This window comes from Phodopus roborovskii, unplaced genomic scaffold (assembly GCF_943737965.1).
Source record: "Phodopus roborovskii unplaced genomic scaffold, PHOROB, whole genome shotgun sequence".
NCBI lineage: Eukaryota > Metazoa > Chordata > Mammalia > Rodentia > Cricetidae > Phodopus > Phodopus roborovskii.
Genome location: NW_026125546.1, coordinates 2687784 through 2831962, shown reverse-complemented (window position 1 = coordinate 2831962; position 144179 = coordinate 2687784).

The window sequence follows — 144179 nt, the reverse complement described above, 5'->3', positions numbered from 1 at the left end:
ATGACAGAGATGGCTTAACAAGGAACCTTTTCATGTATTCTATTAGTGAGTTTGTAAATGGTATATCTGCCACAAAGGGTGATAACATTAAATAAATAAATAAATTTTCCAGAGGGAAAGTGCTTGAAAGTAAATCAGGGTACTAATAACTGAACAGAAAACTCAAATGCTAAATGATTCAAATTCTAATAGGTGTTTCTAACTCTTTCCCTGCCAACCAGAATGCCAAGTGGACCACGTACCACATTTCAACAGAGAAACTATCTCACAATGATAACAGAAATATGAGTCTCAAAGAAACAAAGTTCTTCAGTGATATTTATTTTTCAGGTTTTATGTTTTTCCATCAATTTATAATCAAAAGTTTGTAAATATTTAGTGGTTTCACCCAGTGGGTTAACTTTGTATATAGCAAAATCTCCCTAATTCAAATTAAGGAAAGGTTATTTAACTGGTAACTAGAGAAGAAACATAGACTTGCATAACAAATGCATTTCAAAGAATTTCTCATTCTAAATGTAAAGATTCCTCAACAAACTAGATTCTATACATTCAGAGACAACAAATTCATAATAAATGGCATGGTGCTTACACTAATAAAAGTCTCTTGTGCATACTTTTGTCTTTTGAGTCTTTGCTTTTCTTTAACTTTAATGAAATGCCTACAATACACAATATAACTGTCAACACTGAGCAGACTACTGCTAAAAATAGATTCTGAAGGTCATATACTACACAGTTGATGAAAGGTGCTGTAATAGTACTTCAAGTAGATAGTTACCTCTAAATCCTTTTGTCATGTCCCAGTTCTCTAGTTATTTTAAAGACATGCATGCACTAAATGTAAGGGGTAAAATCTGGGTGGGAATATTGGTCAGAAAGACCTTGAAGATCCTGAGTTGGCCACTTAATGACTAGGGTTTTTGGGGTTGTCTCTTAACATGTGAACTTCTACTGCTTCAGGATGGGATATTAGACTGTAATGTAAATAAAGTGTCTAACAATGTAGCTTGTATATAATAGGGAATAAATGACACCTGAAATAAGTAGTTGGAATAAGAATTGGATCCTGCCCTAACTTATCCACCTCTACCACAAAGTTGTTAGAGGATTATTAATAAATCTGAAAACAAAACAAAACACAAGATTGAATAGATAAATTCATTACTAAAACAAAAGGTAAACTATCCCTGTTAATTGTAGACTCCTAACTGGAAGGAAATGTGCTCTCAATTGGTTTAAGGAGCTGTGTAATGTGCACACTAATGTTCTCTTTCACAAAAACCAAAACACTGCACTATAAGTAAACAGACTAAATGTTCCAGTGATGTGGTTTTATGCACAATGGGATCATGATGGGGCATCTTAGTATACAATTTTTGTCAAGTGATAATTGCTTGATGCCACATATGTGCACACCACTAACCACAATTTTCTTCTTAGCATCTTCAGAAAGGCAATGGTAACTCGCTTTTAAAAAAATACGGTAAATATTTAGGAATCCTACTCAAAACAATAAGCCAATAAAGCAGCCAATTCTGAAAAACCTAAGGGGGGTGGTGGGCAAAGATATCTAGCAAACAGGATAACAGCTAAAGTCAAGGGCTTTGGTGTGAATCAGGGTGTTTACATTTCATCATTTCCATAGTGCTGATACTGGGGCCGTTTCTAGATTGTTCCAATCTTCAGTTTCCTTGTGCAAATGATGGTAGATACAGCAATATCTACTCTTATATTTGTGGAAATGGCAATGTGCTATAAGCGTACACTTACGTTCCCAAGATCATAGCAACCTGCTCCAACATTAGCTGTACTATTGCCTTCAATGAGAAAAGTAAAGCATCTCCAGTTTTGAAGTGAATTTAGAATGCAGACGTTTGAGGAGTTTTAGAAAGCCTGGGTCATGTTAATTCAAGTGGCCGCAAATGGAGAGGAACAGGAGTTAAAAGTCTGTAATGAGGACACCCCACATGACTCTGCCACCCTATTTGGCAGGGCTCGATCATTCACGCCTTCCCAAGAGTAGGCAGCCCTGGCTACCTGGGGGCAACAGTGGAATTCTGGAGAAGTTTAAGCCCAAAGGGAAGTCTGTGAAACCGAAGCAAAACAAGAGACTGTGCAGACGCGAAGAGTCCCGGCCTGAACATAAAAGGCCACGACCAGCACGCTACAGCGCGGGCCCGGCTACACCCGGCCCCTCTACGCCCGTGCTGAGACACAGAACACCGGGCCGAGCCATGAGGCGACGGCTCCGGGGACTCCAAGGCCCAGGCCCGGGCACCCGGAGGCCGCGCCGGGACCGCGACGCTGGGCGCAGCTCATCCCCGCACACGCAGCGAGCAGGCCCGGCGCCGCTCCACCTGAGGCCCGCGGCCCAGCGCGCGGCCTGGCAGTTACCTTCCGCGGGAAACTCCTCGAACTCGTCGTCCTCTTCCAGGAGCCCCAGGTCGACAGGCTGCTTCTTCTCGGACATGGCGCTGCGCCAAGCCCCGCGACACTCAGAGCCGCCGCAAAGTTGGAAGCCTCAGTACTGGTCCGGCGCCGCTACCGCCACCACTGGCGCAACCATAGAGACTATCCAGGAAGAGCCGCGAGGCAGCGCGAGGAATGCTGGGATGCCGAAGGTCCGCCCAGCGCTTCCTGCGGGTGCAGCAGGTCCCCTGACCTTGAATGGTGGGCCGGTTTGTTTTTTTTTATAGGTTTTGTTTTTATAGTTCGTTGGTTTTACTGTTCTTGTGGGTTACCTGACTGTGAAAGATTAACAGTGTATAAAATTACTAGAGACCATTACTTAGCTACAACCACGAAAGAAATCTAGAAAAATGAAGTAACTTAGCATTTTAGGACCAGGCCCTTAGTATACATTATGCCACTACTCAAGCCAATTCTTGGGCGTGCTGTTAAATATCTCCACATCACAGGACATTCAGGACCTGAGCAGCCAAAATCACTTGGATGTGCTAGACAGTCCTGACTCCTCCATCTCTTGTATTACGCAGAGCTTTTTGATCTTAGAACTTTGTGTCATAACTAGTTGACAGGTTGTTGTAAAAATAAACACGTTAAAAAATATACATACATACATACATATATATATATATAAAACATTTTATTGTTCAAATGATATAATTTTGTTTTTTTTTTTTCTTCCTTTTAATTGTGGCACACAGAAAAAACAGACAATGACAGATGTGAGAAGGGTTAGTACCTAAATTAAGTGTAAAATAATATGTATTTGCAGAGCTTTATAAGGGGTCTTATAAGAGTTATTTAATTTCTCTGTTGTGTAATATGTTTATTTGCAGCACCACAAGTTATATGTGCAGCACACATGCATAGTTATAAATGCAAGTGTAACTCTGTTGGATAATACAGAAATTGAACCAGTATGTAATCCCTACTACTCAGAAGGCTGAGGCAGAAGGGATCCTTGGCTACAATATGAGTTCAAAATCAGCTTGGGCAACTCAGTGAAACCCTGTCCCCAAATCAAAAGTAAACAGAGGGCTAGAGACACATTTCAGTGCCTCACTCCCCAATGCCAGGAAAGTTTCAAAGGGGGATTTGGAAAAAATGTTTTAACAAATCTTATGTGATTTATAGCTAAATTTGAATATGGTGGTATGTTTTTTGAGACAGGGTTCTTTGTGTAACAGTCCTTGGCTCTCCTGGAACTTGCCTTGTAGACCAGGCTGGCCTCAAACTCATAGAGATCAGCCTGACTCTGCCTCCCGTGCTGGTATTAAAGGTGTGAGCCACAACTGCCCAGACTCTTCTTCCTCTTAATAATGCTTCAATTCTAGTTTGCACTGTCCATTTTCTTCCGGATATAGGGCCATCCACTAGAGCATTGTCAATTATGAGGAAGCCAGTTCTTCAAAGAAGACTGACTTTTTCTTTTTGCCCCAAGAGCCATCAACTGCCCATCATTCCTCAGTTTGAACTACTTCCCTTCCAGCTAGGACGTCTGTCAACTAACTTGTTCTTGTGAGGGTTGTGTGCGGGCAACCACAGCTATTGTGGGTTCAATGAGTGAAGCAGAAGCAGTCCTGTCACATCCAGAAGACACAGTTTGGCTCCAGAGCTCTCTGACCTTTGGCCCTTACAATCTTTCCGTCTATTCTGTGATAGTGTCTGAACCTTGGGTATGACATGGATGACTCATTTGTGAATGGACATTCCATGGACACTTATTTTATGCACTTTGACCAGTGATTTTCTGCATTAACTACTCTCTACTGCACAAAGAAACTTCTCTGGTCATATTTGAGGCCTGCATTAACCTATGAGTACAGGCATACAAGTTTAAAGGGGGGTTTAATACCATGTCAATTTAGCATAATAATAATAACAATGAATTTGCATTAATTCTAATTAGTTTAATAATAAAATCCCAAAGTTAGATATAGTAGTTAATGCTGAAAGATCATAGAAACAGAACAGCCAGCCACTAGTTCTTACCTCTACTGACTCCACAGACCAAAGGGGGCAATTCTGCCCTACAAATCCTCAGACTGAATGCACTGTCTCATCGTGCCTTATGTCCCTCTCTCTACCCAGCCATATCACTCTTGTTTCTACCTCACTAGTGCTGGGATTAAAGATGTTTCATCCCAAATGCTGGGATTAAAGATGTTTCATCCCAAATGCTGGGATTAAAGTTGTAAGCCACCACTGCCTGACTCTGTTTCTCTTTTAGACTGGATCAATCTTGTGTAGCCTAAAGTGGCCTTGAACTCACAGAGGCCTGCCTGCTTCTGCCTTCAGAATGCTGGAATTAAAGGTGTGTGCCACCACTGCCTGGCATCTCTGGCTAACTAGTGTGGCTAGCTCTGCACTCTGATCTTCAGGCAAGCTTTATTTGTTAAAGCACACACACACACACACACACACACACACACACACACACACACACCACATTAACAGTAATAGTAGCAGTACTAAGTTTACTCCTGGAACCTATGAGCTCCCAGTTTGGGGTTCCTGACTTGACTGACAATGTTGGATTGTGTTTTCTCCTGTTGAGCAAATCTTAAGTCCAATCAGAAATAAGTTGGCTACTTCCATAATGTTTGTGCCACTTTTGTGCCATGGGCATATCTTACCAAATTATAGAAGTGCTGGGAACGATTGGTGATGACTCTCCACCTAGCAACTTGCACAGCACCTTAAAGTACTATGAAGGCCAGCTAGCAGGGAGCAGGCGTCACGGGCAGTATTGACTTGATGTCTCCACATCGTGTGACCAATGGAATCATAATTGTATAGCTGAACTTTTTTTCTTAATTGAGGAACCACTAATAGGATTTGAAAACACAGGCACCTCTCTTAAGAGGGGAAGGTGCTTGTTTGTTTTCAGTTCGGGTCCTACTATGTAACCATAGCTGACCTAGACCTCACCATGTAGACCAGACTGTACTGCTGGGATTAAAGGTATGTGCCACCATGTCTAGCACTCTTAAGACTTGGAGTATACAGTAGTGTGTTGTCAAATGTAGATGCTGTTATACAGCAACCTTCTAGAAATTACTCCATATATAAAATTTTCAAAGAATTAATACTTTTTAAAAATTAAGGTGAAAAACCTCTGTAAAGCACAAATAATTTTTGTTTGTTTGATTAATTTTTTATTTTCAAGACAGGGTTTCTGTGTAGCCCTGATTGTCCTGGAACTCATGCTGTAGACTAGGCTGGCCTTCAACTCAGATAGCTGCCTGCCTTCCAAGTGCTGGGATTGAAGACGTACACCACCCAATGCAAATAATTGAAAAGGTTAGATCTTATACTGTTTTCTTACAACAGCAATAGCAATAATAAATACCCAGTAGGGGTTAGAGTCAGCTTCAACTTGCCAAAGTCTACTTGCAATGCCCCATTTATCTTTCCTCTGGTAGCCACCATGTTTCTATGACCACCTGTTTTAGATACCTCGTCATACAGTTTAGGTCTTAAAGGTTTCTAGCACCCTATACAATGAAGGCTTGCTCAGCAGCCTGTGGCACTGTGAGGTAATGGAGACTTGGAGTCCACTGCAGGAAACAGGTCTTGGAAGTATATCCTAGAAGTGGAGGTAGGTAAGCAGCTTTGTTCGATGTATTCCCCACCACACTGTTCCACATCATCACAAGCCTCCAAATTGCAGAAGCCAGGCAGCCATGGACTGAAATCTTTAGAATCTTGAGCCCAAATAAAATTTTCTCCTCTGAAGTTAATTTTCTCCTTTTAAGTAAATTTTTCAGTTAAACAAAAATATGAGTAACACATTCATCTAAATTGGATCTGGTAGTATTTATACTTCCACAGCAGGCTTATTTCACTTAGAATAATATCCTTCCCACAGCTCTTTTGAGAAGCATGCATTACACATGGTTTTTTCTTGAGATGAGATCCGGCTATATGCCTACTTTCTTAATTTATCAGTTGATGACTATTGCTTGTTTCTATGTCTTGACTATTGTGAACTATGCTGCAGTAAGAACATGAGCATGGGACTACATTTAGCTCATCAAGATCCTCATTTCAATTCTTTTGGATATATATACTCAGAAGTAGGACAATAGGATCATGTGTAGTTCTATCTTTAATTTTCCTGAAGAATATCTGCTATATTTTCCACAGAAGGTGTTTCATTTCTCTCTCATACCAGTAGTGTACAAAAGTCTCCAACTTCTTCATATCTTCATCAACATTTACTATCTATGCTTTTAGATAATAGCCATTCTTATAAGGTGTGAGGTATCAGTTCAGTGTGGCTTTGATTTGCATTTTCCGGATGACTAATTAGTGGTGTTGAAGAACTTCTCATGATGTCTATTGTTAAGCTTTCATTGGCGAAGTCATTTGCTGTGGTGGCTATTCTTAATTGTTAACTTAACTATGACTGGAATGAACAATAAGCCAGAAATGAGATAGAAAGACACATGCTATATGAGGACATAGAAGAAGGATGCATTTATCCTGCTATCCCTCACCATGCTAGCACATCTGTTCCTTCACTAGCATTACAGCCTACTTCTTTGGGATTCTAGCATATACTGAAGACTAGTTGAGACAGCCAGACTTGTGGGACTGTGGGACTGTGTGGGGTTTTCTTGGACTGCCAGCCCCCAAATCATGACACGAGACTTATCATTAACTGTGAATGCTCAGTCTTTAGCTTATGCTTGCCCCACTAGCTCTTCTAACTTAATTTAACCAGTTTCTATTAATCTACGTTTTGCCTCGGTGCTTTTTACCTTTCTTTCATTTTGTATGTCCTGCTTTCCTGCTTCCTCCAAGTCTGTCTGGCTAGCACCTGCTTTACTGCCTGTCGCCGGGCATCTCCCTCTGTTCCTTCCTAGTTTTTTTCTTTCTCCTCTCTCAACCCTAGATTTCTCCTCCTATTTATTCTCTCTGCCTATCAGCCCTATGTATTCTTCTAGTGACTAACTATTGGTTGTTTATTAGAATAATCAGGTGCTTTCCGCAGGCAAGGTGAAACAAATGTAACACATCTTTACATAGTTAAAAAAAATGCAGCATAAACAAACGTGACACACCTTTGCATAGCTAAAATAATATTCCACAACAAGACTGAGCAACTACTAGATTCCTATACTCTGTTCACAACTAGCCATTTTTGGATTAGCTGAACTGCAGCCTGTAAGTCATTCCAATACATTCTATATATCTATATATAGACTATATATATATATATACATATATATATATATATATAGAGAGAGAGAGAGAGAGAGAGAGATTCATTCCATAAGTTTTCTGACTCTAGAAACCCTAATACATTTGTCTATATTTTAATTGGGCTATTCTGGGTTTAACTATTTCAGATGTTTCTTTCTTTTGAATATTGACCTCTTATCAGGTATTTGGTGAGCAATATATTCTCCAGTTTCCTAGGCTGTCTTTTCATTGTGTTGGTTAGTTTCTTCACTTTGTATAAATTTAGGAACTTTTGAGTTTTAAGTCCCGATTGTCTGTGTTTGCTTTTGTTGTTTATACTTATAACCCAGAGTCATAACCCTGAAACAGTCAAGTAGACAATGGCATGTAGCTTTTCCGTGTTTCTTTCTAGGAGGTTCATGTGGTAGCTCTTACATTTATGTTAAGCTCATTTGGATTTGTGTGTGTGTAAGTATATGTGTTTCATGTGTGTGTGTGTGTGTGTGTGTGTGTGTGTGTTATTTAATTAGTTTTGTGGGGACAGTGAAAAATAAAATTTAAGAATAATTTCTTCTAAAAAAGAAAACTTGCATGTACATCAGTTTTGAGAATTGTTTAATATTGTTTATAGGTTCTGCTCTGAACTGTACACTGCAAATGTCACATGAAGAAATGGTCCCTTCACTTGTAGAGTTCATATCCTAGTGGGTTCTGTTTATTTTCATCTGTTCCTCTAGAGCAGTGGTTCTCAACCTCCCTAATACTGTCACCCTTTAATTCAGTTCTTCATGCTGTGCTGACCCCCGGACCATGAAATTATTTTCATTGCTATTTCATGTAATTTTGCTACTTTTATGAATCATAATCCAAATGTCTACCTTTTCTGATGGTCTTAGGTGATCCCCGTGAAAGGGTTGTTTGACCTGTAAGTGGGTCCTGACCCACAGTTGAGAACCACTGCTCTAGAATAACATTTCTAACTTTTTCTGGAGGAGAAATTTTGGGCTGACTATGCTTTTCAACTTCATTGTACATTTAAATCTCTAGTGCTCTTTTTAAAATTCAAATTCCAATTCAATCTCTATATAGGGCCTGAGAGTCGACATTTTTAACAAGCTCTGAAGTAATGAGGCTACTCATCTAAACACACATATTATAAAATAAAAATGTGGAATCAACCACAGGAAAGAAAATATCTAAGTCTTAAATTGATCCAGCTAACAATACCATGTGACTGTACTATACTCTATAATTCTTTTAGTACCTGGACTACAGATGGTTGCATCTCACTCTTGGAATTCCTCCTCTGTGTTACTGCTTAGACAGTAGAAGGCCTAGCTCGCTCTCTCTCTCTCTCTCTCTCTCTCTCTCTCTCTCTCTCTCTCTGTGTGTGTGTGTGTGTGTGTGTGTGTGTGTGTGTGTGTGTGTAATTCAATTTATAGATTCAATAATGTTATGAGTATTTTATATCTAAATCATTAATTCTGGGCCTTGAAAACCATTTCATTTCCAATGTAAAAAAAACCTTTCTTTGGGGGGGGGGTAGTATTTTTGTCATAGCAAAATTAAATGTCAGGGTAAATAAAATAGAAAAACTTATAGTTTAAAAATATATGGTCCTATTATAATTTGTAATGAACAAAGAAAATGTCATATAAATCCAAAAGTTAATAATAAGAAATACTCAATCTACCACGAAGTAAAAGTACTTCCCCAAAGACCCATCTTGCACCAGAATACATGTTCAAAGATCAATATCTGCATGCCCAAGACTTGTTTGAAAAGGCGATTATGGTCTCACAAGCAAATCATAAGAATTTAAAAAATTTTGTAAATGCTGTATTTATATGACAGACAAGAACCACTCTGAAGGAATCATTATGGTTTGGGAAATGATATGCAATTTCAAAATCATCTAAATCATTTCAATTGCCTGTATTTACATTTATATAATGGGTATTTATAATGGTGATTATTTTAGAACTTACCTTGTTTTCCAGGATCGTTCAGTGGTTACTATGGGAACCAGATTGGCTCTAAAGAGAAACGTTTTAAGAACTCTTTTCACATTCAGTGACTGTTAACTGAACTGTAAATTCTGTTTGTTAACGGTTTTTAACACTCAAATTTTAACATCTCGAGAAAAAAAAGTTGAGCATTCAGCTTTATAAATCATTTTAAATAATAAAGAAATTTAATGAAACATCTGGCATATTGAAACGTTTTTACAAAAAACAAATAATTAGCTTTAGGAGCTAATGATCTGTCCCCTTTATTGCATCCATCAGTGGCTAAGCCACACTAGCCATGTGTTACTTCCTCTTGGGGAAAAAAAAAATCATACAACAAAACAAAACAAAATGGGTGATGCATTGTTTCTGTATACTTTGTCTGCTAGTGATACATGGATATCTACTTTCTTACTTTTGTAGAGGTAAGCAACATAAAATGTTTTGCATTTAAAGTTTCCCTCTGCTTATAACCTCATCCATCCTGTAATTATTTACTTGGTTCCCCATTGTACCTTGACTATGAATTGGAACTCTATTCCTGTTCCCACACCACCTGGAACTTATTTTTACTGTTTTTAAAAACAAGTTCCTAAGTCTTCGAATTTCAAATTTTCTTTTTCTTGGACTAGATTTGTAGATCATAAAAATCCAATGTGTGACTTATGTATTACATTCTTTCAGTTTACTATATTTAATTTCCCCCCACATTTCATGTTTTCCCATAAACTTTATTTGATTGCCTGGAAAAATGATATTTCACTATATGTTTATCCAATTCATTCTCCAAATAATTAAAGCTCACTAAAAAGAAGGAAAACCTATTTCAAACGAGTGCTAACACTTGAAGTTTTACTCAAACTGTAAGAAGATACTGACTGTTAGCTCATGGCAGTCACAGCCAGTTTCTAGAATAACTCTCACAATGATTGCTGACATAATCTAGATCTCAAATCCAGAAAGCACAGGTTGGTGGCTTGCTGCCAGGTGGGGTTCAGGAAGAGCTGGGCTGGCTGTTTCTGCTTCTTTGGGATTGGTGGGTTTCTTACTGCCATTACCTGGTCCTGGTGTTGGATTATTGTACTTCAGACAGTTGGAAAAGGTGAAGTTGCTAGGATGTCTACATTGAGGAGATTATTCTGTAATGAGGCTAGGTGGGAATTCCATGAAATTGTGGTGATTATTTTAGCCCCCATAAAAGTATTTTGATATTAAATTATTACATGATGTCTCATGAATATATACAGTTACAATTAATAATTTTTAAAGCACTTATATCCTGATTTTGTCCTGTGATCTAAATTATGAATTGCCTCATTAATAAATGAGAAACAGGTAACCAAAGGTTTGGGGAGACATTTCCAATTGTTCAGTTTTTCGTTTTCGTAAGCCACAGGATCAATATATACATCCTTTGGAGTGTTCTGTTTTTTAAGTTGACCTTGAAGTAGAACATGGTGGAAATACAAGACTAATGACACTGTTTAGAAGCAAAAGATTTTTCCTCAAAGGCATTTCAGTCTAAAGGTGAAGAATGGCATTATCTCTCATAAGGCTTTTCAAAATGTACTTGTCCGAGACTGCTACAGGAAGTTGCCATGAACATTTAGAAACCCTTAAAGCAATTTGACAATACATTCATCTGATGCTGAGATTCAGTATTTTCTAAAGATAGGTCCATGGCATTTGAAAAGTTTTAAATTTTACCCTTGACTACAAATAGAGATGCTCCGATTTAACACAAATCATCACTATTAGCCAGGAAACAAGGAGTGTCATTTGAACTTTACAGTACTGAGAATACTTCAGCATGTGTAACTCTGGAAGCTGGGGAGTGAGGTGCTTTTACCTCGGAAAGATCTCTTTTTAGCCCTAGAATTGTGTATTTATTTCCACAAGACTGCACTGAAGGAGGCTGAAGTGGATGCCATTCTCTCTTTTTGCATGACTGAGGAGTCTGCACAATGACCAGCAAAATATTAAAGTTAAGCGAACAGCATTGCACAAAACTCACTTCATATTCTGGTGAATAAAATAAAAGCACACCAGGTTTATTCTGCAGTCAATTGGATGTGGCGCCATTTCATATGGAAGATGGCAGTGCTTTGTCTTAAGGCTTCAGATGGAGCAGTGGTGTGTTACATTTGTTCAATGGGTGACTAGAGGAATTACACAAACAGCAAATCAAGGTGAAGACACAGGAGGAATTCAGTAAGCAAAAGCAAAATCAAACAAAGAGAAGGATGGAAGATTAAGCCAAGAATGCATATATGGTTTGGTTAAAAAGCCAAAAGCACAGAAATATAAGTCTATACCCCTTTGAAAGATATAAAATGCCAAAGGAGAAATGAAAATAGGAGAAATAAAGTGAAAATAAGAAAGGGAAAGTTTAGACAACACATTGAGCATTCTTGTTAATTGTCAGAAGTATTAGATTTGTTGAATGGGTACTCAGAGTAATCTCTGGAGATATTTGAAACCTCATTGAACAAAGCCATGGACATTGTATTGTAAAGCACAAAACTTAAGGGGAGAGGGTGCAGGGAAGCCTGGGGCAAGCAAGAGGACTTTTCCAGCTCTAATTTCGACCATCCCATGGCTCTGTGAAGAATAGTTGCTAAATAGCTTGACCAACCCAGACAAATAGAATTCAACACAAGAACAAAACCTCAGACAAAACAATGAAGTCAGCCAAAACTGAAACCCACCCCTAAAAATAAATAAAATAAAATAAAACCTCTAAACCTTGCATCATACACTAAAAATGACAAATTTAAGCCCTGGCAGTCTGCCCGGAAGAATAAATTCCAAAAGACAGAATCCTTAACTAAGCAAGCCCAGTGAACAGGTTGGGGGAGCTCGACATACTTACAAAACCTACCTGATTAAAATGCTGTAGCAGAGTAAATAGTGACAGAGAAAAGAAACATAGACTCAGAGCTTGCTTTAATCATGAACTAATTTGTTCATTCATTGTGCAAGGATTTATGGAGTGCCCATTGTCAGTCACTATTCCAGGACAGGGCACGTGAGTAAACAAAACAGACAAGAGACCTGCCCTTTGAAATTTGCTTTTGGTCTTGAGGAACAGTGAAGTGTCAACACCATCTGCTGTATCTTCAGTTAGGAGGCAGCCATGCTAACATAAGACAGGAAAAGCAAGAGACACAAACTGGGGTTGGAGCATTGAACAATGGAGAACAGAACTCATGGATAAGGAGAGGGCTTCAGTAGACTAGAAGGAAACACAGAGACAGCCAAGGACATTTTAAAGGAAGAACATTCCAGGGGGAGTGGTGGTGGTGGTGGTGGTGCGGGGGGGGGGGGGGGACCTGCAAGAAGGAGGCCTGGGGGAGAGAATGTGAAGACATGAGGTCAGAGATGCTGTCTGGGCTGTGACAAAGACCTCATCTTTTCCTCTCAGTCAATTGCCCACAAGTTTTTACTTTGATAATATGAAAAGCTTAGTACTAAGTAACTATATTCATTCATAATTCCTGAATTGTGAGTGTGTGAGTGTGAGACCCCCTGGAAGCTGCTCACCCACTACTCACCTGCTGCTCCTATGTGGCTGCCAGAATGTTCCAGGGTGATGTCAGCATGACCTAGCTTTGTGGGTTGCTAGCATATCAACACATCCTATGGTCACTGCTTTCACAATGTCCACAGAACCGTAAGCATTACAACTCTGAATATTTGCTTCCTTTCCTTTTTCAGAGTAGCAATAAGAAATATATACATGTACATGCAATATTTAATGCTTGTGCATATATAGAATGTATATTTATTGTAATAAAACTCCAAAATATTAGCAATCCTATTATAGGTACATGACCTTCCTAAACTTGTCTTTACTAAGGGTTGGCAAACATTTAAAGATAGTTGGGGGTTTAAAAATCAATTTAGAAAGTTAAGTCAATTTGATTGTGAGAAGGAATAGTAAAAGAGCTGTTAGCTTTTTCAGATTATAAAAGATAACTATTAAGTAAGTTAGAGGAATCACTGTTGGTATTCATTAATTAATTGGAAAAAAAAGTTTGAGTGCCTGTTGTATTCCAGATAGGACTCTGCAGATACAACAGTGAGCAACACGTGACTGCCTGGATTGTAACATGTGGCTTCATTAACATTCTTTTCGGAGAGCTTACTAGCTGTTCTTGTAAAACAATACATAACTAAAGAGATGGATCGATTCTGGGTTATAGGCAACCAATATCATCTATTAAGATGATCAGAAAGCAACACCCATGGCAGGCCACCATCTGACCAATTTCTCAGGCATAGCCTACAGCTTTGAATATTGAAGAACTTCAGGAGACACCAACACAGGTTTGAATTGAGCTTATTCTGTTCCATTGAATAGCCACAGTCACAGCTACATGAGGAAGGATACTGAGTAACTGACATTTGATGATTCCAAATAGAGACACACCCTAAAATATACTGGCTTTCAACTGATTAAAGACTCAATATGAAAAGGTAGAATATAAAATAGCTCAAAACTTTGTATTGAATATGTGTGGAAATGCTATTTTTGAATAAAATAGTTGAATAAAATGTATTAAAATTCGTTCTGGCTTTAACTTTGTAAAAAGAAAATGTGACTACAGGAAAATACAAGTGTGTGTATGTGACTCATTTTCTGCTGTTGCAGAGGCCTCACAGAATTGGTGCCTCATATTAGCCTGGTGCCAATGTGTAACTACTGACTTTATCAGCTACTCAGTAAATAAATGTCTGGTCCTTTTTGAGCACGTGTCATGTGTTAAAACATCTGATCCTCACCTTTTTTTTTCCCAGATGAATAACTTAAGACATGAAAAGGTCAAGAAATTTGCCAAAGGCTGCACATCTAGTGAGTGGAGGAACAATTATGTTTTAGAAACTGCAACGAACCCACTGGCTCTCAAACCCGAGTGAGACTCAGAGTCACCTGAAGTGCTTGCTAAAACAGATCCCTGAGCCTAGCCCTGGGGGCTCTGACTCAGGAGCTAGCTGTGACCTGAAATGCACATCTCTAAACTTGCTGCTGGGTAAGACTGAACTGTAGACCATGGTTAGAGAGCCACCAAGCTGATCAACACCCCACACCACCTCCTTCTTAATAAAGTCTGCAGTCCTTCCTAACCACTGTGGTTTTTTTCCTTGAAGTACAAATATTTTGAATACCTACCTTACGTGGCATCAAATTCTTCATTTCATAAGTGTACAACTCATGATTTTACTGCATTTCTAAAACATTTCTGTTACTTCAGAAAGAACTCCAATACATATTATATGACACCAACCTTTTGTGTTTAACGTCTTTCCCCAACATGTTTTCAGAGCTCATATATATAGTCAAATATGGCCAAATATTGAATTATATATGTATACTACATTTTGCTAATTTGTCAGTTTATATACATTTTGAGTAGTATCTATATTTTGACGGTTTTGCTTTTGGGATATAGCTATGAGAAGGCCCAGTGTATTGGTTACTTTTCTGTTGCTGTGATAAAATATCATAACCAAAGGCAACTTGAAACCTAAGGAAAAGAGAGTATATTTTACCTTATGGTTCCAGAGGGACAAGAGTCAGTCGTGTTGGGGAGGCGTGGCAGAAAGTGGCAGGAGCAGGAAACTGAGTGTGCATGTCCTTTTATTGGGAACACTAAGCAGAGAGAGCAGACTGCAAATAAGGCTAACCAGTCACAACTCCTGTGGCCAATGACAGACTTCATCCAGTAAGGACACACCTACAAACCTTCCCAAACAGCACAACCGATACTGGCCCAAATGTTCCAATACTGTAACTTATGGGAGACAGTTCTCGATTTTCCACCCCATGCAGCAAGAATAGAGACATTACTTGAATTGTCAAATCGCTTTTAAAAGGCTGTTCCATTTTGTATTACCAACAGCGGTATATGAGGATGCCATTATCTCCATATCTTTGCTGTGACTTGGCATTTTCCTTTTTTGTTTTTTTTTTTTAAATGACCACCCTAATGATTGAAGAGTTGCTTCACTTTGGCTGTAGTTTGCATTTTCCCTAGTGACTAATGGCATTGTATATCTTCTTTATGAGCTCACTAGCTCATTAGATATTTGTATATCTTTTTAGCAGAAATTTGTTGTCAAACCCTATGCTTATTTTTAAAAAATCAGGCTTTTTATTGCTGTGTTGTATAAGTACTTTTGTTTTGAAGACAGGATCTCACTAGGTTGCTCTGGCTGTCCTGAAACTCACTATGTAGACCAGACTGGCCACAAACTCATAGAGATTGACCTACCTCTGCCTCTTAAGTGCTGGGGCCAAAGTTATGACCCACCATGCCCAGCCCCATGAGTTCTTTATATATTCTGAATACAAGTTCCTTATCAGACACGCAGTTTACAATAATTTCATTCTAAGAGTTGTCCTTCACTTGTATGACAGTGTTCATTGAAGCAAAAAAAAAAAAAAAAAAAAAAAAAAAAAAAGTTGAAATGTAAGTGTATAATTTTTTTTCTTTTACTATTTATACTTATGGATCCCATCTGAAAACCATTGTGTAACTCAAGGTCATGGAGACTTATACTGATAATTTCTAGTAAGAAAATGTTACTCACACATCAAGGTCTACAATCCATTTTTACTTAAGCATTGTACGTGGTGTGAAATAGGAGTCCTGTCCAGTTCATTTTCATATGGATATCAAGTTGTCCTAGCATTATTTGTTGATTATAAGATGCATTTAAACTTTAGGTAAAAATGTTTTAAAGGCTTTCTCAATTAATACTTCATTAATACAAATTATACTATTTTTCCTCTCCACATGGTTGCATACTCTTAGAAAATCTTTTTAATCACTGTAATTAGAACAGAATAAATGTCTTCTGAATTAAAACTCCAACTTAGTAATGAATGACCATAAGTAGGCTTGTTCAATTCTACCCTGTCATTTACTGTTATATAATACAAAGTACTAAGATCTTAACAATTTGTTATTCAGTATTAATTCTTCATTGACATTTATAGAAGGCTAGACAAAGGGATGTTCATCATAAATGATGCTCCTCTGTGATTTAATAACACTTTATTTTTGCCTGTGCTGTTGCTAGAAATACAAACTTGAAATATGAAGAATTATTCCCATATATTATTGTGATCATTTTATAGACAGGCTAGCATAAGAAAAAGTTGTAGAAAATAAGTTTTTAAAAGGAAGAAGGAGGAGGAGAAAGAGAAGAAGAAAAGCCCCACCTAATTGCAACTCACAGCAATTAGTATATTATCTATATGAATACTTCCTTTTCCTAGGAATTCTGGTAAACAGAATGTAAAATAATGGAGACATTATCAAAATGTTATAGATTTTGTAATGAAGATTATAGCATCCAGACTTGTGCCAGGAAAATTTGAGCTCCTCGGGGTACATAACCCTGAGTTACCACAATTATAAGAAAAGTTGTAAGCAAGCCATCTCAATTTTAAGAATAAATTCTTTTCCTTATTTCCATGTATGCTTATTGCTGTCCTGAGAGTATGTTTAAAGCTGGTAGCTTGAGAAAAGAGAAAACAGACCTTCTTAGAATAGACTTGGAATTAAAGCTAGTAGAATATTCTACTGAGTTTGCAGAATATATATAGTGTCAGTGCAACTCTATTGGACAAGTTTTTGGTCTGAGGAATGGGTGAGGAAGGCCATTTAGGTGAATGTTAAGGGTCAGCAACATTGCTGATTAAGACAATAAAAATGAAATTGCAAACCAAACCACAGGGCCTTATGGATGAGCTTCAGAGATGTGTTTATACTCAATGAATTCTGGTAATTCTAATCAGTAGGATGGTAGAAGCAAGAGTTGGAGAGATGAAATGTGGCATATTTAATTTATCAGTATATTGAATCACCATTCTATAGCAAAGCTAGGGAGGGACATTATTGTCCCAGAGATAGAATCCATGGGGGGATTGGTTCCTGTGTTGAGAAAATGCCCACCAAATTTCGTAGCATATACCTGATACTTCCCCAAACTGAAATGTTGCCCATAAATAGCAAACTAATAAGTTTTTTCTTTATTCTAAGAAAGAAGAAAGACATTTAGATACTGCCTGTGTCAGAGAGTGGACCTAGTGGGCTCTTTTGCTTCCTGTGGCTTCCACAGCTTGTTTTCTTGAAACAGGAACTAATAACAAAAATCGCAGATGACTGAACACAAGTGATGACCATACATCACTCAGGCTGCCTACTTTCTGGCATAGACACAATCACATCTCCTTTGAGAACCTGTAGTCATGCATGCTATCTTGTGAGTCCTTTGCTTACACATGCAATGGTTTTACACATAAGCTTATTCCTAAATTGAATAACCCATTTTATCTCACATTACCTTAGGAGATCAAGCAAATGTGTGTTAATATGGAGGGCTCCAGATTGGTGCATATGGGCCGAGCTTGTATGAACAGAAAACCTAGCACCTAGAATCTTTTGGGAAAAAAAAATGCACTCTTAAGATATAAGAGACGTTGGCTTATTTTAAATTCTGGTCCTAATCCCAAGCAAAGGAAAAAACCCCACATCCTGGGCAGAGCCAGTCTGTACACGAGTAGCCAGGATGTCTTCTCCCTAGGCAATCACTTCTCCCACCTCGGAACATCATAGCCAGCTTGCCAAGGATGTGTTTCGTGCATGGAGGGGCTGAATCATCAAACTCAGACTTGCATATCTGGGTCACACTGTGTCCTGGATTTTAAGAACACTGCCGGAGCCTGGGTGTGGACTGTCTGTGCCGTTCTGCCTCCAGCTTGAGTCAGCATGTTCTGGTATTTGAGCAAGGCTGATGCTTGTGCTCATGCGCAGGAGGAAAAATTTAAAAGGGGGCAGCGGGGCCTCTTTACTCAAAGGCTAATGAAATCTGGTCGGCATTTGAAACAGATTCTTTTAAAAAGCTCTGATGTTAGAAAGCCAGCCCCACCCTACTTCTTTTCATGTACTGTTTATCTGTATCTGTTCATTAAACTTTAGAAGCCCGCTTCAAGGTAGGAGTTCACCTATTTTATAATTAACAAATTACTTTTTTGGCAATTTTAGGGATACTCCTACTAAAAAGTTAATTTTTCTATACGATTACATTTACCTGTCCAGTCTTCACTGACCACATTTTCTTCTGAATCTACATATTATAGTTCAATTAATTTTGTTTTTTAGATGACCTTTAAATATCTCTGATCCATAACAAAGCTAAAGAAAATGGGTGTGTCCCAACCTCTATTTATAAAGTCAAGGCGGGAAAAGGCTAACTTACATACTAATACATTTTTCTGTAAGAAAACATATTTCCTGGGAATTAGAAAACAGTGACTTTGTGACTCTGTTCTTCAGTTTTTTCAAGAAATGTCAGAAGAGGAGCAGAAGCATACTAACTTTATGGAATTTATACAAGCAAATTCTGTCTTATGTACCTTTATGTTTACTACCTTAATTAGCAGTCCTTGTAAAGAACGTAGATTTTTTTTTTTTTGGTGGTGGTGGTGGTGGGGATGAGGCAGGGTTTCTCTGTGGCTTTGGAGGCTGTCCTGGAACTAGCTCTTGTAGACCAGGCTGGCCTCAAACTCAAAGAGATCCTCCTGCCTCTGCCTCCCGAGTGCTGGGAGGAAAGGTGTGCCCCACCACTGAACATAGACTTTTTTTTTTTAAGAGTACAGAGATTCACATCTGCCTTTCACATAATTTTCTGTGACCAATGAGCCAGTATCACTACACCATTCTTAGACTTCATGCTTTTTTTCAGATTTCCTTAGCTTTTACCTAGTGTCTTCTTTTATTCCCAGATCCCAGCCAGGAGAACACATTACATTCACTCACCCTGATCACATGTCTTTAGAGTCCTCATAAATATGACAATGCCTTAGACTGTCTAGATTTGCTATGGCATCAAGTAATCAAGAGTACTTGTAGTTCATAGGTACATATACACATAGTCTTCTGTAGGATGTCCCAGTTGAGATTTTTATAATGTTTTCTCATGTATTTGGGGAGAAAGACTATGAGGTTAAATTAATAACTTTATCCCATTATATCAAGGATACGATCAACATGTCTCATCTCTGTCAGTGTTAATCTTGATCACTTGTCTTGGAGTGTATAAAGCTAAATGCTCTTTGGAATTTGTAATTAATTATAAAGCATGATATTTTGCCCAAATGAATATTAAATTTAATTGTAAGCATCATTTATCCAAGCAGTAGTACCATTAGAACCAGCTATGAACGATTCAGGTTATCATACATTAAAGATGACATTGCATATTTAGGAGCACTAGGAAGAGGAATTGCATAATAGGAAAACAGGTTTAGTGAGTTTTAAAGTTCATTTTGGGTACAATCCATGTTCAAGAAATTGATATGATCAGATCATGGTTACTGTATCTGATTTTGCAAAGCATGTTGTAATCACTCTGAGTTTTTTTTTTTTTTTCTCCCCAGCATCTCTGTGAGGATAGCCTTTGGAGTCAGAGACTAACATTTGGCCCTGAGTTTAGCCACCTGACCTTTAGAACAATCTTAGGGTCATCACATCAATAGAATAGGTGTAAGTGTCACAGGCCTTATGTGTAAATAATGTAGGTAAGCTTCCTAAATACATATGAGGCATTCTCTTTATCGTTTCTCCTTCCACACCATCTGAACTTATAAATAAGCAGTTCAAGGTTTGGGGATTACAAGGATACATGGTATTTTTTAAAGTGATGATTAATATTTTAGGAAATTCTTTGTGTCTGTGTTTACATGTGTGTAGATGCACACATGCATGGCATGGGCATTCCATCATACATGGGTATGGAGGAATGAGAACAAAAACAAGAGTCAGTTTTCTCTTTCTAGTATGCCTTGGGGATCAAACTTATATGGTTAGGGCTGGTAGCAAGCACCATACCTGCTGAGCCATCTTCCTGGCTATGAAAACTAATCTTATTTGGAAATTTTATGAGGAAAAATTGACTTCAAACCAATGCCAGTCTTATGGTGGTAAACAAACAGTTCTTGTGTCCAGACATTAGTAGAATGGTCATGAGATAATCCTATAATTCTTGGTCATAATCCTAGGTCTCCCAGATCCCATTTACAGTTTTTCCTAATTTAAGAATAGCGGCGGGGGGTGGCGGGGAGCTGTTAAAACTATAATCACCACAATGGGTTTGAAATATTGATTGATAAAGCAATTGTATTGCTGAGATCACCTTAACATTATACCTTGATGATCTATAATAATGTGAGCCTAACCATATATAGGGAAGTTGCAACGTTTATGATTCAATTAAGATAAGGTAAGTATGTATACTCAAACCAAAAATACACAGAGCTATCTTTTGTTATCTGTGTGGGAATAGTTCCAGAACTTTCAGGCATACCAAAACCTGAAAAGGCCCTAAATTCTATATATAAGCTACCATAATGTTTGGTTATTAACTGTGCATATCTTTCCATATACTTTATCAGAACTAGATCTACAGCTTGAGTTCTTTATAGATAGTGATTACTCTGTATAGTTCAGGGAGTAATGTTAAGAGGTCTGTATTTGCTCACTGCCCGTGCATTTTAAAATTATCTTTGATCCATGGTTGACTGGCTCCATAGATGCAGAACCCACAGATACAGAGGGCTGATTATATACTGCAAAGAATGGAGAGGAAGATCACTTCTACATGTCACTTTCCTCCCTGGGTGTAGCTGTTAGAGTAAGTTTGAACTTTGATCGTGTTTTCCCCTCAGGTTGGGTCTCTCAGAATTTCAGAAATTTTTTTACACCATATGCGGCGATGGTATTCGAAGGACTTTATTTTTCATAAAGCAAGATTCCTACATGTAAGCTCACTATTTCATCTGAATATTATATTAAAAATTGAAATATCACCACAAGTCTATACTAATACCCAAAGGTATTTCAGTGGCCATCTTTGACACTATGCCCTTTTTGCCTTATAAATTAACCCCAACATAGGATATAGTTTCACTGTTTACCATTATTAGTTTATACTTAATATGAAATTAACCATACCATACATTTTCCCCAAAATTACTTTTGGCAATGGTTTGTTAGAAAAATGGCTTCATTAGTACAGATCCTAGAAACATCTGGCTCCTGGTATCAAGGCTAGTGCTGGGTTTTCCTAGTCTGGTCTGCTTGATACCTTGCTATGGGAGACACAGACATAGTGCTTCACAATATGTGTTCCAAAATCTGGTTCCAAAAGTTCTAACAAAGAAATATCTTGCTGCCTCTCAGCTTCCACCACAACCTAGTAAATGTTCCAGGAAAAGAACTCCAGGAACATTCTCCTCTTCTTTCTTCTACCTTAATGTATGCAAGGTGGACAAATTTCCACACTGCTGGGTCAACAGCAAGAGGGGAAGTTCCCTGGAAGGTTTGGTTTGCTGGTGAGATAGACAGTAGGAAATGTGCTCTTCTGTCTTGTCTGAAGATGTGTGCGGATTCTGCTTCCTCAGCACCAGCAATGAACCATGGATGGAAGCGAAGACAAGTCAGAGGAGTCAGTTAATTCCCACCTCATATTCATTATCTTATCTTCTCATGGCTGGTACATTACTGGGGTTCCCAGTAAAGTGGTTATAACAGAGCCTACAAGGCTCTGTTAGTGTGTTAGCTACTTTTTTTTTTCATGACTACACACTTAGCAGAAACATCTTAAGTTGAGAGAGGGCTAGTTTGGTGTGAGGATTCTGAGAATATAGTTTGTTATGGAAGGGAGTCATGGCTGCTGCTGCTGAGGAGGCTCCATCTGAAGCAGTAGGAGCATGAGAAACTGTTCCTCACATCCTAGTAGACCTGAAGCAAAGAACCCAGAACCACAGCCAAATCTTAACTTCAAGGCCTGCCCCCAACAACCCACTTATAGCTAACCCACAATGTTCATCGTTCCACAGCCTCTTAAAACAATGCTACCAGCTGGGGACAAATTATTCAAACATAAGAGCCTGTGGGATAGTTTACATTCAATCCATAATATCACATGCACGGGGGGGGGGTAATGAGTGAAGTAGATAGTAAACTTGAATTTTGTGTCTATTTTACATATATATTCTTAAACATGTTTTTTATTATGCTCATGTGCTGCATGGTATGAAACAAGGGAAGTAGATTTTCTTGTGTGCTAGAGAGATCAAGTACTCCATAATCATCCTACCTCATGTGAGGTGAGTGACATTTTAAAAGGTCGGGGTTTAGGGTCAGCAAATTTATGCTATTTTCAAAACCCACAATGTGGTACCAGGCACGGTACTCAACGTCTCTCAGTTTTGACAGAACATCTATGAAACGTATATTATTTGGAAGATTAAAGGACTGTATTCAGAATATTAGTAATATTAATGCAATCTGAATTTTAGCCAGCTTTGGAGAAGTAGAGTCTCTTAGCCTCGGGAATTACTGGCAGGAAATTATAGCACATTCTTAGCTCCTTGCTTTTGGTGAAAGGACAGGCTCATCATGTCCTAGAAGGCCATTATTTTGACATTTTGTTTAAGGCTACTTGCTAATTTGGCTTGGTTATTTTGGGCAAGAATGTTTAAAAAGACCTAAGTGATATTATTAACAAATAGGTTTTATCTTCTCACAGAGTTAAGCCTCTAATTATATGTTGAGCTGATTTATTAGTACCACAGGCCTAAACATTTCCTAAGATTAAGATTGACTAGAGATACAGGGTAACTGTCCACATGCAAGGGATCTGACGGCAAAAGTGCCAGAAAGGAATATGTGATACTTGAATGATGAGTCACAAGGAATGGCTCAGAGAAAGGTATTAATTAGAACTAATAGGAAATTATAACAAGTAAAATATGGGTTAAGTATCAGCAAATTCCCCTTAAGGACATGCTTCCTATGATGGTAGGGAGGTGATTAGAGATGTGAAGCCTGAGTCTTTCAAAACTAGACTGAACAGAGTCCCTGTGAGCACCGCCTACTGAAGGTGCAGGGCTGTGTTAGGTAAGCTAACAGCCCTGACGCTGTTAAGGCCTGGGATGGCTGTCCTCACCACTAATTAAATACATTGCAAACTGTTCAGTAAGATTCTCTCCCTGAAAATTTCATCATTCGAATCCACCTGCATTTTTTTCTTTTAGGACAGACCTCCCAATATCACTCACTGATTTTAATGTAAGCACACAGAAGTCAGCTTTTGATTTTTAAGAGCCATTGTATAATTTGATTATTGCTTTACCAGAGGGAATCTTATTCCTTAGGATATATCTATAAATATTAACTTCAATTTTTTTCAAAGAACATAGGTTTATTAAATCCAAGACTGACACTCTTCTTTGGATTAGTTCTTTAAAGTCTTGCTTAGGGAAGCACTATTCGTTTGGCATTATCATATAAGCAGGGCTGTGCCATGTCTTCCAGAAACTGTACCAATAGACAGAGTGGGGTGCTGTAACTGTCAGTGTCCTAGGTTCACTGTGACAAGAGCTCACAGGTGCCTATGCTATTATTTTTGTGTTCTACCTATGATAAGTATAACCAAGCTGATCTGGAGCTGGATAGTGTGGCCCACACACTCCTCCCAGGAATACCCAGTTCAAACCCACCCCTGCTCAGCAAGACTAATGACCTGCATAAGGTGACTTTAGGAATTCTAGAAGATCCTCCTTACTTATCTGTTTGGGGAACTCTGAACCAAGTATTATTCTTAAATTATCAATCCATGCCTCCCTCCCTTCCTTTCACCATCCTCCCTCCCTTGTCTTCACCTTCTTCTGGTCCCCACCATGCTCCCCAAATTGGTACCACAGCTTTTTCTTCACACTGGAAATGCTCCTATTTAAACATGCTAAACTAGCTCCCCATTTCATTTGGTATGAATTTTTCACCAGCCTTTACTCCCTCCTCTGTCTTCTATGGACTTTTCTGACCATTTAAATCTTGGGCAGCTCTCCAAAGATGGTGGCTCTTTCTTTCCAGTCTTAGTGTTTTCTATTTTAAATGCATTTCAATCATCCATTTTTATATGACTAACGTGCCACACAGATTTCACCATAGACAACTATGTCTGAATATAACTTACGTTTTTCTAAGACAGTGTTTAAGTCCCCTCCACACACACACCCCCACACACAATGTGGCTTCTGTTCGTGCCTTTGTCGCACTCTGATGCCGTAATCTTCATCAAGAAATTAAAATGTGGTCCTGTACTGAATTTGTTTTGTTCTGCTATCTCTAACATTTAGCACAATGTTGGCTCCTAGTAAATAATTAGCAAATGTTTCTTGGATGAACTAATCATCAACGCATCTCACTAGGAGAAGTAACAAATTGGTTGATATCCTAAAAGATATGTAAATTGGAAAAAAAATTTGTTCAGGGCATTGGGAAAAGAAGACAGCATCTCAGGGAAGAAAAGCTGTATCAACAAAGGCACTAAGATGATAATAACTAAAAGATGCTCACGAAATACTACAGAGTATCATAATAGAGTGGAAGCTATCTGTAAAGAAAATGAATGGTCAAATTATGAGGGTCAATGAAAGAAAAAAAACCAAGACATTAAATACAATTGCAATTGGAGATATTAACCGACCCATTACTTTAGAACAGATGAATATTATGACAACAGTGGTCATTGATGGAAGGGCACCATGTATACTAGAAGCAGTAGGTCATGATTATGCTATAGTCACCAAAAGCCACAAAGAGCTGTGTGCTATGAATGAGAAGATGTGGTGGGTTGCATTGCTTTTCCAATATATACTCCTCTCACTTTTAGAACCTGTCTGCTAACCCTTGGCTAGAGACATGGCTGTGTAGTTTGCTTTGGTTGCTGGAGTATGAGTAGGGGTGATATGAACAAGAATTTGAGATGCATTTATATTGTAGTGTGACTAGGCAGGATGCCATTCTCATTAAGAGAAGAAAACTTAGCTGATCCATGTTTAGCAAGCCCAGGAGCAGCTGAGCCTTTGCTGAATACAGCCTTAATCAGTTAACCCCATAGCCAGCCCACAAACACATGGCAAATGCTGCATAATTGTTTTAAGATTGAGTTTTGGGGTGTTTTGCTGTACAGTAATAGAAATTGTTACTGGAGATTAGGATGTGGTGGTATAATAGAAAGGATGGGAGGATTAGGAGACTTACTTTGAAGGCCAACATTCTTTGTTGGTAACCAAGACTAGGGTTGAATAAAATTTAAAAGCTAGTCTAAGTTCGTAAGTTCTTGTCGGAAATAAAACAGGAATGATTACATTGATGTGATAGAGAAATGAGTCCAAAGTTTTTAATTTGTTGAATCTGGAGTGATTGTGAGAAGAGGTGGGGAAATGGATGTGATGAGAACTTAGAGATAAGGAGAAGAGCTGAACTAGAGGACACAGGTGGTGTTCTCAATTCTGATACTCCAATTCTCATTTGAAGCTTTGACTTATAGTGTGATTGTGTTTGGAAAAGGGCCTGGAGGAGATCACTGGTGTTAAATTATACCATCAAGGTGATAATCTCTTCTAGACAACCTGGTGGTCTTACAAGAAGAGAACACACCAGAGACCTGCATTTACACAGAGATAAAGGCCGCATGAGGACAGGGTGAGAAATCGTCTCTCTAAAAGCCACAAAGCCCTCAGCTTGGACCACGCTGGATGCTGACTTTCTCACTTCCAATCTCCTGAATTGAACAAATAAATTTCTGAGTGTAAACCACTAAGTCTGAGGGATTTTGCTAGGGCATTCTGAGACAAATGATGGAACTCTAGAAACAGCCTGGAGAAGGCATCTAGGCTACACCTAAAAACTCCACTTTTGAAATGTGTATGGGGATGAAGGGTGGAGAGAGAGAGAGAGAGAGAGAGAGAGAGAGAGAGAGAGAGAGAGAGAGAGAGAGAGAGAGATCTGGAAGTATATGTGCCATAACTATGGAGGATAATGGAGTCAGGATGAAATTAAACTCTTCCTCTGTACTGGAAAAATGAGAAATTACTTAACCCCCTCACATGCCACTATTTTGTATTTTTCAAATGGTATAATAGTCCCATCTTCAGTTGTCATTGTGGAAATATGCAGATTCATCTGTACATACAAAATGCTTGATAGCCTGTGCAGTATATAATTGTATCTAATTAAATGGAAGGTATTTCAGAGTGTATTATCACTATCAAACATCAAGATGACTACAGTGTACTAGATGGTCAAGTAATTCACTAGATACTATCATAGGGATCTTTAGTGGCCTTTGAAGGAGCTAGTACAGTGGCCACAAGTCTACATATGTGTGTGGAGGTGTGGAGAGGGAGAAAGGGTACTGGTTTGGCCAAACAGAAACAACAGTCAAACAAGCAGACAACTTGAGTCTAGAAGTAAGAGGGCGTTCAGATAGACTACAGTGGGATGAAGCAGGAAGTTCAGCTGAGGCGACTCAACCTAAGACCTGGTTGTCACATCCAGAAAGAGGAGATATAGGTACATGTGATGATAAACAAAAAAGATAAATCCATGGATCATTTCTGCCAAGTGCTCACAGAGTTTTGGAGTCTGGTTTTGTGTGAATCTAGGAAAAATTGCTCCCATTAGCATAAGCAATTGCCAGTGTTTCTTCTGTCTTGACAGACAATTCCTTCATCTGCTGTTTGCTTCCTGGTCTGTACCTGTAGTCTGGTGCATCTTGAAGCCCAGGAGATTCACATCTTCAGTTAAAGCTGGATGATTTCATTGTCTTGCCTGGTCAGGGAAGAGTCTAGGTGGAGGGTGAGGGGTGATAGCAGGCGGGGCTCTGAGCAGAAGCCAAGACTAAGGGCATCTCTCGTTCTCATTTCAAATTCATCCATTGAACCAGAGGTTGAAACCAGTATTTCTTTGGACTCTCCTGGCAAGAGCTGAAAAAGAAAATACAAAATAACTAGTAACTACTATTTATAAGGCACAGTTACTTAGGTATATCCCTTCTTTGGGGTGGTGGGGAAAGCTAAATTTATTTCTCTGTTCATAGTGTGCTTCTTGCTTTGTGATTTGCATTCGCAAAGCCCCTTATTTGGTGAAATCCTTTTGGAAAGTGTACTAGGCAGTTAATTATCGACTTACAAAGAAAGGAGGATGATGTCATTGAAAACCACTTAGTCTTGTGGATTTACATAAATGCAGAATGCAAATAAAATAACACTTCCTGAATAGTTCCCTGCACATTTCTGCTTAGGAGGAGATAAAAATGGACCGTATATTCTTGATGATCTTTTTTATCGGTAGACTATAGGTAATTTGGAGGGACTAATCTGGCTGTCTTTATTCAATTATCTGGCTTACTCTGGCAAGAAGCACATTAAGTGAAACCAGAGAGGGCATTATAATTAGAAGAACAAAGAAAACCATAGTGTTTTGCTTATAAGTCTACCTTTTGTTGTTGGAAAATTGCATGGCAACATTTTTGTTACAGAGTCAAATCAGTCTTTCTTGTCTAAACATAATCCTCAGGCTATGGTGGAAAGAGTTTCTCCCTTCTACCAAACTTCTTTTTGAAAATACTCTTTTATTCTAGACCTGCTGGGTGGATTCATACTGCTGTGGGCAAATAGGTCCTTACTATTTCACATGCACTAAGGGAGGGAGATTTAAAAAAGAGAGAGGACACTCACTTGCACGTGCATATGCACGAGTGCACACAGACACACACGAAATGGACATAGACAGACAGAGGAAAATGAAGAGTAGAAAGAGAATGAAATGAAAAGTCTACATTCTGAATGGCAACAAAATTTGTTAAAACTCATCTTGTCATACTAGTCCTAGCTATGCTCTTTCTCAAATTGTGCATAAAGTTGCTGCCTCAAGTCATCTGCACACCCCCTTCTGCTATTGTGCAGCCAGAACTTTCTGGAAGGAAGCCTCAGTCTTACTTAGCAATGCTTTCTTAAGCAAATTTTATCAGCAAACCTGGCTGCGCATCTGGGAGCTTCCAGAAAAGTACCTGGCTGGTCCTTGCTAAAGAGTGAACTAGTTGTTGATTTTCCTTTAAGTGAGATGCCAAACAGAATTAAGGGTCTGAACACCTGACACAGAATTTTGTAGACTCTTTAGGGCCAACAGAAAACATCGTCCCAGAGTGAAGGTCATGACAGTCCACAGTGGATGCTGTCCTGTGCTCTGGATCAAACAGTGGAGAAGTCCCTGGAGTAAATCACTAGAGCAGTTGTGAGAGACCAGGCCTTAAGCTTGCTCTCTCTTTCCTCTCTCTCTCCCCTCATCTACACCCATGTAAGTCATGACTGGGGCTCAGAGCACTCTTGATAAACAGTGCTTCCATTAGCTGAACTATAGGGAGGGTTCAATGTGGGCGCCTAGTAGGTGGCAGAGAGAACATGAAATGAGTAATAGGGGTGACTTACAAAACCCAAGTCATTCTTCCTTGAGGAACATTCCCTCTCCACTGCCAAGTATACTCTAATGAGTAGAAACAGAGCCCCGCTTTCTCCTACTGTACTGGGAAACGTTGTTAGTCAAGAAAGTAGTTCCTTAAGGTACAAGTTCCAAAAAACAAGATAAACTGAACAATCTGTACTAGATGAAACACAAATGATGTGCAAGAAAGAATGAGAATGTTTAAAGCATAATGAAAATTCTCAAGAAAAGAAAATTTTCTAAGAACACAAAAGAGATATTTAAGAATGAATCAGTGGTAAAGCATTGAAGGATGGAAGTTGAGCCAGAGAATGCAGCATCTGTACACTGTAAGATACAGATGTAAGCAAACAGGAATATATTAGTGACAGAAGGTAAGAGATGCAGAATATAAATTTTTTGCAGTCTTTTAAAAGAGCTAACATCTATACTAATATCTATAGAATAGGGAGTCTTGAGAAGGGTATATACAGAGAGGAAAGTAAATATTTGAGGACAGAGTAAGCAAAAATTTTCAAAATTAGAGAGACATATAAGACTTTAAATTAGACACACAGATGGGCAAGAGGCTAGTAAGATGGCTCAGCAGGTAAAGGTGCTTGTGGCCACACTGGAAAAACACAGGTAAAGGTGCTTGTGGCCACACTGGAAAAACACAGCATCGCCAATAAATGGTCCTGCTCAAACTGTATGGCTGCATGTAGAAGAATGTAAATAGATCCATATTTGGTACCCTGCACAAAATCCAACACCAAATGGATCAAGGACCTCAACATAAGCCAGATACACTGTACATGATAGGAGATAAAGTGGGGAATAGCTTTGAAGTTATTAACACAGGAAAAACTTTCTAAACAGAATACCAATAGCATAGACACTGAGATCAGCAATTAATAAATGGGACCTCATGAAATTGAAAAGCTTCTGTATGGCAAAGGACACAACCTACAGGCCATCATTCAGGCAAAGCAACAATCTACAGAATGGAAAAAGATCATTACAAATTACATATCAAATAGAGGGTCAATATCTGAAATACGTAAGGAGCTCTAAAAACTAGACATCAAGAAAACAAATAACCCAATTTAAAAATGGGGTACAAATCTAAACAGACAAATTCTCAATAGAGGGAGTGCAAATGGTCAAGAAGCACTTAAATAAATTTTCAACATCCTTAGTCATCAGGGAAATGCAAATCAAAACTACTTTAAGATCTTATCCTGTCAGAATGACTAAGATCAGTGATACAAATGACAGCTCAGGTTGGAGAGGATGTGGAGTAAGAGGAACACTCATCCATTGTTTGTGAGAATGCAAACTTGTACAGTCAGTATGGGGATCAGTGTGGTGGTTCCTTGAGAAGCTGGAGATGAACCTATCTCAAGATCCAGCTGTTCTACTCTTGAGCATCTACACAAAGGACTCTGTATCCTACCACAGAGGCACTTGCTCATCCATGTTTATTGTTGCTCTACACATAATCGCCAGAAATTGGAAACAGTCTAGCTGTCCATCAACAAATGAATGGATAATGAAAAAATGTGGTACTTTTACATAGTGAAATATTACTCTGCTGTTAAAACAAACAAAATCCTGAAATGTGCAGATAAATGGATAGAGCTAGAAAAAAATCATCCTGAGTAAAATAACCCAGACCCTAAATGACCAATATGGTAAGTATTCCCTTATATGTGGATGTTGGCTTTTAAGCTTCTACCTACATAATCACAGACATTAGGTATAGAATAATAAACTGGGCAGGAACGGAAAGAACTCCTAAGGTAGGGTAAATAGAATATATAGAGAATGAGTACTAGGAGGGGCAGCTAACACTAAGGGCCACCTAGGCATTATATGGAAACCTACTAGAGTAGAAGCTTCTTAAAATATATACAGATAAGAAAGAAATTTAAATTGAATCCCCAAATAACAGGGGAGACAAAGCACCAACTAGATTTCTCTCAATACCAATCGAAACCTCCAGTGCTAGGAATATGCTATATCAAACTGAGCTATTGATCAATGGGGTCCTGTAGAAGCCATAAACAATGCAGGTTATTGCCAAGGCTGTTGGTTGCTCTCCACAAAGTGATGGTAAGGCCCTATTATTAAAGACAGCACATACATATCTCACTGAACACAGAGAAGTCACCTGAGAATCGAGAGGCCATGGTCCTGAGGAAAAATCAAATGTTATTGTTTTGCTAAAGGAACATAGCAATAGAATGACTACTAATGACATTCCGGTATAACTATAGCTCAGTGTGTCGCTAAGATACATGAGAGAAGCTTCCTTCTGCAGGAGATGGGAGCTAATAAAGACCTACAACTGGACAGTGCAGAGACTGAGAGATCTTGAAACACTCAGTCCTACATGCGATTTCTTTCATCAAGCCACTTCCCTCACGGCTCAGGGAACTATGTGGAAGAGGAAGAAGAAACATTATTTGCTACACCGTTTTCAAAATTAGAGAAAAATATGACACCTGTCTATATATATGCCAGAAGGGATGGAAGAAACAGTGAAGCAGTGCCTTCTAGACACAACATGACTGACACACATAGGAACTCACAGAGATTGTGCCAACATACACAGGGTCTGCACAGGTTCAAGCCAAATGAGGTCCCAGCCACGGGAGGGGAGGTAGACACATGCCTTCATCACTAACCCAGAAGCTATCTATAGTTGACAGCTACTCATAAAGGAAAAGTGAGTTTTCTCCAATGGAGTCCCACTGGGTATACAAATGGTACTAACAGAAAGCCAGGCCCCATCTCTAGCAGTAGATGGCCAACACAAAATGAACTCAATAGTATTTTTTGGAGGTTTTTTTTTTTTTTTTTTTTTTTTTTGTTACATAATGCTTTGACTGAACATTTTTTTTTTTTTTACCTTACTTGCGTTTTGCTTATCTATTAAGGTTTCCAATTTTGTGTTTTTATGGGTTACGTATGTGTGTTTGTGTGTCTCTGCATGTGTATGTGTTTCTTATGCTTTTTCTTTCTTTGGTTTTTCCTCTTTCTTTTATAAGTTTGACTTTTTTATTTTTTTATTTTTTAATTGCCTGTATCCTAGTTAGGATTACTATTACTGTGATGATATGCCATGACCAAAGCTAGTTGTGGAAGAAAAGGTTTATTTGACTTACACTTCCTTATCACTGTTCATCACTGAAGGAAGTGAAGAAGGAACTCAGACAGGTCAAGAACCTGGAAGCAGGAGATGATACAGTGGCTGTGGAGGGGAGCTGCTCACTGGCTTGCTCATCATGGCTAGCTCAGACTGCTTTCTTATAGACACCAGGACAACCACCCTAGGGTTGATAGCATCAACAATGGACTGGGTCCTTCCATATCAGTCACTAACTAAAAAAAGGTCTTACAGCATAATCTTATGAGGAATTTTCTCCATTGGGGTTCTCTCCTTTTGGATACCCTGGGTTGTGTCAAGTTGATTAAGAAAAAAAAAATGTAGCCAGGACAGCTTGTTTATTTTCTAAAGAGAGAGGAGGGGGGACATGGAATTGGGTGTCTGGGGAAGAGGGGAGGATCTGAGAGAGAAGTGAGAAGGGAAACCATGATCAAAATATACTGCCTGAAAAAAAATACTATTTTCAATTTTTTTTTTTTAAAAAAAAAAGGCCAAGCCTGATGACTGGACTTTAATCCCTGGGACTCACATGTCAGAAAAAGAGAACCAACTCCTACCAATTGTTCTCTGCCTTCTGTGGTATGCACAAGCCCCCCCCCCCCAGTTAATAAATGTAATAATTAAAACATAGATGGACGCAAATAAATGAAAAAACAAAATCACACATGTGTATAATATTACTAAAAGTTAAGACAATCAACAACAAAATTTCTAAAAGCTTTCAAATATTAAATACAGAGAGTTGAGTAGGAGATGACAGGAAGTTCAACAGAACAGGTGAGATCACCATTAATGAATTAAATAGCATATATCTAAATACATTAATGCAATCCCTTTTTATGGCAATCAAAATACTTTTAGCTTTAGAGTTACTGTAACAACCACTAAATGATGTCTGAGTTATTTCAGAAGGCAGAAAAAGGGGAAACTGTGTTAGCAATGTTTGCAAAGCTAGCAAGACCCTGACTTCATACCAACAATAAAACAGTGCAGACATCCAGTGTTTTGTACAGTTAATATATTAATAAAAAGAAAACAGTAGAAGAATTATATAGGCGTGTCTCACTTATGGCTGCAAATGAGTAAGGTCTAAAATGGCTAGGTCGTCGTCATGGATGCAGCTCAGCTCACCCTTGATGTCTTGTAAACAGACTGCCAACTTCAAATATCTCAAGTTGAAGAATTGATTAATTCTTTTCACCAAAGCATTCTGGTCTTACGAGGTAAGCTGTAGCATGTCTGAAGTTTACTGTGGTTGACTTGGGGCTGCTGTTCATTGCTGCTGCCCACAGCCATGAGGGGATACTGCACTGTACATCACCAGTTTAAGTTCACACTTTACTTTCCGTGAGCCACATATCCATTTTGCCTCTTAAGAAGTTGTAAAACTGTCGATGGTACTGTATTATCATTAATTTGGAGACTATTAATAAAGAACAATTAATAGAGAGGTTATTTTAGCTCAACACTGTGCATTTTTCTGTACATTAGGATATCATAATGAGAAGGTGTGGTGGAGCAAAATCTCCATCACATGCCTGGGGCCTGAAAGAGAAGAGACCAGGCAGCATCTATTCTCACCTTTATGAACATGGCCCCAACTACTCAAAGACTTCCCAGTAGGCCCCACCTCTAAAGACTATGACTCAATATTGCCAAGCTGGGAGACAAGCCTTCATTGTATAGATTAGGGAGACACCGAAGATTCTAACTATGACATCTGTATATTAAGAAATTTGGTGAGCAAGTCAATTTTAGCCTGGGAATACAATGGTGACAGTTTAAGAGAATCTATACATTAAGAAATTAATATAAAAAAGAACACTGTGGAATTTAAGCTATAGAAAAAAAAACATTTTAAAAAGAGCTAGGAGGATGATGCTTTCCCTAGATAAAAATTATCAACTAAAAATTTACAACTAGCATTATGTTCATAAAGACACTTGGAAGGCAGACCACTATAATTATGATTGTTGTTTTTATATGGTTCTTTGAATACTGACTAAATAATAATATAAAAGTACAAAATAAAATTCAGATATGGTGACACAAATACCCCCAGCTACTTGAGATGATTGCTTGCGACCAGGAGTTCAAAACTATTCTGTGATATAGCAAGACAATATCTTTAAAAGAGAAGGCATGGAGATAATAAAGGGGATAGAAGGAAAGGAGAAAATTAGAAACAAACCACTTAATTTTCATGGCTACAATTTTTTTTTAAATGTCAAGGGTGTCACAGACAAAATATTAGAAGTACTACTTATCCATTCAAAATTTGCTTAAAATTTTGACCAATGATATTTAGCAATGAAGGCACCATTTCTAGTAGCAATCAAAACTATCATACCTAGGAACAAACAGTATTTTTTTTATTTTATTATTTTATTTTATATAACCAAGTCCAATTAAATGAAAACAAACATTTATACACAATATTTGGGAATTTGGGCGTTGTTCTTTCCAAACTACTTCCTGCTGGTAAGGGGCGCTGTCTTGGGGGATTCGAAGAAGATTCAGAAATCCTGGCTGTAGTCTGTAAGGCTGCTTTGTCCAGGTGTTTTGAATGTAGGATCACCTTGAACTCTGTTTCAGGTGGTCTGGCATGATCAAACCACATTAGTCTGGAAGGAATCCACATCTTTTCATTTTCTGTGGAAACAAAAATAGAAAACCTTTTCCCCAGTAACTTGTCCTTCAACTTAAATTTTGGAGTCAAAGCATTTTTTTAAAATTTAATTTATTATTTTACATGTCGATCCCAGTTCCCTCTCCCTCTCTCCCTCCCTCCTCCCCTCCCTCCTTCCCTCCCTTTTACCCTCTCTGCCCTCTCACATGCACTCTAAACACCCTCCCCTCCCATCCCCCCACCACAATTCCTTATGTAGGGGAATGCCATCCAGTTGGGGTCATGTAGATCTGACAGGTCCTGTGAAGTAGGGACTAGGGCTTCTCTCCTGTCTCTAAATTAAGGCAGTTATCCCTCCATGGGGGATATGTTCACAAAGTCCTTTTGTGCACCAGGGATACATCCTGGCTCCACTGTCTGAGATCTCTTAGACTGCTCAGTCCTTCTGGCTGAGACCCATATTCAGGGGGGCCTGGGTCAGTCCCATGCTGGCTTCCCAGCTATCAGTCTAGTGGCCATTAGCTCCTCCTTGTTCAGGTAAGCTGTCTCTATGTGCTTCTGCCGCATGGTCTTGTCCTCTCCACCTGCATCTGGGTTCTAGTTCGACTCAATGTTTATGTATGGGTGTTTGATCCTGTTTTCAACAGGCATTAGTTGAGAGCTCCATGGAGAAGTTAGTTGTTGATCTCACTCTCCGGGAAGTGCATTTGTGATAGCCTTTCCACAGAAGCTCAAATTGTTAGTTGGGAGCAGTCTTGTAGTTCTCTAGACCTTTCTTTGTGTTCAATTTTATCTTCAAACCAATATTGTCTCTCTCTTTTATGTTCTCTCTCTCTGTCTCTGTCTCTCTCTCTTTCCTATCTTCTATTCCTAACTAGGCTCAATCTTCCTGGTCGCACATGTTTTCCTTTCCTCCCCCTTATTTTCTCCTACTTCTCTCTCCATTCGCTGTCCACCCCCCCACACTTCACCTGAGTTCTGGGGGGACATGTCCCTTCCCAGTTCTGTGAGGGACTTTATATGAATCTCTTAGAATACACCTTGTATCCTAATTCCTCTGGTGGTGTGAATTATAGGCTGGTGATCCTTTGCTCTAGGTCTAAAATGCATATATGAGTGAGTACATACTGTGTTCCTCTTTTTGTGACTGGGTTACCTCATTCAGGATAGTTTCTTCAAGTGCCATCCACTTGCCTGCAAATTTCAAGATACCATTATTTTTTTTCTGCAGAGTAGTATTCCATTGTGTAGATGTGCCACATCTTTATTAACCATTCTTCAATTGAGGGGCATCTAGGTTGCTTCCAGGTTCTTGCTATTACAAATAGTGCTGCTATGAACATAGTTGAACAGATGTCTTTGTTGCATGGATGTGAATCCTTTGGGTATATGCCTAAGAGGGGGATTGCCGGGTCCTGTGGTAAACTAATTCCCATTTTCCTGAGGAACCGCCATACTGATCTCCAAAATGGCTGTATGAGTTTGCACTCCCACCAGCAGTGGAGGAGTGTTCCACTTTCTCCAACATAAGTCATCACTGGTGTTTCTAATTTTAGCCAATCTGGCAGGGGTAAGATGGTATCTCAAAGTTGTTTAGATTTGCATTTCCCTGATAGCTAAGGATCAGGAACATTTTCTTAACTGTCTTTCAGCCTTTTTGATTTCCTCTATTGAGAATTATTTCTTCAGTTCTATACCCCATTTTTTAATAGGGTTATTTGGTGTTTTGTTGACTATTTTCTTGAGTTCTTTGTATATTTTGGAGATCAGCCCTTTGTCGGATATAGGATTGGTGAAAATCTTTTCCCAGTCTGTGGGCTGCCGTTTGGTCTTGTCCACTGTGTCCTTTGCCTTACAGAAGCTTCTAAGTTTGAAGAGGTCCCATTTATTAATTGTTTCTTTCAGTGTCTGTGCCCCTGGAGTTATGTTCAAAAAGCGGTCTCCTATACCAATTTGTTCAAGGGTACCTCCTACTTTCTCTTCTAAGAGGTTCAATGTGGCTGGATTGATGTTGAGGTCTTTGATCCATTTGGACTTGAGTTTTGTGCATGGTGACAGACATGGGTCTATCTGCAGTCTTCTACACACCCTCATCCAATTGTGCCAGCACCATTTGTTGAAGATGCTGTCCTTGCCCCATTGTATAATTTTAGCTGTTTTGTCGAAAATCAGGTGTTCATAGGTGCGTGGATTAATATCAGGATTTTCAATTCGATTTCATTGGTCTACCTGTCTATTTTTATGCCAATACCAGGCTGTTTTCAGAACTATAGCTCTGTAGTAGAGCTTAAAGTCAGGAATGGTGATGACTCCTGAAGTTCTTTTATTGTATAGGGTTGTTTTGGCTATCCTGGATCTTTTGTTTTTCCATATAAAGTTGATTATTATCCTTTCAAGGTCGGTGAAGAATTGTGGTGGGATTTTAATGGGGATTGCATTGAATCTGTAGATTGCTTTTGGTAAGATTGCCATTTTTTACTATGTTTATCCTACCTATCCAAGAGCATGGGAGATCTTTCCATTTTCTGGTGTCTTCTTTAATTTCTTTCTTTAGAGTCACAAAGTTCTTATTATATAGGTCTTTTACTTGTTTGGTAAGCGTTACACCAAGATACTTTATGTTGCTTGTGGCTATTGTAAAGAGTGATGTTTTTCTGATTTCTTTCTCTGTCTCTTTGTCGTCTGAAAAAAGGAACAAACAGTATTTAAGAAACAAAGCTGCATGGAAAGTATTCAAACTAAAAGCCTAACTGAAAATCTGAGTAAATAGGTAAATGTCTACTTATTCCATAGCAACTTTTCTCTCCTAATATTAATTTCAGAACATCCACTACTAGGAATCTAACCATCTCAGTATAAGATTTATGTCCTTAAACAGCTAGCAGGCCATTTGAGAATGGAAGAGCAATGTGTATTGATATACATAATTAAGACATGTTGCTGACTCAACAGAAATCAAAACCAAGACTTAATAGAGAACTTATAAACAGAACCCTGAGAATATGAAACTGCAGAAGTTCATAAGTCAGTGAAGAGAAGTAGATTATTGAAAACAACACCAGCTGAGCTGGGTTGCCACACAGGAAAAAGTCAACTCTTCACTTTACAGCATAAGCCTCCTCCAAAATAACTCCAAGATCAAGGCAAATAGGAAAATCAAAGAAAGCAAAAGGTAAAGCAGCATTTCCTGATTTCATCACAAGAGTAGCACTTTCCCGAAACAAATGCTATGACAATATAAAATGAAAGAATCTCTGTTGAGTGCATGGCACCAAGATAGGGTCAGTGAAGAAGTCATTGGAAGAAAATGTGGACTATCTCTGTCACTAGAATCAACAGACATTCAAGGACTTTTTAAATGAAAGTATAGAACCACCATATTAGCAGCAGCAAACACACATGTCTATAGAAGTGACAGAGAAAATTGGAGCAAAATTCAAATAAGTGCTAGTTATATGAGGAAATGCTCAACCTCCCTGACGCATGGTGAGGATAGGCGAGGCCAATCAGAAGTGAGGTCTCATCCTTTATTGACCAGAGATGTGAGATTAGAAATAGAATAATATCCTGTTTTGATGAGATCCAGATAGATTATGAATCCCAAAATTCTGCTGATACAGATATAAGCAAGCATGGCCATTCAAATTACAGTAGAAATTAGTATAAAATACACATAAAGAGATGTTTTTGTTACATTTTCCCCTACGGTGACCTAGTCCTACTTTTGAATTACAGCCTGGAAACATGTTTTTACAGGTCTGTAAATTATCATAGGAGGATATTCACATGAGGTGGTGTGTAAGAGGAGTGACTTAGGGCCAACTAGGCCTAGTAACTCAGAAAATGTATAATAAATTTTGCTGACATATATTAGTTAGAATTCCATGCAGTAATTAGAGCATTGCACTAGATGTATACATAATTGTGTCTGGATTGATAATAAAAAGGGTTGTGTCAAGTGATCAAAGCAGTGTATTCATTAATATGTTTTTTTAAAAGAGATGTGCTTATTCAAGGACACAGACAATTAGCTGACTATTAAAGCAGCAGTCAATAAATGGTGTGAACAATGGGGTTGAAATGAAAATATAAAATGAGGCAGAAGGCCTACTGACAGAATCCAAGTAAAAGTACAACCATGCCTGTAAAGTTCAAAACACATAGCAAAACCAGGTGGCTTGTCTAATTATTATTATAAATTTATTTTGGGTTCTCAAATGGTTGGATACATACAAATTCACTCATACTCCCGAACAGTCAAGTCAGACAAAGTGATTTCTAAAAGCTTTACCGAGAAAGTTCTTTTTTGTATGTTTATTGAGACAAACTCTCACAACAGAGCCGTGGCTGGCCTGAAATTTTCTATATACACCCAGCTGGCCTTGAACTCAGAGAGACCCACCTACTTCTGCCTTCTGAGATGTGGGCTTAAAGGCATGTGCCACCATGCTGGGCAGAGAGAGTTTATTTTTATGACTAACCACTAGTCACACCAATGAAAGCAGTTCAGCTAATTTAATGCTTTTTATTTCTCCCTTACAAAGGTTTCTCAGCAGTCAGCACCCCACCCATTGCTTTATTCCTCTACAGCTTTAAAAGATCAATAACATTAAGTGCTGAAAAGCAACTTGCAGAACTAAGATATCATTCAAATTAATTTAGCAGAAAATGTATCCACTCCATGTACTGAGACTACTTTGCACACATTAATTGGAGAATGGGGTGATTAAGCAGCAATTTTGATTAGTAGTTTGCCAACATGAAATTAAACTCCAAGCTCCTCCCTTGCTCAGTGGTAAGATTCTCAAGAAAGAAATGTCAAGAAGATGTTTCATCTAAATTATTGAAAGAGAAAGCTCAGATTGTTATTAATTTCCCAAGAAGTAAAAAAAAAAAAAAAAAAATCAGTTCACTGGAGTCTTGTAAACCTCTATAATAACCCTTTAAACTATCGTAATGTTAATGCTAAACAGACTTACTTGGTTTCATGTAATGCTTAAGCATGCTACATGTACCCTCTGAGGTAAATTCCCAGTTTTGGTACCTTTTTTTTTTTTTTTTTTTTTTTTTTTCAGATGAAGAAGCTTAGTCTTAAAAATAAAAAGTATTTAACAGAGAATTGCATAGTTACTAAATGACCAACTGACAGTTTAGCAAATGTTCTTTTTTTTCTCTCTCTCACAGAAAATCCTTTCCATGCATCAGTAATGGGACAGAGAAGCAGATGCCCAATTGCAGGTGTTAATGGCAGATAGAAATATGGAGTGAAGGCACATGCCTGTCCTTGGTACACCAGGCAGATCTAATACATTCTCAATGAAATGCATAATTATAGTCAGGATGGAATAAAACCAAGACGATGCTCAGGACACGATAGTTGAAGGTCATTCATTTTTCAGCATGGCAAGGATCATGAAGACTAACAACAGACAGAAAGTCAAAGACAGGAGCCTCAGCCCTTTCGATTCTTGTGTGTGTCAGAGTCACAAGGTAATTCTTTCATGACAGCTATGGCCAAACATCTCCTAGAAAAGGAATGGATGCTTAAAGGTTGTGGATATTTGTTTTAATCATCACTGGAGTAGTAGACTTCTTTCTAAACAGGCTAAAATATAGGCATGTTACTTTTAAAAATGCAAATATGAACACATAATTTTTTGTGAAATTGTATCAGTTCATTGAGTCCACGAATTTAAGCTCTAAAGTAGAAACCTTGATTATAAGTGATTGTTTCAGTCACAGTTCTGTTGCTATGAAGAAACACCATGACCATGACAACTCTTAGAGAAAGCATTTGGTTGGGGACTTGCTTACAGTTTCAGAGGCTCAGTTCATTGTCATCATGGTGGGAAGTGTGGTGGCAGGCATGGCAGGCATGATCCTGGGAATGTAGTTGAGAGCTACATACTGATCTACAGGAAGAGAGAACGAGATTGGGTCTCGAATGGACTTTTGAAACCTCAAAGTCCACCCCCAGTAACACTTCCTCCAACAAAGAATCCCCTCCCTAGTGACTAAACATTCAAATATGTGAGACTATGGGGACAATTCCTATTCAAACCATCATTTCCACTCCCTGACTCCCATATGCTTATAGCCATATCATAATGCAAAACACATTTTAGTCTGACTTCAAAAGTCTTCATAGTTTTATCACAATCTCAACATTGTTTAAAAGTCCAAAGTCTCTTCTAGGGCTCATGGCAATCTTTTAACTGTAACCTCACACACCCCATTATAATAAAAATAAAAAAGCTTACCACATAACATTCAGTGCAGGATGCATATTACCATTTCCAAAAGGGAAGAAAGGGAGTATAGTAAGGAAATGCCAGACAAAAATAAGGTCTAAACCCAGCAGTGCAAACTCCAAATTCTACATCTTGGTGTCTTTAGAACTCTAACTCCTTTCAGCATGCTTCCCTCTCTCTCTTGGGCAGGTTCCACACCTCGTCTGCAGTTCTTCTTAGCAGATACTGCACAACTCTGCAATCTCTAAAATGTTGGGGGTCTCCAAAACAATCCAGGTTTCACCTTCACAGCTTCATGCAATACCGTCTGTGAACCTCCGTGCAGGGATACCCCTGGTCTCAGCAGCTTTCCTTAGCCATGAAGTGAGATTCTGCCACCCCTTCCTTGTATCCTTGACTCTAAAGCCAGAAACGTGTGACTGATGCTGTCAAGTTCTGCTGCTTGATTGGGACTAGAAGTTGGCCCCTTCCTTCAATTACATTCACATCATCTTTTTTGTTGTTGAATTCCTACACTTCTTAAAAGCTTCCATTTAATTCCTTTCCCAAATTGGAAGCTTGGCTGGCTGTATTCTTGCCCTGATGTCACCACTCCCTTTATTACATTTAGTATCAGTCTTTTCTTTAATTTTTGTATTTTCTGGAACACTGGATTTAGCTTTATTATATATACTTCCTGGGGTTCCTTTCCTTCTCAAACTGTACATTTTGTGTTTCTCTTTGTTCAGCTTCCTCCTTTTCATTATAGGTCTGTGTAAGAGTGATCACAAACAACTATGCAACATAGTCAATATTAGGCTTTCTTGAAATCTCCTCTGGCAAACTCATGAATCTAAATCTATTCAATTTAGCTTTACAAATATTTTTAGGAAAAGTATAAGAATCAGCCACATTTAGAGGAATGGTCTCTAGACCACTTACTAACATTCTTCCCCTCTGTAGTTACTTAAGCAGAGCCTTTACAGTTCAAATCCCCCTAAGCATTGTCTTGCATGCTCTTTCTAGGATGGCCCATTAAGTGTCACACAAAGTATCCAATGACTTTTTTTTAGTTCAAAGTCCCGAAGCCTTACATTTTCCTCCAACAAATAGTGTAGGGAGCCGTCCCTACATTCTCCATTACAAGATGGCGCCTGCATCCGGCTGGCGTTGAAAGTAAACAAGTCAGTACGCAGGTGCAGGGTGATTTTCCCTCCCTTGGCCTCTGCCTCTCCTGTGGCATCATATGGGCCAATGGGCTGCAGCCAATCAGGAGGTGACACGTCCGAGGCAAAGGTTGTAAACCTATATAAGGGTTGGGTTTTGGATGTTTGGGGTCTCCGCTCTGTAAGCTTATGCTCTCCCTCTCAAGATGCATTAAAGCTTTACTGCAGAAGGATCCTGAGTGTGCCGCGTCGTTCTTGCTGGTGAGATGGTAGCGCGGGACAAAATAGCATGGCCAGACCGGTCACAATCCTTCTGGTACCAACTTCTGTCTTAATCACTGTTCTTTTCCTGTGAAGAGACACCATGACCATGACAACTCTTAGTAAGCATTTAATCGGGGGTTCTCTACAGTTTCAGTGGGTTTGTCAATTATCATTGTGGGGAGCAAACCAGCAGACATGACAGGCATGGTGCTGGAGCAGTATCAGGGAGCTACATCCTGATCCGCGGGCAGAATGAGAAAGTCAGAGTCTGTCATGGGCTTTTGAAACCTCAAAGTGACAAACTTCCTTCAACAAGACATACCCCCTAGTCCTTCTAATCCTACCAAACAGTTACACCTTCTGGTGATTAAGTATTCAAATATATGAGCTTTTTGGGATCATTGTTATTCAAACTACCATAGTTGTCTTTATGCTATCCAAAGAGTTAGGTGACTATTATACTTGGTGTTTTACTATTCATGATATTATTCTTTTTCCATTCATTCATTCACTAAATGGTTTAAGAAATGTGTGCTGATCAACAACTAGATACTGAGTATGCAAAATTCAAACAAACATACTTGCCTTTTGGGGTTTGGGAGACGTAAGAATGGCAGAATATAAACCTGAGGAAGTGTGTGCTTAGCACAAAGTTTGTCAGCCTTTGTACTATGATATCCTAAGCCAGATGGTTGTTTTCAGATAATATCTAAAAAGGTGGTTCCATTGGCCTTGAATTTGTAATCCTTTGGCCTTAGCCTCCTGTGCTCTATGATTATAGGCATGCCCAGGCAGATAAGTATGTATGATTGGTTCCATCATGCTCACTGTAAGACAATTAAAAGCACCAGACCATATCAGTGGAACCCTCTCCCCACTGAGATTTCTCAAAATGTTTCCAGACTTTGCCAAATGTCACCAAAAGGAAAATACACTCTTAAATATGAAGAACCAGTGACAAGGGGAGAGTATCTGTAAAACTCTTAGATAATGTTAAGGGAAGACATAGAACCAACAAAGGAATGAGTTATTGCCTTCCCCTCACTCTAGAGTCCATATGGAGGCTATTTTACAAGGACATGGCTGATGTTTCTCTGTCCCACCCTCATTCTGGCTAGTGAAAATACAATGACTTGCTGAATAAAAATAACAAGAATCCAGGTTTTCCAATTTCTTTTTTCCTCCTCTTGGTTGTTGTTGTCTGTAGTGTACACAGTTCTTCTTGAGGGTCCCATCAACCACCAGGAATGATGTGTTCCCACCCTGTATTGTTGCAGTGGGCTAGTGAGTTACTTACCTTTGGGACTGTTTATTAGCAACCCTCTTGAGTTCTAAGCCCTAAAATCATGACTTCCTGTGTTGACTCCAACCCTCACTCAAATTCTGTTTTGAGTTTCCAATGTCCTTATCATTCATTTTACTTTTCAATATATTCAATAACTGAGATGAGACAGAGGGGTATTCTAAAGAACCTCCCCCCCCCCCAGAATTTGTACAAGACTGTTAGACAAATAATCACTTGGATAGTCTAAGCAAAGAGAACACCATAAAGAAACATGGAATGTTGAAATGGTGGGTACTCAAGAAACTCCAAGTAGTTCATGGAGCAGAATGTACAATACAAGAGGAGTAGTTGTAGGTGATGACTTAGACTGGATAGGGAGGTAGAACTAGGTCACAGTATATTCCTATGCCTCATCTAGGAATCTAATTTATCTGAGATAATTGTGGGTCAATAATAAGAACTTGAAGAGGTTGTAGATGATAGGGAATTATTAGAGTAGCTTCTATAGGAAGCAGATAGAGGAGTACAGGTATGGTGATGTAGATATTACTGGTTATGTGTTGTGATCACTTTCAGCATGATTTTTACATGGGGTCTAAATCGAGGCAAAGGAAACTTCATGTGCTACACTAATTATATGGAAAATCCATTATTATAAATATAAATGAATGGTGAACTTGTCTGGCAACATATGCCCACTGGGACAATAGTGACATGAATGTTATAGTGGTCACTAAACACTTTTGATTGGATTTAAGGCCTACTCCACAAAACAGAGGCAATATCTGGCACTGATAATGAGGTCAAGAACTTGTAGTTAGAAGGTCATAGGCCCGTGGGGGAAACCTACTGCTATTTTTCTGCCAAATTGACAGAGCAATAAAAGAACTCCTAAGACTTACTGCTATCCTTGACCATCAACCATGATCAGAGACACTTTTATTGCAGTAGATTGTAATTAACACAGAGACCCATAACTATGTGTCAATGGGCAAAGACTAAGAGACATCAGAGTGTGTAGCCATATATGGGGTATATAGATCATACCCATATCCTTAAGGTTCAAGAGTCTAGGTGGAAGTGGGGGGATAAAAAGGTTGTAAGAGACATTCATGACTAAGGACTTCATTGAAGTAAGTCATCCATGAAAGATTGTAAGAGTCAGAGGTCATGGATAACTTTCAGATGCAACTGGGTAGATGCACTTCATGCTTACCATCTTCCATGGTAGGATTTTGTTTGGCTTGATCTTACACTGGTCTTGTACATGTTGATGTAATAGCTGTGAGTTCCTATGTGCATGCCCACCTCTTCCTAATTCCCTGTCTCCTCCCCTTATGCTCCCAATTTGCTCAGGATATCTTGTCCTTTTCCCCTTCTTCGGGGGACCATGTATGACTCTCTTAGGTTCCTCCTTGTTTCCTAGCTTTTCTGGTGGTATGGATTATAGCTGGTATTCCTTTGTTCAATGTCTAAAAACCATATATGAGTGAATATATGCCATGTTTGTCTTTTTTGTGATTGGGTTACCTCACTCAGGATGGTTTATTCTAGTTCCATACATTTGCCTGCGAATTTCAAGATTCTATTGTTTGTTTTTCTGCTGAGTAGTACTCCATCGTGTAAATGTACCACATTTTCTCTATCCATTCTTCAGTTGAGGGGCATTTAGGTTGCTTCCAGGTTCTGGATATTACAAATAATGCCGCTATGAACTTAGTTGAACAGATGTCCTTGTATGAATGGGCATCTTTTGGGTATATGCCTAAGAGTGGAATTACTGGATCTTGAGATAGACTGATTCACATTTTACTGAGGAACCACCACACTGATTTCCAAAGTGGCTTAATTTTCTTTAATAGAATGATAACTAGTATATTTGTCAAACTTCAAGGCAGGTACATACCCAGAAGTAATTGACTAACACAACCTGGACTCAATGTGGGGGAGAGGAAAGGGAGGAACATGAAGCTGCATGGGCAGGAAGTTGAGAAGGGTATAGAATAAGTGGGGAAGAAGGGATAAATATGATAAAACACATTATATGAAATTCTCAGAGGATTAAAAGAAACATATTTAAAGAAAGAATGGGTGGGGAAAGAATATCCTTCCAAGTTTCGGTGTATTTGCCTCATTGGAGTGGTCTTTGAGTGGCCAAAACTTGCACCCAAGGAAGAATTCCTACCCAGAAAGAGTTTTTCAAGATAGTGTTTCTCTGTGGAGCTTTGGAGTCTGTCCTTAAACTCTCTCTGTAGACCAGGCTGGTCTCAAACTCATGGAGATCTCTCTCTGCCTCCTGAGTGTAGGGATTAAAGGTGTGCCCAACTTTGATTTTTTTTAATTCTTTTTTTTTATTAATTTATTTTGTTACATTCCAATCCCAGTTTCCCCTCCCTCCCCTCCTCCTGCTCCCCCCTCCCCATCTCCTATCTTCTCCTCGGAGAGGGTAAGGCTTCCCCTAGGAACTCTACTAAATCTGTCCCATCATCTCGTTGAAGGAGAATGAAGGCACCTCTCTACCATCCCACATGCTTGTGTCTAGGCTGAGCAAAGTGTCTCTCCATATAGAATGGGCTCCACTAAGTCAGTTTGTGCATTAGAGTTAGATCATGGACCCACTGCCATTGACCTCATATATTGTTCCAGTCACACCATTGTCACCTATATTAAGGGAACCTAGTTTGGTCTTATGCAGGTTCCCCATTTGTCAGGCCATAGTCAGTGATATCTCATTAGCTAGGGGCAGCTGATTCTGTGGGCCTCTTGACTCCTTTATTCATTTTGTTGCTCCTCCCTCCACTTCAATTGGCCCAATGGTTACCAACTTTGATTTTTTTTTTAGATAAAAAGACAACATAATTTTTAGTGTAGCAACAACAACAGCAACAACAACAAATCCCAAAATATATTCCACCAAAAACCAAAAATATATCCTACCATGATATTTTACTATTGTCTTGCAGACGTTCCTTCACAAACGCTTTTGCACAGCCACACACAAAATGTTCTAAATGTTAAGAATAGAGAACAAGAAAAAAAAATAGATAAAAATTTCATATCTACATTGAGATTACAATCTTATTAATCAAAAACTGAGACAAATTAGTAAAGGAGTTAGTATATATACAGATAAATGTTAAAAAAAAAACTTTGGGAAAAATGCACGATGAATGTGTGCAAGTTTGGACAATGAAGTTACTAAAGGCATCATTCCCAAATTGAAATTGGAGGAGCAGAGGTGATATAAATACAATCAGGACTCATGTGTGCAATTCTCAAAAAAATATTTAAAAATTTAAAAACATCATTTGAAAAGATTCCAAAAGTGAATCAAGGAAGCTGTGCAATCTGTCAGGGAAGAGTACCCAGCAGAAGTAAAAACCCTGGGACAGGAAGAATCTGGGAAATTAGTGTAGAAGAGAGACAAGAATGAGTGGAAGAAAGGTATTATATTATATATCATATCATAGTATATATTGGAAAGGCAAGGGGGTGTGGTTGGCAGTGGCATAGCCCTGGAGCCCTGGAGCACTGTATCTCTGAGAGTAGGAAGATGTTAGCACCGAAATCAGGAAGGTTACTTGAGTAGCCCAGGGTAAGCATGGTGGAGGTTTGGACTACACTGTGATGGGAAATAGCGCAATCCTTGGTTGGAGTCTGGGTATTTTTGAAGCCTGTATCAATAGGATTTCAGAACAGAGTGGGTGTGGGTATAAAAAGGAAGCTGAGGCTATCTCTAAGAAGTTGAACCTGAGAAAGTGAAAGAGTGAGGTGAGATTTACTGAAATGTGGGTTGTGTGTGAGGTAGGAGGTGTAGGGTAGCGCCTAGAAGTTCAGTTCCAGGGAAAGTGTGAGTCGCAACTCACTGTAGCCACTTCTCCTGTGTCATAAACTTAAAGAACTAAGAGGACAGTAGGTTACCTAACTGTCCCTTTCCATGCCACCCACTTGACACGACTTTCCATGGACCTGGCGATAGAAAACAAAACAGCCTCCTTGATTCAAAGTTTTAAAATTCCCATGATGATTCTACTTTGTTTCAATTTTGCTTTTTAGTTTTATTTTGTCTAATAAAATGAAATATACATTAAAAAGCCTGGCATACGGTATACATTAAGTAAATATTTGTTGAATGAATGAATGAATGAATGAATGAATGAATGAATAGTAGTAGGAAAGCCACAGGGCAATTACCCTTTCCTTACAAGACCACACAGAAATGGAAGGGGAGAGGCCGTGCTGCTGCAGTCAAAGAGCGAGCCTCTATGTGTCTCAACATTTTCTGAAAACCAAGAGATGAGAAATCCAGAAATGCTTCAGTGCTTATAGACTCCAGAGACTTGGACAAAAGCCTTCGAACAGATTATTCCATTAGAGGAAGAACTTATGAAAAGAAAAATACTTTTTTTTCCCTTTCCTAATATCAGCCTTGCAACTCAAACCAAGCAGCATATAGAATTGGCAGAGTTCTCTCTCTCTCTCTCTCTCTCTCTCTCTCTCTCTCTCTCTCTCTCTCTCTCTCTCTCTCTCTCTCTCTCTCTCTTTAAGTCTTCTTGGAATGAAAAATTGAAAAGTCAACAGTGTTCCCAGCCAGCAGAGTGGTTTGCAGCGTGACGGGCAGATACATTAATCTGGGGACTGTATAGCTGTGAGTGACTTGTGGGTAAAACACAGTGTACTCTGGAAAAAGCTACTCTGTGCAAAAGGACAGAATGGTAGAAGGACTTTATACATCTTTTAAGGATTCTCTTCTGGAAGGAGAGGAGAAACTCCGCGCATCGGAGAGCTCCAGACCAAAGGGTGCTAAGACTGCACTCAACGGCTTGGGAGTGTACACAAATGCAAGGCTCACAGGGAAAGAAATCCAGTTTCTGCAAACCTCCCATAGGGTTGTCTATTGTACCCTTCAAGGAGATATTAGCCAGACTGACTAGTAGCTGGGTCTGGGGAGAACAACAGTGTCCTGAGAATGATAAAGGAAGAAAGAAGCAGACATCTGAGCAGGGAAATCCTGCAAGCTGCCATCTAGACGTGAGGGTGGTGAAGCTTGGAGAAGCAGAACTTAGCAGGAGATCAGGACAGAAAGTCCAAAACACCAAAACAAAACAACAACATCAACAAAAAGTCAGCCTAACAGCAGGAAGCTCCAGAGCAGCAATAATTGGGTAGGGCATGATCTACAGTGCAAAAAAAAAAAAAGTGTTGATAGGACCCTGCTGGTCTCACTGCATGACTGCATGGGTGAGAGCTTGATTCAAAGGTACTACAGAGCCTATGTTAGAATGGGATTCCCTAAATACAGTGTGAACTTGGTCTTCAAAGAAAGAGAGAAAGAAAGGAAGGGAGGGAGAGAGGGAAGGAGGAAGGAAGGAAGGAAGGAGGAAGGAAGGAAGGAAGGAGGAAGGAAGGAAGGAAGGAGGAAGGAAGGAAGAAGACAGAGCAGACAGCCACCAGCCAAAATGTAATTCTCTTAAAGGGAAAGGGTATTTCACTCGGTTGGGGTGGGGTTCTAAAATAATTGTCACTTCTGTTGTGCAGATTCAACATTCATGGGTCTTACCAGTCACAGATTGAAAATATTTTTTAAAATTTACATCTGTAATGAACATACACAGACATTTTTCCTTGTTCTTCCCCCCGCAACAATACAACAGAATAATTTTCCACTGCAAAATAAAAAGCTGCATTGTATTAGGTATTATAAGTAAACTAGAGATGCTTTAAGGTGTTTAGGAAGATGGACTTAGGTTATATGAGAATATGTTGCATCACATATGAGACAAAGTTTGCATTCTGTGGTATCCTTGAGGGAGTCAAAACCAGCTCCTCCTAGACAGCACAGCTACTTATACAGCTGAGACAACTTAAACAAACTGAAAATCTCTTAATCCGTGTTTTGAAAATTGTACTTGTGTACCCAATTTTTAAAAGCATTTCCCTGGTATCAGTAGTTTTTCATATATTTGTGTGTTAAAGTCAAATAGGTATATTGGCAATATAGATTTGGAAAATTAACATCTACAATTACTATTACAATAACATCCTAAAGTATTGGGTAGCTAGAAAAATCTAACCCAGATATGAAAAATTTATATTTTTAAAAATGATGAAGCTTGCGGCAATAAATTAGTAACTCAATGGAGAGATAAACCGTTTCTGTAGGTTAACAACCTCCAGAATTTTAAGCAATACAGTTTTTCTGGAAAAGATACAACTCTAGAAAACTTTAAAAAATAGTTTTATTGAAGAAAAAATAAATGTTGCAGACATTTTGAAAGGCTGTTTCCGCAAATTTTGACAAAATTATACTTCAGTATATCTATTACGAAAATCAAAATGTAGAATATTAGTGCCATCCAAAGAGAACACTCATATCCCTTCACTCAGGCACCACCCTGAGGCACTACCCTCAGCCCTCAGCTTCAAGGAACCTCTGACATGTTCTATTTTGTATTTCCTGGATTTTAACTTGAATGGAATCAGACTCATGTATTCTTTCATGTCTTGTTTCTTAACTGAAAAATACTTTAAAATTTATATGTACTTTAGCATTCTTTTACTTGCTAGTTTCTTTTCCATTGTATGAACATACTATTGTTTCTTTACTCAGTTACCTATTCCTGGACATTTGAGATTTTTCTAGTTGAAGGCTACTCTGAGTAAGGGCCATTGAGAGCATTAAGTTACACATTTCTGAGTAGGCTATGGTTTCTCAATCTAATTGCTGTTAATTCTCAAGGTGGAGAATGCCTTGCTGTAGAGGATTATCATGAGTGTTCTAAGGTGCTAGGCTTCTGACTCCCATATGCCAGGAGCACCCATCTTTGACCCCAAGTTATAAGTTAGATCAATGAAAACACCTGCAGACATTGACAAATAGCCCTTGCAAGGGGAACATGTGTAACCACTGCTCTTGGGTAATACCCATTAATGGAATTCCTTGGGCACCGTGTAAAATATAAGTAACTTTTTAAGGAACAGACAAACAGTCTATCCAAGAGGGTGTTTCATTTCATGTTTCTACCAGCAATGCATGATGGCCCTAGTAACTCAGCACACTTGTCTATGTTTGGTATTGTTAATCATTTCCATTTTAACAATTCAACTTACAACAGTTCATTTTATTTTTTAAATTAATTTTTATTTAAATTAAGAACAATCTTATTTTACATACCAACCCCAGTTCCCTCTCCCTTCCCTGCTTCCATTTCTCCACCAAACCCCTATCCCATCCCCTACCCACTCTCCAGGGAAGGTGAGGTCTTTCATGGGGGATCATCAAAATCTGTCAGATCATTTGGGGCTACCTAGACTGAGAGAGTATCCCGTCACAAAGGATAAATACTGGTTCCACTGCCAGAGGTCCCATAGATTGCCCAGCCCTCCCCCCTAAATGACACCCACATTCAGCGGGCCTGGTTCAGTCTTATGGTTGTTCCCTAGATGTCAGATTGGAGTCTATGAGCTCTCACTTGCTCAGATCAGCTGTTTCTGTGGGTTTCTCCAGTCTGATCTTGACCCCTTTGTTCATCACTTCTCCCTTTCTACAGCTGGATTCCAGGAGTTTGGCTCAGTGCTTAGCTGTGGGTGTCTGCTTCTGCTTCTATCAGCTACTGGTCAAAGGCTCTATGATGGCATTTAAGGTAGTCACTAATCTCATTATAGAGGAAGGGCATGTAAGGTGCCTCTCCACTCTGGCTCAGATTCTTAGTTGGGGTCATCCTTGTGAATCCCTGGAGATTTCTCCTTAAGCCCATAATGGCTCCCTCTATTAAGGTATCTCTTTTCTTGCTCTACTTCTCTGTTCTTCCCCCAACTGGACAGTTCATTTTGATTTAATAGTCAATGAATGATCATACTTTTGTGCTCATTAACAAGATACAATCCTCTTTATGAAGTGACTTCAAATCCTTTGTTTGTCTTTAACATGTTCCTTTTGTTACTATTCCATGGAAATTCTTTGTAAACTGTATAGTTTCCCAAGACATATGTCTTCCAAACACTTTTTCTCAGCTGGTAGCTTACTTATTAACTTCTTTAATGGTATTTCCGGAGAGACAAAATAACTACTTCATTTTGAACTGTAAAAATAAAAAATACTTTGTTTTTTTTCTCTTTCACACCATGTGGATGTTATCAACAGTGTTTTCTTACAGAAGTTTTGAATGGCTTCTTACTTGAACCATTGTCCACTGTGATGACTTGTTTGTGGATGGGATAAGATAGAAGTTGAGATTCATTTTCTTCCTTTTGAATATCCAGTTGTTGCATGACTGTTTCTGAAGAATAGAAGAGTCTACTTCTAGGCTGTCTATTCTACTCTATTCTATTTGTCTAATTGTCTATTCTAGCATCATATTCTTTTATCATTACTCCTCTAAGTACCTTTCTATATAAACATTCCCCCATTGACTTTGCTTTTCTAGTTTTATTCTATGATGTCTAAAATCCATATATAACTACATACCATATATTTGTTTGTTTGTTTGTGACTGGGCTACTGCACTCAGTCACAATGGTTTCTTCTAGTTCCATCCATTTGCCTATGAATTTCAGGAATCCAGAATCTTCAAGTCAAACTTTGAAAATCTGTACTCCACAAAACTAAAAAAATTAAAGGAAATGGACAATTTTCTGGATAGATATCACTTACCAAAATTAAATCAAGACCAAATAAGCAATTTAAATAGACCTATGACCCCTAGTGAAATAGAGGCAGTCATCAAAAGTCTCCCAACCAAAAAAAAAAAAAGCCCAGGGCCAGATGGTTTCAGTGCAGAATTCTACCAGAAATTCAAAGAACAGCTAATACCAATACTCCCCAAAGTGTCCACACAATAGAAGTAGAAGGGTCATTGTCAAACTCTTTTTATGAGGCTACAATTACCTTGGTACCAAATGCACATGAAGACACAACAAAGACAAAAAACTACAGACCAATATCTCTCATAAACATTGATGCAAAAATACTCAATAAAATACTGGCAAATCAAATCCAAGAATGCATCAGAGAAATCATCCACCATGACCAAATAGTTTCATCTTGGGGATGCAGGGATAGTTCAACATAAGAAAATCCATCAGTGTAATCCACCATATAAACAAACTGAAAATGAAAAACCATCTGATCATCTCACTAGATGCTGAAAAAGCCTTTGACAAACTTCAACACCCCTTCATGACAAAGTTCTTTGAGAATTCAGGAATAACAGGAACATACCTAAATATAGTAAAATTAATATACAGTAAACCAACAGCCAACATCAAAATAAATGGAGAAAAACTTAAATCGATTTCTCTAAAATCAGGAACAAGACAAGGCTGTCCATTCTCTCCATATCTCTTCAATATTGTACTTGAAGTTCTAGCTAGAACAATAAGACAACAAAAGGAGAACAAGCAGATACAAATTGGAAAAGAAGTCAAACTCTTACTATGTGCAGACAATATGAAGGTTTACATAAGTGACACAAAAATCTCTACCAGGGAACTCCTAGAGCTGATAAACATCTTCAGGAAAGTGGCAGGAAACAAGATTAACTAAAAAAAAAAAAAAAAAAAAAAAAATCAGTAGCCCTACTATACACAGAAGATAAAGGGCTGATAAATAAATCAGAGAAACATCACCCTTTACAATAGCCACAAACAACATAAAATATCTAGGGTAACGCTAACCAAACAAGTGAAAGACTTTGAGTCTTTAAAGAAAAAAATTAAAGATGATACCATAACATGGAAAGATCTCCCATGCTCTTGGATAGGTAGGATTAACATAGTAAAAATGGCAATCTTGCCAAAAGTAATCTACAGATTCAGTGCAATCCCCATCAAAATTCCAGCACAATTTTTCACAGACCTTGAAAGAATAATACTCAGTTTTATATATAAAAACAAAAGACTCAGGATAGCCAAAACAACCCTGTAAAATAAAGGAACTTCTGGAGACATCAACCTTCCTGACTTCAAGCTCTAGTATAGAGCTATAGTCCTGAAAACAGTTTGGTATTGGCTCAAAAATACACAGGTAGACCAATGGAATTGAATTGAAAACTCTGATATTAACCCACTCACCTATGAACACCTGATTTTGACAAAGAAGCTAAAATTATACAATGGAAAAAATAAAGTATCTTCAACAAATGGTGCTGGCATAACAGGATGCTGGTGTGTAGAAGACTGCAGATAGATTCATATCTATCATTATGCACAAAACTTAAGGATGAATTCTGTTAGCCTGTATCTTTTTATAGGCAAGTTAAGTCCATCAATATTGAGGGATATTAATGACCATTGATTGTTAATTCTTGTTTGTTTTGGATTTGTTGTTGGTGGTGTTATTGTGAGTAGATTCACCCTTTTTCTTTTGGTTTTCAGTAAAATGTGATCATCTATTGTGTATGTTTTTGTGAGTGTAGTTAATTTCCTTGGGTTGGAGTTTTCCTTCCATAACTTTCTGTAAGACTGGATTAGTTGATATGTATTGTTTAAATCTGGTTTTGTCACGCAATGTCTTGGTTTCTCTATTTATAGTGAGTGAAAGCTTTACTGGGTATAGAAGTCTGGGCTGGCATCCATGGTCTTTTATTGAATATCTATCCAGGACCTTCTTGCCTTCAGAGTTTCCATGGAGAAGTCAGGTGTAATTCTGATAGGTTTGCCCTTATATGTTACTTGGCCTTTTTCCTTTGTTGTTCTTAATATTCTTTCTTTATTCTGTATGTTTGTTGTTTTGATTATTATGTAGTGAGGTAACGTTTTTTGTGATCCACTCTATTTGGTGTTCTGTAAGCTTCTTGTACTTTCATTGACATGTCATTTTAGGTTGGGAAAGTTTTCTTCTATGTTTTTGTTGAATATATTTTCTGCACCTTTGAATTGGGTTTATTCACCTTCTTCTATACCTATTATTCTTAGGTGTGGCCTTTTTACCATGCCGCATATTTCGTGGATATTTTGTGTTAGGAATTTGTTGGACTTAAGATTTTCTTTGGTTGATGAATCTGTTTCTCCTAGTATATCTTCAACACCTGAGATTCTCTCTTCTCTTTGTATTCTGTTGGTTATGCTTACATCTGCAGTTCCAGATCATTGACCCAGATTTTCTATTTCCAGCATTCCCTCAGTTTGTGCTTTTTTTTAAATTGTCTCTAGTTCAGCTTTCAAACCTTGCACTATTTGAATTGTTTCTCGCAATTTTTGGTTTGTCTTTTCTTCCAGTTCTTTAAAGGATTTTCTTGTTTCCTCTTTGAGGGTCTCTCATCTTCATGAAGTTGTTTTTAGGGTCATTCTTCTTCTGTGTTGGGAAATTCAGATCTTGTTGGTGTGGAGTCCCTAGACTCTGGTGACATCATATTGATCTTTCTGTTGTTGATTGTTTTTATACTGTTGTCTACCCATCTCTTCTTCCAGTGTGTACTGGTGGGGTCTCTCCCTTTCCTGGTGGGTACAGGGCCAAGGTTCTCTTCCAGTGGGTGCAAGCAGGCCCAATACTCCAATGGATCTCCTCTTCCAGTGGGTTGTGGTGGAACTAGGGTACTGGCAGACTCTGGATGGGCTGGTCCACTGTGATAGTTTACCCTGTGCACAGTCCCCAATCCTATAATTTTTATTTATGGTGTTTTTGGATACATACATTTAAAAAATTCAGGGTTAGGGTGTTACCTCAGAGAAGGACAATTGAGAACTGGCCCAGTTTGCTGCTTTGAGGCGGGTACATCTAAAATTCTAGAACATTAAATTCTAGACAAAGGATGGCAAAGAGAGAGCAGCCATCTTGCTTAAGGCAGGTGAGATTTCAAGGCATGTAGGGTATGGGAAATATAGGGAAGAAATCAAGTAGTTAGGCAGCTAAACAAAAAGAGAGCTTTGTGTACTTAGCATTGTACTGAAGTGTAAGGGAAATCAGGTGCTGGTATATTGCTGACTGTGTTATTTCTCTTTAGAATTGCTTTGGCTAGACCGAGTCTTTCTTAGTTCTATATGAACTCTTGGATTTCCCCCTACTTCTGTGAATGACATCACGAACTTGGTGGGGATTTTATTGAATCTGTAGATTACTTTTGGCAGTATGGCCATTATCACTGTGAATTTGGCCAATACAGAAGCATGAAAGGCTTCTCAACCACCTAGTATCTTTACTGGGTTCCTTTTCCAATGTCTTGAAGTTTTCATTGTAGAAGTCTTTCAGTTTGTTGGTTAAATTTATTACTATGTACCTTTTGGGGGGATATTAACTTAATGAGGTGTTTTTCTAATATCTTCACTGTAAACTCTTTGGTGTATGTATACAAAGGCTATTGATTTATTTTACATTAATTGCATCCTGAGACTTTACTAAAAGTGTTCATTAGAGCTAAGAATTTTCCAGTAAAGTATGCATATTCTTTTAAGTACAGAACTATGTCATCTGCAGATAGGGGTGTTTAAGTCCTTTTCTTGTTTTTATATCTTTTCTGCCTTCCTCTTGTTTTAGTTCCCTTGCTAAGACCCTGAGCACTATATTGAAAAAGAGAACTGGGATTAGGCACCCTTGTCTTGTTGCTGATTTTAGAGGAAATGGGACAGAGTTATAATATGACAAGCACAACCTAGTACTGGCATAAAAGCTGGCAGATCGACCTATGGAACAGAATAGATTACCCAGAAGCAAGCTGACAAAGCTATGGACACATATTCGTTTTCAAAAAAAGGTATCAAATCATGCAGTGAAAAGAGCTTATTTAACACATGGTGCTGCAAAAGTTGGATAGCCACCTGCAGAAAAATGAAGTTAAATCTGTGTCATTCCTACTGTACAAAAAAAAAAAAAAAATCAATTCAAAGTGGATCAGAGTCCTTAATTTAAAACCCGAAACACTGCCACTGCTAGAGGAAAAGAGAGTGCATGTCTAGACTTTGGTGCAGGAATTAGCTTTCTGAGAACAGAAAGCCATCCTAAGAATCAACAGATGTGACTACATGAACTTAAAAGGAGAAACCCACAGAATCAGTTGACCTGAACAAAGGGGAGCCCATGGACTCCAGTCTGATAGCTGGGAAACCAGCATAGGACTGACCCAGACCCCCAAATGTGGTGTTAGTTGGGAGGACTGGGCAGTCTATGGGGCCTCTGGTAGTGAATCAGTATTTATCTCTAGTATATGAATGGACTTTGGGAGCCCATTCTACATAGAGGGTTACTCCCTTAGCTTAGACACACGGGGCGGGGGGGGGGGGGGAGGGCCTAGGCCCTGCTCCAAATGATATGACAGACTTTCAAGATCCCCCATGAGAGTCTGCTCCCTGGGGAGCAGAAAGGGGATGGGCATTGAGGGGGCAGTTGAGGAGGGGAGGTTGAGGGAACTGTGATTGACATATAAAACAAAACAAAACAAAAAAAAAACTAGTGTCAGAGAAATTAGCCTATGAATGGGACAAAAATCCTTGTTACTATAATTAGGTCTAAGAGTCAGAATTTACAAAGAACTATTAAAATTAAATGCCTTCTAGCCAAACTTATGATCAACATATGATCAACAACTACCCCCAATGAAATGAACTCTGATAATTCTGAAAAAAAAAAAAAAAAAAAAAAAAAACCAAAGCAAACAAACCCACAAATGACCAGTAAATGTATTTTTAAATGTTAACATCTCTAGCAACCGAGGAAGTACAAATTAAAACTACTTTGAGACACCACTCCACAGCAGTTAGAATGGCAGTCATTAAGGCTTCTGACAATAAATGCTGGTGAGGGTATAGGGAAAGAATTCATTGCTGATGGGAATGCAAACAACTAAAGCTATTGTGGAATCAGTTCTCAATCAATTACAATAGGACTACTGTATGACCCAGCTATATCACTCCAGTATCTATACTGCTCCACATCCTACCACAGACGCATCTGCATGTCCATGTTTACAGCCATTATTTCCCAACAGCAAGGACATGGACACATCCTCAATGGCCATCAGCAGGTGATGAGATGTGAAGCATAGGTCAGTGGAGTCTTATTCATCTATCAAGAAAAAATGAATCAGGAAAATGGGTGCATCTGGAAAGTATAGTATTTAGTGAGGTCACGCAAATTCAGAGGAACAAAAATTCCATGTTCTGTCTCATATGTGGACCCATGAATATACATATGTCTTAAGAAACAAAGAAAGAAAAAGGAAAGAAAGAAAGGAAGAAAGAAAGGAAGAAAGAAAGGAAGGAAGGAAGGAAGGAAGGAAGAAAGAAAGAAAGAAAGAAAGAAAGAAAGAAAGAAAGGAAGGAAGAAAGAAAGGAGACCAAGAAATGGCAAAAAGAGGTGTGGAGAAACATGGGGTGTCAAATGGCAGAAGTATTTTTATGACTTAAAAGGAGGTGGGGAGTTCACAAGGGGAAGACAAAAAAAAAAAAAAAAAAAAAAAAAGACTGGTGGCAAGCAAAACACCTTGTTCAAAACTGCCCCAACGATATCTTATACCTGTACTCTAACTTTAAAAATGTTATAGAATTCCCTCTCCATTTGCAGAATGCTAAGACCTGTGCCTCTAGAATAAATGTCTCTTATCCCAGGAAGAGAGCACCATATGGAGGAGCTAAGCTGCCCAAAACCCACACACAGATTGTTTCCATCCAAGCTTCTAGCAGCAGAATTGCACGCCGTGATTGGTTAACCAGGTCATTTAGCTGAGATTGCAAAAGTATCATGTCTATTTCAGCAAAGCTAAACTGGTCCTAAGGTATTGGCTATGCCACAGGCACTCTACAAATTCCTCAAAGCAAGTCTCACTCTATAAATTCCTCAAAACAAGTCTCATGAAGATTTGAAGTGATATGCTAGTTCATCAGAGTCAAGCCAGTACTTTTCAAGGGAGACAACAAAATTCAGCAATAAGCAACATTACTTCCCCAACACGAGGCAAGCAAACAAAAGTTCCTAGGCAGTTCCAAATCAGGAGATAGAAAGCTTTCTACTCATATATGCTATACCCAGTAAAAAGAAAGGCAAAACATTTTGTAAAATAATAATAATAATAGGAGCAAGCATGACGCTCATTAAATTCCCAGAATTATCTAGAAGGCTTGCACTGTTAAAATATACATCCATAGGCCCTAGAGTTCCTTAATCTCTCAGAACCCATTGAAGAAGGAAAGTAAAAAAAATGAAAAAATAAGCTCCTTGGTGATGTTGAAGTTCTAAATATTACAGTCAGGAACCACCAGAATTATGTTTACTTTTAGACTATAATGTTAGATCTATCCAGCTACTTACCAGCTGTGCAGTTTTGGTTGTCTTTCTTACCTTGTGAAGCTTCCATTTCTATTCTGTATGTGAAATGCAATGTTACAACGTTATTGTCCATATTGTCCTCGTCTAGTTGATGTGCGGATTAATGGTGTGGTATACCCAGAACCGATGTACAGTAAACATAAATGTATTGAAAGGGACTACTACTGTTGTTGTTATTAAGCATAAGCTAATAGTCTCTGTACATTTCCTTTGACCTTAAATTAGTTGGAATTGCTTTAGTTAAATGTGAGAAAACCTTTCTAATCCAAGTCCTTTCTTTTGTTTATGGAACTGTCTTCAAAATAGTATTTTGGAACTAAAATTTTCCATGCTTGATTTAAGCCAAAGATGATTTTTTTTTGTCCCCAGGGCAAATGAACAAAATTAGGTCAGCCTTTCTAAGTTTTGAGGAAAGAAGGGTGTGTGTGTGTGTGTGTGTGTGTGTGTGTGTGTGTGTGTGTGTAAGAGAAAGAGAGAGAGAGAGAGAGAGAGAGAGAGAGAGAGAGAGAGAGAGAGAGAGAGAGAGAGAGATATGGCATTTGGGAGGAAAGTGTTCATAGAGGCCCGAAGAGAATGCTGGAATGCTACAGGCAGTTGTGAGCAGCCAGACATAGATGATGGGAATAGAATTTGTGTCTTGCAAAAGCATTACTTATTTGAAGCGCTGAGTGATTGCTCTAGACCCCACATTTAGTATCTTTACCTGGGGTTGGGGGTGCTAAGATGAACTACTGCAGACAACCAGCAGGAAGTCTCATGCAGCAATCTGAATTGCCCATGGGAAAACAGCCATCTTTCCTGTCACTGCAGTGTCCATTCAGGAACTAGGTCATGATATTTCGACCACATAGCCCAGAAAAAAGAGAATTTCATGCAGTTTTAGAATATAGACTAGCCACGTTTTAATGACTTCAGCTAAAATATACCACTGGTCAAATATTTGTTGTGATAAAAACAAGTGGGTCCTCCTAATGGAAATTGATTGTGGTTGTTGATAATAAAGCTTGGCCAAGTGGCTTACTTTGGTCAATGAAACATAAAGGAAAACAATATGGACCATTTGTGAGCAAGAGCATTTAAGTCTTTAAAGCTCTAACCGATGTTTTTTTCTTATTTAAATGTAAACACCAGTTTGACCATATGGCTGTGTACAATCACAAGTGGAGGCACATTTCTTTCACTTGCATCTTGAGAACCAGGGCCACAGGGTGGGAAGTGAGCAAGAGAAGCAAGTAAGAAAGGTCGGTTGTTTCTTTGTTTTAGATGTTTCTGTTTTTATCGCCATTGAAATTTTAAGGCTGCTTTTTATTGGACCATATCTCAAGCTAACCACACACACACACACACACACACACACACACACACACACACACCATATGTGGAAAGATATTCTCTTTTGATTGAAGCCCATGTTGGTATGCATAAAGGTTAAAAAAAAAGAAAAACAACCTTTCATTTTCCTTCATAGTTAGCTCAACTAAGACAAAGACAGGCAGAGAAGAATTAGGGACAGCTTGGTGGTGCTAAGTGGAAGAAAAAACAGCTAAGTTTACTTGTGTTAAATTTGTTGACACTTGGAAACCTGTGGTCCATTTGAATTTTGTTAATTGGGCCCTGTAAAGAATAGGGTAACTGTTCCTTTTGTTTGTTTATTTTTGTTTTTTTTTTGTTAACAACAAATAGCTTTTGGTCTGATGCTTAAACAGAGAATAATTAGTTATGCTTGAGCAAAGATAGGGCTGATAATGGTCCTGCTCATAGAGGAGAGTGCATCTTCCTCCCTCTGAGGTAATGATCTATGGAACTGACACCACAAACATACTCCTAGAGTAATACTCAGACACTCTTTTGTTAGAGGACATTAAGAAGACAGTTGGGTAGAAGAGCCTAAAGAGAAACTTAAGGATGATTCTAACCAAGTGATTTTGAGTAACTCAGTGATTTTTTTTTTTGAAAAAGCAAATAACAAGAGAGGGGAGAGGAAATTAAGAGAAAGAGAAGGGGAGAAGGGGAAGAGAGAGAGAGGGAGATATGAGGGAGCAGGAAGATTGAGTCAGGGGGAAAATACAGAGGAGCAAGAAAAAAGATACCATAATAGAGTGAGCCATTATATGTCTAAAAGAGAAACCTTGCACTGGGGAGATGTCCAGAGATCTAGAAGAATGACCCCAACTAAGAATTTATGCAATAGTGGAGAGGCTCCTTAAATGCCCTTCCCCTATAATGAGATTGATGAGTAGTACCTTATATGCCATCCTAGAGCCTTCATCCAGTAGCGGATGGAAGCAGTAGACATCCACAACTAAACACTGATCTGAACTTCTAGAATCCAGTTGCAGAGAGGGAGGAGTGATGACCAAAGGGGTCAAGAAAAGGCAGGAGAAACCCATAAAAACTGCTGACCTGAACAAGGTGGGAGCTCACAGACCCTAGTCTGATAGCTGGGAAACCAACATAGGACTGACCCAGACCCCCTGAATGTGGGTGTTACTTAGGAGGACTGGGCAGTCTATGCGGCTTCTGGTAGTGGATCCGTATTTATCCCTAGTATATGAACAGACTTTGGGAGCCCATTCCATATAGAGGGATACTCCCTTAGCCTAGATACATGGGGGAGAGCCTAGGCCCTGCTCCAAATGATGTGACAGACTTTGAAGATCCCCCAGGGAAGGTGAAGCCTTCCCTGGGGAGGAAAAGGGGATGGGATATGAGTTGGGGGGGGGAAGGTGAGAAGGGGAGGGTGATGGAACTGGGATTGATATGTAAAACAAGATTGTAATATAAATTATATATATATATACATATATATACATGCATATATATACATATACACACATGAAATATATATATATATATATATGATATATATATATATATATATGAAAAAGCAAATAACAGGCTGGTAAAAGAAAAAAAATATAACAGCTAATTGCTTGCAGCAGTCTCAGAGATATATGCAACAATAATGTGCGTCACTATTCTATACAAGGCAAAACTCAAGGACAAAGGTACAGAATGATTGATTGTAAGAGCCAGAGATTGGGAGGAATGGGAGAGAAGCAGTGTCCCGTGGATATGGCAGGACTATTGCTCTCATGAACTCGTAGCTGAGGGTGCCTGCATAAGATCAAATCAATCAGCATTCGTGTGTGTGTGTGTGTGTGTGTGTGTGTGAGACTATGTGTGAGTGTGTGTGTGTGAGTATGCATGAGTGTGTGTGAGAGTCTGTGTATGAGTGTGTGAGAAAAAGAGACTGTGTGTGTATGAGTGTGTGAGTGTGTGTGTATATGAGAGAGACTGTGTGTGTGTGTGCAAGAGAGACTGTGTGTGTGTGTATGAGTGTGTGAGAGAGTGAGTGAGTGTGTGAGTGTGTGTGTGTGTGTATGTGTGTGTTCATGAGCCCCTCCCCACCAACTAAGGAGCTAGGACAATTGATGGCTTCCGTGAAAGTCAGATATTCATAAGGATGTGGCCCCTGTCTGGTCAGTGGATGCCCCCACACAGAGAAGTATATGGACTGCACAAATTGGATTCTATAGATTATTAAAGAAAAAAAGGAAAGGAGGGTGGGGGAGGGGGAGGGGGGAAAGAAGAGAGAGGATGGAGGTGAGGTGCATCTGGAAGGAGTTAGAGTCAAAGTGGGAGGTGAATGTGATCAAAAATCTGAAAGAATTAATAAGATATTTTAAAAGATATAAACAATGGTTTATACAGTTGTCTGTATAGATGTGCACTAATAGCATGCTTCATCATGCCTGAGAGGCTCTGTGTCCCATAAAGTAGCACTGAGGTAGTCAGTCTTTTTGAACTGCATTTTTCAGTTCTATGGGGCTGTGGAATCCATCAAGTGAATTATACAAAGTCTATTTTCAAAGTTAAGCTGTTTATTAATAATATTTTATAGAAGGCATTTTAGTGTTTTTATGAAATATCTTTTTAACCTTCCTTTTTAAAAAAAGAAATGTATTTTTAAATAACCATGGTTTGGGCTCATCAGACAACTTAAACTGTATTTGAAAAGTTTTGGGTTCCATAAAACCCAAGCTGCTTTTTGCCAGGCACCTTTCCCTCTCATTTTAAAAACCATATGTATTTTAAAGGAAATTTAACCCATGTGGTTTTGATTTATATAAATTTAAATAATCAAAATGGTATTTTTTTACAAGCCTGTTGATGTCAAATAAGCTTTTTGAGCCCTTTAAAGAGACTTTTCTTCTAAAAACAAGAAGCAATGCTTTGCCAAGGGTAAATACATTTCAACACCAAGAGGCCCATGTTAGCATGTAACTACAAACTTTTGATTCTCAGTCCCTTCTATGTCTGGCAGCATAAAACCGCTCCTGCTCGCCACAGTACTGGGGCCTGGACTCTCTTTATAATGAAATAAATATATTAAGGCTGTAAAAATAAGAAAAACAAGGATGATCGTTTAAACATTTCAAGGAATTATTGGCAGTATGAGAGTCTGTGCAAGTAAATGGAAAGCATGTTCACACAGCTGTCAGTAATTTATTGAGATTCTGTCATGGGTATGGCCTTGGGAAGCTGGGAAGATGGTAGAGAGAATAAGTTACCTTACCTCATAATTAAGAACTGTAGTCTTTCAAGCATGCCCTTTTTAAAAATTTACTAAAATAAGGAGAATCTTAGAAGGTCCAGTTGAGTGATGTTTTAGTGGAATGAAATTTTAGTTGGGTTTTAGAATTTTCAGAAGCTATAGACTAGGTACCCATATAGCAGTTGGTAAGACATTATTTCTGAGTATCTGAGTATGGATACGTGTCTGGGGATGTGTTTCCAGAAGAGATGGACATTTAATTCAATGGACCGAGTAAGGAAGCGCCACCTTCACCCTGCATGGAAGGCGCCCATCTGAGGGTCTGGGTAAAACAAAGAGGGAAGAGGAAAAGGAAAGTGTCCCATTCCCCGATGGCCCCAGGAACTGGGACTCTAATCTCTCGTCCTTCAGCACCAGAACTCAGATTTTTCTGGCCTGCGAACTTTGGGTTTTATGCTGAAAGTAACAGCAGTAGCTTCTCCAGGACTCAGGTTGAGTAATGCCATCAGCTCTCTCTCTCTCTCTCTCCCTCTCTCTCATAAACTGCACTTAGGCTGGAGTTGAGAAAATCATGGAGCCTTATCATTTAGCGTAAGTTCTCATTGAGTAGCTACCAAATCATGCATTGTTCTGGGTGCTTGATGAGGAAAGAGAGACACACCCTAGGCCACTCTGTCCTCATGTACCTCTCATTTGTGAAAAGTTTCACTTTCAGTATGACTGAAAGCATCTGATTCTCCCCTCCCACGGTAATGAACTCAGCAGGTTGGGGCTGTTGTACACGAACAATATGATGGGATGATGGGAGAGTGAGCAAATAGAAGGGAGACAGCAAAGGAGAAAAAGGCAACTGATTACATTAACAAAGTTGAAAAACATTTTGGAAAAAGCAGGAAGCATTAAAGTAGGCAAGTGTGATAAAGCAAAGGGATTTTCACCCTCTTCCAAACCAGCCTGGCCTCGCCGTGTGTTTGACTGTAATCCATCTCGCTGAGGTCAGTCAGCATGTCCTGTTCCTAGTTTAACAATGTGCACTTCACAGATAAGATCCCATTCTTTCCTTTCTTATTACATGCTGCCTGGTCGCCAGGTTGCTGAATTGAACTCAAGGATGCTTTTAGATCGGTGCCATGAAATACTCAATTCACCGTATCTCCATAAAGCATATTACTGTCCCTCAGAGAATGATACCCGACAGAAACAGTAAAGAGCAACTTATCTAGCATCTAACAAGCATTTCTTTTCCCAGAATGGGAGGCATTGCCTGTAAGTCTTAGCATTACACAGTGACCACAATGAGTACATTGTAAGGCAGCCCATGCCGATCATTGTGGCTGGAAACCTACACTACAGTGCTTGTCCTTGAAGACCTCAGACAGGTGAAGTTCTATTTCAAATGAAATGGAATGAACAGTCCCATTTTCTGGAAATGCCAAAGAGAGATGTTTCTGTAGGTTTATTCCGTGGGAAGGAGGAGCATTTGGCACTACATGAGAGACGAGAATATATTTCTGTTGAGAGACTTTGCAGCAGACTCAAGCTTGCTAGCAGGCATTTATTTCGGCTTCAAGCATCCCGAGGTCTTCGCTGGGTTATGCTATAGTGCCTCAGAAGTATCAGTAAAAGTGCTATCGCAGGTAGAACTTACACACATGGTTATTCAGTCAACAATATTTTTGTTTGCTATTTTCTGCTGGAAACAGACTAAAACATTATGGAAACAGCTCATCCTGAACATGGAAGACATCATTATCCCTTAAACATGTCCTTGGGAACATGCTTTAGTTTTTCTTATGAAGTCGTAGCTTCCACTGGGAATCTGTTCCAGGTTTCTACAGGACTCTATAGGATGACTCATCGACAGACAATCAGTATACAACACGGTGGCAATACGTAAGTAGAAAATGTCATCAGAATGCTTGTTTCTGATTTTGCCAGTCAGTAGAACTTTCTTGTTTTTATTGGAAAATTAAGCACATCTGTGGTCATGACTTTTCTGATATTTCACCTTTCACACAGTATTCTGTGAACCATTGTCTCTGAAGAATGGAATCTGGAATAGCTACCATCATTTACTCACATATGCACAAACGTGCGTGAGTAAACGTGCGCGTGCACACACACACACACACACACACACTTCATTGAGAATTTTGTGTAACATGTTTTGGTTTTATGCACAATCCTTCCCCCAACTCTTCAGAGATGTACTGTCTTTTATTTACTTCCCCAACTATATTCCCCACCCCAATCAAGGTCAATTAATGCTGCCCAAATATTTTTGGATGTGTGGCCTTTGACAGGAGCATGGTTGACTTACTAGGGGTACACTTTTAGAGGAAACCAACCTTTCCTGTCTCAGCAGATGGCAACTGCCAATAACTCTGTAGCTAGGGGTGGGACTTCCTGCCCAATTCCTTTCTCCATGCTGGGATTTGGTCAGGTTTGGGCTTACACAGGTCTTGTTTATGCTGAGGTACTTCTGTATCCCTTCAAGGTCTGATCATTTACTTACTATTCTTAGAGAGTTACTTTTGACTGGACTTAGAAGTAAATGTAAAATTCCCATCCTGGACAGCCTATGTCCCTTAGCAACCTGTTCCTAGGGTTTTTGTGTGGCTTCCTACATTCTCTTTCTTAAAAATTCAGCATATACTTAGTGCATCATTTCTGCGGATCAGTACATCAGTGTTTTGTGGTACAGGGAATATGAAGGGACAAAATGCTGAATCTTGGGTACCTAGGTCCTGGGCTTCTCATTTTTGTTTAAGGACTTTCTGACAACATATTGGCAGACATCATCTTCAGAGATTGAAATGCTTTCAGATTCTACTAGCTCTTTTGGGCCCTAACTACCAAGGCATGGTAGTATCTGTCATTTCAAGAATATCCTTCTCTTCTGTTTGTTTGTTTAGGTTTTTTTTTTTTTTTTTTTGTCACAGAATAATCAAGTTGAGAACATTCAGCTTAACATACACAAAGCATCTGTGAACATACTTGTGCCTTCATCCTGGTCCTCTGTGGCCTGAAACAAGAATGCCCCTTACTCAACAGCAACAAACTCAGCCATGGATCATGACCTCACATTTTGTGAGAAAATGCTGTTTTGCATTCCCACCTCTGGTTTGGACCACATAACCCTTGTACTCTTCATCTGAGCAGCAGCTGCTTCTGTGATCATGTGCTTCTGATAGAAAACATTAAGCTTATGTCCATCATCATTTCAACGAGTTTCTGACAGCCTGTGGCTGGGAAGGAGATATTTTTCTTCATCTTTACATAGCCAACTGCTTAAGAGTTGCCACAAATAAGTGTGACTTTTTTTTAAAAACAAATACTAAAAGCCCTTATTGAATGAGAGTTCAAACGAAAATCCATTCACTGAAGTGGTAGGCTCAACCTAATATTAAACACATAACTATTTCACCGTAGCCAGAGGTTGTAATAAAAGATTAAGTGGATTTATTTCAGTGGGGGACCCCAGCTACCACCAGAGCACCTCGGATCTCTGGCCTGAGGTTCTTTCCTGTAATGTAACTCATTTGATTCCTTTTGCACTTGGCACCTTCAAGGGTAACAGAATCCTGTGGCTTCTGAATTATCATTTCATGGTTCTGATTGGATAATTATTCCCATCTCCTCTGTCTCGGGCTTCTTCTGCACCATTTCCTTTGTTGCACATTTGAACTTGCATACCCACTCTCTCATCTGCTCCCTCCCTTTCAACTGGTGAGCGGCCATGGATGTGCACACATTGAGGGTTCACCATGCTTTTTTGTGTGCCATGAGCTGCTTTCCTACTGCTTCTCCCCAGATCCTTTCCACGGAGAAACAGACATGTGCATTTAAACGGCTAGGCTCCTGTCATGTCAGAAAGGAAAGGGCTCCTGGAATGGAATGGAATGGAATGGATGCTTTGAGTAGTGCTGAAGGCCGTGCCTAACTTGTGTCGGCAATAATGTGGCAAGGGAGCTCTCACCCGAGAGGAAAGTAAAAGGCCTCCAAGGAGATTGACCATTTTCTCAGAAATATCAGGCTCTTCCCACTCACAATGCTGATAAATGAACTTGAAATCTAAGATTCTGTCAGAGATCCAAGCTATATTCTCAGTCAGAATCCAAGCAGAAACCCAGCTCACCCATGAGGCCATTTCAGGCTCCCATTCTCTGCTACATGTCCATCATTATTCTATCTTTGTGGGTCTATGCTCAGGGCTGGATTCTAGAAAAATCCCTGAGCTAGTCATTAAAGGAATAGCACGTAACACTGTGGCAATGGAGGAGACTTCTGTTATCTTGTTATTTGAAAATACAGTATGTAAAATATAGCCCTGTTTTATTGCACCCGAATCAGAGACACACATCAACTCCTAGTGCAGAGTGAAATTAGACACACCAAAATAATAGTTTGGAATATCTCCAAGTGCTTGCATTACAAAACCATCTTATTTTCTTTACAGTCATCTTTATTTTCATAGCGACCTAAGACACCAAATGTTACATGTTGTAACTTACACCACAAGCAACTTGGCCTCTTGTGTAAAGGGCTCTCGCTGGGATTTACATATAAAGCCAGCAAACAAAGAAAAAGACCATGTTGGGCTTGTTTAATTCATGAAGCAGTAACTTGGTGTTTTCCATAATGATTTACTGCCTCCAAATATGCAAACAGGTGCCAACAGATTTTTAAATGAGCTTAGTTTTAATGTCACCATTCAATATTTCATTGGGTGCTTCTCTTGTGTCTAACATGACACATTTCCAGGAGGTTCAAGAGGAACTTGTGTAGAATTAAAAACAGCAAGGAGACTGTTTAGGAAGTGGTGTTATCACATTATTTTCAGAAATTCAGATACCTTTGTATTGTTCCTTTCTTTTATACATAGGAAAATGTCCTTCATTTGGTGTATTTAAAGATTTTTTTTTTTTCCTGCTTCCCTTAATGCCTCCCCAAGTTGGGTCTTTCTTTTCCTTCTTTTCTAATTTGTGTTTTTTGATCTCCTTCCAAAAGTTTTATGACAGCTGCATTTAAATGGCTGCTTCAGGCAACAGAAGTCAAAGATGAAATTGAATTATGCTTCCAGACTTGGCACACAAAATCAAGAAAAATTTCATTAATCACGATTAATTAATACAGAAACACAGTGGTAGCATTATGATTATACTGTATCTGGAACTTAACATATTTTCAGCTGACATTTACATGGTAAAGGAGAAAAGGGAAGTAAATCTTTACTAGCATATCATTTCATAATAGACAAGCTGGGTAGAAAGAAATAAAAGGGTAAACCGGACTCTAGAAGAGATGCTTTATATTTGTAGAGGTGCAGAGTGAAGGGCGTTAAGGGTCCTTTAACTCTTGATTTCCTGAAGAATAGTTTGTGTGTCACAGGTATCCTCCACACCAGTTTTTATACTATACCTCACTTTGTAATGCCTGGTGTTACTGTGGAAATGTTTTGAAACGGTAGGAACATATTCCAGTGACTAATAAACACATTTTGGAAATGCCTCTTCTCTATAAGTTACTGCCTATCCATGATCTATTGTATGGACTCTTTTCCTTTGTTGCAATAAATTTATAAGTAGATTATTTGGAATGGATGCTATAATTGAACAGTATTTAAACAGCTGATAAACCTAAGGGACCAACTGCAACAGAAGAGGGCCATTTCTTAAGGGAAAATATATGAAGCAAGAGAGATGGATGAGGGAAGGAGAGAAGAAAATAAATTAATAGTGAACCTGGGACTTTGTTGTTCCACAGAAGGCATCCTTGTAGTTGGGTGGCAGAAGTAAGAGAATCACAAGTTGAAGCCTGGCCAGAGCTATGTAATAAGACCTATTCTCAGTATTAAACAACAAAACAAAACAAAAAAGACTAAATCCACCAGTCAGTTTTGTAATCACATCAAGTAACAGACAAGCACAGTTTCTGTGAGTGGTACACAACCATGAGCAGGTGCTATGCTGCCCATACATGCATGCTGATTTCTTCTGTATTTGTTCATGTATAGGCAGAAAGATTTGAGTCCATTTTCCTGGGCTGCCTGGGACCTGCTGGACTCTGTTCTCTACATTTTTTTTTTTTTGATTAGGTGGCTAACTGGTTCAAGATCTCCCTATGGCAAGGCAAGGATGCAGGAGTAAAAATCTCCATTGTCTGAATATTCCGTAAGAAGCACAAACCTGCCATCTGTAATATCCCATTGGTCAAAGGAAGTCAAATGACTTCGCATTAGTGAGTCAGTGCTATATGTAAGACTGGTGAATGAGTCCACGAATCCAAGAAAGAACAATGGGAAGGAAGTTTATCATCCTAGGAGAAAATGGGGGAAGCAGATGTGCGAATAAGGCAGATATGACAAACAATAGAATAGACAGTAACAGTGCCTTTACGCTCTTCCTTGGCTCATGGCTAAGCACATTTTGGAAATTGGTTTAGCCCTTCAAGGAGAGCTATTTCAGCTGTGGAGCTTCATCTTGAACATTGCTAATAATGCGCTGACTTCAGAAAATACACTCTCCAAACGTTTGTGGGTCAGATTTCATGGTAGAAACAACTTTTCCTCCCATCTATTTCAACATGGAATCTTTTTCATTTGAACAACACAAGATAATGTTTCTTGTCTGGAGGCCTGTGAATTTCCACTTGTCATTAATTTGGAATCATGCTGTCACTGTTACAGCTCAGTGGCCTTTCAGAGAAGGCATCAGATAAGGGAGGTAGTCGTAAGACAGGCTGCAGTTTGAAATGTTCTGTGTGTTTAAGTGCTTTATATGGCTGAGGGTTCAAGATAGCCTCTTATATGACAGATCTGGTGAATGACAAAACATGCTCTAATCAGTGAGGATTTAGAGCATCAGCCCTCTACCCACTTCTTTATCTATTTGTCTGACTTTGCGTTCCGTGAAGTACCTTATCTTCTATACCTGAAAAATAAGGTATTTAGTCATATAGCAACACTTACTTGTGTAACTTAAAGAGCTATACTGAGATAAGAAGTTTAGAATTCTGATGAAACTAATATATTCTATTTTCAGGCATTTATAAAAGCTTGGTGGCACAACAATCTATTACAATAGGTCCATGACATCTAGATCATACTGGGATCAGAACAGTGTTGCACATCAGACATCAGGCATCTTTTGTGTGCCTTGGACTCTTTCAGCGTCTACTGCTTTTCGACTGTAAGAAGAAGGCAGGAACTGAAAACCAGGGAACCCTGTCATCCAGTCACTTGTGATAATTTGGCCCTAATTAGGAAATGAGACTTTCATTCCTGATTATTTACATCTTGAGCAGTGACACCCTGGAATGAAATCCTGTGAACAGACAGAGGAAAATGGCAGGGCAATAAATAAATAGAGTTCTTCATTCTCTCACCTCAATCCTCAGCACTGGTTTGAAAATGGTAGGACCATTTCTAAGAGTTGAATGTTTCTTCTTTGGTCAGAAGTATTCTTTCTTTCAAATAAATAATTTTATTTAAAACAAAATTTATGTTATTGTAGAGTAAAACACATAAAATATGTTGGCATTTTAATTCACTGGTTGACAATTTAATTCATTCTACACAACTGCCACAGGGCATTATACTTGTATGCACAGCTGTCTGAGGAGAAACACAGCATACTGAAGACACTATCACCTCCCACAGAGAATATTCTCCTAAAGAAGTTGTGTAACATCAGCCCAAAACTGTATAAAGCACACCTCTCTCAAGGTTAGTAGACATAAAGCTGAATAATTAGAATTGAAATCCCCAGATTTCTTGTACTTGATTATTCTTGTTTATAACATGAGGGCATTGTCTAAAATAATGTGTAAAGTCAGCTGAAAATTTGGACTGCAAGAAGAGGAGACATGGAGCATCAAGAAAATTCTAGACCCTGGGTTAATGGGAAACCATAAATGACAAAGGGGCAAGAGTATGGGGGGAGGGGCTCAATGTTTAAGAGAGGCTGTATATCTGATGCCTAACATGCTAAAGAGCTAAGAGGCATCTGAGGAAGAAATATGTTCACTAAAGTTAGAATTATGGATGGTGACCTTCCCAACAACGATGAAATCCATCCTATAGAATGAGGGCCTAAAATAAGACTGCGTTCTCTGAAGGGCTCTGCAGCAACATTCACTTTCCTCAAGTGTTTGTTTATTCTGAAGTTTTACTTACCTACCATCAACTGTACTGAGAAAATATGAAGTGAAGCATAATAATTTTAATATGGCACATTATTGTAATTTTCCATTTTATCATTGGTTATTGTTGTTTATCTTCTACCATTCCTAATTTACTAATTAAGATTTATCATAAGTCTGTTTAGGAGGAAACATCATATCTAGTGATTGGGTCTATCTACAGTTTCAGACATTTTCTGGGTCAGTCAGAGAACACATTGTCCATGACAGGGACTAGTGTATATCCTGAGTATGGAATAGATCTTCCTTCAAACATGGGACACATTACAACAAACCCTACTGTCTCAAATCCTCTGCTGACTGATGCTCCCAATCAGATAAGCATGGTCCAAGAGATGGGGCAGGAATCTGTAGGAACCCTTGAGCGGAGTCCAAGAATCTAGCCATCTAAATCATGCCAGGGCTTTTAAGAGATTATGACTCCTGGGCTGTGGCTGTAGCTTATTGGTAGAATGTTTGCCTCCTAGCCAGGTAGCCCTGGGTTAGAGCCCATGTACTACATGATACTGGACATAGCAGCTCATGCTTGAACCCCAGCACTTGGGTACTAGAGGGAGGAAGATCAGAAGTTCATAGGCAGCTATGGGTTTAAGAAGCCCATCTTAGAAAAGATAGAGCAAGAGCACGATGGGAGGGAGGAGAGGGAGGGAGAGAGGGAGGGAAGGAAGGAGGGAAGGAGGGAGAGAGAGAGACTCTCAGTGGAAGTAACCCACACAAGGGTGTATATTTCATTAGCACATCTATAGAAGCAGAAAACATTGTCCTGGATGGGATTTATGGCTGTCAGCCCAGAAACCTCACTGCAAATCATTTGGAAAACCATGTTTGTCAACAGAAAATTAAAATGTCTTTAATGGTAGTCGCTTAAATGCCGTCTCTTGTGTTCACCACAGCTTCTTTTCCCGGGGAGAAAATTTTCAAATTTGTCATTATTATCCTCTCTTGGAAGTGGCTCAAGGCAGTTGTTACATGAGCATAAACCCAAACACAACAATCAGCTTCCAAATCGGATGCCAATGTCATGTAAGGAAACAGCGCGACAACCACAGCAGAGAGGAGAGCAGCAGGCTTGTCAGGGTGCCAGCGGAAGACATTGTCTGCCTTTCCCTCACTGTATCCGCCTTTAGCAAGTTCTGGTTTCCAAATCTGACCCAGGGCTTCTGGAATGATGAGGACTACCGTCTTAGGCTGCAAAGTCCTATTCTGCACTACCTTGAAATAAATGCGTAAATGAGAATTACCCAGGTGTCCCTGTTCAGGCTAAGAACTCGATGATGTGATAGTGTGGCTCGTTTTACACACGGAAAAACCTCAGAGCAGACAGGGGCTCTATTAAGCCTCTTGCATTTTCGCATTGTTGATGTAGACTTCACTTCTTCTCAACTTGGCTTATACACTGGTATTTTCGAGATGAGTTAATCTCTATGCTCGCAGTAGGTTTTCAGTACAACACCATGTTGTGAAAAGAATGTTGGGTTATGCGTCATCTTTACCACACACTTTCAGAAAGTCATGTAGCCACAGAAGCTTTCGGAGGCTCTCTCCAACCTGTAAATAAGGGTAATGAGACTTCACCTTTGTGTCGTGCGGGATAAAGGAAAGGAACTCTCCTGAGTGCAAGGCGTGGGTGGCACTTAGCAAGTTCATTTCCGGATAGGTCTGCAACTCAGCCTCACTGTGTCCGCTGAACCAAATTTGCTACTTCCTTTTAGCTCTCAAGCCTTCAGTCCAGAAAGACAAGTCTCCTTTCATGCTAATCCTCTGCCTTGGGTTAAGTTACTGGAGCCCCAAGCTTTAAAAATATAACCTGTACTCATCGTTCAGACCCATACACAGTCATGGCCCACATATTATGAAAATGGCAACGAACCTTGGTATTTCACTTCATTCTCTAATATTTTTTCTCTACAACCACAGAGGATCATTCCTTCTCTTATGGTTAGCACGAGGAAGGGATAAACAAGTTTACTGAAGTCCGTGTATACAATATTTATTTTCATTTTCTACAAACATTTATCGCTTGTCTACTGGTAGAAGATAGAAAGTTGAACAGGAATTTCTCTTCATAAGCCTGTTAACCCCTTGGGGAGAAATTTGAGCCATGTCATCCTGTCTCTTGTATTCCACACTCAGCTAAGGTAGGTGTTGTGTCTTGATATTTGCTGAGAATCATGCCTTTTACTTAGTGATTTAAAAAAAAAAAAAAAGAAATATAATTTTTTTATCTAGGTTGCTTACAATTCATATTAAAGGATTAAATTTGTAATGAAGTATAGAAAGTGTACGTAGCCCTGTTTTTAATCTCTGGTACCACAGACAGTAATAATAATGTAAGCAAGTAACAAGTAAAACTCATATAGAGAAAAGTAAATGAGATTTTTTTTTTCCCATTTACCAAAGATTGTGGCTTGATAATTGATGTGCTAGAAGTAAACAAGGGCTTAGTGGTAAGGCTGTGTAAATAGAGAATTCTTGAGGTGATTCACATTTGTCGATCACATGAAAAGCATGAATATATGTCAATCGGTGTGTGTGTTGTGAGTGAGTGTATGTGTTTCCCTCAGAAACAGAGAGATAAGCATGGTTTACGTTTGTATATAGTTTTCAGCTTCATTGCCCTCAAAGCTGTTGTGCTGAGTCATCAGTTCTGAGCAGAAGGCTATCTGGTGTTTTTCCTAGACTAGGATCCTTGAATTGTTTGCCTCATAGACTGAACAACATTGTTCCTGCAGTATTTATTTCTTAGAACTTGAAGAGGCATAAAAGATTCTAACAATATCTACCATGAACTGACATGGTAGGTACTAGGTACTAGGTACTAGTTTCTTCAGGATAAAGGGAAGTGATATTCTCTTCATAGAAGATACCATCCCTTGGGGTTAATGTCTCCATCCTCAAGTTGTCCATCAAGTGCAGTACCTGATGAGCATGATTGCAAGTCACAAGCTGAGCTTCAGTGTTCTCAAGCTGGCTACAGAGACAACTTGTCTAGGCTCCCCACGAACAGCCACAGCCCATGGAATGTGTGTTTACCCAGACCTTTTCCATGGTTTACTTCTGAAAATTGGTTAAACCACTTGGGAATTCAGTTAGATTCATGGAATTATAATTTTTGACAGGCACAAAACCCAAATGAATTTGTATAGGATTTAGAAATGAGAGTGAAGCTTCCAAAATGAAGGAAGGTAAATGCTCTCATCTAACTCTCTTGGAAAGCTTCCTTTTCAATCATGGACTCCTACCACCAAGTCCTCTGGTTTTGCTAGATACAACAGAAAAAAAAAAAAAAAAAAAAAAAAAAAAAGCAAAATCTCAAAGAGACATAGTGAAAAGTAATTTCTATTTCTCATGTAGCTTACTTGAAAGGTAGAAGTATACTGAAACTTCCCATGTGTATGACCACCCCCCCCTCCGTTAAAGCAGACCTGCTTAGAAGTGTAGATATTTTTAGCATACAGATGATTTTATAACATACATCTGTGGCAAACTGAAGTGAAGGTTAATAAATAAATTCCATCTCTGGGAATCTGCTAGCTATTATATCTGCATTTCTAAATACAAGAAGGGAATAATTGAGACCGATGCTTTCTTTGAAAATGCATTGCTTTTCCTGCTCAAAATAAACTCTGATAACTAACAAAAAGAAAAGGCTTACCCACAGTAGCCTGCACACCCACTAAGCAATGGAGAACTTGCCTTTTCTAGCAGTAACATTCAGTAGCTGAAAGCAGATCATTGCCAGGAAGACGTATTTACCAATATTAAAAGGTCTTGGCCCATCATAGCTAGTGTGAGATTTGGAATATAGCTTTTGTTGCCAAGGTGACAAACACTTATAAATATAACACATCTTCTAATGTGCTTTTAACTTGGTATTTTTATGGCTTTTAAATCAGATACCATTAGCAAATATATTAGGTAATTTAGCTGAAAGACCATTTTCCTCTAACACTTTTTGTTACATTTCCCCAGGTAGTTCAGTAAATGTCTGTTGTGACATCCTACTCCTGCCAGGCTTCCAACGTAACGGGATACATAAAGTACAGCTGGTAAAGATTAACATATATTACCTTGCTTTTTTGTATCGATCACTGAAAAATGTACAGAAGAGAGTTAAATTTGTAGTCTCCTTGAAGAGCAATCACTGTTCCTATTGTTATTTTGGGGTTTACACCTCCTCCCCCCAAATAATAGTCTGGCATGAAAATTCAATACCTGAGAAAAAGGTTTTTGGGACAGCATAATAACTACATATTAACACTTCCCCCAACCTCCACACCTAACTGCTTTCCTTTAAATATCAAAAAGAGAAGGCTAGGAAGAAAATAATTACAATAGACCATTTAGAGGACTAGTATTTCCACAGGCCTAAGTTTATTGTTCCAAACAATAAGCCCAACAGCCCAGGAAGGGAAAGAATTAGCTCAAAATGCATTCAGTGAATTCTTACAAGAAAGCTTTCGAGGTGGACATGTTTGTCACGTCAAAGATAAAAATCAGATGAGACATCTTTAAAGACTAAATTCGTATTTATTGTTACTTTATCATAAGTTCTTCTTAAAACTGTTCATTCATTCATTCATCCCTTTGCCTCTCATTCATTCAGCCAATAGTCATTTAAGAAGTACCAACTGGCATGGTAGATTCCAAGCTGAGTAAGTCCCAGGCCTCAAGAAGAGTATCTTAGAAAAGATTCAGGACTACGCATGCAGTATTCAACAGAACAATGACTAAGGGCGGAGACAAAGATTCTATCCAAAGTTCAGAAAAGAGGATGTGAAGGAAAGACAGCCTTGTCCAACTGTTTTCAGAGACTCAAGATAAGAATGGGGAATATGTACTTTATTTAAATAGTAAAACTGTAGAGAGGTCATGTTTCATATAGTCATATAGTAAATCTAGAATTGCTCTTTGTTACTGTGTGATCTTCCATGCCTTTCTGTTGCCCTCTCTTGTAATTAATTATCCTTGCCTCCTGCACAGCTCATGAAGGGCCGGTGACAGGGATGATGAGATATGGAAAGTGTAGATAATTGAATTCTTTGAGAAAGAAAGATGCCATGAAAACATCCAGCACCCTTATTATTCTAAGCAGTAGCATTTTAGATAATTGCCATATAACACCACACCTTTTTGAGTGTGCGGTTTGCTCTTCTACAGACAGATAAGTGCTAATGTTGATTTTCTCTAATGATTTTAGAAGTAATTTTTATCCTACATACAAAACATAATCATCTTTAGATTGTATTTGAGTAGATTTTGTTATTTACCAAGGTCTTAGGCAATTTCACCACAATTATGAAAAGCAGTACCTAACGAGTGCCACTTTCTGAAACACGATTTTGTAGACAGGGCAACAACTTCTGCAAAAGAAACAGCACTTGGTGGGGGGGGGCGGTTTCTTAGTGTATGTGTGTATGTTTCTCTATGTGTGTTTATGTGGGTATGTGTTTCTCTGTGAGTGTATGTGTGTGAATGTGGTTATGTTTCTCTCTCTCTCTCTGTGTGTGTGTGTGTGTGTGTGTGTGTGTGTGTTGTGATGGAGCCTGGGGCCTGCCAACAAGAGCTGGGAACGAGCTGAGACTGGCTAGCATACCTGAGGCAGCTGTTATACTGTGGCGCCTGGATCCTTCTCAGACTCCTGGCTGGCTCCCCTGCTCCTCCTCCTCCCTTTCATAGTCTCCCTAACTCTAACCCTCACTGTCTTTCTTCCTCCTCCCGATGCCTTGGTGATTCCCATGGCCTGAGACTCTGGCCTAGCCCTGCTGCCAGACATTCCAGGGCTGTCTGGCTGAGGAAAGGAACCCATACTAGTCTGGTCAGGCCATGAAGTCAGAGAGAAAAACGACCCTCAGCACTCTTATCTGCGCCATCTTTCCTTTCTCCCATTCATTCCTTCCTATTCTGAGTTTTCTTGCTGGAGATTAGCCATGCATTGTCATGGCAACCAGGGAAAGTGACAGTTTGAGGAAGATTGGCTTTTAGGTACTGAAACTTGCCTCAGGCTTTGTCAACAAGACTTTGTCTATCAACTTGACCTGGGATTTGCCAGGCATTCCCTAATAAAGAGGAGCCTGTTGAAGGAGCTTGTGGGAATCCCTGCTTTCCTCATATAGATGGGGCTTCTCACAGGGCTCCTTCAGGAGATGCTGAAAGCTGAGAGGTCACACAGTGTGCAACTCTGAGGATTTAAGACAAGAAGGAAATTTTTTTCTGTTTTTTTTTTTCTTCTGCTTCTTATGATTTAAGGTAATTTCTCAAAGGCTGTCACTAGGATTTGATAGAATTAATATAGTCAACCAGAATGAAATAAAATACAATATGTCAGTACCAAACAATCATGAAAAAAATCAAAGACCCCCAGACTCTGGAGGCCCCAGTATCCTTAGCAAGGCAGAAGGTATGCATCCCCAGTGAAAAAAAAAAACAGTGCTATTTTCCCAAGAGACAGTCTCTGGTTACATTTCTTAGACTCGGGCCCACTGACAGAAGAGAGCAATTACTTATGGTCATATATTTTTTTAATTTGACAAAGATCCAAATCATGGTGGATTAGGTACATTTAATATCTCAATTAATAAGCCTTCTACAATAGTAACATGTCAACTTTGATTCACAAAATCCACTCCAGTTGATAGTCATCCAGGAAACATCTTTCATGCCTCCATATTAAATTTAATCTGCCCCCTGCTTTATAAGACTCTGTATTCCTGTGCTGAAGAAAATATGCTTATTTTATCATTCCAATTTAACAGCTTGCTTAGCCAAGTTGATGGGTAAAAGTTTAAGAGATATCTAGTCAATACCTACTTTGTATATTTACAAAAGAAGTAGCTGTAAGAGAGTTACCTGGCAGCATTTTTTTTTTTTTTTTTCTTTTTTGGTCCCACTGTTATCCTACTGGTTTTCCATTCATTCAGCAGATTTATCTGTCATGAAGAATTTAAGTTTCATATTTTCTTCTGTCAGTTGTGAAAAGGCCTGTCAGCTGGGGCTTACACTATCGTTTGCCAAAAGGCCTATAGCACACAATGACAATACAATCTTATATTTGTGCTTCCAATCTCCAGATAATCCTCCACTTTCTTCCTCTGCAGCCCAGTTATGATCAGGCTTAAGTTGCATATTCTGCTGTTAGCCAGATTTTGCTGATAAATGCTATCAGCAAGACTAAAATGAAATACATCGGGGCTAGCTCTTATTACCAGTGTAGAGTATGCCTTGTCCATTCTGTGCATGACACAGAGACATTATTTGTACAAAACTAGTTAATTGACAGGAACAAAACAAAACAAAAAACAAAGGGGTGTTAATGGTGTGCCCTTGATCTGTATTTGCTCAATGCTCCAAGATCCTTTTATTCATATACATGAAAATATAAATCTCTTCTTCACATACCTTAGATTATATTTCTATGGAGATGTGCCCGAGAAACCAAGTTGGATTATTTCTGGTAAGGATGTAGTTTTAAGAAAAAAAAAATTGCAGTCTTGCCATTATTTATCAGTATCTTCACAGTAAGGCACTTTGTTCCTGACATTAACAAGTAATCTAAAATGATTTACATTTCCCTTCCACACACAGCCGCTACCACATTTCCTTAAATGGAAATTGTGAACTAGGAGGCTACAAACCATTCTTTTTATAACACACTGGGTTTGCAGCTATGTTAGAAAGATGCACCATTGCCTCAGCCAAGGAGAGGAAGGGGTTAGCATCACTCCTGGAACTCCGGGAGTGGAACAAAAGCTGGCAGCCTGACACCAAAATAACATCCCAGTGAAAAGCAAAATTGCTTCTAAGGCGAAATTGCCTCATTTGAAAATTGTAGTGATACTGAGAACAATTATGTCACTTAAACTTTCACAATTTTGTTTTTATCAATCAATTATAAGGCTATCATGCAGTTTAAATGCAATTATTTAATAAGGGCATTTGTAACAGTCCAGCACAATCAGTTACACTTCGGGCAAGCTCTTCTCTGAAGCTGTGTTTTTGTTAGTGTCTAAGACTTTCTTGTAGCAATAAATACTGTTTTGAAAAAGCCAAATAAAATTGTTTTTCAGACAAGTTCCCTCCCCGCTCCACAGTAAATCATTTTCCCCTGTTGCAATTTGAATGTCAGCGTCCACTCCTCCTACCCATCCACTTCCACTCACCCCCACCTACTTCCACCTTAGAAACTGAGTATCCAACTAAAAACAGATTAAGAGGGACACACATTGTTAATGGCAGGACACTGAAGACAGGTTCTTCAGGAGCCATGGTAATGCTGAATGTGTTTTGAACCAAAGACAGCCATGAAATCCAGGGAGTAGGTGGTGGTATGAGTTGAGTTTCCAAGGGAACTACTAAATGATGGTACCATAGATTGCAGACAATGACTTGGAATTTCTAAGAAAGAGAATTGCTTATGGGCTGCATCTAAGGATGTTTAGGTCTACAGACCACATCATTTTAGCTGCTGCATGGGTTTTCCATTTTGTGGACTGTTTGGTGTATTTGGAGAACTGAAGAGCTGTTTTCTGAAGACGGAGTTTCTTTCCTGCAGCCCTTTAGCCCCAAATAAACACACAGAGGCTTATATTCATTATAAATTGTTTGACCAATGGCTGAGGCTTCTTATTGGCTAGCTCTATCTTAATTATTATCCCATTTCTATTAAACTATGTATTGCCATGAGGCTGTGGCTTACCTGTAATGCTTTAGCATGTCATTCCTTTAGCAGCTACATGGCATCTCCCAGATGACTCTGCATTTCTCCTCCCAGTATTGTCCTACTCTATACTTCCTGCCTGACTACATCCTGCCTGTCCATTAGCCAAAATGGCTTTATTCATCAACCAATAAGAGAAACATATATTCACAGCATACAAAAGACCCTCCCCCCCATCAGCTTTCCCTCCAAATTGATGTTTCTATTTATACTTCATTCTTGTGTTACCCTTGTCCATCCTGATTTCTGTACCCACTGGATGACCAGGAGACTTTTAGGATCCCATTGTTCCTCTCTTCCCATCGCTTTTCTTTTCTGTGGACACAGCTTTCCTATCACTGCTCTTTTCTATTTGTCCTTGTTCTCCAAGATCTCTCGACTTTCCGTGGATGCTATGCCCCTTGAACTTTCTCTGCTACGCATCCTGCCATAAAAGCACACACTCTAACTTCCAAGCATTTCCTCTGGTTAGGCTTCTGGAAAAGGAGTGAGTCCTGCCAGTGACTGCCAGGTATTTAGCATTAGCCTTGCGGGTTTAGCTAAACTGGTACAAAGGTTCCAACAAAGACTACCACACAGGACCCAGTTTACTTGTGGTTTGGAAACTCAAATATAGTGCAGTCCTTCTTATTAAAAAAAATACCAGTATTTCTTCCTTGCTTCACACTAATTCCACTACTGAAGAGCAGAAGCCAAACATCTTCTATGACTTCACACATCTTCTTGGTTTCTCTAATCTATTCTTATATTCCCAAAACTTGTCCCAGACACAGAGGCCTTTTCTCTTCATTGTTCAATTTCTCTTGTGACCTTGACCTGTGTATCTGAGATTCCTCCAGTTCTGGCATTTTCTCACTGTTAGCCCACCTCAAATCCCAAATCCCTCATCAGGCTGATTGACTCATATCTCGTTCCTCTTTCAGACCTACCATTAGAGAAACTACCACTGATGCCCCAAGTCAAGTGGATTCTTACATGATGATAAAGCTTTTCTTCAATTGGTTCATTATGCTTGCAATTTATGTTTATTTGCATTACTAGTTGATTGCTATCCTATTCTAGTGGCTCCTCCTAGAGAACAGAAATTTATTTTTTTTCTGTTTTTGTTTTTTTCTGTACTCAGCAAACATTTAAATCGTTCTATTGAATGAAGGAACTCTTTGAAATTCATAGAAATTATTTTTAATAAAATAAATAAGGCACATTTTCAAAACAGAAATTAAATGATAAGGGACCCATATGTTCATATAGAAATGTTGCAGTGACAAATTAAAAGCAGGCTGTTAACAAAAAAAACAGATTAAATAACTCATGCCCATTCATAAAACGTAATGTGTACTGTGGTAAAAATTAATGAATTAGTACCACATGTGTCCACCTGGCTAAATTTTCAAAGCACATACATGAAGAAAGTGATATATATATATATATATATATATATATATATATAATAGTTTTAGTTTTCACCAAGTCCATGGCAGAAGCAATTAGAAACAAGGACAATGGTAATGCAAATATGATTAAGGATAACCTTTGGAAAGTCCCAAAAGTTTGTCCTGCTCCTTCCTGTATCACTCTTCAGACAGGCTCAAGAGGGATGCAAGGAAGCTCCACTACTACTCTCCCTTTCCCCACATCTCTACATGTCCTACATTCTGAGGATGCTCTCAGGTGCTGTTGGGAACAATTCTGTAGATCAAGGGTAAAGCTGAGAAAAACATTTATAAGTACAAAAAGTAAAAGGACCTAGAGAATTATAGCAGTAAAGAAGGAAATCTACAATATACAAGAATACCTAATTTAGTTTCTCTATTGAACTATTCTATGTAATTAAGTTTTTTTAAAAAATGAAGCAAACCAACAAATGTAACAAGATTTGGATGATCTCAGGGTCCAAGAAGAGAACTTAAAAATAAATTATAAGAATGTTCCTAGGTTTGGTCTTCCAACTCTAGACAGACATTGAAAGCTGAGGTGGCTAGTGAGAGTTGCCTCTGTATTGAGGGGACTGCTGACTGTTCCCCAAATATTTCCTTTATTTTGTCACAGTATCTTTGCATCTATATTCAACATCAACTTTAGGGAAATGCATTGAAACACTCCTAAAATGACAGTTTTAGAATGGCAGAAAGGCTTTGGTATTTTAGCTTAGATGGAGGAACTGATGCTTGGAAAGTCAAAATCGGATTCTAGGGCCATCCTAGACAGCCTGTCCTAACCTGTTGTTCTTTAGAGCAAGTCATGTTGCAGGCCTGGGGACCATCATAGGAGAACTGTGTCTGCTCATTATGCACAGTTTTGTCTATTTGTTTTAGCTAGGCAGTCACTCAACTGATACAAGGGGACAAAAACAAAAGAATCAGATGGAAAATGGCATATACATGCCGTGGACTATTATTCAAGCTTTAGAAGGAATGAAATTCTGATGTAGACATGTTACCACCAAATCTTGATGATATCCCACTAAGCCATACGGGACAATCTTGCATATCTACTTATATAAGCCATTTAGAGTAATCATATTCATAAAGCAGGAAACAAAATGGTAGTTGAAAGAAGCTAGAGTGGGGAAATGCATGGTTAGAGTCTAGAGAATATAGAATTTTGGATTTGGAGATGACAAAATTCTGGAGATGGAAAGGGGTGACAGCTGCACAACAGTGTAAATGTATTTAAAATATCACTATATGCATATTCAAAATAGTAATAGTTAAAATTGTTGGTTTTGTGTTATGGGTAATGCACTAATTTTAAAAAAAATAATAATAATTTTAAAAAAACACATGAAGGTTCACAATTTGTGGATTCCACCCCAAGAAAGTATTGTAGGTATAAATCTTGGGTATCTGGAAGATACTATGAAAGTACTGGGTGCTTGAGTGTGGTGAACAGGTAAACATGAAAAATATCTATTGTGTACTTGTCCCTTATTCGTAGGGATTATTTCCAACAGCCCCCAGTCAATGGTTGAAATTGAGATAATCTTGAATCCTCTAAACAAACACCCTAATACTACAGCGAAGTGTCTGCTGACATGGCCACTGCGTGGATAGGTATAAATTTGGAAGTATTAGATAATGGATGACTCTGGTGTGGCAGTTTGAATGTGGTTGGACCCCATAATCTCATAGAGAGTGGCACTGTTAGGAGGTGTGGCTTGTATGTGGATATAGCCTTGTTGGAGGAAGTACGTCACTGTGGGGTGGGCTTTGTGGTATCTTATGCTCAGGATACTGCACAGTGTGTCAGTTGACTCCCTGTTGCCTGAAAGATGCCACACTCTCAGCTCCAGCACCACATCTGCCTTCATACCTCCATGCTCCCCGTCATGATGATAATGGACTGAATCTCTGAAACTGTAAGTGAGCTGTCCCAATTAAATGTTAACTTTATAAGAGTTGCTGTGGTCATGTTGTCTCTTCATAACAATAGAAGCCCCAACTAAGACATCTAGACAGGATGGGGCTAGATAGTACAAAATCTCATGACAGCATTAAGAACAATGTATGTTTTAAACTGATGAATTATATCTGACACTTCCTATGTAACATTTTTGGGATAGAGTTGACCATGAGGATAACTGAAACTTTAAAAAGCAAAACCCCAGGGAAGAGAGGACACTGTATTAGAGCAAATGAGTGCCCTAGCTGCCAATGTGGCTAAATCACCCAAACATAGTAGAAGTGAGCAACAAGTAAATTTCTGTTGTGACATGACACCTGCAAGGGTGGCATCATTATCATATTTTTAAAACCTTTTTTTTAAAAAACAATGTGAAGTTATTGGTTATGTAGATACATGCATATAGAAATGTGAGAATATGTAGTTCCTGGAGACTGACCACAGTCCAGGTAGTAGATATCTTTGACAAGATATACATTTGACAAGGAAATGAGAGACACACAGAGGCCTTCAATGTACCTGCAGCCTTCTGCTTTTGAGATTAAAAGAAATATGGCCAAGGCAGAAAGTGGGTCCATTGACATCATTAAATTACTAATTATACTTTTTTTGAGCTCAAAACAGTTCATTGTTAAAAAATGATTATTTAATAGCCCCGATGTTAAAGAATGCTTACATTAGAACGATTTAATCAATACAATTTTTTAAATGGTGGTCATTCATTAAGACCATTAAAGTGTAAAATGTGTGCCAAGTGAGGAAGCAAACACCAAGAAAGTAGAAGCAACACCGTCTCAGAGTCAGCAGATATCAAGGGAGACCTCACTAGCTGCTAACACTTGAGTTCATTCTGTGAGGGAAAAAAAAATACAAAGGTAGTTTGAGATACCGATATGTTTGATATCTTCAACTGATGCCAATATTGTGCCTCACTGGAGCCAGGAGCTCCAGGGGTCAGAGAGAGGGGGTGGCGAATGCAGACAAAGTAGACTGCAATTGACTTGGGTAAACTCTGCTGGAGCAAGCAGGCACATGTGGGGGCTGTCAATGGAGGTGTGAAGGGGTTGAAGTGAACCACAGAGAAACTGGAACTGAAGGAAGCCCTTAGGAAGCTCACACAACTGCTCAAGCTGGAGGCCATGGAAGCCTATGGTGTTTGCAGTGAAGACATGGGGAGAAGGAGTTGGGGGTTCCATTGGGGAGATTCCATAGGACTTGGCGGCTCTCTTAATAAGTGAGAGAACCAGGTAAAGCAAAGAAGCCAAAATAGCTTGCTTTCTGTCTATGGACATGTACTACTGAGGATGACGTTGACCTAGAAAAGCTAATAGCAGGGGGGAAAGAAGCCACTTGTTCATACCTCAACCTTGAGCGTACAGAAGAGGAGAGGTACATATGAGTTTGGTTTGGAATGTGCTGAATTAGAAGAATCTCCAAGTAGGAGTGCCTAGAACAGATGTGTGGGATTGAGCAGTGTAAAGATAATAACTGGAATGGATGACACAGTGTGCAAAGTAGGAAAAGAATATGATGCTACAAACCAAAGAGTTAGATCATCATCACACTCGAGGCACACTGGGCTGTTCCTCCCTGAGGCTGGTCATGTATTGGCAGGAGACGCTGAACTTCTCGAATTCGTCAGCAACAACGAGGGCTGAACAATGGGAGTATGCCCCAGGGCTTGGCATGCAGTCTCTGCCAGCTAAGGTAGTAATGAAAGCACCATCTTTGTAGCAAAACAAACCTTCATTCAGTGCATTTGCCAGCAAAGCCTCACTCTCCACTCACTAGATGTTAAACGTGGGCAAGTCTTCAAACTTCTCTGACCCTCCTCAGTTTCTCCCCCTGGAAACGGGATAAAGCCAAGCCTTCAGGTCTGTGGTAAGGCCAAAGTATAATGTATGTTGGTAAGTATTTAACAAGCATTAAGGACTTAGTAACAATTAGGCCTTTCTTCTTTCTAAGCCCTTAACCTTGCTAAGGACCAGACTTGCCAGAGATCGTGTAAGTAAATGGATTTCTTCGACATATGCAAAACACTCTTAACCATACAAGTTCTAAGTTCCTTGAAAGCAGAGGTGACGTCTTATGCAGTAATCAGCCAGCTCTACACTGGATACTTACTAATTTTCCAACAAACTACAGTTTACAAATAACAAGCAATACTATCATAGGTGCACTGGAGTTTCAAACAGACAAAAGCTTCTTGGATTGAAGTGTATTGTAGTGCAACCAAGGAAAACAAACACCACAGTTTCACGGTTCATGTTGATATGCAACCACTTGGCAACGGCCTTGTAAAGCCTATTAATCATGTTATTTTATAAAGAGAAGGGAAGAAGACGTTGAGTTAGTTCTTTAAATTCAAAGAAAAAGAATACTTCAGGATTAGGACTAGGCAGCAATTAATCTAAGTCAGGGCATACAGTGAAAGCTCCCAGTAGCATTTCAGTCATGGGCCCACTGAGGTGCGGTGAATACACCATCCCCTAGGATTTCTAATGCAAAAGGACAAACATCCCAGACTGTCAATTCTGATTCTAAGCAGCAACCAGAATGGAGGGTCTCTGATCTGAGGGGAAGTGGGTTTGACTGGGTAAAAGCCCGAGTTCAAGGGAATGGACCACACAAACATGGTAGGGAGTCACGTTTTTATAAGTGTGCAGAAAAATAAATTAAGCATAGTTACTCCCTAGGAATGCACATCTAATTTGTGTTTTATCTTTGGGAACCCCCACCCCAGCCTTAAGGTGACCATGGGAAATGGAGGTCAAGCCATAGTCTTAACAGTACTAAGACATTCTACCTTGGGATTTAATACATTTTGCTAATAAGTGTAAGAAATAAAGCTATTCTGTTGATGAAAAATGTGGTTCTCACAATCCCCAGTTGTAATGGAGGAAGGATGGGAAGATGGTGAAGCAGGAAAGATGAGCAGGCAAAGTAACGAGATAGACTCCAAGAGCAAGAGAGATAATTCTGTTATGTCCCAGCCAAAGTTTATGGTAAGAGTAAAGCTGGAGACTTCTTCTTAGGGGGCTATCTCCAAGCATTTGTGAAAGGGACCTAGTAATATCTCTGCTGATTTCACCCATTTAAGATGCAATCATAATGGAGTAGATGTGTTTATAAAGTTTGTAAGAACAGTGAAACTTGGGCACGCAGATAAACCCGGAAGTGCAGCTCACATAAAGATGTAGCCAGGGCTGGAATAGTGCAACAACTGGGTGGGGAGCAGCAAGACTGGCTAGCATACCGAGATCTAGAGAGAAGCAAAGAAAGATCCTGCCCCCAAACTTCTGAAGAAGCTCTGCACTTGTAGGACCTTGGCTTTGCTCCTCTATGCTCCAGAACGAAAAGGAGATAAGTTCTGCTGCTTGTGTTCCAGGCTAACAAGAGTGCAGTACTTCATTAAGATAGCTCCTGGAACAGCTGTCTGCAGATGACTTTCAACTGCATGCCTACCATGCTTGTGAGTCTAGTGAGCTGCTGACCTTGGCCGTCTGTGACCCTGGTACTACACCCCTCTTATGTCCCATCCTTTTATAGTGCCAGGGAAACCTGAACTAATTCCCTATCAAAGCAAAGTCTGGTAAGAAGATGGGATGAGGGGGTCTGGTAAGAACAGAGTCAGAGCTTGACCATTTTCTCTGCATTCTGAGGGTGAAGATTTCCTCCTTTAGTCCCAACAGATGACAAGTCCCTGTGTTCACATTCTTCCATGTCTCACTAGTATACAAGGAAGTTGTGAGCCTTGGCTAGTGAGAAGAGTAAGCACTGAGATAAATAGCAGAACTCAGGGTCAAGGGCAGCCAGGCCAGATGAGTGTCTGCTGTTAGTCACTGAGAACATACAGGTCTTTCTTTCTTTCCTGAAGAAGGGGCACAGACCAAGTTCTAGCATTAAAAAAAAAGTCTCAGTATCAGCCAAGTTGAAAACTTCTACTTGGTAGTAACCTAGGTAATATGGAGTCTTTGATGGATTCTCCAAGTTTCTGACTAAGTCGTGAAGAAGGGGACATGGAATGAAGTAATTAATTGTGCCTGGCTTCTGGCAGTCAGGCTTCTCTGAAAGCTATTCTATTTTAGAAATAATATATCCAGTTTTACCTCCAATCACTTACCAACTTACCCTGACTGTCTTTAGATGCATCCAAAGCATACCCTATTTTTATCCATTTGTCCATTGTACTAGCGCAGGATCACCACATCTGCCTGGATTTTTAGACCAGGCACATGGCATCGTGACCAGACCTTCTACCTCTAGTCTCCTACATCTCTGTTCATTCCACATTGTCTAATACCATGTTTCTTTGAAAATACAAAAGTCATCATTTCTTGGTAGCATGGAACCAGGTAGTTAATGTTCTGCAGAGCAACATGCCTAAGTTTTATTGTGGCTACTGTAATATATATCTCATGCATGATTTTCCACCTGTCAGAAAGACACAGAACAGTGATAGGAAACAAAAGGAACATTAAAGGCCACTATTGGAAATGCATGGAAAAGCCGGCTCAGAGCCTGACTAACAACATAGCCACTGAATTTCCACAAATAAAGTCACCTCCAGCTCCATTCTGTGCTCCTTCTCCTCCTGCAAGGGCCATGATACAACCTCCTCCAACTCTTCCAGGGCCTCCAGACCCCGGTGTGATGCCCACACCACACATGGGAGGTCCTCCCATGATGCCAATGACAGCCCTCCTGCTTCTGAGATGATGCTTGTGGAACATGTTCTTGCAATGAGGCCATCCATGGGAGGCCACTAGTCTTAGCCTCCCACTCTCTTCATGATGGTTCCCATTGGGCCTGGCATGACTGGCCAGGCAGATAAGAGCTGAAGGGCTCTTTGTCCCTTTTATTACTTGTTATGTTCACCAGGAGATCACCATGCTGAGCCTGAATGTTCTCTAGTTGTGTGACCCGGAAAACATCCCTTCCTAACAGAGAGAATAGTTTTGAAGGGGAGGAGTTGGGTTTAGAAAGTGCAGTCTTCACTTGTATTGTGAAATGTGAAAATGAAATTGTCAGATGTTTTGGTTAAAAGAAAGAAGATATAAATGTCCTTGTGCTACTCTCCCGATTAAACCCCTCTGGTGACCCTTTTTTGTCTTCAGAGCCATTTGTGGCCTGATAACTAGGACTCCCCTCAATTTGGCCCCTGCTTCCAATTTTACTTTGCTTTTTCTGTAAACACTGACCAAAACAAACTTGTGGGGAAAATAGTTTATTTCATTTTACAATTCCTGGGCCTCATTCCATCACCAAGGGAAGTTGGGCAGGAGCCTGGAATCAAGAACTCAAGGAGAGCTCATGGGAGAATGCTTCTTACTGGTTTGTTCTGAAGCCAGGGTTTACCTGAATTTCTTATATAGCCCAGACCCACCTGGCTCAAGATGGTACCTCCCACAGTGGGGTAGGCTTTCCCACATCAATTAGCAAAAACTACTACTTCTATTACTACTACTATTACTACATGATGATGATGATGATGATAGAGTTGCCTCACAGACATGCTCACGGGCCAGTCTGATGGAGGCAATTGCTTGAGTTCCCTTTCCCCATATGTATCAAGTTGGCAACTGAAGATAACTACGACATTCCCTTCTCTCTGGTGTGTCCTGTTTCAATTGTTCCATGAGCTTCATTCTTCAGTAATAAATAGATCAAGGTGCTGCATCTGGCATCCGTCTCTTCCTCTGCTTTTGCAACTTTGCCCAGGATAGGATTAAGAAAGAAGTAGCTGAGCAAAGACACACGGTGTTATTGAAATAGTCCAGCACTTTACAACTTTCTCACCCAGATTCTTCAAAAACTGTAATGGACTCTAAGGATATGATACAATCCCAGAATATCCTTGAAATCCTTTCTCCATTCTCTGCCTAGGTTTTCCTACTCCTGTTAGATCAGTTATGGAGCTTAAGGACGTGAAACTCTTGGTTCTGCAAGCCCAAGCTGCATAGAATCTTAAAGTGAAATCAGGTAGCGTATTGGACAACAATGAACTATCCAGATGTTTGGTGAACATCCAGTGACCTAGAGCACAATGTTTCCTATAGGATCTTAGCTGCCAAGAACATCTTTTTCTGCTGTATTTTTTATTCTTCAAAGATGTGTGATAGAAAAACTTACAAGAAAGTTGAAACTCAGCTAATTAGACAGTGGATTCTTGTTTATTTGTTTGTTTTATACTGTATCAAAATTCTCAATTTTACTAGAGAGATGCACTGTAGATCCCCGTGAAGCAATCAGGTTTTCAAAATTCTTTCAGGTCTTCAGAAGTACTAGGATTTGGTCTACCAAGAAAAAGCCGCTGTTCCTCATGCTGAGACATGCCAAATGGAGTCTTATCCCTTAAGTTGTAGTAGGAAAATAATCTTGCCAGGTATATTTATATAATCAGCAGACTGAGGCTGGGTCCGGGAAGCACTGCTTGTGCCTGGACAAGTAAACACTCTCCAATCTACTTTGTGTTACTTGTACTGGTGCAATTTGCCAAACCTGAACACATACACAGTCCGTTGGGCCAGGTACTGCAACCCAACATAATATTAAAGTCTTGAAGCAAGTCCTGAGCATACAGCATTCCTAGCATGCAACTCTTCTCTTAGTGACTGCAGGATGTGGAGGTACCTTTGCTTTCCTACACACTTTGGATGCAAAGTAGTTAATGTTTTTGTACACTACTGGTTTTATTTTTTAATTTATTTTACACTCCGACCACAGTTTCCTCTACTCCAAATCCCTTCCCTTACCCACCCCCTATCTACTCCTCCTCTGTTTCTATTCAGAAAAGGACAGGCCTCCCATGAATATCAACAAAACATGACATAACAACTTGTAATAAGACTACTCACTAAACCCAGTATGAACTAGGTTGCCTTGCTCAGCCTTAATACAAGGCAAGGTGCTTAGTCTTACTGTACCAGTTTTAAAAGGTGGAGCATTAGATGATACTCTGCCATTGAGAACTGTTATGTACCCTCATTTGCCCATTTTTATGCGACCTAAAAACAACCCAAACCTGGGATGATGAGAGAGAAGGACAAAGGAAATCACTGGAAATCTCAGTGACTTGGTGGTTGTGTTGTGTCTGCTTTTATTTTCTCCCAGATAACTTTTGTTGGACTTTTAACCTGGCTTAAGAGACTCTGATGATCATTTTATGTATATTAACTCATTTAACTCTCACATCACCTATTAAAAAATATGTCATTTGTGTCCCTACTTTAGAATCTACTAGTCAGTTGTTGATTTGTTTCTACAGGGAGTATATGTGACCTGCTAGGATTCACCTGATTCTCAATGTCATGTATGATTGAGGTGGAAAATATGACCTACAATTTCTAGAAGAGCCAGAATAATATCCAGACCCACACTGCCCATGTAGATGGGTCAAATCAGCCAGGAGAGTGCATTGGTAATATATGTAGGCAGAGTAGCCATTGTTCAGGATCACCAACACTGTGTCATCAGTTCTAACTTACAAAGTTGGGAATCAAATTCAAGAAAATCTGGGAAGAAAGGGAATTAGTGGCATAATTCATTCTTGTTGCTTTCAGTGATCATCTCTGTTTCCTCTCCCCTCAAAAAAAAAAAAAATCAACGGGGGGGGAGAACCCTACTTTAAAAATACAAGATTTAGCAATTAAATTGTTGTGTAGGTCCACATGGTCATTTTAGGGGTTGTCATCAGAATGTTAATTTCCCACAGGTCAGATGCATAAAGTCCAAACCTCTGAGACCATCATGAGGAGGTGTGGGTAGGATAAAGGATGGAAGATGTGTACATTTCATCAAAAATTGAAATCTTTAACATGTCCAATCAACTGAATACCTGTTTTGAAATCAAAATGACCAAGCGCATATTTTTGAAGACATTCTGTGGTTGTGGATATTGTGAACTATCTGCTTCTGTGGTATGGCATTTCCTGTTTTCAATAGTTATCATTTTGAAATGACTGCTGTTGCATTCTCTTCTACTTTGCTCAATGTTTGAGGGAAATCATTAGTGGCCGAAGCCAATTTAACAAGCTGAAAAGAGGAAAATGATCAGTGCAATTGTCTAACACCTAAAGCCTCCAAGGTTTATGTGGAACACAGCACACTTTAAATCTCCATCAGAGACAGCAAATTCCGGGAAGGAAGGATGATTCTATAGTCATGTTTCGGTTAGGTGTAAAGTTCTGTCTCTCTTATGCTCAAGTTGCCCTTGAGGACAACTCCAGGATTTTAAAGCATGCTATGTATGGTTCAGGGTCTCTGTCTTTATTAAGTATTTCTTCCAACTTGTTTGAACGCTGGACCTGAAGAAATCATTCTGTTTCTCAAACACTATCAGAGGAGTCAGAAATATCAGCCAAACCAAAACCTACTTGTACATGTGGAAATGAACTGATTTTGAAGTAGGGAGTAAATTCAGAACTAAATAAATATTAAGAAGAGGATAAAATAGTATCAGGTTGGGATGCACCAAAAATTGCTAGAAAGTTATTTTTGATAGTTTATCTTCTCAAAGAAATACTAGCTAAACTTTAGTATTTGGATTGCAGTAGTGGTTTGTATATAACAATACTTTTTTGATTTTGTCATTGACTTAATCTGGAACATTGATGGTTAATCTATATTCTCTCAGAACAAGATAATGTGGGGTTTCTTCCTACTGATAAAATGTAGATTTAGATGTATTTAGATTTTGAATGAAAAAAAAAACCACAACAGTTTCTTAATTTATCTATTCGAGAATGTTAATCATCCAAAATGAACAAATCACAAAATACTGGAAAAAGATCTTCAAGTAACGATTTGACTTCTTTGAGATGTGAGATTATGGTATCCTGTTGTATGCCTGCATAAAATGTCCTATTGGATGATAAATATTCCTATGACAGTGTCATTATTAGCAACCTCCAGAATGTTGTCCCATGAAAATCAGTCCCAACAAAAACAATACCAATTCTAAACAGTAGAGAATTGCAAATTTTAAAGTTTTATTTTTCTCAATTACAAAGTCACTTCATGTGGCTCTTTGTTGTACACACAATTAACTTTTCTATCATCTATCTATCTATATTATATCTATGTATCTTTATCTTTCTTAGAAACTATACAAATACATTTAGACATATATGATATTTATCATAGCATCACTTGTTATATTTAAGTAATATAAAAACAAACAAAGGAGAATGCTTTGGTAAATTCTAGAAGATTTCTGCAGTAGTTTTTATAAAAGAGAAATATTTACATTGAATGGGTAATCTTAAAGATGTAGCTAAGAAAAAAAATCCAGATAGAAAATATCTCTGTATGATGTCCATGAGGCAGGAAAGGAGGCTTAGAAAAAAGTCACGGGCAGACTTCAGGAGAAAAAAGAGTTTGTAAGGGTAGAGGGGACTTTAAACTTTTAATCTCTGTCTTTGTACAGTTTAAATGTGTTTGTGAATCAGTTGTGTTTCTGACACTTAGTTTCTAAGATCTAAGTCACATTCCAAAAGAAAATCACATGAAAAGGATGTAGTTTTTCTTTACAGTTTGATGTGGTAGTTTGTGCCTATCATCTCAACACTTAGGAGATAGAGGTAAGAGTGTGAGTATTCAAGACTTGCTTTAGCTGCATAATGAGTTCAAGGCCAGCCTGGGCTACATTTGGAAAAGAAAAACAGAACAGAAAGAAAGCAAATGCCCTCAAAGAAAAACTTGTCTGTATTTTTTGTTCGCTTTTAACAAAAATAATTCAAGATGTTTATATTTAATTCTGGCTTTTTCAGGGAACTAAGGTTGAAAATTAGATTAGCAGGTTTGTTCCCACCTCATAGCACAGATCATATTTCCAGTGCCTGGGTTTATATGATCAAACTCAGTTTATATCCAACCTTGGCTAGTAAGCCACTTAAGGCATTTTAAGAAAGAAATGAGTAATACCTAAACGAAGGATCAAATTGTTTTCATTGAATTTGAAAGTCAAGTTTCAGAATTTGTTAGTGGCAATTTACTTCTACCTAAATGTAACTTAATTTTAGACATTCTTATTCTATCATATGTGACTAATACCTTTAAAAATAATCAGAGGGCTACAGAATTAGCAGGAAAAAAATATATATATATAGCATTTCAATTTTCCTCATGTACTGAGGTAGTTGTTTAGAAGTAGTGAGCCATCTGAATTAATTATACACAAAGGAAATACATAGACCTCAGGGATTTGATGCCAGTGTATCTATTTATTGAAGTCCTCTGTGTGCTGAATAAAATAGTCCTTAAAGAATATTAAATGGAAAGACCCAGTATAAAATTATACAGGTACAGGAAACCACAGTCTACTTCAAATGTAGTTTTAAAACTGTGCATACTTTAGAACAGGGGCAATCACACACAGACAGACAGACAGACAGACACATACATACATGAACACACACACGCACACACAACGCACACACATGCACACACACACGCGCACACACGCACACACGCACGCACACGCACAGACCTCTTCCACATCAACTTTGTACTCTCACAGTCCACACAGCATCCTAGCTTAGGGGCCTTCAGGGATAAAAAGCTATTTGGGTCCTAGATAATGTGCTTTTTATTTTAATGTCTCATGAAACACATCTTCCATAGTTCTCTTTCCTGCCTTGATGAAACTCCCTACTCTCTGTCCACCATCATGAAGGTGTTTGAAGTGAGCCTTTTTTCAGATAGGAGCTTGAATGTGCTCTGGGAACACTAACATGATTTTTTAATTAACATTAATTCTGCTTTGCTTCAACTATGAAAGAAATGGGGGTTTCTTCAAACACCAATTAACAAAGTAAACCCCAATAAAGGGAAAACACTCTCTCCCTACCTCCAGCCCCCAACAGGAAATCCCCCCCTGCTGAGTTTTCCCCAAGGTCTCTATAAAGTATTTCTGATGAACTTGCAAGGGCTTTAATGAATCAGTGCAGATTTTCCATTATATAAACAGAAATATTTAATTTCATGAACGGGTTCATGCTTGACTCTGTCCACCTTCCACATGACATCTTTCTATTTTTCTTCTTTCTTATAGTTCATTTCTCATAGTAATTTCATTATAGTAATCCTTCCATATTCTCCAAACCCAAGAACTCACCTCAACATCGGAAATGAACATAATTTTCTAGATGTAAGCTCTTCATTTCTGACTCAATTTTCCTGCTTGAAGCTGAGGGAAATCGTTTACCGTCTTTGTGTTTGTCTGGAGTAAATTTTCCTTCGTGGGCCACTCCTAGGACCCCACAGGGACCGTCTCATTTTCAGATATGCCCAGGGGATGATGCAGCATGCCCAAAGATCCCTCTAGAACAATACTTCTCATTTCACTTTCAAAGAGAACATGAACTAGTTAGTGTTTGGTGCACTACCCAAAAGATAGTTGAATGGTCAAAGAAATTTGGGAAACAATGAAACATCAATGTCCTTAGAGACTCCCAAAGCATCTTAGAATGCTCAAAGCTCAACAAGTTCTGTCACCAAATAGAAAGCCTAAGTTATTGTGCTTAGCTCTATTCATTTTTCCAATTAAATTTGGTTATTTTTTAAATATTTACTGGGCTTTTAAAATATTTTATTTATATTTTATTTATATTTGTGTTTTGCCACAGGTATGTTTGTATGGGGGCATTGGATCCCCTGGATCAGAGTTACAGTTACAGTTGTGAGCTGCCATGTGGGTGCTGGGAATTGAACTCAGGTCCTCTGGAAGAGCATCCAGTGCTCTTAACCACTGAGCCATCTCTCCAGCCCTAATTTGGTTATATTTTTCTTCATGCCACAAATCACTGGGAAAAGGTAGGAAAATAATGAATTCTAAGTACCAACTAGCTACAATAATAAACTCAGGAGGTAAATGCTATTATCTTTGTTTTACACATTGAAATATCGAAGTTTAAATCATCCATATCTATCTACCTATCTACCTATCTACCTATCTACCTATCTACCTATCTACCTATCTACCTATCTACCTATCTACCTATCTATCTATCTATCTATCTATCTATCTATCTATCTATCTATCTAAGATCTGCCTGGCTTCAAGGCCTGCATTTTTTTTTTTCCTGCTTGTTACATCTAATATACAATCTTCAACTACCTCATAGTTGTGGCCAAATTCTACTTTTATTGCTCTGTGTTGTCAGACTCCTCAGATATAGTGGCAATTCCTTGAAGACAGACTTGTGACTTGTGCTTGCCTGTGTGGCTGTTGTTCTTAGTATCGTATCTGTTGCAATGCAGGGTCTCCATATGCCTGACCAGAATGAATGTGGAGTGGAGGAGAAGGGAGGATGCTAAAAACATTATCAAGCTTCTTCCAAGAGTTAGCTTGAATCAGACAACTTCCCAAGGACAGATCCAGAAAGATGAGAAGGTTTAGAAACTGCTTTGTGGGGGTTGGAAAGATGGCTCATGAATTAAGAAATGTTGCATAGGACAGGAGTTTGTTTCCAAGTACCAATGCCCAGTGGCTGTCAGCTTCCTGGAAGTCCAGCTCCAAAGAATCCAGCATCCAAGATCTTCTAAGTCTCCCTGGCTTCCTGAATGAATTTACTTGAAATGTACACACACACACACACACACACACACACACACACACACACACACACACACACTGCACAGACATAAATGCACAATAAAACACAACTGAAAAGAATATACAATCTTTAAAAGAACTATATCACACGAGGGAAAACATTTTAACTTGATTTTAGCTTACCCTGAGTTGAGGGGTTTTCTAAGGAGCAAAAGGTTGATGGGATGATGCCGTTCATATTTGACAGATGCGACTGTGGTATGAAAACTCACTTAAGTCTGAGTTAGAGGTGATTATAACATTCAAAGTTCCATTCAGACCTGAAATTCTGTGAAATTTTGGGCTGATCAGTACAAGAAGGGGTTACAGACACTGGTAGTAGATTATTATCTTCAAGGCTCAACTCTAGACTTGCATTGGGTATTCTTACAGTTAACAAATAATAGCCACTGACACAATTCCCTAGTTATATAGAAAGAATCCCAAGGGCTGTTTAAAGGACAAGTCAAAGTTTTACCATAGCAAAATTTATTATTGAATAAAATATTGTACAAGCTGGCAACAACTGTCTACAATGAGATGCACCCAAGGACCTATATTCATATGAAAATTTAAAAGTAATCTTGTTAGAGTATGTGTCCCTCAAAACATTAGTCTTAGAAAAGGGTTGCTAAATGAGCATACCGGAGCACAAGGAGAGTAAGGTTTCAGATTATTACCATTTGCATAGCTTTTGCATCATCGGTGAACTAGTTGTAATATTTTTAAGAACCTTGAGAACACACAGAGATGTGAGTAGATGATGGATGTGGGAAATGAAAAGGGCTCATAAAGTCAAATGTGAGGATAGGCATAGACAGATACATCATTCTGACCAAAATAAGACCATAAAATACTAAGCTTTCGATTACATACATACATATATATATATATATATATATATATATATATATATATACTTTAGTACATTTGTATATGATGCTATCTTAGCCTAGAATTCCAGGAGAGTGGCACAAGTATCTCTTCCCTCTGTACAAGCTTGGCTGTGATTTTCACTAAAGATCAATCTGGGCATCATATAACAAAAAGCATCTTCATTTGGAAAGACCCCTGCAATCCTATGTGAACACTGCTGTGCCATATCAAAGCTTATAGAGCCTAGTGATTCCCCATTGCTCTTGGTGCAATTTATAAGTACTGGCAGCTCTATTTGAATACTTCTGATAGACAAAGCATTAGAAACTATTTTCATATAAAACTAATTTCGTCTTGTTAACCTTTTTAAAAAGCTAAATAGAATATCCTTGAGACCTGATCAAGGTCATTTAATAAGTTAAAAAATATTTTAAGATCAGACGATATCCCGAATTCCTAGGGACTCGGGAAGATGTGAAACATGGTGTTTTCTGAAAGAGCTTATGCGTCCAGAGAAGAAGAACACACTCAGGAATTACAAGAATACAAAACAGAAGGTGGCAAGTCCTCTAAGAAAAGAAGAGAGGGGGCTAGAGAGATAGCTCAGCAGTTCAGAGCACTGGCTGCTCTTCCAGAGGTCACAAATTCAATTCCCAGCATCCACATAGGAGTTCACAACTATCTGTACCTCCTGTTCCAGGGGATCCAACTCCCTCACACAGACATACATGCAGGTAAAACACCAATGTCAACAAAATAAAAATAAATAAATAATTTTTTAAGGTAAAAGAAGAGAAGAGGCACAGTAGTTTTCAAAGACCAAGGTGTTCCCTAGCAACTACATTTGTGAGATCCAGGCTCATCAGACTACTGACTTTACTTTCCATAACACTTGGTCCAATGTGAAAAGTTTAACCAAAATGTGTAGGATAATCTCAAAACTAGAAATGTGGAGAATTTATATATTTCAAGTTAAAGACATTCTTGGAAACATTATGCTCATGTTTTGGGGTATAGATTAAAAAACCATATTGTATGAAATGTATTTACAATATTAAGGAATATGTGAGGGTCATGAAGTTCTGGAGAACTTCTGGTTTTCAAGATGTGAATATTCCCCTACTTTATTTGTTGATATGAATAAGAATGATTTGTAAAACTGATCATGAAAATATATGTTTTAAAGTTTTAATGGTATGTACTAGTATATAGTAGGCAGACAGCGGTACAAGAATTAGCTGTTTTTATTCTTACATCTAAATTCTATATGATCTTCTAAATAGGTTCATAGGAAGAAACTGGAAGTAAATGACTTTTAAATGGATAGCATGTATGCTGTTTAATTGCCAGGAAGTAATAAGCATTTTGAATTGAGTAAGATTGAAGGTTTTAAATTCTGTAGTTTAAACTTGCTACATGTTTTAGATTTTAAAACACAAATTTTTCTTCAAAGAATTCTACCATGATCAGATTTCTAGAAGTGTGAAAAAGAATGATTCTGTCTTCTCCTCTCGGCATCTTTTCATCCTTTTCTTTTCCTGTGACATAAAGTGACATATCCAAATGTTGGTCCTTCATCAGATGTTTCTATGAGCAGCAGAGCAGAAAGCTGTAATATCTATTCATTCGTAATATGTCATTCTGAATGTATTAGGGACAATTGACTTCACATGTCATTGGTAATTAGAAAAGTCACCTTCAGTTCCAGGTTATTTAAATCCAGCACTATATACTTTTAATGAGCACAAGTATTGATGTCTTTCAGCATGTCTGAATATCTTTGTACCGTTTACCTTTAGCAAAGTATTTCCATAGCCATGTGCCTTTAAAAGGATTAATTGAAATCCATTTCCTCTTTAATTTCTTTTTATTTATTCCCCTTTCATACAATATACCCTAACCGTAGCCTCCTCTCCCTTCACCCCTCCCAGCCTCTCTCCCCCAGATCTACCCCTCCTCCATTTTCCTTCAGAAAAGAGCAGGCCTCCCAGTGGTATCAACCAAACAAGGCATATTAAGGCACAAACCCTCTTACCAAGGCTGGATGAGGTAACCCAATAGGAAGAAAGTGATCTCAAGAGCAGGCAAAAGTATCAGATTGTGCACGTGATTGTTACAAATCAGGTCATTTATTTCTGCCCCATGATTTCATAATCCAGAATGCTCTGTCTATGAACATCATTTCTACAGGCTCACCTGAGAAAAACAAGAGAGAATAATAGCTTTGGGAAGTTTCTCAGTCCCTGACCACAGGGAACAGGAAGCAACAACTTGATTCTTCTTGAAGTCTGCCCTTGATAGAATTGCACTGAGCTCAGGTGTGGAGACCAGTGGGGCTCTCTGAAGGTGACTGAGAGAATTGTCTATCAGATGATCTCAGCTCAGCCATAGTCACCCAGATGGTCAGGCTACCATAGATTGCATAGTTATGCATAGATGCATAGATTGAATCTTTCAGGCTGAGTCATGGGTAGGTACTTTTTAGACTTGTTCAGACATGATCCATGCGTTGGTAGAATGCAGGCATTTAGCATGTGTTTGTCTTCCAGGTAAGGTGTCATTATCATAGGAGAAATTTCTAATACTTGTAGAACCTTACTCCAAATAGTATCTTTGCTTGATACCATGCATTAGCTAGGTTCAGGGGCCTCCTTCACAGAGGCTCTAAAGGCATGATACATGGACTGTCATACTGTTGTGTTTGGCTTCCATAACATCAAACTGTTCTGTTCTTTCCTAAAAACACCACTCATATGGGGTCAGATATAAATGATGCTCAAGAAAAGTTAGACAATGCATCCATGTTAGGATGAACTAAAGCAATGATTCCTAAGACTATATAGTAACTAAAATATGATGGAGATTTATGTCTTTCCTCTGAATAGTCCATAATGAGTGTTCATGATTAGTCAGTTCTTCTACACAATGACTGAGGGGCCAGTGCTCCTCTATTCTCACAGGTCTGCCATAACCATTGCCTCCTGTCCACCAAGAAAAGGAAGATCAAAAGGTGACTAGACAAAAGAAACACATTTCACCTTATAGTCCACCACTCTGAACTTAGTCACACCATCACAATTGTCTTCCACGGACTCAGAAGAGCATTCTCTAGACTTGGTCCCAAGCAACAAGGTAGAAAACAGATTTTAGGAGACATCTAAAAGATCTACTTAATATCATTTATATACAAAGAAACAAATGCAACAAGATAATGAGTAAAGAACATGTATATGCTATTTATATATATATTGTATATAATACCTTTATATATACACAAATACATATCCACATATTACATACATATAAATGGTTTCACTGGGTGAGACAAGCACATCACCACTAAAGAGATGGAAAACCTCAAATAACAATTTTACACAATTGTTAATATTTAAAAATTTACTAATACTACTAAGGGCTAATGAGTATCTGGGAGAACGTCAATCTTACACATTTCTGACGGAAGTGCAAATCATTAAAGAAAATAATCTGCCAATGTATATTACTTAAACTACTGATCAGAAATCTAAACTTTAGAAAATGCCTGGTAATGGGTTCTTTAAGATACATCCTGGGATTCTGATACATCACTCATTCACCTGCCAGAGGGTCACAATTAAATCCCTGTTCTAGAATTTTCCTCCACACAGAAAGCTGTTTTACCCCAAACATGCCCCATTCTTAGGGGCAGCTCACCTGAACACTGGTCAGAACTGAGGGTATGAAGCCTGATCTGCTTACCTCAGAGGGAATATCTACTGAACACCAGTGCCTTGAATAAAGGCACGTGATTTCTCTTCGAAGTGTCTGCAAAGATCGTCATATGTCAGAGTGATAGATCAGGAACAAAGTTGTTTCATTAGGTGATCAGTAAGTAACTCACAGAAAAAGAGCTGCATTTTTCAAGAATTCTGGCGACTGGTTTCAGACATGACCCATAATGTTGGAAGGGCTCTTATTGGTTTGTTTTATTAATTTGTTTTTTGTTTTTGTTTGTTTGTTTGTTTGTTTTTGTTTGTTGAGCCAGGATCGCACTGTGGATTCCAGGCTGGATTTGAACTTGTGATCCTTCTGCCTGAGAGTTCTGGGATTCTAGGCTGGCACCACTATTCCAGACTAAAAAGTCTTCACTTCCTGGTTTATCTTAAGGTGGAAAGCATTCCTTATGTGACAACATATGTCTAAAGGCCACACAACAATCACTGGTTTTCGTTTTTCAGCAGTTTCCATCTAGTATTTAGGTATAACTGGTCACAGGTGACTTGTTTGTGTTGTGACGTGCATGCTTGTGTCTTTTATGTTCCTTGTGCAGTGTTCTACATTCAATCCGTATAACAATTTTTTAAAGTGTCAGATGATTACCGGTGCCCATTTTACAGGTAAAGAAATAGTTGGGAGAATATTTTTTTAAAGTATCTCTTCTCAGCTGTTCATTATAGGGCTGTAACTTAAAGGGAATTCTCTTATCACTGAGAGTGGATATATCCTCTTCAGGAAATTTTTAAAATGAAAATCCACAAGAAAACTTGAGGTTGCTCTCTTTTGCAATTTTTCCCCCATTTCTTCAAAGCTGGGATTTGTTGTGAGAACAGGCTTGCATCAGCATCATAGCATCTTAAGGACCCTTGTAAGCACTAACCTACACTAGGGACCAGGAAGGAGAGATGCTTTCTGAGCAAAGTTACATCTCTTTATAAAGTTTGTGATGGGTTGAGAATATTTTAGCCAAGGTTACTCAATAAAACATAAATTTTTTTTTTTTTTTTTTTTTTTTTTGGCCACTAAAAGCAACTGGGAATTTGTAAGTGTGGGCAGAAGGAGAGGAGAAGGATTGAGAGAGAAATGACTAACTCTCCAGACCTACCGTCCCATTTCTGAAATTGGAAAGCTCTTTCCTATGAGTCTAAGGCCCACTTGCCCTGGCCACCCAGTAGTGCCTGCCTGAAAGACTGCACCAAGTCTGTAGGAGATTCATTGCCCCAGGCCTGTTCCCATCTGCCCCTCCCAAGGAAGCCAAGCAAATTGCAATCTCCTATCTCTCCTCCTCCTGAGCATGCATCCGACAATGATCTTTTCATTGTAATTATTGCTGGGAAGTAACTAAGGTGTGGCTTTAGAACACCCAGTTCTCTTGGAATTGTAAAGCTGCTCTAAGGAAGCCTTAATTTTGGTCCCTAGAATTAAAGACAAGGAGTCTTGCTGTTTCAGAAAGGTCTTTGTTCCAAATGCAGCTCTTTCTGTCTATTGGTTTGCCAACTTTATCCAGCTTATAGGAGGGCTCATCCTCCACATGGGTTCATAGCTGAGGCCCTAGGATCTGGTCCATAACTGCTCCATGGACTGCTACATTCTTATTTAATGAATACACATTGTGTCTCAGCATAGGCTTAACTTTTGATCATTAGAGTTTCTGCCAGTAGAGACAAGTTAAAAAAAAAAAAAAAAAGTCATATAACCCCGTCTATTACTTTGAATCCCGCACTACAGATAAACCTCTCTCCATTCTTTTTCTCCCTGATGTCTGAGGCATAGGAAGGTACAATTTGTTTGAAAGCAGAGTGTTTCCACACCCAGTCTCAAGTGAACAAAGGACATCTTTTTATCTTTATCTTTGGGTCTGATTAAGGTGGTAGCCAATAGGTTTCCAGGAGCCCCATGCTTTCAATTTTTCTTCTTATCCCTCACCTTGGACCATAACTGGGCAAGAGCCATGTCTCCTTCTTGAAGTTAGCCCACATGCATAAATACAGAGGCCCTGTAAGTGCTTCCCAGGAGGGGTGATGATAGATAGCATCTACTCTTGTGGGCAGTGGGCCTAAAACCTTGAGATTCCTAATTAAGGGACAACTAGATGCTTAGTGGGTAAGAATGCTTGCTTCTCTTCCACAGGCCCCACATTCAGTGTTTCTTAATCACCTATAATTCCAGCTAACAGGAGCCCATACTACCCATCCCACATATACACTGCAGATGCAAAAATACATACCCAAAAAGTAAAAATAAATAGACCTTTAAAATTTTTTCCTGATTGTGAAGTACAAGATGGAGTTTCCTTTGTAACAATAGACTCTCGTAAGGGCCAGGAGCATGGGAGTAACACTATGTGAGTCCTCCCACAGAGTGGAGGATGTGGTGAGAGGCAGCATAAGGAGGGTGCCTCTTTTTTTTTTTTCCTTGTCTTTTTTCCCCCTAAGAAGCAAACTTAACTTCCTATTCATTCTCCAGTCTAACTTAGCAAATGAGGTCATCTGCATTCTGAAGAATCAAGAAATGCCTGAACTTTACAATTTTACAGCTTGCACCACAGATTCGCAACACCACATACTGTTCTAACAAAAGACAAGAGTGATCATCAACCAGGATGAAATTCTGTACAAATAGCAAGCAGATGAACACAGCAAGAGAATCCTCTGGGGTCCTGCTCTGAATGCTCCCAGAACCTGGCCTCCTTTTCCTTCTTCCCTGTGCCAGTGGAGAGCTCGGTTGACCCTGGGTCTTCCCAGTCAAAACACACCTGTCTTCAAAGAGCCATATGCTTGGAAACAGAGTTCATCCCTTCCTGTACCCTAGGGAAGGTCTGCACTGTGTGTCTCTCTTCAAGTAAGTACACAAAGAGACACAAGGCATCTGAAGGTAGGCATCTCCTGGCATCCAGAAGCCAGTTCCCACCGTTGCTGGGGGATGTTGCTGCAGCAAGCAGGCAGACAGCAATGATCTCTTTGCAATCACTATTTAAATGTAAGAGCCTGAATGTTAGGTGATAAAAGGAATAACACTGGCCCCAGAGCTTGTTATTTTAGAGTTTTTTTTTTTTTTTTTTTTTCCCTTTCTTTCCTACTAAAAGAGAATATGCTCAAATTAAAAAAAAAAAAAAAAAAAAAAAAAAGTGCCTTTTTAGAAAACTCTGATTTTTGGCAGAATACCCATTAATTCCAAATGAAGGAATAACTGACCATTCTCATCCTAGACTAAATGCTATAGGGCATTTTATTTAGAAAAGGGAACATTCTTCACATTTCCCAGGGAGTGAAAAGAAAATAAAAAGCATTGCAAATGCTGTGTGGTTTCCTTCTAAATTAGTCCTTTAATGTTTTTAAAGTAAGTACAATGGACAAGCCTCACAGTGTGATTTTTTTCCCCCCTCTGAGGATCGAATGAAGATCTCTGTGGCTAGAGATATTTTTAATTCAGCTCTGGACTTTCTCCAGGAAATCACTGATAATTACTAATTGTATTTGTGTAAGTTAATGAAAGGACACATTCTTTTTGCAGGGCTTCCCCCCACTTGTGTAGTTAATGATGTTGCTTCTTGTCATGACTGAGTAAAGTGACAATACAGAGCATGAGTTAACTTAGAAGGCGTCTTTGTGCGCTCTTACAAAAAAGCGAGTGTAAAGTCTGGTCATGCAACTGTCTTAAAAGAAACTATGAATTCCTTCATCCCCTCCCCAATTTCTGCTGCTTCCATTTCACATAGCCCTAACCAAAAGTCGTTCTAAATGTGGATCTCCATTGATGGTGTACACAAACAATCATATTTGCTAAAACTATATGAGTAGACTTTCCTTAGAGACTTACTGTATGGGATTTAATTCAATGAAAACAACAATAAAGCAACAGAAGTAAAATTGCTGATGGTGCCAAGGCTCTCATGCTAACTTTGGCTTTATCAAGCATTCTGAGTGTTACTTATTGCCTCTCCCGCCTCACCCTCTGTATTACCCTCTCTCCTCCCTCTCCCTTAAAGCCTTTTCTCCCTGTGCACTCACAGTACTTGTTTCATTAGCCTCCTCTCTAGAGCCCCTTCTCCAGCATCCCTGCCATGATCTCCCTCTACTTTCCTGGCTTTTGTAGCTACATCAGGTTATGTGCTCCGGTATAGAGATAGTGAGCTGGGATCCACAAATAAAAGCCAGTATGTGACATTAGTCTTTCTGGGTCTGTTTCCTCCTTCGGTGATCATTTCCAGTTCTGTCACTACAACATATCACTGATCTGGAGGTTGATTTCATCTAGCTTAGTATCACTACATGGGACCACCCCACAGCACATGGTATTTCTTTCTTGATGCCTTGAAGGGGCTACTTTTTTTTTTTAATCTTCCCTGATTATCTCCTTGCTTAGCTAGTATATTTTGTCAACATTGCATCACTCCCACACAACTTCTGGGACACTGTTCCAAGGAAGTGACTGTGACCGTCTATCCATGAATTAGTTCATCCACCCATCTACCTGGATCAAAACTACACATGGTTCTCAATATAAGTACAACCTCTATGTAGTCACATTTTTTACAATTGACATTCCCAATTGGATGGATACTGAGGGTAGCCTCCATGGGGGAAGGGACAGCCAAGAGAAATATTTCTGCCAAGAGATACAGTCCACTAACAGAGAGAAAAAAAGGAGTACCTTGCTGTTGTAAACAGCCTCTGGAATCCAGCCAAACATGAGTTAAAATCCTGCTTTGTTGCTTCAAATCTGTAGGACCCTTGCAAAATTATGCCAGTCAAGTTGTTTGCAGCCTAACACCAGGCATGGTGTGCTTAATAAACAAAATACACTCATGCTCAGGTTTGTACCAAATGGTAGAACGCAAAGGACCATTGATGGGAGATGTCATTCTGTATATGTTTCTCATACTGGTTAATAATAAAGCACTGTTGGCCAATAGGAAAGGAAGATAGGAGGGACTAGGAGACAAGGAGGAAATAGGAAGTAGGAAGGAGGAGTCAGGATGGAGAATCAGGAGAGAGCTGGACGCCAGCCGCCTCCCCGGTAAGAGAAGGCCATGTGAAAATACATAGATCAGTAGAAATGGGTTAATAATTAAGATAGAGCTAGCTGATAAGAAACTAGCACCTGGCCAACAACATAATATCAAATACAGAGTCTCTGTGTATTATTTGGGGCTGGCGCAGCAGCAGGACTAGACCGCGGGCGGCGGCAGGCAGAAAAACCATACTCGTTACAGACCATGATCAAAGAAAAAACTTAGAAATAGACACAAGTGTAGTCACCATCTTTTTCTTCCTAGTCCCAACGTTGAGTGTTCTGAATAGAGTTTGTTAGCCCCTGAAGTATCCACTTTACCCCAGTCTCCAGAAGTCTGAACCAGTGACCTCAGCAGCATGCCTGGGGGAAAGAACTGATAAACAATCACACACCTGCCAAATTAGGGACAGCAAGGGTTTGCTCTCAGCTAAGATTAAGACCAGTGTGTGTTCTGCCACTCTCTCATCTCAGGTGCAGTAGAAATGTTAGACTATGTGGCTATTTCGTGAGCAGGGCCATGGACCACCTGTTAGCTTCTTTTACTTATCAGTGTCTTCTCATCCACTATGAGATTACTCCCAAGGGCTCCCTAGGCTCCCTGGGCTCATAAAACCTTGCTAATAAACATTCTAACAGTCTGACAACTGATGTCCAGAACTACACTAAGTTTACAATGTGTCCTTTCACTGAAACCTTTAAAATAACATCACCAGCAACAGTGTCTACAATGTTTAAAGGCTACATCAAGAGGCTGGATAGAAATTCATAGTCCAAGGAACAGCATGCTGCCCTGGGAATTCCAAGTGGAGAGAAACTCTCATTTCTCTAAGGGTGCTCACTGTTCTTGGCCAATGGCGATTTGTTTTAAATAATTTTTGTTAATTTTTATTTTTAGTTAGCAAACTGCTAGGTAGCTTTCAAGAATTCAACCATTGTGACAAATCTTACTCATGGTTTGGAATATTGGCCCAGAGACATGAACAGCAGAATGGATAGAAACATGGGGAATGCCAGGCTTCCCCAGCCCGCAGCCAATGTTAATGCACTGTGTTTGATACACACTTCAGTTAAGGCAGTAAACAAACTTCACAGCCCAAGAATAATTTTGGATTATTTATTTCAACGAACACATTCCCACTGGGTTCCTACTGATTGTGAATTAATTTCACTCACGCATTTCCCAAGGGGAATATCTTATGAAATTATCATATGCAAATAGTGTGTGGCTAATTTTCCTTTTTATTTATTTATTTTTAATGTGAAACAGTTATGTTATGGAGTTTCTCCTATAGTATACTTGCCATTCGGCCATGAGACCCGAAATAAAGAATTCTACTCTTGGGATTAGATTGTGAGTCTTGTAAATAAATGACTGGTTTTGTTGTTGTTGTTGTTGTTCTTTCTGACTCCAAGAACCCAGAAGTATGAAGGTTTGTTCTTTGCATATTCATGTTAGTTTGGTGACTCAGACGGTATGGGAGGGGGTATCATCATGTGGGATAAATTGCAGTATTGTTAGTCTCAACATGCAAAGTTATTCTATGATACCTAATTTCAATCTGTTATGCCTAATTAAAGCAGTGATAAAATGAGAAATAGAGAATCTGAATTTTAAATAAATTTAAAAATATATGAGGAATTTTAGAGAACTTAATGGTGCAAAAATTCCAAGTATAACAAATCACCCTACTTAAAGATTGCAGGAGTTTTCTGTGGCCTGTATAACTGACTGAGAGCCCTTCTCCAGCCCAGCAGTTTCATCATGGACCAAGGAGGTACTCTGTCTTAAAAGCAGCAAACAGGACTGCTCGTCAGCGCTGCCTGGGTTCTAGCTGATAGATCTCATACTCTATCTTCAGGGGCTTGGAAAGCCCAGGACCTAGTCAGCTCCAAGTTCAAATTTAATATCTAGATTTCAAGTTTCATGGCAGACATATCTGTGTCTATCACATTCCAATTCAAGTGTGACAAGGCTATCTAAACTCTCACAACTACAGCCACAAATATATATATATATATATATATATATATATAGGCCTAGGGTTATTCATGGCTGAAATGAGAAACAATTTCACTTGCCAACATATTTCCATAAGTAAAATGTCTAGTATGAAGGATGTTACTTAGCAAGGTGCTAAGAGAGCTAATTCATTAGTCATTGAAAACATCTCTGTAAAATAATGAGTTTTGTTTCTGGGGATAATAAAGAGATACTCCAAATTACATCCTTAAATATATGTGGTAACATCAATGAAATGTCTACCTCGTCTTCAGAGTTCAACCATGCTGTGACCTACATCAGTTTCACAGCTGCTCATAAGCTAAAATGCATAATACTCAAGGGTGTCTGGTAAAGATAAAGTGCACCAAGACAAGCAAGTTGGCTCCATGGATAAAGGTGCTTTCTGCTTAACCTGATGACCTGAGTTCTAATCTTAGGACCTACATGGTGACAGGAGAGAACCAACTCCTGCAAGTTGTCAACCCCTGATCTCCGCAAGCACACAAAACACATGCCATTTAAAATTAAAAGAGGAGGAGCTCCAGTTCACTATCATCTGTTTCTTACAGATGATAGAAATGAGCTAAGATTTCCACACTCAGGTTCCCAGATAAGCCTTCCATACTAGGCAGCCAATTCTCGCCTAAGCTGAAGTCCTTTGTTCAATTTGACACTACATAAGAATTTCATTTTCTCAAACGTAAACATAAATGTGGCTCAGAATCAGACACATGAACTTACACCCCCCCCCCACTCCCGTGCTACCCTATGGAAGTGACAAGACAGCTCAGAGATGGAGGGATGGATTTCCAGGAGACATTTCCTCTTGAGAAGGTGTGGCCACTTTGAGTCCTAAACGCTGGGAGATTCAACAACCAGATGAAGCTCTGGTTGAAGTAATTAAGGCAAGTAGCTAATTAGAGGCTTTTGAAGCCTGCATGGATGAAGGAAAAGAGCAATAAAGGTGAGGCAAGCCGCAATGCCAGACCTTTCTGACAAATTGCCTGCCTGGAGCAGAGAGGCGTGAAGCTCTGCCAAAGAGAACTGAAACCAGAAGGTTTCAGACACCGAGAAAGGCTGTAGAATGACTGCTGTGTAGAGGGGAGAAGAGAGGCTAGACACAGCCAGATTTACCCTTAATTTCTCACTGGCTTTAAACATAGTTCTTTAGTGTGCCCTCCTCTTTGTACATTGAGCTATCAGGTTAAATCGCTTCAAATATTAGCTTCTTAAATAACAACAAAAACAAACATAACACCCAGAGCAACGACAGCCATGAGTGGTCCCATACTCCCCCCCCCCCAATAATTCAGCTTCACAATGCTCCAAGGATGGATGAGATTCAATGGAAGACATCTTTGAGTTTTGAATTTGCACTGATGCCTACACTACTGGTAGGTGGTACAATGGCACCTTTGGTGCCATGCAGTGGTGGCAAACCACAGCTTTCACAGCTCTCACACAATTGTGAGGGGAGAGAGCCAGTACTCTATAGTGTTCTGCATCGCTAAGCATATTTGGTAGGATAAGTGGGCTAAATGCGATTTCAGGTTACAACAGCTTTATCCAACTCCTCATAAGCCAAAGACCATAGGTGTGTAGTTGCTCACATAAATCATGTGCCATCTATCATATGCCTAAAGCCTGATCTGAAACGTAGAAACAAGAAGGAAATGTTTAGCCTCACTCAGGTTATGATGCCATGGCCTCACACATCCCTTTCAGAGATGATCCTCAGTCATTCTGCGTTGGAAACATTCTCCTGGGATATAGATGTCTGCTGGCGTTGAGTCAGACCTTCTCCCACAGCTCTATTACCTCTCCACCTCAAACCACAAAGAGGTTACATGCTAAACTCAAGAAGTTTTCCTTCCTTCTATGAAAATACTACAAACTCTCAGCCTGGGTACAACTTGTGACATGGCCCTATCATGTTCTACCAAGTATGCTGGAAACCCTACACATTCCTGTTACATCTTAGCCTCTTTGCAAATGCATGATTCATATTAGAAAAAGACAGTTTTACACGTAAATTTCCCTGAAGGAATCCAGAAGTAAAACTGGAGCCATCAATATGCCTGAGACATATGGTGATAGAAACCTAACACCACATATATGCGTATACAAAAGAAGGTTATTTGTTAGGGGGTGGTGTATTTCTTTAATGGGAGGCAGAAGCAAGTAGATGTCTGTGAGTTCAAGGGCAATCTGGCCTATGTAGCAAGTTTTAAGACAGTCTGTGCTACAGAGTAAAACTCTGGCTCAAAAAAAAAATGTCCACAATATTTTTATCATTAAAAGTTAGAAAACCAGTTATGACTACACAGACATATAATTCTAGAATTTTTGAAAGTTGTAGGAGTAGATCATGAATTTGATCCAATCTGAGCTTAAATTGAGGAAGGAAAATGAAAGGGCATGGGTTGAGTGTTTAACTCACCAGTACAGTGTTTGTCCAGCACGTGCAAAACTCAAGTTTCATCACCAGGACTGGAAAATATGGAAAATAACCTAAATGTCTACTACTAAGGCAATGGTTAATTATAAATTATAAAGAATTTATACTTTGAGTTGCATGTCTTTTGTAATAAATTGTAAGAGAAGTACAGAGCTGATATGGAAAAATCCCTAACATACATAGTTAAATGGAAAACAAATGACAAAACACACACTGTGCGTTCACGTTTTTCTAAATATTTAAAACTGAGGTCATCAAAATTAAGCATTGTAGACATGAATATGCAATCCGAAGTGCTTTTAAAAAATAGTCAGAAAGAATATTACCTATTACATCTGATGCAAAAAAAAAAAAAAAAAAAAAAAAAATGAGATGCGAGAATGGTGATAGAAAGACTTAGGATTTGCTCTGTTGATATAGTGGCTTTAAAAAACAGCCAACATGGGCTGGAGAGATGGCTCAGTTGTAAGTGCACTTGGTACTCTTGCAGAGGACCAAGGTTTGGTTCCTAGCACCCACATGGTGACTCACAATCATCCATTGCTCCAGTTCCAGTGGATCCAACATCCCCTTCTGATTTCTGCAGGCACCAGACATTCATAGGTACTCATGCATGGGGAAAACACTCACATGTATAAAACAAAATAAATTCTTCTAGGGAAAAAACAAAGAACATGCATTATTCTGTATTGCATACTTACATCAAAAGGAAAGATTGCTGGCAGCAGTTTAGTAATTCCTTACCTGTGCTATCTTAATTCTTTTGTCTTCCCATTTGCTCTCCTAGTTTCCCAAACTCACATAATTTCTGTCCTATAGATGTATTCTTATTCAATAGCCATCACTTATCTTTCTTTGACTTTAAATTACCTAGTAGAACTCTGTTACTATATGATTGAGGCCAACAGAAGAGTAATAGATTTACTGTGTGTGCTAGTTTTCTAAGGCTACCAAAATAAAATGCAACAGACTGGCTGAAACAACAGAAATCTGCTCTCTCTGTCATTGGGAGCTAGAAGCGTATCCACGATTAAGCTGTTACATGGTTGTTCTCTTCTGAGACGTCTCTCCCTTCTTAAAGATAAATGTGACTGTCTTCCTGTGTGTCCTTGCATGTCCTTCCTCTCAGATACACACCCGATGGCCTCTTTCTTCTTCACAGTTTCTTCTGCTTATGGTGACACTGCGCTGATAGGATTCAGGTCCATCCTGATGGTTGAAGTTTAACTTAACTGCCTATCACATTCTGAGATAGAAAGAATTAGGGTTTTAAGTTGTAAAATTGGATGAGCTAAAATCTAACCATGGTAATGAGCTTTAAGGTACAAATTTCTCTTTAAAGGGTTTCATGATTATCAGAGGAAACAATGGAAATCTAGAGCTGATTAAACACAGGTTCACATTATTAATAAAGATGTTCATGGATTGGTGAGATGGCTCTCGCCACCCAGGAGCCACATGGTGGAAGGAGAAAATCCATTCCCGAATTGCCATCCGATCCCACAGAGAGAGAGAACACACAGAGGCCAAGCACCTAGCAGTACCCCTCACTCACACAGCTATATCTCAAGTAAGATGACTCTGAATAGTAGAGTGGGAAGGGGCAGGTTTTAGGCAGGGTCTCTGTTTTATCACTTTCCAGTAGTTGTCTAAGATCCAGTTTCTTACCCTGACTCAGGGTCAGGGCTGGCTCCATGATTTGTAGAGCCCAGTGAAAAATAAATATTGAGCATAGGCCAGGACAAGGAAGTCAAATTCTCCAACCCACTCAAGTGAGCAAGCCTTGGGAAACATTGCGATCACACTGAGAGTGTTTCCAGCTTTCTCCTTATTAGTTGCTAATAGCCACAGTGTGTGTGTGTGTGTGTGTGTGTGTGTGTGTGTGTGTGTAGGGGGATCCATGTTGGAGGACCTGGATTCAATTCCCAGCAACCACATGGTAGTCTGTAACATGTCTGTAACTCAAGTTCCAGTAAGTCCATTGGCTTCTTCTGACCTCTGCACATATCAGGCATATATGTGGTACAGGCAAAGTATGCACACACAAGAAAATAATAAATAAATAAATACGTTTTTAAAATTTTTTCAAGACATCAACTTCAATCCATTAGATCCCAAGTAAAGGTCCTTCAGGGCACAGTACTGTGACACTCTGTGGATCAGGGTATTGTTTATTATTTTAGGGGCAAAATCTAGTCTAACACAAGCAAAATGTTTAATAATAATTAACCATAAAAACCTTAGATTAAAAATTAGCCAGATAGACATACAAACTCTACTTCCTGACTCTAGAGCATTGGATGATGTTTAAAGTCTGTGATTACTAAGGCTCTTACTAAGTTATCATTTAGGTGAAATGTTAATTTTAGCAAACCTGCCACTTTATGGAAAGAGATACACACAGGTACAGACTTGAAGAGGTCCTGGGAACATGAAAACAAGTTGATTTTCCACGGAGACTGGGTTAGGGAGAAATGAGTCCTTTCAATTTCTCTTCACCATCCAATATTTAGGAAATGCACAGGAAAAAATGTTTCCAGTTGAATGGCACGTGCTGCTGTCTCGAGGTATTTGAAGAACTTCGGTTCCAAGATGAAGGCTATGTTTTCACTATTAGAAATGGTCAACAAAAAAGCACAAGAACAGCAATATTTTTCTACAAACGGACTTCTTAATATGCTTTCACTCATCCTTTTTGTGTATGTGTACATGTAATGCCTTGAGTACATGGATATTTGTATATGTGTGCAAATGTGTGCCAATGTTCAAGTACATGGGAGGCCAGAGGTTGGTTTGCGGTCTCTGATTGCTCTCTACCTTATATTATTGAGGCAGTGTCCCTTTCTTGGATCCAGAAGTAACCAATTCAACCTGTCTAACTAGGCAGCTTGCTCTAGTGATCAGTCTCCATTCCTGAATGCTGGAATTACAGGTAGACTGCCCTGCCAGACCAGCATTTAATAGGTGCTGGGGCTCTGAACCCTGCTCCCCCTGCTTGCATGCCAGGTGCTTACCCATTAAGCCGCCTCCCCAGTTCCCAAATCACCCTTTTCTAAAATTGAAACCTTCCCTGTTAACTTCTAAACCAGACTAGAAACCCGATGGACATCAACTCTTCCTTAAAACTTGGCAAAGATGAGGTTCAAACTTCAGCCTCCCAGGTTCAATATTTGGATTGTATATAAATTCTATTCATAATCCCCCATGTTCCTGAGGATGGAGTCTCAGGGACTTCTTCCTGGAGTTTCCTTCCTGACAAAAGACCATAAAATTGCAGCAGTACTGCACTCTAAGTGTGTATTTGGACACCATATCAGGAACATGTCGTTCTCTCTAGAATTGTGTAGAGAATATTTTGTTTAGATAAGGGCCACCCATCTGTAAATATCCCTGAACTAATTTATCATAGACCATTTTGTTTTATTATTTCAACCACAAGGCTTAAAGAGGCAGGATTTCTTCTAAGTCAAAAGTTATTTGTACTTTATGATTTCTTTAGCTTATGCTTGTTTGTGGTCTCTGTTTCCATGAAGTTTTGGGTGCATGCTCTCTCTGTTTCTCTCTCTCTTTTGCTCTCTCCCTCTCTTTCCCTCCCTCTCCCTTTCTTTCTCCCTCTAAAAAAAACTCACAAGAAACTAACATCTGGAGTCAATTGATTAGATTTTGAGCAGTCTCAACTGCACTAGGCAATAATTGCCCCCTCAGTTTGTGCTGCATGGCTGATAAAGCAAGGGTGTCTTATTCTCATGCCTAAATTTCTCTGTCATTCCTTCCTCTTTACTCTGGTAGCAAAATTTTTCACATGGATAGAAGTCTTCATCTAGAATGCATCTCATATGATGTCCAGGATCTCCTTAAATGATGAACACTCTGGAGCAAAGTGAATCAAGCAGATGGGATTATTTCATTAGCCAGTTTGCTTCTCTGTGGAGCAAATTGATTTGTCTTGAGCACTTTCATCCGTGCGTGAAAAAGAAACAAAACAAAATAAGCTCTATTCACATACATTTCATCCTTTAAATCCACCCACTGTCTTTTATCGGAGCATCCTCCCTTCACTTGTATCCACCACCTGTCCAGGGCATCACAAAATCTGCTGGCTCTTGCAAATCTTGAGGCCTGTCACCTCTTCTGTTCTTTTGGCTCTTCATTGTGCTTGTTCTAATAGCTTGCTTGAACTCTCGTAAGGCATCTGAACCATTCAGACTTTGCTGTAGGACTTGAAAGATGATACAGGATACTCAAAGAAGGCAAAATGAACATTTTGGCCTGTCAACATTTTCAGAATATCTGATCATCTGAGAGTCCTAATATTTGCAGCCAGATGCTTCTAATCATAACCTTGAGGACAGTTTGCCAGCACGATTTTGTCCTTAATTTCAGTGCTAGTTGTGAACCAATGTATCTATAAAAAACACTCCTGTTGATGCTCTCTGCATTGGATGCTGGTCCATTTAAGAATTTAAACTCAGATATATCATCCTATTAGTATTGCTGACATTTATCCCTACCCCCAAACCTTCAATTCCATTTATATGTGAATTTAACACAGGTGCAGACGCTAGCTTAACATGAGGGAGCAATTTTCTGATTCATTCCTTTAAGACCCTGAGGGAAAGAGAGAGCAAGATGCACCAAGGTAATACTGCATTGTTAAACATTAACTTAGCTTGTGTCTTTGCTAAGGCAAGAATACATATCCAGGGCTTAGACATGTGAACAAGGCCCCACAGACAGTTCCCATCCCAGTCACAATGTGGAAACATTTTAAAAACTCGGGTTGAGACAATGGTTATAAAGAACATAGATTTAAAAGATGATTATTTTTCCTGATTTTTTTTAAAGTTCTATTGAGAAAGGATCTGACATCCAATGTAGAATGGTCACTGCCCCTATCCCATGCACACTATTCCACACAAGGTATTATTTTTCTCACATGAGATGGCATATTATAACACAGTTTTTATAATAATATATAAAAAACCATTGGGTTTTTATTAGCACATGGTATGGTGCTTTCTAGCTGAACAAAAAAATTCACGTACTTAGTACCTAGAAACTGAATGGAGAGGAGACTGATTAGCATGTTTCTTACATCACTGATGGAAATTTTTTTACTTGCCCTCAGGATTCACATTGCTGTTCTGCTCAACACTGTTAAATATGACAAGGTCAGTAACCCTGTTTTTGTAAGAACAAATGCTAACAAACCGGGGCCTCACACACATTGTCATTGTTTAACAGGGTCAGCCGAATTAACTGAGAGCATTATGCATGTGCAGTGCCAAGAAGACCCCATCAGCAGTCACATACAATGCTAGCCATATTAGCATACATAGTAGAGCAACAGATGTCCAGGCTGTAAGCAAGTCAGACTAACACAGAGATACTGCATTCAAACATGAACCATTGGAAGGCTTTGAGTCTCGGTACAGAGAATACTGAACCTGGAATGCCAAAGTTTTAACTTCATCTTTGCCAAGTCTTAACTGAAGGTCACTTTGTAAAGCAATAAGAAAAGTCTAAGCCAGGTGACATCAAAAGCCTTGTGATGCTTGACAGCTATAAATCTAAGGCAACCTACAGTAATAATGCATTACCAACATGACTTTCAGTGCCAACTGATTTCAATGCTGTGTTTCTATTTTTACTCCTTTTACTTAACAAAGAGTTAGACAGTGAAGATAGGCCAGTTTCGCCAAGTCTGGTTACCTAAAGTGTCCTGGGTTCAGAAACTGGAGATCTGTAAACACTGACACAGTGGTAACCGGCATTCATCCCTCAGTGCCCCCAGTCACTAGCATTATAATTGAGTCTATTTGTCATATCCAGTAAAATAAACATTATTAAAGCTATATTTTTAGATTGAGAAATGGAATCATCCCAATTAAGAGACACTGTTAGGAAACAAGATCCTGAGCAACAATTAGGCTTTTGATATTTATTTTGTTATGAATTACTTATTTTCTATCATCAAGCAAAAACAACTCAAAAAACATCACATACTATTAATACCATCAAGAGATAGAATGTTAGTATTGCCTAGGAAGAAGAAAACTCAGCATTCCGTAAATGTAGGGGAAAGGTATTTTGGTGGAAGGAGGAAAAGCAAAGATAAGTGAAAAAAACCTATTTAATGGAAAAGTGCTATAAAGTATTGGAGATTGGCATGTAAATAAAATAAAAACATGAGGAATGGAGTGTTGCTTTTAAATCCCTTTTAATGTAAATAGACTTCTTAGAATACAATTTATTTTTAATGCGAATTGTTCTAATGTGATAGAATAAATTTTCTTTATATATCATATTGCTTAAACTATGTCTTCTTAACTTTAATTTTCTATATTAAATCGTAAATGTTTATAATGGGTCTTTTAGCTGTCTGATACAGTGCTATTATTCTATGGCAAAATATTTCTCAGATGAACAACATTATTTTAAATAAATATCCTAAAGTGAGCACAGTTGTTAGTGCCTCTTCGAAATCACAGCATCTAGGTATATGTCTCTTCCCTGCAGCTGCTCTCCAAGGGAATTTTTGCCTGCTGATGCAAACCTTAGTAAGCAATGCACTTGTTTGGTTAAGACTTTTAGCCTTGACCTCCAGCTTTAAACCCTTGTCCTTTATTAATCACATGTTTCCTGAATCAAAGAGAATATTTTTGGAGCAGGAAAATTGTTCTGGGACTGAAGGAGTGTTATATACCAAACAGACATGCCCAGATGACAAATAACCCCTGCATGATAGCCAGGGTTCATCCAGCTGGTCGGCCTCATATTATGTGATTGATGGTGTTGATGTTCTAAATAGGCCTAAGATGTGCCAAGTGTAAGAGCCATAACAAAGTCCTTCAGATTTATACTGGGGCTAGAAGGAGGAAGCAAGAAGGCATGTTCCCAGCACATGGCAATTCTAAAAATGGTGTCATGATTTATAAGCAACCTTGCAACATTTGTCTGCTTTCTCTCGAAGTTAAACAAAAACGATTTGCTGGTCAGGAATGGATAGGGTCATATGAGGTCTGTCTGAACTTTATGATTACTAAAATGTTTCTCTGTAACTGGACACCTGCTGAAGCTAGAATAATATTGGATTCCATGGAAAGGTCTACACACTGGCGTTTTCCTTACCTTTGTGACTTCTTGGACTAGAAAAGGTCATTTTCTTCTCCCAAGAAAGTGGTATCATGACAACATACTGCAACTGTTAAAGAATCCTTTAAAGTGTTTTTATCTCCCTTTTCTCCCTTTCTGCTTAAGAGGCAGCCTTTTTAATCAAGGAATTCACAAAACTCTTGTATTAAAGGTATTTATAAGTAAGTCTTTAAAGGCCGTTAATGTATTTAAAAAGCTAAAATATCATGTGTGACCTTTTCAACAATGGTAATTAGTATTCTTAAATGGATGTTAAGTGTAACTCATAGGAAGTTTGTTTGTCTGCTAACTCGTCAGCATTCCTACCCTTACAATCATATAGCAGTTAATTGTATGACTCTTCATATCTCTGAGATGGTCCATCCTGGTAAGTTAGCCTTCATGTCTCATCTTCTCTGTAACATCCCTTCCACTAAAATAGTTCCCATTTGAAATGTTAAGGAATAGCTCTATGAAACTTGCCCTTGGAATTGATGCAAGTGTTACACTTGTATCATACACTTCGAGGAACTTGTTTTTAGTCTCAGTAGCTGCACACATTATCCTTCTTTAATACAGCCACACCCACCATAACAATCCTGAGGCAGTGGAACCGATGACATATTTGTCTTTACATGGACTGCCAAAAAGCATAAAACTTAATGTGAAACCCATAGTTCTCAGAAGACAGAGCTCAACACTGCCAGCTTCGGCTGCTGGCTCATATGGGATTCATTTCTTTTTTCTTATTTCCCCATCCTCTTCCTCCTTCTTCTCTTTTTTTTTCTTTCTGCTTCTTATTAAATTGTACTGTCTAGCTGTTGTTACTACCATTGTGACCCTCAAGTCATCTAAAAACAATAGAAAACCATTCATTAAAACTTTAGATTCTTGGAGTCCCCTGACCTGTGGCTGCCAAACCCTTCCTGCCACTGAATCCCCCCATAGGGACCTGAAGGCAAAACAAAGGACTCTGCATCCGGTGCCATTCCTGCCCTGCCCCTCCACCCTCTGGTAGGGGTAGAAAAGAGAGGGAGCGATCCCACCTGTACCCAATGGAAAAAGAGACAGGAAGATGACCATACAAGAACACATCCAACAACGGAAAGACTTATAGGATACCACCAAAGCCTAGGGATTCTATACCACCAAGACCTGATTATCCCAACACAGATGAAGCACAAGAGAATGACCTTAAAAACAACTCATGAAAATGATAGAGGCCCTCAAAGAGAACATGAGAAAATCCCTTGAAGAAACGGAAGAAAAAACAACCCCCCCCCAAAAAAAATGCAAGAAATCAACAAATCTCTTAAAGAAAGCAAGGAAAGCCAAGGGGGTAAACAAAAAACAAAATCAAACAGATGAAGGAAACAAAGCAAACAGTATATGACCTTAAAACGGAAACAGACACAATAAAGAAAACACAAACTAAGGGGATGCTGGAAGTAGAAAACCTGGGTAAACGATCAGGAACTACAGATGCAAGCATGACCAACAGATTACAAGAGATGGAAGAGAGAATCTCAGGCACTGAAGATAAACTAGAGGAAATAGATTCATCGACCAAAGAAAATCTTAAATCCAACAAATCCTTAACACAAAATATCCAGGAAATGTGGCACACCGTGAAAAGACCAAACCTAAGAATAATAGGTATATAAGAAGGCAAAGAAGCCTCCCTTAAATGTGCAGAAAATATATTCAACAAAATCATAGAAGAAAACTTTCCCAACCAGAAGAAGGACATGCCTATGAAAGTACAAGGAGCTTACCAAACACCATACGAACTGTACCAAAAACAAGTCCCCTCACTACATAATAATCAAAACACCAAACATAAAGAATAAAAAAAGAATATTAAGAGCAGTGAAGGAAAAAGGCCAAGTAACATATAAAGGCAAACCTATCAGAATTACACATGACTTCTCCATAGAAAGTCTGAAGGCCAGAAGGTCCTGCATAAATATTCTACCAACACTAAGAGACCCTGGATGCCAACCCAGACTTCTATACCCAGCAGAACTGTCAATCACTATAGATGGAGAAATCGAGATATTCCATGACAAAACCAGATTTACACAATACATATCCACAAATCCAGCCCTAAGGAAAGTTCTGGAAGGAAAACTCAAACCCAAGGAAATTAACTACACTCACAAAAATATAGGCAGTAGATAATCACACTTTACCAAAAACCAAACGAAAAAGCAGGGTAAATCTACTCACAATAACACCACCACCAACAAATCCAAAACAAACAAGAATTAACAATCATGGTCCTTACTTTCCCTCAACATTAATGGTCTTAACTCGCCTATAAAAAGACACAGGCTAACAGAATGGATACAAAGACAGAATGCATTCTTCTGCTGCATACAAAAAAGACACCTCAATTTCAAAGGCAGATGCTACCTCAGAGTAAGTGGTTGGGAAAAGATTTTCCAATCTAATGGACCCAAGAAACAAGGTGGTGTAGCTATCCTAATATCAAGTTAAACTTCAGACTAAAATCATTCAAAAAAGATAAAGAAAGTCATTTCATATTCCTCACAGGAAAAATCCATCAGTACAAAGTCTCAATTTTGAACCTCTATGCCCCAAATACAATGGCACTCACACTCAAAACATAAAACATTACTAAAACTGAAAGCTCACATAAAACCTCACACACTTCTAGTAGGAGATTTCAGCACCCCACTCTCAATACTAGACAGAACCACCAGACAGAAACTTAACAAAGAAACAAAAGAACTAACAGAAGTTATGACCCAATTGAGTTTAACAAACATCTATAGAACATTCCATCCAAACACAAAAGAATATACCTTCTTCTCAGTGCCACATGGAACCTTCTCTAAAATCGACCACAAAAAATAAAAACTGGAATCACCCCCTGTATCTTATCAGACCACCATGCTTTAAAGTTAGAATTCAACAACAACACAAATTGCAGAAACCCTAGAAACACATGGAAACTAAACAATGTGCAATTGCACCATTCCTGGGTCAAGGAAGAAATAAAGAAATTAAAGACTTCCTAGAATTCAATGAGAATGAAGACATAACATACCCAAACTTATAAGACACTTGGAAAGCAGTATTAAGAGGAAACTTCATTGCACTAAGAACCCATATGAAGAAAATGGAGGATAGTCACATTAGAGAAGTAACAGTACAACTGAAAGCTTTAGAACAAAAAGAAACAAACTCATGCAGAGGAGTAGACACCAGAAAATAATCAAATTGAGGGAGGAAATCAATAAAGTAGAAACAAAGAAAATAATACCAAGAATCAACATTACAAAAAATTGGTTGTCCAAGAAAATCAACAAGATGGACAAACCTTTATCCAAACTAACCAAAAAGCAGAAAGAGAACATGCATATTAACAAAATCAGAAATGAAAAGGGGGGGCATAACAATGGACACTGAGGACATCCTGAGAATCTTCAGGTCATACTTTGAAAACCTGTACTCCACAAAATTCAAAAATTTAAAAGAAATGGACAATTCTCTGAATAGATATAACTTACCAAAATTAAATCAAGAACAGATAAGCAATTCAAATAGAGCTATAACCCCTAAAGATGATATAGAAGCAGTGATCAAAAGTCTCAAAAAAAAAAAAAAAAAAAAAAAAAAAAAGCCCAGGGCCAGATGGTTTCAGTGCAGAATTCTACCAGAAATTTAAAGTAGAGCTAATACCAATACTCTTCAAATTGTTCCACACAATAGAAGCAGAAAGGTCATTGCCAAACTCTTTTTAACAAGGCTACAATTACCTTGGTACCCAAGCCACACAAAGACACTCTTAAGAGAGATAACTACAGACCAATACTTCTCATAAATATTGATGCAAAAATACTCAATAAAATACTGGCAAATCGAATCCAAGAACACATCAGATAAATCATTCACCATAACCAATTAGGCTTCATCCTAAGGCTGCAGGGATGGTTAAACATATGAAAATCCATCAGTGTAATCCACCATATAAACAAACTGAAAAAGCATATGATCATCTCACTAGATGCTAAAAATGCCTTTGAAAAAATCCAACACCCTTTCATGATAAAGGTCTTGGAAAGATCAGGGATAACAAAGACATACCTAAATATAATAAAAGTAATATACATTAAACCAACAGCCAACATCAAAATAAATGGAGAGAAACAATACAATTCCTCTAAAATCAGGAACAAGACAAATTCAATATTGTATTTGAAGTTCTAGCTAGAGCAATAAAACAACAAAAGGAGATCAAGCAGATACAAACTGGAAAGGAGGAATTCAAAATTTCACTACTTGCAGATGATATGATAGTTTATATAAGTGACCCAAAAAACTACCAGGGACTCCTACAGCTGATAAACACCTTCAGTTTTATCAGTAGCCTTACTATACACACGATAAAGGGGCTCAGAAAGAAGTCAGAGAAACATCACCCTTTACAATAGTCACAAACAACATAAAATATCTTGGTGTGACACTAACCAAACAAGTGAAAGACCTATATAGCAAGTACTTTGTATCTTTGAAGAAAGAAATTAAAGAAGATACCAGAAAATGGAAAGATCTCCCATGCTTTTGTATAGGTAGGATAAACATAGTAAAAATGGCAATCTTGCCAAAAGCAATCTACAGATTCAATGCAATCCCCATCAAAATCCCAGCTATATTCTTCGCTGACCTTGAAAGGACAATACTCAACTTTATATGAAAAAAACAAAACACTCAGGATAGCCAAAACAACCCTGTACAATAAAGGAATTTCCAGAGGCATCACCATCCTTGACTTCAAGATTTACTATAGAGCTTTAGTCCTGAAAAGAGCGAGGTATTGGCACAAAAATAAACAGGTAGACCAATGGAATTGAATTAAAATCCCTGACATTAACCCACAAACCTATGGACACCTGATTTTTGACAAAACAGCTAAAATTATATGATGGAAGGAGGAAAGCATCTTAAATAAATGGTACTGGCTTAACTGGATGATGGTGTGTAGAAGACTGCAGATAAAAATCCATGTATGTTGCCATGCACAAAACTTAAGTCTAAATGGATCAAAGACCTCAACATAAATCTAGCCACACTGAACTTCTTAGAAGAGAAAGTGGGAGGTACCCTCGAACAAATTGGTACAGGAGACTGCTTCCCTAACATAACATCAGTAGCACAGACACTGAGATGAACAATTAATAATTGGGACCTCCTCAAACTGAGATGCTTCTGTAAGGCAAAGGACGAGACAAAATGGCAGCCCCAAGAGTAGGGAAGATCTTCACCAACCCCATATCTGACAGAGAGCTGATTTCTAAAAAATACAAAGAACTCAAGAAGCTAGTCACCAAAACACCAAATAACTCAATTAAAAAGTAGGGAGCAGAACTGAATAGAGAATTTTCAATAGAGGAATCCAAAATGGCTGAAAGACACGTAAGAAAATGCTCAACATCCTTAGCCATCAGGGAAAGGCAAATCAAGGCAACTCTGAGATACCATCTTACTCCTGTCAGAATGGCTAAAATCGGAAACACCAATGACAGTTTATGCTGGTGAAGATGTGGAGATAGGGGAACACTACTCCACTACTGGTGGAAATGCAAACTTGTACAGCCATTTTGGAGATCAGTATGGCAGTTCCTCGGGAAAATGGGAATCAGTCTACCACATGACCTGACAATTCCACTCTCAGGCATAACACCAAATGGTTCACATCCATAAACAAAGATATCTGTTTAACTATGTTCATAGCAGCATTATTTGTAATAGCCAGAACCTGGAAGCAACCTAGATGCCCCTCAAGTGAAGAATGGATAAAGAAGATGTGATACATTTACACAATGTACAATGTACACTGGAGTACTACTCAGTGGAAAAAAACAACGGAATTTTGAAATTCACAGGAAAAGGGATGGAACTGCAGTGAGGTAACCCAGCCACAAAAAGAGGAACGTGTACTCCCTCATATATGGATTTTAAATATAGAGCAAAGGATCACTAGCCTGCAATTCACACCACCAGAGAAGCTAGGATACAAGGAGGACTCTAAGAGAGTCATACAAGTTCCCCCACAGAAGGAGAAAAGGACAAGATCTCATGAGCATATTGGGAGAGAGGGAGGGCAGTGAGTGGAGAGGGAGTTAGGAGAATGTGAACTGGAGAAGAGGAGGGGGGAAGAGGACATGAGGGTGCAGAAAGATTGAGTAGGGGGAGGAATAGAGGAGAGCAAGAGATGCCATAATAGAGGGAGCCATTATAGGTTTTAAGAGAAATCTTGAAATCTTGCACTAGGGAAATGTCCAGAGACCTACAAGAATGACCACAACAAACAATCTGAGCAATAGTGGAGAGGCTACCTTAAATGCCCTTCCTTAATAATGAGATTGATGACTACCTTATAAGCCATCCTAGAGCCTTCATCCAGTAGTTGATGGAAGCAGAAGCGGAAGACAGCTAAACACTGATCTGAACTCCTGGAATTCAGTTGCAGAGAGGTAGAAGCAATGAATAAAGAAGTCAAGAAACCCACAGATACAGCTGGCCTGAACAAGGGGGAGTTCATGGAGACCAGACTGAAAGCTAGGAAACCAGCATAGGAAACACCTATACCCACTGAACATGGGTCTCAGTTAGAAGGCCTGGGCAGTCTATCTGACCTCTGACAGTGGAACCAGGATGTATCCCTGGTTCATGAAAGGACTTTGGGAGCACATTCCCCATTGAGGGATACTCCCTCAGCCTAGAGACAGGAGGGAGGGCCTAGGCCCTGCCCCAAATGACTTGACTTGACAGATTTTGATGATCCCTCCTGGAAGGCCTACCTTCCCAGGGATGCAGATGGGGGATAGGATGGGGTGGGGGTAGAGGGGAGAAGGGAGAAAGGGAGGGAGAGGGAACTAGGATCTTTATATAAAATAAGAAAAAATATAAAATAAAAAAATTAATTTTCAAAAATTAGTTTCTCATAAAAATCCACTTTTCTCCTGTCACCATTTTCTTTATGTCAGAGGACTACTAAGAACACTAATAAAATGTGAATCTTACTGAATGAACATGAATACTACCGTGGCTTAATGTGATGGAGTGTTGAAGAAGAGAATTGCTCAGCCAGAAGCTGGCTCGGTGTGCATGTGAGCCTAGCCTTTAATGGCCGAGCCATCTCTCCAGCCCTCAGTGTGCATGTGAAGGTGTTTGCTGGGCCAGCCTGGTGACCCAGTTCAATCCCCAGAAACCACATAAAGGTGGAAAGGGAGAACTGACTTCACAGTTCTGTGACCTCTATATGCACTGTGTCATGTGTACCCACACATAGACACATGAGTGCATTTGTCTACACACACACTAGTAATAATTAATAAATCCCTTTTAGAAAAAATGAATTGTCAGCTAATAAGATCATATGAAGACCTTTAATACCATTGATAGTGTCAGATTTTTACTTTCAAAGTGAGGATGAACTTAATATTCAGGGGAGATAGTTGGATTCTGTCTTAACTCTTCGTATAATATTCAGGATTCTTTGAATGTGTTTTACTACCTAGAAGCCTAAAATTGGTAAATACTATACAAGAATGAAGAACAACATATTAATGGTGTTCTTGTTACATTTTGGTAAATTATCTCAACAGTGCTCATCACTTTAGGAAAAATACTAAATAGACTAGGTAAATTCCAGGAATTTGTGATGAAATTAGAAGTCAATTAGTTTTGGAAGGATCTCCCAGTTCTGAGGAATACCATAGAATGGGCAAGAAATCACTTCACTTGGCAGGATACATTTTAGTTATTGTTTCTACTATAATTGTGCAGCAAAGTCTTAGGCCCACAAGTTACATGACAGTCTGTTGGAGAAGCATCAACACTTCTTCAGTTCAAAAGCCACAAGCAGAACACAAAACGGAATTATTTTCTCTCTATTGTAGTTTTTAAAGCCACAATGTTACAGTAGTTTAGGGTTTTAATTTATTTTGGCACCTTGCTGAGAATTTTGCCATGATGCTGGTTATGGTTTATGCTTTCCTATTAGTCTTCACTGCATTGCATGAAACACAGGAGGGATTTACATCTTTATATCTAGTGACCAAATATACACATGAACACACACATTTAGACATGTTTTGTGCATTACATAATGAATATGAAGAAAAGCCAAGGATAAGGGGTGTATTCATATAACTCAACAGAATTGGCTTTGACCACTGTGTAAAAGGTGCAGCCAATAAATGGCTACTTGACAGCATAAATACATCAGTAAGGCTAACCAAATAATTCTACTCCATACTCTACATTGATTGAAAAAATTTACATCTAAACTATTCTGAAATTATTTTTGATACAAAAAAAATATGAAAATAAAGTCTCAAGAAGCCATGCTTTCTTTACTTACAAATGTTCCTGCTGGCACTATTATGAGTTTAGTCATGGTTTTTCACAGCATAAGTCATAGCTTCCCAATACGTAAGCTTTTCCACTTCAACATGTTAGAATTTTGACTGCCATGATTTGAGTCTGCTCAGTTGCAGCATGGATTCCAACAGCAAATGGCTTCGTCATGAGGGTGGCAAGTTCTCCTGGGTTTTGAGACCTTTGCATGCGCCATCCTAACAGGGCTGTGAATAACATATTCAAGTACTTGACTCCAGTCCAGATGCTGAGCATCCCAGAGCTCTTGGCTGCCAAGGAAGTGGTGAAGCTCTTTGCTACATATGGTTAAGAGGACACTCTGACATCTGCGTTATCTTCTTCTGGGACTTACTGGTCTTTCTTTTTTTCTTTCTTTCTTTCTTTTTTTTTTTTTTAGTCAGGACTCTTGTGACTGCTGGTGGGTTTTCTACCATTGAATCTGTAGTTTCTCAAACTTCCCTTGAAGCAAGGATTATCTATTAATAGCATTTTAAAGGATGTTTGCTTCTTCCAAACTTCCTGAGGGGGGAAAAAAAAAAACAGTCCTGCCCCTTGGTTACATAACAAAGTGGGAAAGCCTGCTCTATTTGTTGCCTTGTTTTCTCTGGGCAATACTATATCCAGCTCCCTCTTCATGCTTCCCATGCAAAACAGAAGTTGCTGTTTCCTAGAACAAACCTAGAATCCCATAATTATATATTCTGCCTCACTAGCATGTATATGATGTTCCTCTTTAACAAGATTCATGATCCATGAAGTTCTAGCAGGAAGAGAGCAGCAGCAACCCAGCTTTGACTCATTTTACTTGTTTTATTCAATGGTGAGCCAACAGTTTCTGTCCAGTTGCTTATAGTTCCCCATGGTAACAATGAGACTGTCCGTGCAGCACTTCAGATCATTCCCTCAACTGCCCTGCTCTGCTCCCCAGCTCTTAGCTTCCTACTTGTTTCCACCTGCAATTCTAATGAATACACACTGCCCTCCCCCCTTGAGTTCTTTTCCTAGAGATTTTCTATTGCTATTCCAAAGGCTCTAAGCTCCTATTCTGTCTGTCGGAAATGGTTACTACGTGAGTATTAACGTCTTGAGGGTTATCTAGTAATTGAAAGTTGCCTGCTGTGCACAAGATTCTGCTAGCCTGGAACCCAACTGGACACAGCATCTGCCAGCTGCCTGCTGAGAGCAACCATGCACTAAGATACAGGGTGAACTTGTCACCCAACAGGCGTTTGCCAGGCTCTGATTTCTAGGATCCAGGATAGGTCTTTGAAAGGCTCTTCAGCCATCGGCAAATCTTCCCTCCACTCATCCACTTGTTTGGATTCAGGAGATAGCACTTGGCACAAAGAGACACATTTCCTAATAACATTTTATTCTTTTCTGTCAGCCACTCTCTCTTTAATTCCCAGCATGTGGTGCACGGGCTCCAGGTCCCCTAACTATATACTCTGAGCCTGCATGCTCACATTTTGTGTCACTCGTTCACCATTGTCACTCCACAGAGATTTTTCTTTGTACTGTTGGTCAGCTTCACTGACTCATCCTTTGCCGTGGCCTGTATTGATATCTTTCCCTTTCTAAAGCATCCTGGAGGGTTTTCAAAACCTTTTGATTTGCAGCTTTTCTTTTGTGATTTTCCTGTGGTTCCCTTCTACACTTGTTTAGCTATTTCTGGTCTGATTGACACGTGAGTAGGGATCATTTCTTTAATGCATTTGTTACTCAGTTTCTAGAGTTTACTTCAGCAATTTCACTGTGGTTTATTTGTCTTTCTCAACTTTCCTTACCATAGAAACTGCCGTAGATGATTAGTGTTGCTTTCCTACACAGCTTTTCAAAGATACAACAGGGCTTGAGAGCTCTTTCTTGCTTGCTTTTTTTTTTTTTTTTTTTTTCCTTACCTCTGTGATTTTACAGGGATTTCTGTCTGTATCGAAAACAGACTTCTGTGCTTCATGAGAGTACTCAGTATGTATTGCTCATGGTGCCTTACCTCCTCTTGTTTTGTTTTTTGTTTTTTTTTAACCTTCATTTTAGTTTGTACACATGCATACACACACACACACACACACACACACACACACACACACACACCATAGAAACACCCACCCCTATAGGTTGGCTTTATTACCTTTCATGAACACATTGTGTTTCTCCAGCATAGCCACAATATCAGGTACACTTTGAAATAGCAAGTACAGCCACTCCCTCTGTAAATGCAATACAGCCCTTTCAAATTGAAAGAGAAATTTAGCACACATCTGAAAGGAAGATGAGCAAGCACAGGACGAAAACATGCGAGTCAAGCTAGAATGCAAATCTCATCTTCAAAAGTGAGACAAGAAAAACAAAGAACAAGGAAAACAAGTCCCTGGTTTCATAGTTAGGTAGGGCCTTCAGAATGCAGAGTCTCTGAAGGATTAAAAAGGACCCCAGTGAAAACCATGGTTTCTAGAATAAGAAGAAAGAATATTAATGACATCCGAATAAATATAAGAATATGGCTGTACAAAAAATAATTTCTCATCTACAATAATCACGCTGAGAGTACATGGGTTATATCAAATGTAAAGGACTTTAATATCCAAATCAAGGTGGAGAATACTAGCTTCATGATCCACTCAGAGTGAGTCACTTCCACTCCATCAGTATGTATTGACAAATTCATCTGTACTAGTATGTGAGCACACTTGGCTCCTGACTTCACTACCTTTCCTTCTATGCCTCTTTCTACAATTTGAAGTCAGCTTCTTGGATGATGAGGTGTTTTCCTCTCTCTAAACTGTACTATTTATCAACAAAAGGCCTATTCATTCAAGTGGGTTGTTTTGACTTATGTCAAGCATATATATATATATATATATATATATATATATATATATATATACACACACACACACACACACACACACACACACACACACTTCATCTTGTGTGTGTGGAATATTCAACACTATATGTATAGTTTCTAGTTTTGCTGATATCACTGGAGAGCAATTGTTTTTCTGTCCTGGCATCTAGGGGAGAATTGTTTTCAAAGATCTTACCTTTTGCGATTTGCCTTTAATGCCTCATAGAAAAGCCTCATTTTTAACACTGTTGCATATATTAAAGAACTTGCACTTACTTCATTTCCATGTTTTTCCTTTCAAATGAACGTCCTGGCACAGAAGGCTCACAAATCCTTTGCCTGTCTGCTGTTTCCTAACACTCTGTAGTTTACTTACATAGATTGCGCATCTCTTATCCAAAATATCTATAATAATACATGTTTTAGAATCTGGATTTTTTTTCAAATTTTAAAATTTTTACACACATAGTGAGATACATCCTAAGGATGGAATCTAAGTCTAAAAATAAAAGTTAAGTTTCACAAATACCTGATGTGCATAGCACAAAGATAATTTTATATGGTGTTTTTAATGTAATCATGTTTTAACTACAGCCAAGCAAATGAGGTTGGGTGTGGACTTTTCCCCTCATGGCATCATGTTGGTGCTTTGAAAGTTTCAGTGATGAAGCACTTTTGGAGTTTCTATTCTCTGATTAGAGATGTCCCACATGCATTTAAGAACTTTAGTTGCCACATTTTGCTTCGTTAACTAATTCCAGGAAAGACAGGAGGAATTCTATGTTTGCACAGCCTCTATTGCTCACTCTGTGCTTTCTGATTGTTTTTTCTAGAGCTGTCCCTGTGTCCTATAGGAGCCCACTGCTCTGCCCAGTATTTCAAGGTCCCTCTTATCACACCTAATTCCCTGGTACAATGATTCCTTCAACAAGACATTGCTTTACTATGGAGTTAAGAGGTCTTTAATGGTGAAGATTTCATAGTGACCTTTCAGCCAGAAATAAGCATGCTGTATATTAAGAGAGAGCCTTGCAATTGGAGCTTTAAGCAAAAGACTTTTTAACCTGTGGATAGTCACGTTTGGTTGACATTGTCTCCGAAATGATTCTGGACTCATTCCTGCTATCAAACTCTGCTTAATAAAGACAGCCATTCCTGCCTCTGCTATTGAGTCCTAGTTTCTTATAAAAACTATTAAAAAATTATTGACATTGTATCTGTTATGTACATTTGAAAGGGGGAAGTTAAGATTAATAAAATTTTAAAACATGAGAGAATCTCCATAATCTGTTTTGAAAATAGTCAAGCATGCTGGCCCACATTTACCATTGTAGTGAAGAAGTTAACACATGAGAGTCGTGATTTTGAAGCCAGCCTGGGCTACCTAGCAAGTTTTAGTGTGGCGAGGCCTTGACTCAAAACTCTAACATGTAAGTAATGCTAAATAGAGATATGGATCTAGATAACTGTGAGTTAGAGAAGTCACAGGACATGTAAAATGTTTATATACAGGTGACAAGTAATAAAACTAGAATTTTTAGAAAGAAAATAAACGAATAAAAGTTTATATAAATATTGAACTTCTAAAATTATTTTCTTTTTTAAAAAATTACTTATTTTATGTATATATGGTGTCCTATAGAGCCAACATGACAGAAGGGGAGAGCACCAGATCTCATTATAGATGGTTGTGAGCCACCGTGTGGTTGTTGGGAACTGAACTCAGGACCACTGGAAGAGCTGCCAATGTTCTTAACTGCTGAGCCATATCTCCAGCCTGCTAAACTATTTTCAAGGCAGTAACAAAAATATTATTAAATTCAATTTTTTCGAAGCTTTATGTAAAGTCATTCCTTTACAATTTCAAAGTAGCAGAACTCATCTAGCCATGTATGAACCTAGCTTTGCATGTTTTCACCTTGGAAACTTATGTCCCATATTGTTTTACTGAGTATTTTTATTTATAAGGGCACTTGACTCAAATTGGTGTTGATTGTGCAGATAGTGATGCTACAAATAGTACTCTCTACAAACCTTCTCACTATATTCAATTAGAAATTGACATGGATCTGCAAATTCCAATGTAGCATTCTTTTATAGGAAGGAAGAATGGTAACATAAAACATTGGTTAATATAAGAGACATGCTGAAACTTTTAAAAAAAATTGTGTATATCCCGGCACTTACGAGGTCATTGCTACCCCTACTAAAATCCCATCAGCTTCTGCTGGACAAATCCTAGAAGGGTGTGTTTATACTGGGCCCATAGACGCTTGCTTGACTTTGGCAAAAGAAAAGGTAGATTATCTTAGGAATGAGTAGGTCTGATCACTACTCTAAGCCCTATCCATGTCCGCAAAGATAATTTTTCTTTGGTTCCTTCTTGAACTGAAATCAAACTCGGCTTTTGATAATTTTTAGAATTCCTTTGACTAGCCGGATGGGGGTGGTGCATATAACAGACACATATATGAGAGGATGTAAAATGAAAACTAGACTTGAAGAACTTGGGAGCATCAGAAAAGGAAAGATACAGATAATGTGGAAATGGGGATTGATCCCACTTAAGGCAATCATGTTCCATACCAGCAGGAGTTTCTGTCCCAGAAAAATGTTATTGTAATATAAGTAAACCACAAAGCTCATACTGCAATAATGAGCTATAGAGGATTCATTGAAGTTAGCAAAATAAAAAATATTAACTCTGTACAGCCAGCATCAAATGCAGACACAGTGATTTCACATCTCACTTTCATATTTGACCTTGAACACATTTTTGGAGCTTCCTTTGCCCTTTATTTGTCAAAGGACAAAAAGTTTTCTTAGGTCTAGCTCAAGTCCAAAACTTGGATTCCACTTTTCTTTACTCACGAGCCAGACACTTCACATCTTAAAACCTCAGTTCAGACAGGATTTCTTTGGTTGGATAACAAGAACCTGCCTCTCTTTACCTGCTGTCCCCAGAGCTAACTGATGAAACATGGGAACCAATTATTCTCTTAAAATTCTTACTTTAATAAATTCATATTTTGCCAAGATGAAAAACAGAATACTTTTAGTTTTGTTCCTTTGGAAGTAAAATAAATTTAAGTAAAGGTCAAACCTGTAGAACTTTAGTTTTCTTGGTGAATTGGAGTGTGTGCTAGACAGTTAATACCAACTTAACACAAGCTAAAGTCATCTGAGAAGGGAGAACCTCAATTAATAAAATTCCTCTTTAAGATCTCCCTGTAGGTAGTTCTATAGGGTGTTTCTTAATTAGAGATTGATGTGAGAGTGCTTAGCCCATTGTGAGTGGTTCTATACTTGGGCTGGTGGTCCTGGATTCTATAAGAAATCCCATGAGGAGCAAGCCAGTAAGTGGCACCCCTCCATGACCTCTGCATCAGCTCCCACCTTTGGGTTACCACGCTGCTTGAATTCTGGTGACTTCCTGATGGAAGTGTAAGCCAAATAATCATTTCCCCCACAACTCGCTTTTTGGTCATGGTGTTTCATTGAAACAATAGAAACTATAAATAAGACAAGTTGGTACCAGGAGTTGAGTATTGCTGTGTCATACTTGACCATGTTGTTTTGGGGAGGATTGTGAAAGGACTTTGAAACTTGGTGCAAGAAAAGCCATTGTTTTCAATGCTTGGTAAGCTGTTCTGTAGGAGCTTGGAGATAAGAATGTGGAGTATGGAAGCCTGAAGTTTCATAGGGAATTTTAAACACTCTATTGGGGCCAGTTGTTATTTTGGATTCTGGTTAACTGGGGCTGAAGAATCAGCTGTGATTAACAAGAGACCAGAAGCTCTAAAGTGAAACCTTCACTTTGTTGGGATATCCAATGCTAGTCCGCTAGAGTTGAGAAATTAGAGGTGATTAAGAAGAGACCAGCATCATAGAGGTGAAATCTGCTGAGAAGTATTTCCTGAGAGTCAGAACAAATAAGCTGTGTTCTAGGTAACCAAGGTTGTACCTTGTGCTAGCAATTGAACTTGGTAGGATGAGAGTACCCCAGATGGCACCAGTTTTGAAGGAACGAAGGAGTCATGGGAAGCAGCTGAGACTTGGAACTGTAAGAGGCCAGGAGAGGCTATTTGTAAATGCTCAGTCCATTGGCATCAAGAGACTTCAGCATTTTGGAGATGCCAGTACCTTGGTATGACCACCACAAATACCAGCAGCAGTGGAGTGGAGCCAGCAGGAACTGGGAATTCGAGCTCTGTGTGTTGCAGAATGCAGGACAAAGCCAGAGAATTGACCCAGGCCCCTTGGAAGAGCCCAGAAGATCATGATTAAATCCCAGATAATCTGAAGTTGAGTTATTTACACTGTTAGAGTTTGGCTTTGTTCTGTTCAGACATTGACTATGCCATGCTTCTTACCTCTTAAAGAAAGTACTTAGTATAATTTTGATTTTTTTGCACAAGAGTCCACAACTGAAAAACTTTGAATTTTTAAAAGAGAACTTGTAATTTTAAAGAGAATAGTTGTTTTACAGAGACTGATCTTTTAATGTGCTTAAATTTGTAAAGACTGTGGACTTTTAAAGTTATTTATGCCAGGTTGTGGTAGTGCATGTCTTTAATTCCAGTACTCAGGAGGCAGAGGCAGGCAGATCTCAGAGTTCGAGGCCAGCCTTATCTACAAATAGAAATCCAGGATAGCCAGGAGACCCTGTCTCAAAACAACTAAATAAATAAATAAATAAATAAATAAATAAATAAGTTATTTATGTTTTTAATGTGAGATCTTCAAGATGGGTTTTAGGGAAGATTGTGGCATAATGGTAATGTGCATGTGTGTCAGGTTGACAACGGGTCAATTGTGCTGGCTAGTTTTATGTCAGTGTAACACAAGCTAAGTCACCTGAGAGGAGGGAATCTCAAATAAGAAAATGCCTCTATAAAATCTGGCTATGGGCAAGCCTGTAGAGCATTTCTTAATTAGTTATTGATAGGGGAGGGCTCAGCCCATGGTGAGTGGTGCCAGCCCCAGGCTGGTGGTCCTGGGTTTTATAAGAAAGCAGGCTGAGCAAACTATGATGAATAAGCCAGTTAACAGCTCCCCTCCATAGTCTGTTCATCAGTTCCTGCCCTGACTTGCTTCAATGACACAAAGATGTGGAAGTGTAAGCCAAATACGCCCTTTCCTCCCCAGCTTGCTTTTTGATCATGGTATTTCTTTGAAGCAATAGAAACCCTATTTTGGTTTGGTTTGGTTTGGTTTTTCTAGACAGGGTTTCTCTGTGTAGCCTTGGTTGTCCTGGAACTTGCTTTGTAGACCAGGCTAGTCTCAAACTCCTAAAGATCTGCCTACCTCTGCCTCCAAGTGTTAGGATTAAAGGAATGCACCACCATGGCCAACAAGACAGAGTATTTTTTTTTTTTAACAACACATTTTATAATAGAAATGTTGACTCAGACATAACTATTGTTAGCATTAGGACAAATTCTCCTAGTTCCTTTTTTCTTTTTTGTAAGAATTCAGAAAGCAGAGTGGGTATTTATATAGTTATGTACATAAAGGGTGTCATTATAAAAATTGAACAATGATACTACATGTAAACATATTGTAGAATGTCATCAAGTTGGACAATTGCCAAGTTTTTAAAAATCGTTTACTAATAGATGCCATGTTTTTAGAACATAAATCCAATCAAAAGATTCACAATAAAAATAAACAGAATGACCAAAACTAAGGCAAACCCTGGCAAACAACTTGTTCTATTGTGGTCCTACCTGAAACCTTTTCCCTATGGTTTGTATTCCACAGATATGTCCTCTACTCAGGGCACCTCAGATAGATGCTCAACTAGTAGTGAATGATCTGGCCCCAGCCTCTCACTCCATCAACATCTAAGGTTGACTGGGGCCTCTGGCAAGTTCCACAGCACCACTCACAGACAACTAGGCTTTGTTTCAGCCAGAAAGAACCAGGATGCATTTGAGAGCAGATAAAAATCATGACAGCTCACATAGCTGCCAGGTGAGGTGGTAATACAAACAAGAATGGATGTTGTAGCTCAAAGGCTACAGAGGTGAGGCTTTTCTTAGTTAAACTACCCTCTAAATTTAGAGCTCCTACCCACAGATTAACACAACAATCAGACCTCATCAGAGATGTTTCTTTGCTCAGTGGACAGCAGTTATGCAGAAACTCAAAACTGGCCAAAGTGCAGAGACCAAGTGTCTTTAGAGTGCTTGGTCATAATGGAACATCTGTATACTACTTCCTCCCCAAGGATCAGAGACCAATGTAGAAGAGAGGGTGAAAATATCTTAAGATCCACAAGTCAGGAAGAACCAGAGCAAAACAATGTGTTCTTGACATGATAACATGACAGTATTGCTGGACCCATGAAATTATAGCAGTTGTATAAGACCTGCATGAAGTCCAGCCCATCAAAATTCCAGTATAGTGTTGGGGGCTCAGGGAGAGGTGCTCATGAGCCTTCACCCAAGATAAGGAGCTATTGACAGCTGATGATTTCTAGGAAATAGAAAGTCAATATTTAAGAGTATGGCCCCTGGTAGGTAGACCATACTTCTTAGACAGCCCAACACCCTTTAGTACAGGTAGAAAAAGTTGAATGGGGTGGAATTTTAAAAGGGGGTGTGTGAGACATTGTGAAGGAGTGAGGGTATGCTAAGGATCAGGCAAGAGTCAGGAACAGGAGTCAGGGGAAGGAGTAGAGGGTGAGTATGATGGAAATACATTATGTTTATGAAATTCTCAAAGAAGTAGTAAAAATACTATATTCAAATACAATGTTAACATTAAGATATTTTTAAGAACACAATACCTGAAAAGAACAGATATGTGAAATATAACAAAATGTTTGTCTGGGTACAATACTGCTTTATGATTTATACTAGAAAACAGTCTCATTTATGCAATAAATATATCAAGAACACATACCATATGTCTAGCACTATGCCAGATATCAAGGTTCCAAAACCACAGTTACAGTGTACACATCCTCAAAAGAATTTCAATCGAGTGAGGTCTAAGACACTTAAACCAGCCATGAGAATAAGTAAAAATGAGAGTCATATACCTTTGTTGATAGGTCACAGGTTAGTGTTATCCAGGACAGCCAACAAATGGCAAGAGTTCTGACTTGAAACCTAGATGGCTCCAGGAAATTAGTGAGTAAGACATTTGGGGAAGATGCAAAATAGAAAGTGTAATCATAGAGACAAGTTGAAAAAAGGCAAGTTGCTGATCCTGGTGGGAGCTAGTGATCTTGAGGGACTATCAGGAAATGAAACTGACCAATTAGGCAGGAATGGCAATTAGTAGTGTGGTCTTCTACTAAAGCTATCCCATCCTCACTAAGGGATGATGAAATACAGTCACAACATAGCATAGTCCATCAAATTGGCAAAGTAGTGAACTTAACGTATGTCCTCATCCATTTACTCAGTCAAGAAATCTTTTACTTTCTTCTAAATCATGTCCATGTTACCAATGCTTTAGAAACGTGTTTTCATAGCTGCTATAAATACACAATTTAACCCTGATGATATAGTTTTCCTGGAATCCATACATTGAAACCTAATCTCTAGTAGAATTATGCTAAGAAGTGAGCCATTTACCTGGCATTAGAATCTTTCTAGGAGAGGACTGATAAAGCCTAAATATTCTTTATAGGATCATGGAATATAGATGCTGACATCTATAGGAAATGGGCCCTTGAAGAACACTGGCCCTATGGACTCCTTGATCTTGAACTTCTCAGTCTCACAAGAACGAGCAACAAAATTTCTGGTGCTTGTGCATTGCCTAATCTAAGGTATTATGTGACAGTAGTTCAGATGGACAAAGACACTGGTGTTAATGGCATAAGATTCCCTAGAGATCTCCCACTTGTTAAATATATAATAAATGACTGTGGTGCCATACTCTAGGACTGTACTACTTCAACACACCCCAGTGTAATAATAATAAATGTTTTTTCATTGCCCTGGTTTCTAATAAATGTTAAATATGTTTGTACTAGATACTTATGAATATCTATCTACCTGCTATTGGTTTGTTTTTTGTTTTGTTTGTTTGTTGACTTGCTTTTTACTTCCAATTATGGTTTATTTATACCAAAATTGGTTAGGGCTATGGAAATTTAGACACTTGGAAGATTCGTGTTCTTCTTAAGTTATTTACCCATAGGAATTTGTGACCATATTAGCTACATGTTATTCCCATATAGAAACAGTAAGGAAAAAACAATAAATACAAATCAGAATTGTTACAAGGTATCAATGTACTTTACATTCATCTGAAACAAGAAATAGAAAAATAAAAAATACCACTTCTTCATATATATATATATGAAGTAGAAAAAAATCAATAGACTACTCTCAATTAGAATCAGTGAGAATAAAGTTCTGGGTTAACACAGTGAGTTAAAATATAATAAAAGCTGCTTGCTGAGGTGTCATGACCCCATCTTACTGTTGAGTCCAGCTTTTCCATTCTAAATCCCTATTTTCTGTTTATAACTTTCTCCAAAATGTTCCTTTTGACCTTCGAGTCTGATATTTCTCTTGCCTGGTCTCAATCCAAAGGCGAATTTATTCGCAATTTGAACTAAATCTCTTCAGTTATTTCAGTTACTTGAGTTTGAAGAAAATACCTGCTTTGTGCTTTCAGAAATTGTTCAGATTTTTTTCCATGTTCAAATAGCTTAAAAATGACTTTGTTTTGAAGCTGTAGGATTGGCATGGCTATACTGCAGACTCAATTCAAAAAGAATTGGTTAAGAAATTTGGATTGAAAACCAGAAATGATGAGTCTCCATCACATGTAGATACATACAAGCAAATTCTCATTTCTCTCCACTCTCTTGCATCTGTTTGTAACAGTGGTCATGGGGTGGGGAGTTAGCAAAAACTCAAAGGTCAAATCTTACCTCTCCTCAAAAGCCGTGGAAATGCGTGCTTAATTTTTAAGTGTATAAAAATTAATCAAACGATGTCAACTTACAAATACATGATATACACGTTGATTGACAAAAAACAAACAAACAAAAAAACTTATAACATGCACATTGCTACAACAGAATACCCATGTGAATTCTGCTAGTTTGGAGCATGTGGCTCAAAGCTTCTCAAGGACCCCAGCTCAGGTTTTCTTCTGTTATTCATGACTGAAGCTAAGCTGTGCCCCAATACTATGGTTATGGAGATGAGGAAGACAAAGTTCACCCTGCTAGTGAAATATCTTGACTGTTAAGAGTGAACAGTGAGGTCTTGGACCAAGATTTTTCACTTTCTTGCTCATCTTTCAAATGTAGTATATAGTTCACTTTATCAGTTTTCCCTTCCAAATAAAGGACACCAAATCGAGTATTGATCTGTCAAAGATAGGGAAATGTCAGTGGTCCAAAGTTATCTAAACAGTTATTTGGGATAGTGAACAAATTCTAACAAAATGAAAGCCATCACCCCAAAAAGCAACAGCTATGTTGTAGTATATACTGTGTGCTAAGCCCTGTGCCATGTCCTGAGGCTCTGTACCTGTGGTTGAAGGTAGGAATCTCATGAGAACTTCAGAACCTATCATACGCTTTACAAACAAAAACAACAGAATACACTTGACTTTTGATATCCTTAAATTCCACTCATTTCCTGGGAAACTGAATTGACATATTGTGGCTAACGTGTATGTAATTCAGTAGACTGAATAAAACTTAGCATTGGTTTCTCCTTTGGAATTAAAGGTCTTTCTTGACTGTGGCATCCACGTGTTCTAAAACCAAAACAGATATATTTAACAATCCTTTGTTTTGGGAGTCAGCCAAAGAAAATCTTGTGTTGTCATGTTTGGTTGTTAGCTCTTGCAAGCCTCCTCTTTTCTGAAGGGAAAACAAAGGGGGCGTAGATCTGGAGGAGAGGGGAGCTGGCAAGAGAGCTAGGAGGCGTGGAGGGAGGTGAAACTGTGGTCGGGATGATTGTATGAGAGAAGAATCTATTTTCAATGAGAGAGACAGAGACAGAGAGAAAGGGAGCCACCCTAATGGACACATAGTAAACAGACCAGTAAAGGCATCATGGAAAAGAACAGTGTGTGACAGTTCAGAGGGGAAATGAAACATGTACCAAACAGTGGGGCCAAGTTGCACCTGTAACATTCCTTAAATGGAACGACTTTCTCCAATGAAGGAAAACATGAAGTGTGATGCACAGAAAGAACAAAAATAATGAAATGTGGTGTGTGTGTGTGTGTGTGTGTGTGTGTGTGTGTGTGTGTGTTATAGGGTATAGTGGAAGAAGTGTAGCTTACATAAGATTTTCTTAGACTAATGATGAGTCTTGTAGAATGGTTCTGTTATGTGTTGCTATCACAGTCAGTCCACAAAGTGGCTGCAGGGTGTATGGAAATGATCCACAAGCTAAATAACAATCATCAATTATCAGTTTAAATGACAGCCATCGCCTTATGTGACCTTTGACATCTCTTATTGGTGTATCTCCAACAGATGATGGGGAATCTTAGTTCTGTGAGAGCCTGGGAGTGCTCCTCAACAGTACTATTGGTCTATGGTGGTTTGAATAAGAATGGCCCCATGGGCTCATATATTTGAATGCTTGGTCTCCTGTTGGGAAGGATTAGGAGGTGTGGCCTTGCTGGAGACAGGCTATCATTAGGACAGGGCTTTGAAATTTCAAGTCTATGGATTAAGATGTGAGCTCTCAGCTGCTATTCCAGTATCATACCACCTCCTGCTGCCATGCTCCCAACCATGATGGTCATGAACTCTGAAACTGTAAGTCCCAATAAACTCCTCCTTCTCTAAATTGCCTTGGTCATGGTATCTTAACTCCAGAACAGACAAGGTAACTAAGACATGGCCTCCTTACTCCCTGTCTCTTCTCTCATTAAAAGGAAATCATTTTCCTGTCTTACCTTTCTTATATTTTTGGTTGTGAGCCTAGCCTTTAACGGCTGAATCATCTCTCCAGCCCCTGTCTTACCTTTCTTACACATTCTTTGTTGTTTTACTACTGTTTCGTTTTGTTGGGCATCTGATGGGAGATGTCATTCTGTAAATGTTTCTCATACTGGTTAATGAATAAAGCACTGTTGGTCAATAGGAAAGGAATATAGGAGGGACTAGGAGACAAGGAGGAAGAGGAAGTAGTAAGGAGGAGTCAAGATGGAGAGTCTGGAGAGAGCAGGACAGCAGCCGGCTGTCCGGTAAGAGGAGACCACGTGGAAATATTAGATTAACAGAAATGGGTTAATAATTAAGACAGAGCTAGCCAATAAGAAACTAGCAGCTGGCCAACAGCATTATATCAAATACATAGTCTCAGTGTGTTATTTGGGGCTGGCGCGGGAGCGGGACAAGACCAGCAGCGGGAGGAAAAACCTTACTCCTTACAGGCATCTGATGAAATAACATGTAAAAAACCTCCAAGGAATTGTAAAGGGCAATGCAAATGTATATCATGATTTAAATGGTATTGTTATGCTATCTGAGGAACTTAAATGAAAAATAACTTGTCCTTCAGACTATCCTAACTGCAGTTCCTTTGAGTTTGATCAGCTAGTGACTCAATTTTCTGGCCAAAGACCCTTATGACAATATTTAAGTGATTGATCACTTGTAATGGGCACCAGAACTAATAGCATGACATTGTAAGGGAATATGATGGGCATTTTATACCATTCAATAATGCATCCAACGATGCTTACTGGATTTCCTTCCAAAATGTTCCATGTGATTTTATGGTTCATACTTAGGAGAAGAGGGGAGAACAGGGGCTGTCTGGAGATGCAGAGGAAACATAAGGAAAGTTTTCAGAGGAGACTCAGCTGAGTGAGAGTTAGGGCGAAGGGATTCCTAGGAAACATTGCTAAAGTCTGTGTCTGTTCTTCAAGGAACAATCAGACACAAATGAAGAACCTGAGGATATGGGAACTTTTAAATCCCAAGCCATTATTATTATTTTTTATTCTTACTGTGATAGAAACTTGTTCATATAATCATAGATCTTTATCAGCAATTATCTAATACTTAACTACTCTGAGGTCATACATTAGTTATCTTTATGCTTTTCCCCCCTTGTTCATAGTGAATCTTTAACCATATAAAACCTACTATTGTACCCACTTTTACACTTGAGGGACTTAAAGCTGTTTAAGGGGTTAAAGGAGGCAGAGTAGCCTCAAGAATAACAGCTGCTGAGCCTCAGGCTATGACTTCTAGCCAAGGACTGGCTTGTTAATTGCTGAATTTAAAAATCAGTAATAAAGAGTTAGGGACAGGAAAGAAGCCTTCCTTTCTCTTTTGTCAAATCAGCTCTTCGGGTTAATAAAATCAGAATTTCACTTTGTCCCTCACTTCTTTCTTTATTTTTTGGCATGGAATTATGACTATTTGGTTAGTTAAACATTATTTTTGTATGATTGTTATTATTTATTTTGAGAATATATAATTTAATTACAACATGTCTCTAAACCCTCCCATGTACCGCCCCCAACCTCCTTCAAATTCATGGCCTCTTCTTTTTACTAATTGTTGTTGACTATGTGTACATATATATATATTTTTTTTTTTCTTGAATATAACATGTTCAGTCTGTATAATGCTACTTGTATGTATGTTTTCAGTGCTGTCCATTTGGTAGTTGAAAACCAATTGGTGTGCTCTGTAGTGAGATATTCACTTTGTCCACATCTGTGGCACTGACCACGCCCATTGTGGGTGGAGACAGGGGTGGAAGTGACCTGGGGGAACTAGGTATGAGGAGGAGCCCAGGAGCGCTCTCTTGCTGGCGGAACTCAGACAGGAGAGGATCTGGAGGCATCCTTGGGACCAGGAACCTGCTGGTGTTCATCTGTCATTTTGTAAGTTATTTCTCCCTGAATAAATATATATTCGGCCTATTTGTTTCTCCTGATCCTTATTAAACCACGATAGTGTTCTTCCTTGGGGGTGGTCACCTCTCCCATTCCCAGCTTTACTCAGTTGTTACCTATAATTCTCTGTGTAGGGTTGAGGCCGCATGGGCTTTTCTCCAACCAGTTTGACATGTTTGCTTGTGTTGTCATTGTTCAGATCACCTTTGTTCAGTCATGATGGTGAGGCTGTATGGGCGTAGCTTCTGGTATTACTAAGAGATACAATCTAACAACAAACCCCCTGATCGCCTGGTTCTTATAATCTCTCTGCCCTCTCGTCTATTTCCTGAGCCATAGGTATGGCTGTGCTTTGTATGTGTATGTACTGGGACTGGGCTCCACAACTCTTCATTTTGATGGGTTGTTTTTCTGTACTGGTTTCCATCGTTGCCAACAGAAGTTTCCTTGATGAGGCATCAAAACTAAATGTATCTGTGGATACAAGGATGAATGCTTATAAATTGTTGCTGTAGTCTGAATAAGAATGAGCACCATAGGCTCATAGATTTTAATGCTTGGTCGCCAGGGAGTGGTGATGGGAGATGTCATTCTGTAAATATGTTTCTCATATTTGTTCATGAGTAAAGCACTGTTGGCCAATAAGAAAGCAAGATAGGTGGGACTAGGAGACAAGGAGGTTTTGAGGAGAGTAGGGAGGAGATTCAAGATGGAGGACAGAGAGAGCAGAACGCCGGCCCTCTCTCTGTTAAGATAAGACAATGTGGAAATGCTTTGATTGATAGAAATGGGTTAGTATTTAAGACAGAGCTAGTCAATAAGAAATGTTATTAACAGGTCAACAGCTTTATATCTAATACAGTGTCTCTGTGTGTTATTTGGGGCTGGCACAGTTATGGGACCAGGCCGGCGGGAAAACTGCTGGTAACAACAGAGTGGCACTATTAGGACGTGTGGCCTTGCTGGAGTAGGTGTGGCCTTGGAGGAAGTGTGTCACTGGGGATGGGCTTCAGAGTTTCCAATACTCTGTCTTTCTGTCTGTCTGCCTGTCTGTATGTATGCATGTCTATTCCTGTTGTCTGCCAATCTGGATTTAGAACTCTCAGCTACCTCTGCAGCACCATGTCTGTCTGCTTGTCACCATGCTTCCTGCCACAATGACAATGGACTAAACCTTTGAATCTGTAAGCAAGCCCCAATTAAATGGTTTTTTGTTTTGGAGAGTTGCAGTGGTCATGGTGTCTCTTCACAGCAATAGAACATTGACTAAGACAATTGTTAGAGATTGTGATGGTTTAGTGAATTAGTGAATTCTCCTCCAATAACCATGATTTCATTACACTGAGCAGTGATCTAGGTCTCCAGTACCAATCTTAGTAACCCTCTTGCTGAGCGAGTCTTAAGTCTAACTAAAAAGCTGTTGGTTATTACCAACATATGCATGCCACTACTGTACCCTTAGGGTTATCATGCCATGCTGGCCATTGATGTGGATCAAAGACTTCATACCTGGATAGAATTGTTTGCTTACCTCTTTTAGAAGCTCTCACAGCATCCTCTAGTACCATGAAGCTAGTCCTCAGAGAGGACATGTTAAAGTCAGTTCTAGCTCAGGGGTCTCTAGAACTTGTTTCTGAAGTTCATGGTGTCTTCAGCAATAGAGACTTAACTTTCCACCTCTGGGTGGGGTGGGGGGTGGGGTCAGGTGGTAACTAAAGGCAACAGCAATAGGCTGTAAATTTTAGGAGTCTCTTATATAGCCCTGGCCAACAACTCAAAAGAGTGCTTCTCATACCTTGTATTGGGGTTTTTCTTAGGGGGACTTTGACTCTTGAAGGCACCATCAACCTATGTGAGAGAAGTACATTAAAACTATATATATATATGTATGTATGTATGTATGTATGTATATATATATATTCAGAATTATGTGTATTATATATAGGTTTCAGGGGGTTTTGGTTTTTGTTTACTTGATTCATTTGGTTTGGTTTGGCTTTGGTTTTTGGTGAATAGCTTATCATATGATTCCTTATGGCCTTTCCAGGCATCCTTACTGTTATTTTAGCCACAGCCTCCCTTCTGTATTTATCTCCCTTTGTCATCCCTAAGCAGCACCCCCCACACACACACACCCCTAATTTCTGTGAAGTTATGTATTCCCTGTTGGTGAGGTGTAGCACATTACAAGTAGTTTTTGATAATATAGAGTAATTTTGATAATAATAGAAGTAATATGAGAGCCATCAAATGCATTCCCTATGAATGGAAAGGAGAAAGGAAACCTACATTAGGTTACCGCTACACTTGAAGCAGAGATCTTCCCTGTA